The sequence below is a fragment of the Pygocentrus nattereri genome, chromosome 23 (genome assembly GCF_015220715.1).
Source record: "Pygocentrus nattereri isolate fPygNat1 chromosome 23, fPygNat1.pri, whole genome shotgun sequence".
Taxonomy (NCBI): Eukaryota; Metazoa; Chordata; class Actinopteri; order Characiformes; family Serrasalmidae; genus Pygocentrus; species Pygocentrus nattereri.
In genome coordinates this window covers 9329193-9457344 of record NC_051233.1, presented here as the reverse complement: position 1 = coordinate 9457344, position 128152 = coordinate 9329193, and the positions used below count along the sequence as shown (strand labels likewise).

General features: G+C 40.8%; 5 protein-coding genes across 11 annotated transcripts in view; all 5 read left to right on the top strand.

Moving 5' to 3' along the window:
* Window positions 1–1354: 1354 nt before the first annotated feature.
* sebox (SEBOX homeobox) lies at window positions 1355–5237 on the top strand. The gene is made up of 3 exons (XM_017702885.1): window positions 1355–1448; window positions 2181–2383; window positions 4415–5237. Exons 1-3 carry the CDS (start codon window positions 1355–1357, stop codon window positions 5075–5077), a joined length of 960 nt encoding a protein of 319 aa, XP_017558374.1. The 3' UTR covers window positions 5078–5237.
* A 6417-nt stretch (window positions 5238–11654) lies between these two features.
* Window positions 11655–41494, top strand: LOC108430460 (polymerase delta-interacting protein 2-like). 4 transcript variants are annotated; one of them, XM_017702962.2, is made up of 11 exons: window positions 11655–11853; window positions 15337–15418; window positions 17745–17842; window positions 19094–19193; window positions 20478–20553; window positions 20794–20901; window positions 21015–21151; window positions 22317–22343; window positions 22749–22874; window positions 24513–24592; window positions 35410–36667. In XM_017702962.2, the coding sequence occupies exons 1-11, from the start codon at window positions 11675–11677 to the stop codon at window positions 35504–35506; spliced, it is 1110 nt and encodes a 369-aa protein (XP_017558451.1). In that variant the 5' UTR covers window positions 11655–11674; the 3' UTR covers window positions 35507–36667. The 4 variants fall into 4 exon arrangements, with proteins under 4 accessions (XP_017558451.1, XP_017558449.1, XP_017558450.1 ...); XM_017702960.2 differs by lacking the exon at window positions 35410–36667 and adding an exon at window positions 28209–33215 and having other exon boundaries at window positions 15343–15418; XM_017702961.2 differs by lacking the exon at window positions 35410–36667 and adding an exon at window positions 38629–41494 and having other exon boundaries at window positions 11675–11853.
* A 2629-nt stretch (window positions 41495–44123) lies between these two features.
* LOC108430414 (leucine-rich repeat-containing protein 75A-like) lies at window positions 44124–78511 on the top strand. Of its 3 annotated transcripts, none has more exons than XM_037533202.1 (5): window positions 44124–44262; window positions 45685–45977; window positions 53892–54020; window positions 62009–62121; window positions 77668–78226. In XM_037533202.1, exons 2-5 carry the CDS (start codon window positions 45747–45749, stop codon window positions 78224–78226), a joined length of 1032 nt encoding a protein of 343 aa, XP_037389099.1. In that variant the 5' UTR covers window positions 44124–44262; window positions 45685–45746. The 3 variants fall into 3 exon arrangements, with proteins under 3 accessions (XP_037389099.1, XP_037389100.1, XP_017558373.1); XM_037533203.1 differs by lacking the exon at window positions 44124–44262 and adding an exon at window positions 44778–45152; XM_017702884.2 differs by lacking the exon at window positions 44124–44262 and having other exon boundaries at window positions 44780–45977; window positions 77668–78511.
* Window positions 78512–91648: 13137 nt separating this feature from the next.
* LOC108430459 (adapter molecule crk-like) lies at window positions 91649–109575 on the top strand. Its single transcript, XM_017702958.2, has 3 exons — window positions 91649–92582; window positions 101163–101725; window positions 103510–109575. The coding sequence occupies exons 1-3, from the start codon at window positions 92363–92365 to the stop codon at window positions 103642–103644; spliced, it is 918 nt and encodes a 305-aa protein (XP_017558447.1). The 5' UTR covers window positions 91649–92362; the 3' UTR covers window positions 103645–109575.
* Window positions 109576–115389: 5814 nt separating this feature from the next.
* ywhae2 (tyrosine 3-monooxygenase/tryptophan 5-monooxygenase activation protein, epsilon polypeptide 2) overlaps window positions 115390–128152 on the top strand; it is a 34630-nt gene continuing 21867 nt past the window's right edge. The window contains exon 1 of one of the 2 annotated variants that reach the window (XM_017702957.2): window positions 115390–115636. In XM_017702957.2, coding sequence (XP_017558446.1) covers window positions 115573–115636 — 64 coding nt within the window. In that variant the 5' untranslated portion in view covers window positions 115390–115572. The remainder of the gene's footprint in view (window positions 115637–128152) is intronic. The other variant, XM_017702956.2, reaches the window with a different exon arrangement.

Sequence of the window (128152 nt, the reverse complement as noted above, 5' to 3'; positions counted from 1 at the left end):
AAATAACGGACATTTCTTTATCAAAATCGAATTCGTTTTATCGTGATAATGACATAAATAACGAAATCTCGATAAAGCACCATTCGTTGTGTCCTGATAATGATATAAATAATTGGAAATCTCGAGACGAAAATAATTCGTTATTGCCGAAAATTAAAAACGGAATAAAAGTAAAACGCGAATTCGCGGCCATTTAGGGCTTCTGGACGGATCAAATGGTCGCACGTCAGTCCATCACCACGGATCCTACCCTACAGTTTCTGTATTTATGAGTTTGTTTGTTTGTTTGTTTATTTGTTTATTTGTTTGCGTTGATGTATCCTGCGGACTAAGTATGTAAGCGCGCTGACCCGGAGCTGCTCGGCCTCGCCGGACTGAACTGCCCGCCGCAGCGCGAAAAGCGGCAGTGATTTGCGTGAGAAAAGGCTCGTGCCCGTCAGACGCACCCGCGGGTTATTACCTCACCGCTGCCTTCCTGCTCCGAGCTCCCAGACGCGCTGGTGTTGGGGTGGCGGGGGGCTTCAAAGGCAAGACCCCACCAACCTGTGCCCGCGCGGGGGGGGGGGGGGGGGGTCATTTCCCACCTGTATCCCGGCAAACCCCGCCTCCTGCCCTGCGCCGCAAACAAAAAATAGATAAATACAAATAAATACAGAATCAACAAATAAATGAATAACACGAGAAAGTATAACAGAAAAAAACATTGATAAAACACTGATTCTTCAAAACGGAATTTCTGTGAAAATTCCCTTTTTTTACAGCTGTTTGTCTGAATTTGAGCACAATAATTTACAGTTTTAGTAAAGTTACATAAAAATGCATTTTATGAATTTAATGCTAGTCATTAGATTTTACATTTCGAGTTCATTGGACTTCTTATAGTAAAGCTATGGAGTAAAATGTGAAAAAAAGCAGAAATAAATTCACTTCATTAAAGATTTGTTGCATAATTTACAGAATATTGACAGATTTGAGCGGACAGTCAATTAAATCATTCGCTTTCTTCTTTGTTTCCATTTGTACTTTATCACTGATATGATGCGGTCAGTTTGCTGGACGTTCTAACTGCCCTTCTCTGTGGTTCACCTTCCTGCTAAACATCAGTAAACACGCCCGCTTCGTTGTGTGTGTTTGTGACTCTGCAGGACTGGCTGTGGGTCAGTGGACTGTGAGTGTGAACTCCTGCCAGTCCCCGCTCTACACACAATACGGGTGGGGAAAAAAGCTCACCCATCGCCCCCAGGGGCAGATAGCCCGACACCTCTGCGGGCGGGTGTGAAGGGTGGGGGTGGGGGTATAAAGCGGGTGGGTGCGGGACGTTGAGCTGCACTTGAGGAGAGTCCGAGTTGGAGGGATGGCTCTGTTTGTGGACCCGGGTTTTGATTTCGGACAGAGGAGCAGCGAGGATGGAGAAACGGAGCTGCTCCTCCACAGGAGCGACTTCACAGGTGAGCGGAGAGCAGAGCTGCTCCTCACACTGCACACCTCACTGCCTCACCTCACTGCCTCACCTCACTGCACACCTCACTGCACACCTCACTGCCTCACCTCACTGCCTCACCTCACTGCACACCTCACTGCACACCTCACTGCCTCACCTCACTGCACACCTCACTGCCTCACCTCACTGCCTCACCTCACTGCACTATTTTAAACCACTTCACTCGACTGAACTGGGTTTACACTGAAAGCTGAAAAAATCCACGGGTTCTGCAGTGAAGGCAGTGGAACCGCGAACACTCAGTGAAGGCAGTGGAACCGCGAACACGCAGAAGCTCCAGAGACGCGTCTTGATTTCAGTCGAGCTTCACTCGGTGTTCCATCTTTACTCTTTTACTGAACTCTAACTGTTCAAAAACGACAGCGCTAAATTCGATTTCTTTAATGTGTTCGAACGAAATCAAATGCGCAGTTTTCCCAGCCGAACTGTTTCTCTCTGAGGGCGAACCCGTAAGCGCGTATTATAACGAAAAACGGCTCTTTCAACGTTTTTTGTAAAATTTTCAGTTTCGTTTATTTCATTTTTTACAGTTCACGCAGCGCTTTGATGTAGGCGCGTCTGCGCGAGGAGAAAACACAGAACAATCACTGTTAAAATACAGGCATTATTATTTATTGGGCCTGACCTGACAAAACTGTGACCGTATCGCCTCTGTGTGTGTGTGTGTGTTGTGATGTAGACCCCGTGGCAGAGCGCGCTCTCTCCTCTCCTGAGACGGACAGGACTGCCCACCCGGAGGGTCAGCGCAAGAGGAAGAGGACCATCTTCAGCCGCGCGCAGCTGTCCGAACTGGAGCGCGCCTTCGTTCTGACCCCGTACCCGGACATCACGCTGCGCGAGCGCCTGGCTGCCCTCACCCTGCTGCCCGAGAGCAAGATCCAGGTAATTAAAATAAAATTATATTAAAACCCTATATATATATACGATAATGATAAATACATGATATAAATGTATCAACACAACTTTCGGCAATAATTGTGTTGATGTAATACAGTTTATTTACATGTACATTCTGTCCCTGTTTTAATAAAACAATAGATTTCAGACAATTAGGTAAACATATTAGACACATTATATGAAATATATGTAATATATTAAGGGCCATTAAATGGAAGTCATTCATTTTTCTGAGGACATTAGATGTGGAGAACCCACTTGGATCAGGATGAAATTGAAATCAACTGAAAATATTTGAAACATCATGAGCTTCCAAAAGGGAAGGAAACGGGACTCTCAGAAAACAAGGCGCTAAGCTGTCCCTGGGGCGGTCCCCCTCTTGTTACTGGGGTGGGACCCTCAAGCGTACATCTCAGTGCCTTTAGTCAGGAACATAATTGTACCATAATCCAGTGAAATTATATTTTCTAAGCTGTTTTGACTCCACGCCCCGTCTCGTCTCCAGGACTTTCATTTTATTGTTCCGTTTTAAAACATTTGGTTATGAAAAGGTACAAATAGAAACTTTTCACCTGGAAAAACGTATTTAAGGATCAGAGTGAGACCCTAAAACCACTGTTGTACCTTTGAGGGCACATTTACATTGTTTGGACCTTGATGGATGAAAAATTTACCTGCACAGAATCTCCATTTCTAACAGTGTAACAACCACCTGGAATAACTTGTAGACACCAAAACTGTCCTCACCAGATAAAAGAGCACTTAAAGCTTTCATCTCTGAGAGAGAGGAGAAAATCAAGCTGCTTCAGATCTGAAAACATGCACAGGTGTTTCTGTCCATCCTTCCACTGGGAGAGGACAACTCAGCACTATGGGTCTGAAAGGATGTGTAGCTGTAAAGACGCTCTGATTGAGAAAAGGAAGAAAAAGAAGCTCAGAACAGTGGACCGACCACCAAGTCTTCATTATTTGTCATTAGTTGTTTTCTTGAGATAACTTGATAACTTAATAATCTTAATTCAGTCACCAGACAATTAAGTCATGATTTCAAGATAACAGTCCAGAAAATGAAAACTGCCTCATGGCCTCTCTGGATGAACTCTGGGGTGGTCAGTCCACTGTTCTGAGCTCAGTTCCTCTCAGTAAGAGCTTCTTTACAGCAACACATTCTTGCAGACTCATAGGACTGAGTGGTCTTCTCCCAGTGGAAGGATGGACGGAAACAGCTGTGGATGTTTTCAGATCTGAAGCAGCTTGATTTTCTCATGGCCTCTCTGGACTTCTGTAGAGTTCAGTCCTCAACATCAGTGAATGTGTTTGGGATTCTTTGGATCACGAGAAGTGGGAAATGTAAAAACCAACTTCTAAGACTGAACTTTGCGGAAAAATATAAAAGACTGGAAGCTGTAAAAAAGCAAAGAGTGGGCACAATAAATACTGGGCTATTTGATATTATATTTGATTGTTGAGGCTTCTGTGCAGGTTTTTTTGATAACTATATGTTCTGTGCTTTTGTCCTGGTGCTGAAATATGAATACCTTTTACTTGCTGGCTGTTTTGACTGGAAAATGAAATAAGTGAAGACTTTTGGACGTTACTGTAATGTACTGTCAGTGAAGGGTTTTCTTTCCAGTTAGGGTGACTTACTACAGGTCTAGTCGCCCAATTACCAAGAAAATGATGTGTGATTATTGACAAACAGCCCTTAAAGGAACGGTTTACCAAAAATAAACACCTACCCACAAAATGTAGTTGCTCGGCCAAGACATGCTTGAAGTCTCAGGTCTACTTTTTTAGTTTGTACTGGGGCTCCAAGGCTAAAAAAGCAAACCTCAGATGTATATAGCCACCTAACAAGAACATGGACGCTTATGTCACCCAACCTCTTCCTATGATATTTGCCTCATAGCTTCAGTGCAAAACAAAAAACAGTAATGTGTCTTGGCTGATGGACAATAAGGGACAAGAGGAAAGCATTCAAAGCTGTGTGGCTAACTAGTCTTGGTTCTTTGGCAGGTGTGGTTTCAGAACAGACGTGCTCGCAGCATCAAAAGTGGCAGACTGACCAGACCTGTGAAGGGAAGCCCAGGCTCAGTGGTCAGTTCTAGCCCTAACCTGGTGGTCAGTTTCCCTCAGCCTGGACCTGCTGTTCCACCCTTGAGCAGGCCCGAAAGGTACCAGGCATCTAACAGGAGCAGCCAGCAGCCACAGCAGCAGAGGTCAAGACTGGACTGGGTCAAACAAGCCTTGGGCCCCTGGCCTCAGAATCTGCCTCATCCTACACCTCCCGCACCACCCATCTCTCCTGACCTCCCGGGGGCTCTGCCTTGGGGGACAGGACCTGTGAATCAGCCAGGAACCCTCTCCGTTTCTACCGGTCAGACCACAAGGCCTGCATGCCAGCAGCAGTGGAGTGAGTTTGGGCAGGTCAGCACTGGTACAACCCTGTCTGGTGGGCTTTCGGGGTATCTTGGAAAACCTCAGTGCAGTGTCAACCCAAGCAGGCATCAATGTGTGTCAGCTGAGCAGGCGATCACTTCTGGTCAAGGTTATTGGGAAGGAGCCATGCACAGACAGGGGCAGTGCACTCCTCTCATGCACTACCCCCAGACTTCCCTAGGAGACATCTCTGACCTCATATACAGCGCCGCCGTTGTCACCAACCTGGCTGATTTCTGACTAGCAGTGGAGGACCATCAAATTAACTGAAAAATGCTGGTCGACCTCTTTCTGCTTTCTGCCTGATCTCAACAAACACAAAAAAATGAATAGCTGCTTAGTAAGTCTTAATAATGAGAAAAAAAAGATTCCCATAATTATGACTTATAGTATCTTATAATTATGACATATCATCTGATAATTCTGATTTTCAAAACAGGATATTATCTCTTATACATGACAGTATTCTATGACTATGACTTACTATCTCATAAATATGACTTACTATATCATAAATATGACTTACTATCTCTAATTTATGACTTAGCAATCTATACTTATGACTTAGTATCTCATAATTATGAGGTAGCATTTCATAATTACGACTTTCAAAACAAGAAGATAATAACCTACAATAATGACTCTGTATCTCATGATTATGACTTGCTGTCTCATAATAATGAGATTTATCTCATAAATATGACTTCTTGTTTTATAATGATGAGATCTCATTGTATGGAGAGAGATTCTGATCATTTTGACTTAGCATCTCATATCTATCATATGTCATAATTATATCTTGCTATCACATAAGTACAACTATCACATAATTCACTTTTTATCTCATAATTATAACTTATTATGTCATTCCTATGACTTACAATTCCAGAATTATTACTTAGTATCTCAGAATTATGACTTAATATCTCATAAATATGACTTACACTGTCAGAAATAAGACCTACGTTGTCACAAATATGACTTACTATCTATTATTTATGACTTAGTATTCTATAAGTATTACCTAGTATCCATTAGATTTCACTTATTATGTCATATATATGGCTTACTATCCCTTATTTATGACTTAGTTTCTTATAATTATGGCTTAGAATCGTATAAAAATGAATCTTATGAAAATGAAGTCATAAATATGACTTACTTTGTCAAAAATATAACTTACTTTGTCATGAATGACTTTCTTATTTATAACTTTGTATTCTATAATTATGGCTTAGTATCTCATAAACATGACCATGTCAAATATGGCTTACAATGTCATAAATATGACTTACTATCTCTTAATTATGACTTAGTTTCCTATGATTATGACTTAGCATCGCATAATTAGGATTTACTTTTCCATAATTATGACTTCTTCCTGAATATGACCTAGCATCCTATAATAATAACTGATTTCTTAATTATAAGAAAATCTTTATTATGAGATAGTACGTTGTCAGATTATAAGATCATAGGTCATAGGTTTCTCACTATTATGAGATAGTAAGTTAGTAAGTATATGACAAACTAAGCCATTATGGGATACTAAGCCATAATTATTAGTTAATAAGCCATAGTTATGAGATAGTAAGTTATGGTATTATGAGATATTAAGGCAAATATATATATATAAATATAAATATAAAATATATAGATATAAAGCCTTTTCATTTTTTGTGGTTGTACCAGGCTTCCTTAGCTTTCTAATGTGTAGAAACTTGTTCACTCAGCTTGGTCACCTTCACTTGGTTTAAGTTTGAAGAAACTCTGGAAAAACACTGAGGTTGTGAAACAGTTATTGTACTATATTAGCTAGCGATCAGCTAGCATCCCTTGTTCTGGGCCTCATTTATAGACGCCTTCAAATACAAATGTAACAGAATGTGGATTCATTGTGAATTTTAAGGAAGTTTTTATTATGTACTTTCTATTTGTACAACTATTTCTGTTGATTCACTGATGTAAATAGCTTGGACATCACAGATTTGAATATAGCCAGTGCCCCTAGGCAGAGGTCTGTGTTAGTTTTTTGTCGCTCCAGTAGTATTAAATGTAAATTTTGGAGCTGAACCCACATCACCTGGAAGCATTTCAGGCAGTAATATCATTGAGAAGGCTTAGGAAGGATCTGCTCGGTTGGTTGTATATATAAGTTTCTCGTTCTGTTATCATGTTCATACAGACCCATTTCCAATGTGCTATAAACCTCTAGCTCATCTACTGTTAAACTGTGTATATAGCATCTTTGGTGCTTTGGATATGTGTGATTTAATATTTATGTCAAATGTGCTGTGGGAATTTCTATATTATTAAGCAATAAAAACTGGTTCATGCATCATTCCGTCTTAATAATTCCTGCACATTCCTTATTTTCTATTATTTTCTTTTTCTACTTCAACAGATAAATATCAAGGAGTGGTTCACTGAGAAAATCAATCTTATCAATCAAACAATCTTATCCTCAGCCCAGAGTAGCCGATCACCAAGACATATTTAGTGTCTAAACTTTTATTATTTAGTTTTGCACTGGAGCTATGAGCTAATGGAACAAGTAACGGAGGCCTATTTCGTCCTACTTTTTGGGCGACATAGACGTGTTTTAGGCTAGACTCATTGCTCCAGAGCAAAACTGCAGAAGAAACAAACAAACGTCAGACAACAAACATGCTTTGATGATCAGCTACATTTGAGGCATGAAGAAGACGTGATGTTTCACTGAAAAAGTTCTTTAATAGTATTTGCACACTGTGAGTTCACATGAAACTCCACATGAAAGTCGCATCACTCACTACAGATTTCCCAACTGCCTCTGAAAGCAACTGCGCTTTAGGAGTTTAATGAAATGAATCTCCATGGCTGAGCAGCTGCACACAAGCCTAAGATCATGCACAATGCCAAAGTGTAAAGTACACCACCACTGGACTATGAATTTGTAGAAATATGTTCTCTGAAGTGATGAATCAGACACTGTCTGGCATTTTGATGGATGAATCTGGGTTTGGCGGACACCAGGGAACACTACCTCTGAGTGCATAGTGCCAGCAGTAAAGTTTGGTAGAGGAGGGATAATGATCTGGGGCTGTTTTTCAGGATTTGGTATCAGCACCTTAGTTCTAGTGAAGGTTGTAGCGTTAACATTTTAGACAATCACAAGTTTCTCTGGATTGAAGAATCATGCTTCATTATCTGGCAGTCCAGGCCTTCTCATCTAACACCAGTGCCTGACCTCAGCCCCACTGAGCACCTCTAGGATGAATGGATGAATCGTCAACTGCGAGCCAAGCCTTTTTGTCCAGTATCGGTGCCTGACCTCAGTAATGCTCTTTTGACTGAATGGGCACAAATTCCCACACAAACACCCTTTAAAATCCGAAGAGTGGAGGCTGCGATAGCTGCAAAGGCGGGCCCAACTCTCCATTCAGGCTCATGGAAACTGGAGACAACAAAGAAAATGAAATATGGCCACAAATTACATCACTGGCTGTATCACAAACGTTGTGTTTGCCTTGAGTTTACCCTCTTTATTAAATGCCACTATTCAGACTACTTATTTTTGACTTTGCAGTACCTGTCAGCCCATCTCGGGATTCAGTGCTGTTTACATCCTTCTAAAAGCAAAAGTATTTGTCCCCAGTATCGTTGGTCTCAAACCACGATAACAGCCACGGGCAAAAATATTTTCCACCTTGAAAACGTAGTAAACAGATAAATTGCAAATACACAATAAGTAAACAAGGAGTAAGTGAAATATATGAAAAATAAATACATTTCTGAGCTGAAGTCATACCAGCTTACGGGCAGCTTAAATTGCATGTGGATTTGAGGATCTGGACAGTGTATTACAGTTGTGGTTATTATTACAAGAGGGAACATGACTACAGACCTCACAGTTCGCCGGACCTCCTGGACACTGATCTCCGCATATCATAATAATCTCCACGGCAAAGAATAATCTTCAAATAAAATAAAATAAAATCCCCGTAATCCGGGGTGTCAAATCTACAGTCTTATTCAGATATACTTTGTGTGAGTTGGACCACGCAAGCATGTGTGTGTGTGTGTGTGTGTGTGTGTGTGTTCCAGATGAAACTACATCCTTTAATCTTTGGGCAGATATTGAAGGGATATGTGCTTATTTAGTTACATGCAGAGCAGAACAATAATACTCACGGCCAGGTTGACCAGCACACGGTGTTAGCTGATATTGAGTGACCCCTCACAAATCCATCGTCTAGTTCATAATATTATTTATTTATTTATTTAGTTAGTTATTTATTTATTTATCCTCCTCAGACTACATTTAGGGCTCAGTGTGGATGCATTGTTTCATTTTTTTGTGTGTGTTTATTCACTTAACGTGCCATTTATTCAACCTTTCAGCCCTGAGAACCACATCTTAAGCTATTACTAACTAGTTACTAATTATTCTTTAATCACACTGAATACAGTCCAGTTTAAAGGGACCCTCTGTCCACATCTGCTGTAAACATGCCCGCTCTCCTCTTACAGTGGTGCTGCAATAGTCTCCAGAGTGAGATTTTCTGCTTTAAGCTTTAGCTACACTCCCTTCCGATGATGTATCTGGAAGGTGGGAAGAACTTTTGAAAAACTACATGCACTTTCAGGCAGATCTATGAGTGCGGACTGTTTGTAATCATTATTATTGTTTAGTTTCAGTGGCTGGCTAATGCAGAAGGGAACTAGACATCTAACATTTCTGCTACGAAGTGGAATATCATGTCTGTATTTATTAGCCTTTGCATTTCTTCATTGCTGCCAGGTGGGTTCCCAGCTGTTGTTTGACGTATTTGCTCAGTGCGTGCTGGGTATCGTAGTGATAGAACACTGATGGATAAAAAACGAAAAGACTACAAAATTGGAAATTTGTATGTAATCAATGAAGCTGTGAGATGAAATGATGTACAACAGAATACAGCATAACTCGATAAACAACATCACAAGTCGCTGCTGTCGGAACAAAACCTTTGTATCTCCACTCCTGCTGTTTTTCAGTTTTTGACTTAATTTGAGAATACCTGTTGTCCTATACGTTGTGTGTAAATTTCATGATGAAGGGACCAAGACAAATTACCCAAAATGACTAGGGAAAATGTCTGGTTCCATTGACTTCCATTAAAAGTAGACTAGATTTTTTCCTTCTCCTGTAAAGTTACCATTTTGGAGATACAAAGTTTTCTTCAGACAGCAAAATGCTAGTTTCAGATTCAGATTCCTTTATTGATCCCAGGGGGAAATTGCAGTTTTTTGTCCTTCGCCTCCTTGGCTGTCTTCAGTTCCCTCTGGAACTGTTTTGGGCCATTTTAAGTTATTGAAGTGTGTAATAAATGTTTGGACCTGTCTGCCCATTTTTAATTGAACCTATTCATTTTTATATTAATGAATAAAACAAAAAAGCAACTCAAGACAAACAGAAGGCCGACAAACAAGGACCCCCAAATGTTCTGAACATGAGCGAGTTTGGCTGAAGGGGTGAAAATGGAGCAGTTTCTGTTGAAAAAGTTTTGCCTTAACTAACTTCATCTTAGCAATGTGTTTTTTGGAAAAGATGGGGGCCGTTTAAAAACATAACTAAGCATTTTTAAATATTTTGTTTACAGTCGCCTGCCTCAGGACATCCCCTCACTAATACTGATAAGGGTTCTATTGACTTGGAGGAAATATAATAAAAAGAATAACAATAATAATAAACATCACATGCCGCTTTTGTTACAACTTTGAAGAATCTTTCATCCACTTATTATGGAAACACAGTAGTACTCATTCCCACGGATCCTGTATAAATAAAAATAATGTGTGGCCACGACTTTGTAAGGCATGGGAATGAGATGAAGTCATGGCCACGACTTACTAAAGCTTGGGAACGAGATCCTAATGCATGGCCACGACTAGTAAGCCATGATCTTGCTTCCACACCATACTAACCCATGGCCATGACTTAATTAACTCTTTCCCACGCCTTACTAAGTCGTAGCCAAGCATTATTTTTATTTATGTGACCTAACAGGACTCCTTATTCATAAGACTATTCTTTACTTTATTTATGTTACATCGACACTAGGTGGCAGTATAGACTACTAGCGCGCTTCTGAAGAAGAGAGTGGGGCCCTTTCGGGCTGATCTGAACTCAGGTTTCCACTTTCTTTCGCAGAACAAGAAGCGTTGATGTTCGCAGTACAAACTGCTCTCTGATCAGCGCGGTGCACCTGTGGTCCTCTAGTCATCTGCGGCCCCTTTAAGCTGATCTGGCGGCTTTAATAACGGCCGTGAGGTCTGATCCGAGATCAGTTTATTCGCTGCTCTTTCAGCGCTGGCGGCTTTAATAACGGCCGTGAGGTCTGATCCGGGATCAGTTTATCCGCGGCTCTTTCAGCGCTTGGCGGCTTAAATAACCGTAGTGAGGTCTGATCCGGGATCAGTTTATTCGCTGCTCTTTCAGCGCTTGGCGGCTTTAATAACGGCCGTGAGGTCTGATCCGGGATCAGTTTATCCGCGGCTCTTTCAGCGCTTGGCGGCTTTAATAACGGCCGTGAGGTCTGATCCGGGATCAGTTTATCCGCGGCTCTTTCAGCGCTTGGCGGCTTAAATAACCGTAGTGAGGTCTGATCCGGGATCAGTTTATCCGCGGCTCTTTCAGCGCTTGGCGGCTTTAATAACCTTAGTGAGGTCTGATCCGGGATCAGTTTATCCGCTGCTCTTTCAGCGCTTGGCGGCTTTAATAACCGTAGTGAGGTCTGATCCGGGATCAGCGCGCACCACCGCCAGGCCTCTTCGCCACGTGAACGCGCAGCCGTAACCGAACCGACCTAAACAAAGATGGCGGCCTGTGTTATACGCAGGGGGCTCCTGTCTGCTGTTAGCAAATATAATAAGAACCACACGCTGCGGGCGCTCAGTGTGGACCTGAACAGCAGACACGAAGTAAGCAGGCGCTGTTTGCAGTGCTCCTCGTGTGGTCTCCTGAATGTACAGCAGAAACGGTTCATGTCTTCACGGTAAGGAGCGACTCTCTTCTAGCTTGTCTGTGTCGCGCTAACACGGCTAAAGCTAACTGGCTATCCGGTCTGTAGTGGCCTGAGGCGCCGTTGATACACAGCGAATACTTTGTTGACACACGGAGCGTTGATTTCGCTCTATATCCGTCTAAAATGATCCTTTAGTTAGTCATACAGTGAGTTAAAGCCTTTAGCTGACAGGCTAACTGACTGCCGGCCAAGGCTCTCGCACGCCAGGCTGTTGTGTAACCGCTGAACTTGCGCAGCTCTCTGGATGCATCAGCCGCGCAAAGTCGGCTTCTCTCTCTCTGGACGCTTCCAGGCTTCTGCCATGCTGTTTGGCTGCACTCTCCTTCTGGTTTCCTTCACCAGAGACAGTTATTCTACATAGAACCACAAACACTCAAAGGAACCATTTCCATGCTTACATGGCTCTGTGCATGGTGAAATGGTTCTTCAGATTGACAGGGAACGTGTTGTATATGGTTCTGTATAGAACATTTTTGAAAATGGGTCTATATAGCACCAGGAAGGGTCCTGCTATAGTCATGCTGTGAAGCATGTAGCTTGTGTCGAACTACCATCTGCTATACAGAACCCTTTTCAAAGCCCTATCTAGACACACATATGGCACATTCTCCAACAATCTGCAGAACCATTACACCATGCAAAGAAGCGTTCAGTGTGGTCTGTATAGAACCACTGTCTTTACTGAACAGCCCTTGACCAACCGCCTTTTTGCTGCTATGTAGAACCTTGTTCAGAAAGGTTCTGAATAAAACGCTATAAACCAGAACGCATTCTCCATCTATAGGAGGAACCATTTCATCATGCGAAGGACCATTTAGGCAGGCACATGATTTTTTTGACTGCTCACAGTTCTATGTAGAACCATTGTCTTTACTAGACAACCCTTGAAGAACCACCTTGTTTAAGTGAGTGGCAACAGAAGGTCCTTTTTGGTGCTGTATGGAATCATTTTCGAAAAGGTTCCAGGCAGAACCATATACAGCTCATTCTCCATCAGTCTGAAGAGCCATTTCAATATGCAAAGAGCCAAGCATGAAGTAGATCTCTTGGTTATAAATAGAACCATTCTCTTTACTGAGGAACCATTGAAGAACCATGTTTTTAGAGATATAAAGTTTCTAAGCGTTCTTTGGCCTGATTGGTCTGTCTTGCACTGTTTTGAGTTCTTGTCTCACTTGTAATGTCTTTGCAGGACTGTGGAGAACCCACTTTTGTTCATCCACACTTTTTTAAATATAAAATAAACCAAGTTTGACCAAGTAAAGATGATATTGGGTCAGTAATGTGACGTCTTAATGTTTATAAAAGGTTTAAATGCATAAAAAGGTGCCATATAGCTGTAGTACCTCTCCCACATATCTACTCACTTAACTTTTCAAAAATATTTTTCTCTTACTGGAGGGTCAAAATATCATGTGGTGTGACCATCTAGCAATGACTGCTGTTTTGAAGACGTCTTTGAAATCACTCTAATTCTATTATTTTTTGTTGTTGTTGTCCTATTTGGCGTAATTTCCAAAGTGTTCTGTAGTCCTGGACAAAAAGTTCTCGCATGACAAAATTCGACCTAGAAGTAGTGGTATGGCACAAAAATCACATCACAATGCTTAAAGACATTTTTATGATACACAATATGATTCAAAACTACCATCACCACCTTATCAGGTACAGTGAGTTATATGCACTGTCCTATTAAACGTGACTCTTCATGAGTTATGAGTGCTTTTTAAATACCAGAAGTATTAACAAAATGCTTAGTCTATCACAAAAACAGATAAAGATTTGTTGTATTGCTCATCTCTAACTAGAAGGGGTAGTAATAAAGCATGAAAGTTCCAGTAGGAAATTCATGGCTATCAAAGGGAAAATTCATAGCATGAATTAACTTTAAACGTGCTAATTCAGGTTTCCCAAGACTAAAAATGTATTAATGTATAAAAAGTGGTTACTGTATATAAAAGTGAAACCTTTATGCCTTGAAACCTTAAAGGGCAATTTTACCCAATTAAAAATTCTCTAATATCAAGGTGGTAAAAGTTAAAACTGATTGCCATACAGGATCCTTTCAGGAGGCAGCTGGGTGCTCGTTGCAAAATATGTTGCATTTTCAGCGACTGGTATGGAACGGGACTCATTTATGCTGAAACAAATAGTAATGTTAGTTGTATAGGCGGTTTAATAAGTTCTGAAAGGAGTCTGGTGTTTCTATCTGGCATGGCGCTAATCGAAAGTGAACCCCCAGCACAACACACACGGTCTGTATGCAGCTTAGCCAGTATTACTGGTGAGAACAAATCACATTTGTTCATGTCTGGCTGGTAACTTGAATGTTTATATAACCAGACAGCAGCAAATCACTAAGATCAGGTTTTGTTTTGTCTGATGGGGATTTTATATGATTGTTAGAGAGGGTTTCTGTTCCACCGGAGGCTGGTAACGAACAGTAAAAGTATTTAAACTACCAAAATAATTTATTTATAGAGTCTATAATATACTCATCATGTACTGTCTTTAAGTGTGTGTACATGAGTAAGCCGTAGTATCCAGAACATGCTGGTATGAAGTCAAGATGTAGAGGTTTTAAATATTTTAAGACAAATAGTATAAGAGCATTTACTGCTTTTTCTTTATCTGCTTTGCTGCAGTTTAAATTTATTACACTTCTTTGCCTTAATACAATTAGTAAAAACAAAAAATCTGATCTTTGAAAGCAGCTTTTAAAAGATGTAGAATTTCTTCATGAGAAAAGAGCAGTAACCCTAAAGAAGTGGGAAGAGAAAACACAAGTCTAAAAGTCTAAACCCTCCTCCTTCACGTATTGCCCACAAGACTGTATTTAGGACAAAACATTGACAATATGGACACAACCAGCCTGACAGATGTTTGTAAAAATTCTTGGAAAATCATATTAGAATTTGATCGTCACGTGACAAATATGAATCCTTTGGATTAGGAGCTTAAACATCATAATAAATCATGATCAGAGTTCTTAGAAACCAAAACTGGGTCCTTTTTAAGCTCATAAGACATGATAACGGTAAATAACATGTCCGAAGATTAAACATATACTTATCCTTAATCTGCGGACATGTTTAATAAAAGGTATTGACTTAATGTTTGTCTTGTAAGAAACAAGTTCAGCATTTTGTTTATGTTGCCACTGAGATGTTATGGTTATGATTATGCTGACAGTTCAACGTGTTTTCTGATAATCCCTGGGTTTGCTTTGTTTTCATGTTGTCTTGTTGTCCTTGTGTTCTGTTTGTTCATTCGTTGTTTCTTCTGCATGTGTCTGTCCAATCGGCTGTGTGTGCATATTATTATTTTTATGTCTGCCTGTGTGTTTACCGCTCTTGTATATTAATTTATATGCTTGTCACTTGTTTTTTTTTTTTTTTTTTGCTCTCTATGTGGGTCTCGGTCTTTGTCCTGTGTGTGTCCTGTTTTGGTCAGTAACAGGCCAGAAGGAAAGGTGCTGGAGACGGTGGGAGTATTTGAAGCCCCTAAGCAACATGGCAAATATGAGACAGGACAGGTAAGGATTTACCAGTGTTGGGCAAGGCAAACTACTAGTTATCTCAGCCACATGAAGCCACCCTTCAGAGAAATGCAGCTAGCTACACTATTAGGTGCACAACAAAAGTAGCCACACTGAATGTTACTTCATATTTGATGTTGTCTCTGAGTCTAATTAATATTGTTCAGGGTCTCTTGTAATTACATTTTATATTCACATTCTAATGTGTTCCTTTTAAGGCCCTAATTAGTATTAATTTGTCGTAAGTTAGTAAAATTGCCTGAATAATTTGAGTACTTGAGTTTTCATGTATAATGTTGGTATTTGTCTGTTTAGTATTTTGTCTTTGCATCTTTTTTTTAAGCCATGAAATTTGTAGCCTAAATTAGAATACAGTTCATAAGCAAAGGCCTTTACACAGAACAACTACATGCCTCACACTGTCGCTGATTTCAGTTAATTTGGTACACTATTAATACTACATATGGTTTGTAACAAACGCACACAATTATGGTTAGTTATAAAACGGAAATATAATTGTTTTGAGAATAAATCTTCAGGGATTTGCTTGTAAATATCAACAAGTATTTGTAAAATGCCAGTAGGACCAGCATTATACATTTCAAATGACTTATTTGAAGGTACAGATAGGTGTTGTTTGACTAGTGTCTGTCTGTCTGTCTGTATCTATCTTTAGGTCTGTCCCAGTTATTGTAATTGTCTGAATGTAGGTCTTTGAGATGGTCATGTGGTTTTAAGCTGACTGCAAATCAAGCTGTTTCTGTTGTCGGTTGGGAGCAAGACAGTAAAAAATGCTAGAAAGTGGCATAGCTAATCAGATAGTTTGACAACTTGGCTTGTAATTTGATAGAATAAAAACAATTAAATTGTTAGTTGTAATTATTTATTTAGCAATTAATTGTCAGCTAAAATTCATGATTATGACAGGCCTACAATTGGTTTTAAATTACCTTTTGAAGTGGCATTAAAAAGTTTTGAAGTGCTTAATCTTTAATAAACATGCCTACTTACCATGCCTACTTCTGTCAAACTGATGAGACAGGGATGTAAAGCTGTACTACACAGTACAACATAACAAATGTTAGTTTTAGACCAGAATGCCCCTTGAAGCATCAACAAAATCTTAATATAATGTGGAAAGTACAATTCCAATGAAGTTGGGACGTTGTGTAAAACAAATAAAAACAGAATAGGATGACTTGCAAATCCTTTACAACCTATATGCAATTGAATACACTACAAAGACAAGATATTTAATGTTCAAACAGATAAACTTTATTGTTTTTTGCAAATATTCACTCATTTTGAATTTGATGCCTGCAATACATTCCAAAGAAGTTGGGACAGGGGCGTGTTTACCACTGTGTTACATCACCTTTCCTTTTAACAACACTCAATAAGCGTTTGGGAACTGAGGACACTAATTGTTGAAGCTTTGTAAGTGGAATTCTTTCCCATTCCTGCTTGATGTACAACTTCAGTTGCTCAACAGTCGTTTCTGGGTGTTGTTGATATATGGCTTTCGCTTTGCATGGCAGAGTTTTAACTTGTACTTGTAGATGGAGCGACGAACTGTGTTCACTGACAGTGGTTTTCTGAAGTGTTTCTGAGCCCATGTGGTAATATCCATTACAGAATGATGTCGGTTTTTAATGCAGTGCAGCCTGAGGGATCGAAGGTCACAGGTCAATGTTGGTTTTCTGCCTTGCCGCTTACTTGCAGAGATTTCTCCAGATTCTCTGTATCTTTAGATGATATTATGGACTGTAGATGATGAAATCCCTAAATTCCTTGCAATTGCATGTTGAGAAACGTTGTTCTTAAACTGTTGGACTATTTGCTCAGTTGTTCACAAAGTGGTGAACCTCGCCCCATCCGTGCTTGGGAACGACTGAGCATTTCAGGAATGCTCCCTTTATACCCAATCATGACACTCACCTGTTTCCAATTAACCTGATCACCTGTGGAACTTTCCCAATCTTTTGTTGCCCCTGTCCCAACTTCTTTGGAACGTGTTGCAGGCATCAAATTAAAAATTAGTGAATATTTGCAAAAAACAAAGTATATCCGTTTGAACATTAAATATCTTGTCTTTTGTAGTGTGTTCAATTGAATATAGGTTGAAAAGGATTTGCAAATCATCGTATTCTGTTTTTATTTATATCTTACACAACATCCCAACTTCATTGGCATTGGGGTTGTATGTTATTATAATTGTTAATCATGTGAAAACGAACTTTAAATTTTGTATGCAAGCATGTAAGGAGAGAGAGGCCTTTTCAGTACATGGTAAGATGACATAACTTGTATGCGTTTGTCAAAGTTGTTCCTGCATAGCGTGTTTGGCTACAGAGGCATTGTGCTGTTCCCCTGGCATGCCCGCCTCTACGACCGTGACGTCACTCCTCCAACAACCGACAGGTGAATGAGCATGTTCTGCATGTCTGTTCCCTATGAAGCATATCACTCAGTTTCTTGATTCATGCTATCTTTGTTCCAAAAGCTAAACATTCAAAATGTAAGTTTTTTTAAATTGTGTTAGTAGAGAACCAAGGCCTATTTGTGCTTTTGATAGTGGTACACATTTGGGTTTTGTACATTATTGAAGGGTTTTTTTCAGTGTAGGAAAGGTTCCATAGGGCCGGAAGGCTGTAGAAAGCCTGACCAACAACCCTATGTCATGGGACAGATTAATTGAGAGGCCATTGTGAGCTTGTTTCTGTTTCTGTCTTGGTTAAGTTCTGTAGCAACTGTCAATGGTAGGGACTCTGTGTTGTTCACTACTGGCGTGAATGTTCAACATTCACTAAGCTAAAGTCTTAATTATTTAGAATCACTTTCATGATCAGTCTTGGTTTAAGGACGAATATTGAAGTTTTTCAAATGTATATTGTCAATCACAGGTACTAGTCCAGTGATTTTTTTATATATATATATATATGCACTTTAGTATTATAAACTGTGTGTATCGAATCATTTGAAAGTGTCTCATTGCCAAAATACATATAAGAAATGACTATGTAGCAATGCTACATGTGATGTCTGATATCTTGAACAGTTTTTGAGTGTCCAATCTTGGTCCTGTACATCTACCATGTTGGAGTGAACACCTGCAACTAGTATTCTGACATTCTTAAAGGCTTTCCTCACATGGATCAAGTGTGCTAGTTTAAGGTTAGAAAAATCTAGGTGTGGTAGATCTCCAGGACCAGGATTTCGCACCCTAGACTAAAGCCTGATTAGCCTGGTTAAACCATGCTGTCCAAGCTGACATGGCTTAATTTTTTGAGGTTTGTGAAATCACTCCCGCAGACAGAGCTTCGTAACGTTTGGAAGCACTTTTTTCACTTATGACAGCATCACATGGTTTTAACAACAAAATCAACATGAGTCACCAAAGGGCTGCACTTTTGCAGAAAGTCATTCCTCATTTGAGACATTTTGTCAAAAACACACATGGTTTGATCTGTAAATTAGAGCCCTGATGTATACAGTACATTTTAGATTTTGACAATTTTCACACTGACATGGTCTTGGCATGTTAGTGCGTGTTGTGCTGGCGTGAGTGGTTCAGACACAGCAGTGTTCCTGCTATGTTTAAATGTTTGATTTATGCATTTTATTGTTCTACCCAGTCTGACAATTGTTTATCACTGTTATTCACTCTTACAGTAAGCCTGAGCCTCCAGGAGCACATGGGTCAAAGGAGGTGAAGGGCAAAACACATACATATTACCAAGTCCTCATCGACACCAGAGACTGCCCTCACATAGTGAGTACACACATGCATACACAGAATATACTGCACTAGTGTTAGATGTTGTCAGTGGGGAAAAATTGCTAACTTGGTTGGTTGGCTGTTATTTGTAGATTATTCAATGAAGCATTTTGATTATAGTGTTATTTTGTCTATATACACTTACCGGCCACTTTATTAGGTACAGGTTCAGTTGCTTAACACAAATAGCATACTAATAATAACACTAATAACATAATCAGCCAATCACATGGCCGCAACCTAATGCATTTGGGTATGTAAGGCAGTCAAGACAACTTGCTGAAGTGCAGACCGAGCATCAGAATGGGAAAGAAAGGGGATTTAAGTGACTTTGAACGTGGCGTGGTTGTTGGTGCCAGACAGGCTGGTCTGAGTATTTCAGAAACTGCTGATCTACTGGGATTTTCACACACAACCATCTCTAGGGTTTACAGAGAACAGTCCAAAAAAGAGGAAATATCCAGTGAGCGGAAGTTGTCTGGACGAAAACGCTTCGTTGATGTGAGAGGTCAGAGGATAATGGGCAGACTGATTTGAGATGATGGGCAACAGTAACTCAAATAACCAACCAGAATCTCTGAGGAACATTTCCAACACCTTGTTGAAAGTTTGCCACAAAGAATTAAATCAGTACTGAAGGCAAAAGGGGGTCCAACCTTTTACTAGTGTGTGTGTGTGTGTGTGTATGTGTGTGTGTGTGTGTGTGTGTGTGTGTGTGTGTGTGTGTGTGTGTGTGTGTATATGTATATATATATATATATATATATATATATATATATATATATATATATATATATATATATATATATATATATATATATATATATATATATATATATACATACATATAGAGAGAGAGAGAGAGAGAGAGAAAGAAAGAGTTGTACCCTAGCCTATGTAAATCAGCTCGGCTATGGTAATGTCCACTGGCAAAAAACTGAATGCTGGTGCTTTGCATCAGTGACACTTTAGGTCCTTGTGAATCACTTTGGATCCTTAGCTTACTTCATCTTTAAGCTTATCAGTTATCTCCAACTACACTGACTGTAATGCAGACTTGTTGAGTTATTCTAAAGCTATTGTAGTGTAATTAAAGTTTGTACCTGCTGGAAAATCCTGGGCATCTGTGGGTATAAGCTACATTAGCCCCATAACTCCGGTACAAAATTAAAGAAGCCAGCTTTGAACACCAAACATGTCTTGGCTGTGAAAAAAAAGTATACATTTGATTTTAAGTTTATTGCCACTCATTGAAATGTGCTCCTTTTCATTTGACAGTCTCAGAGATCACAGACAGAGGCTGTCACATTTCTGGCCAATCATGATGACAGCAGGGCCCTGTATGCCATTCCAGGTGAGCCCATGTGCACTTAACTTACTGTAATATTTCTTAGGACAGCATGTCAGTGTGTTTCTGCCAGAGTCTAATAAAGTAAAGGTTGTTCATTACTCATTGATAATGAGTAGCTTTTGGTGAAAACATGTATTGCTAATTGTATCTTAGCTGGACAGTGTGTAGTCATGTGTAACGTGTAGGAAGGAACTGTACCTTTTGAAACTTTGATTTCAGTGTTTTTCACCCTGTCTTTCTTAGGGCTAGATTACGTGAGTCATGAGGATATTTTGCCATATAATTCCACGGATCAGGTGCCCATTCAGCATGAGCTGTTTGAGAGATTCCTCATGTTTAACCCATCTAAAGGTATTCAAAATCTCTTATAAATTCCAGTCTCCTTAAGATTGTTTGAACCCAGCTCTTTGTCTCACATATGTTATCTAATAACCCTCTCTCTTTATGTGTGTGGCTCCTTCCAGTGCCCCCTTTTGTACCAAGAGATACATTGCGTGCATGGCAGGAGAAAAACCACCCATGGCTAGAGTTGTCTGATGTCCATCGTGAGACTACAGAGAATATTCGAGTGACTGTCATCCCTTTTTACATGGGCATGAGGGTAAGCCTGCAGTAGAGATGGGAGATGTATGTTATAACCTTCATTTACACAGGCAGTGATGTGGTGATATAGATATTTGTTCCTGCTAGATATGGAAGAATGGTGGAGCTGCTTTCGATACCAATAGATGCCCACAATCACAAAGACCAAACACTGTGTTCTTCACACATTGACCGCACAGACAGTGATGTACTGTGTAGGGACTGGCTTTAGAGACAGTCGATTTCTCTCCAGGGTTCTTATTTTTAGCAAGAATGCATCTGATTTGTGCCATCTGATGGGCCATCAGTGAAACTATGACAACCAGTGGTGCACTCGAGTTCAGTAATGGCCACAGGTGATGAGTGACCAGCAGTTGGAGTGACAAGATGTGAAAATTCGCTGTTGGTGTGAACACAGGGTAAAAGGAAATCCCAGTTTGAGCTTTAGCCTCACAAGTGATGAATGAATACTATTTTGCACAATGAAAATATTTTAGGTTTACTTTGCCACTCTGAACCTACAAAATGGGTTTACTTGAGCATCTTAAGTGCTTTTATTTGATCAGGAAATAAACAATTTCCAGAAAAATTACAATTGTTAATCATACATTGATAGAAATTTTTGGCCACACTGCCCACTATTGCCTGTATCAAATTGTTCCATGATTTGGATTTGACCCTAATGTGGAAACTATATATATATATATATATATATATATATATATATATATATATATATATATATATATATATATATATATATATATATATATATATATATATATATATATATATATATAAAAATAATGATATATATTATATATGCCGTCATACTTATGTAGAAACATCAGCAACCTTTTTCTACTCCTAAAAATGACCAACTCCTGACATTGCGATATAAAGAACTAGAGTGCACCGATTAACATTAACACAAGAAAATGGCAAACTATGACTTATCTTTATAAAATTAAGAAGAAATTGTCATTTATTGTGAATATACAGTATGTGGAGTACACAGGAATGAGATTAAGAAGTCTGGATTCACTTCAACACAAACAGCTTTCCCTCAAATCACACATTAAATAATTACGTTCTGCTACTATATATTATGTCTTTTTCATAAGGTCATGAGTTGAAAAATGACTGAAATGTCTAATTGTATCTTAATTTTTGAAATCCCACAGGAAGCACAGAATTCACATGTTTACTGGGTGAGTATAAAGCAGAAAAGCGAAAGCTAAGCTAAATCTGTACATTTAAAGATGAGGTCATCAATTTTCTTGTAGTATTTGGCACAATTCCCATCACATTCCAGTAGCAATCAATAAAATGTGGTCTTTCTGGCTGCCCCAGGCTCTGCAAACATGAAAAACAAATTAAGCATTCGGTTATTCTAGCACGTGTGTGTGTTTTGGGGCACGATTAAAGAGGGACGGTTGAAGAGGCTACATCTGTTTGGCTAAACAGTTAGCTTCAGCTAACGTCTGTGAAAATTGATGACCCCACCCTTAAATGGGAGCCCATACAGCACATTATGAAGCTTTACACAATCTATATATTAAGAATTCTTTTTCTTCCCAGCCTAATTTTTATGCATATGTGATTGTGTGCTTCAGTGGCGCTACTGCATCCGCTTGGAGAACATGGGGAACGAAGTGGTGCAGCTGAGAGAGAGACACTGGAGGATCTTCAGCCTGTCAGGAACATTGGAGACTGTCAGAGGCCGAGGGGTGGTGGGCAGGGTGAGTAACCTCTATGATGATTCTAATTTCTGCTAACACAAGTAAGACTTTTTTTTCTGGAAATATGTTGCTGTTAAGCTAATGGTCATGAAAATATGGAAAACTTTTGACCGTTCCAGAGTAAACATGGACATTTGAAGTTTGTAACAGACATTAACGTACATTTTACCTTGCAGTAGTTTTACAGTGACCTTTTCATTGAAGAGCTGCTGCTGTTTTCCAATCCTAGACAAATTTGAGAATTGTCTGGGCGTGGCGTAATATTCAAATAATTGTTAGCAATCCATAAATATTAGTTTGCCCACTTTTACAATAGTGGTAATGCAGCATAGAGCTGCTGTTGCTGTTTCAAAGACAGAAAGACATCCTATTGGTATCCAGTGGTGTATATAGAACTTCCAAAAGGCCTGGAGCAAAGTCCAGTTTCTAGTCCTAGATTTTGTGATTACATTTATTTAATTGAACTGTTCATGCAAATGATTGGCCACCTGGTGACATACCTACCAATGATTGCAAAATCCAGTATTTAGAAACTGAATCTGAAGTCCAGAGTTGAAGACCTCTGGCCTAGAGTGACCTTTTTCCCCACAAATTTGCTCCATCCATGATTGGTTCATTTCACTCCCAGTTCATCATTTTATTGATGCTAAATCTAACATTTATATGTCTAGCTCCTGAAGGCCTGACCATTAGGAGAGATTGCTTGGCTGTATCAATCTGGACACCACAGAGAATAAAATCCTGATTGGATCATTTTGTTTCCAAACAAAACGTAACAACAAAAATAAGAGTCTTGTTACAATGCTTGCAGAGTTCATGATGATTAAACTAAATATAAATTAAAAAGTACAGATGATCCTAGAAATCACTACACATTTCCTGAGGACCTAGTAAGGCCTTTTGGGTCTAACCACATGCTTAAGCTTTACTTGAGCTTTGTACTGACCACTTTGTACCCAGACACTCTGTTTTCTGACAAAATACATCTGTAATTTATTGGACATTGTAAAGTTAATCAGAGGGCACAGTTTGTACATGCGCATTGCCCACTAGAGCAAAATCAGTTTGATTGAAAAGAAATCACAAATTTTGATTTCTTGGTGCTTTAAAACAAAAAGATTTTTGACATATGAAATTAAACTAAGGCGAGAGAGCAAATTAATTAAGATTATTATATAGGATTAACAAGAACATTTGAGATTGGTCAGCATGCCTTAACCTTAAACTTCAGTGGTTCATTAACTCGCATATTTGCTTGGCGAAATGCAGTAGAGCTGCATGCAGTGGAATTAGTTTTGCTGTGTGAGTATTGTTCCTGTTACCTTTTACCCAGTAACTTTTTCCCTAGAGCACAAGCATGTAGAGCCCAGCTATGCTCTCTCAAAGCTATCTTCCTCTGGCAAGTTATCATAGAACACACGTGCAGAGAACTGTGCTCTCAGTGTGCCCCACCTTAAGAAATAAACGGTGTAATGTTAAAGCAAAAGCATTTAATGAGGGAATTTAAACATGCATTTGTTTCTCTAATACACTGAATTCTTATGGAAAGCTTTGAATTCAGATTGCACATACATTTTGTTTTCCTGCAAGTAATGTTAATAGGTCTAAGCCAAAAATTCCTCTCTGTGTGTTGAACAGGAGCCAGTTTTGTCCAAAGAGCAGCCAGCGTTCCAGTATAGCAGTCACGTATCCCTGCAGGCCCCCAGCGGACACATGTGGTGAGTGGCACATGCACACGTTCACTCATATGTGAGAGTTGATACCGGTGTCTCAGGTTGAACAAACACAGGCTGTAAAGAATGTGATACTACACTAAATAACTGTGCTTTTGGTACCATTTTCATTATTATTTTTGTCATTTATACAGTTGTTTGCAAAGTTTAAAAACCTCATGTTTTGTGGATTTTCCAAAGTTGAGGTTACGCTACAAGACTTTTACCTTTTTATTTTAGCCCTGATTCTCAGTCTGGCTAAGTGTGTGCTGGTTGGTACTAGTCTGCAGGTTTGGGTCAGTTGAAGTCGGTAGATGGGAGCATGATCTAGTTCTGTGTACTGGTCAGCAACTCTGTCTGAACAGATTCCTCCAGCAGCCAATGAAAACAAACTATAAAAGAAAAATACAGCAAGAAAAAAAAAACTGGTTGAAAAGACGTGTGTGTAGTGAAGCTTTAATGACTTGAGTTGAGGCTGGTACACAACAGAGTACATGTACATCTAAAACTCTGAAAACTGCACTACGCCACACTAATCACATCTTTGCGTCATTGACCCGTACTTAAATATCTTTACTTATTGCTTCTTTACTGTGTCAACAAAACCAGCAGCAGCAACTGTTTCACATTTGTTTATTTGCATCTCATAGTAATGATGGAGCGCATGTGTTCATGCAAGTTTGGTGAGTTCGGTTTGGTTCAGCAAGAACTTAAAAGTTGTGTAATCTTGGTGATTTTGGGATCACGCGTTTCATTCTGCAGAAACCAGTCGGATAGTGAGATACCCGGTCTTTTCATAATCCATTAGGAGGAGCCGTTTACTGTATCCAAGCCTTGTGTAAAGTTAAAACATCACCTAAACAAACTTAAATATGGCATTTTGCTGTAAATATTTGTGCACCCTTTCTATTGCTTTGCTCAGTTGAACATACAGGACAGAAAATTAAACACAAAATGAGCCGTAACTTTTGCAAAGACTGCATTTTGGTTTGGTTTATTTTTCCTTTTCCACTATGTTAAATTTAGCAAATGAACAGTAACTGTGCTTTAAAATGTGCAGAAATGTGTTCTCTGTAGAGGATGTGTTAACTTATTTTCACTCAATCAACAAAAACATGTCATTTGACCAGGAGCACCTAAACATTTGGATAATACTGTGTATGTGTTACTTCTCAAGTCTTGGGTCAGTCAAAGAAGGTTTAAAACTGTTGCACACAGTAGATGTGCGGCATGTCTCTTTGCTCATAAAAACTAACATTAGTAACCCTAGAATAAATACACATTAACATTAATGAATGAATAATCCAGTTGGGTGTATAGATCATTGTCAGAACAAAACCTCTGATCTCCTGAAGCTTAGCTTTACTGTTAAAAGGGGAAAAAATGACCACATTTTACATCATTTTGGCCCGTTTGTGTTGGTCTTTTTGTCATGAAATTATGGCAGTTTATTCAGCAGCTGGTATTTTTAAAATATGTGTAAATAGAGAACCATAAAAATGGACATGCAAGGTTTTCTTCAGACAGAGACAATATTGTTGGTTGTGACAGTATGGTGGTGATGACAGGCATAATATCCATCAAGAGCGTCATTTTTTGAGTGTATATCTTTCATTTGAGGTGACTGCATGCTGTTGTCTGTTGCTAAACTGGGTTGTCAACATGGTTTCCATGGCAAAGTCATGCATCTGACACTTAGGGATGCAGTAAAAATTAAGAAAACAATCACTGTACTCAGTTTATCATAGCCTTTTCTTAAAGTGGCACTGCTGGATTTGCTGGGGCATGTTCCAAATGTTGTGACACAAACTTTGTATTGTGAAAATATCTCAAGGTTTCTAGGTCAGGCATGTTCAGCTGGGGGCTTTCCTGGCCAGAGTGCTGCATTTACCCTCATATAGCGCTATGAATTCAGCTCTTGAAAGCCTTGCTAATTAGCTGATGAGCTGAATCAGGCATGTGCAATGAGGCACCATGCTGAAGTCTGCAGAGTTTTGGCAAGAATTTGAGTTTGACACGTGATCTTGGTGCGTCTGCATCTGAGTTACTTTTAATGATAAAAGGTGTTCAAAGCTTTCTTTGCTCTTTATGAAAGGTAAAGTGCAGATTTTCAATTGCCATTTTTTCCATGCTGAAAATGCCCCATCTGTTTTTATCAGTTAGTGACATTTGATATTTACATTTGAAAACTTTACTGCTGAGCTATTCAGTATTCTTGCTCTGGGTAGTGATGAGCTGGAATGCTAAAAGGATGTGGAGCATTCTATGGATTGGTTTCCCAGACAGGGATTGCAGTTAGTTCTGCACTGCATTTTTCTTTCAGTGGAGGATCACTATTCAGAGCAGTGTGTTAACAACTCTGTTTAGGTTCTTTGGCACTGAGTACTGACTTTAGCCAGAATATAATCCATCTGTCATTTTCACACGTGCAGAATATGTGAGCTAAGCAAAGGGCAGTTTTGTGCCTAGCTTTTGGATTCACTGAGCGGCTTACGGGTCACCACGCCATCCAGGAATTCTTTGTGCATTACGTAGTGTGCATCTCTATGTGTGTAGTATTCATGAGATTACTGCACATAATACATGGATGGGTTGGTGCATGTATCGTGTCAGGTGTGTAGATCTGTTGTCAGTAACTGTGTCTTTGTTGTGTACATGCAGCATTTGTAGTAGTATGTAATGGTTGGTAGGGGGCCTTTGTTGTTATACTGTGTGTGTTTTGGCAGTTTTAAATCTGATGTGTGTATTTTTGAATGAATACATTTCTGTATTTCTATATGGGGGGTGAGGTGGTTAATGACTGTGATTCCATATTACATTTCATTGTTCAAAAGTTTGGTACCACATGTTTTTTTATATATATAAAACAATCAGTTATATAATCAGTATATAATCAATATACAATCAGTTATTTATATATATATATATATATATATATCTCTGATTGTTCCCCAAATACATAATTAACACACAGTGTTATATAGAGTGTATATATGTGTGTGTGTATGTATGTATGTGTATATATATATGTGTGTGTGTGTGTGTGTGTGTGTGTGTGTGTGTATGTATGTGTGTGTATATATATATATATATATATATATATATATATATATATATATATATATATATATATATATATATATATATATATGTGTATATATATATATATATGAGAAATAAATATAAAAATAAGTGTATTCAATATATTTATATATTAAATATATTTATATATTAACTATATTTAATATTGTATTTTTATAATAATTATTAAGGTATCTGCCTAAAAATGTATCTCCATTTTTAAAATATGAGACATTCTGGATATTAATTTTATTAGAACTTCATTCTCATCATCTACTCTGTTCATCATGGCAGACACATCTCTTTTCGTGCAGCTTTGTAGGTATTATGTGAAACCTGTGAAGTTGCACAGGGCTAACCTATTACAACAGCAGTGTAAATATATCGTCAAGTTCTTTAATTTTATTATCAACATTGATTCCAAACTTTTTAACAGTGATTCTAAACTTTTGAACTATTGTGTGAATACCGGGGGGCTGGTGGGGGCCGGGACGCTTGGGTCTCTGACGGTGCGTCTCCTTGTGTCTCTGCCCCCATGCAGGGGCTCCTACAGGCTCGAGAGGCCCAACGGCACATTCTTCGACGTGCGCATCCCTCCGTTCTCTCTCGAGAGCAAGAAGGACGATACTCCCAACGGCTTCCTGCCCGGCCCCTTCACCTCACTGGCCTAAGAGCCCAGAGCCCAGAACCCCAGTCTGTCCCCTGCCATCCCCAGCCTTGCCCCAGCATGCATCTACTCTCAAGCTACCTCAGAGTCATTGATCTTTCTCACTTTTCCTGCAACTAAGTTCTAGGACTGCACAATATGGACAACAACCCAATCCTCGCGGCCCTTCAGACTGTTCAACATTTTTGCTCGTATTGTCTATGTTGGGCTCTGGAATAGAGCAAAAATGTGGAACCATTAGGTGGGCCCCAAGGACTGGGTCGAAACAATGCAAAAAAGCTTTTAGTGACTGGTTAGAGACTCATTTGCATTTAGCAAGGTTTGACATCATCAACATTGAGAGAGCTGATATGATGATAAAATATTGTGCAGCCCTATCAAATACTTTGTCACTGCTGTCCCAAAAACCCCACTTTCTCTACCATCACCTTTATCTTGCGCAGCACTTATTTTTCTCACTTTATCCTACATTTCATTCTGTTTGTCTTAACCTACAAGCCCTGAAGCAACCTTGAGGCACCACCCGGATCAGTTTTATTACTTTCTACCAGTCATGCAACAAAATTCTTGACGAAAATTGAAATTCGGGACTTACTTGGCTGAAAAAAAAAGAAAACTAAAAAAAATAATTATTTCATATATAATTGTTAAATATGAGATTTGTTTTTGATTTAAAATAATGCTTCAAATGCAAGAGTGGTGCTGTCGATAACGAGAACTGGAGAAATACAAGTAGTTACATTTTTAACAGCTAAGTAATATGAGATATTAAAAATTGTGAAATGGTGAATGTAATACTTGACTGTTTCCCAAAGGCGATACCAGAGCACTTCTGCTCTGATGACCAAAACACATCATTTTTAATATGTAAAGAGTTCCGGCCTGGCATTCTAAATTTTCTCAAGCAGGAGGCGCTATAAACACACACAATTCACATTTGTGTTTAGTAGTTCATAGAAGACACCGCCATAAATCTCAGCAGAATCTGACAAACGTACATGCTAACAGTAACTACTGTAAGAACAAGGTAGTAAGTAAATTACCAAAATTATAATTACATTTTTTCAAATTGGCTCATGCTAAAAAGCATGTAAGCTGAAGACATATATTTTAAATGTGTTAAGTATTTGATTTTGACACTTCATTGTAGACCTATTTAGTTTGTTTTTTCGTTCTTTTGGCAGAGAATCGTCAGTTGCCGAAATTTCGGTGCATCCCTAATTTCTACACCTTTCTTTCCTCCAAATCCAGGCAGCTAATACATTTCATTCTGAGCCCTCAATTCATATTATCCAAAGCAGACTAGCCGAGCAGTTACATGTCTTGTCATTCTCTCTGTTGTGTATAAATACCTTTCTGCCATGCTGACTCAACAAATAATGCTGTCTTTTATAACCCCCAACCTACCTCACTTGTCAAACCTTAAACTACCCACAAAGACCAGGGATTATAGACTTGGATGAAGTTTAGTTCATCATATATGAAGTGATATATTTTCAGTACAAAAGCTCCAATAGCTGCATAAGCTGTGTACATCAAACCCCTTCAAGCAAAGAGTGCTGCTCTGTGTCAGTTTTCTCTAATTTGTAATGTAATTATGTACAAAGATCTTATAGATCTTTAGATCTGCACCACTACTCACCATTACTGTGTGAACCCTTCTGTGTCCCATTACATGACAGAACTGAAAATTGTCTTTTTAGCTTATGTGGTCACAGGATTTCTCACAAAATCAAATGTTAACAGTAAACGTAGACAAGTTTACATTTACGGCATTTGGCTGACGCTCTTATCCAGAGCAACTTGCAATTTGATCATTTTACATAGGTAGGCCAAGGCGGTGTTAGGAGTCTTGCCCAAGGACTCTTATTGGTATAGTGTAGGGTGTTCGCCCAGGTGGGGATTGAACCCCAGTCTAGAGTGTAGAAGGCAGAGGTGTTAACCATTACACTACCCCAACCACGTACTGATATATCTCTAAGCGTTTGGTTTTTGGTTGGCTCTGTGGCTATTGCATTTGACCAGTCTATGGTTTGCACCATTACTTGCTCCACCTATACAGTCCTGCTCAGTACTTGGACACAATGCAGCTCACTTGGCATGATTAAGGATTTGTAACCGTGTGGTACCAAACTGCCTGGTGGTAAAATGTTATAAGAAATTATGTGATTGAAGTACATGGAGGTGCAACGCTCACTTATTGTTAACCATGTTATTGTCTTTGGGGTAATGGTGGTGTGTTGTTTTTTTTTTTTTTTTTGTTTTTTTTCCCTTCTTCTTCTTCTCCTCATTTCTAACAATGTCTGTCTGCTCTTACCTGTTCGTCACATACTCGGAGCACTTGTCCGCACTTTGAAACTAGATCAGGGCACCATAACCTGGACCGGTAGATCTACCACCTGCAGAGTTCAGCTCCAGTGATAATCTAACACACCTGATCAAACCTGGTATCGAAGGCCTTCAGAGACATCTGAGTATTAAAGACAGGCGTGCTGGACCTTAGCTCTTCACGGTGATATTTCTACACGATTAGGCACCCCTCTGCTAGATGACCTACCCCAGACTGACACAGTATAAATGAGCTCTTTAACTAGATCACACAAGGAATGTAGAACCAGGAACAGTTCTGATACATAAAACTCAAAGAACCTGGAAGAACCTATTTGGATTAAGAGCTTGAGTCCAGTTTCCGGTCCTGAGTTTTGTAATCACTAGTAGGTATGTCACTGGGTCACCAGTGGTTCATCAACAGTTCAGTTCATCCCTGTGGTTATATAATTCAGTGTCAAACTTGTGTTCCGGATCCAGAATTGTAGACTGCTCCGTCAAATGAAGGTTCTAGCACTTTCGGCTTGTGAGGTTTTTTTAATGAAACAGAAGCTGGAGAATTGTGGAATGCGGCATTGTGCTTCTCTGCAGTTTAGACTGGATGACCTGTTTAATGTGAGTTAATGTTTAATAAGCACTTGCCTTGCGGTCTCATACATTAATTGGGGGCAGTTTTTGACTGTAACCCCCTCCGTTTCATGGTATGAGAGAATACAAGTCCTTGTTGGCAAGAATATAGTGTGTTTGTATATATGCGTGGTTGGAAGTGCTAATTTAGAATTTACCTCCAAATATCGGTGTTTTAGTACATTACACCCTCAGAAGTTTATTAGGTTTCATGTGTAAATCTGTTAGAGCTTCTCTGTGAAAGTAAGAAGACTTGAGCACTAATTGCTTGCATGACTGAAGCCAAGATGGGCAAAATGTGTGTTACGATAGTTCAAGGCTTCAGAATCAGGTTCAAATCAGATTATATGTTCTGAACAGCATAACACTGAAACACCGTATGCAGACACAAACATTGCTGTGAGTAAATTTGTTGTGAACGTTGATTCTGGCTTGGAAGATGAAGTATTTTGCTCATCTGTTATTGTTCAGCAGGGCTGAGTAATACAGTCTTGGCACTGAACAGTTCTCAGGGCTCAGAATTTAACACGATGTTCTCAATACAAGGTAAAATAAATTATTTATTGTGGTAATAATTTCTGTACCACACTGTTGTGCTGATTCATCCAGCACTATGCATTTTTTTAATAAATCGCTGGGAATTTAAAAGCTTACAGAATGCTTACGATACAGAACTTGTGATAACTGACAGTTGTGGCTGATGTGACGTATTATTAGTGCATGCCAGTTACATTTGTTTAACTTGCGTTGGCGCCACCAGCGTGTCATGATGACAGGCCATTCTAATCTTGCTGTCCGCAGACTGTGTGAGCTTAGAGATGGATTGATGACGAAAGAACTTTGTCCTCATTGGACTAACATTTGCCTGCCAACAGCCATGACATTGTTCTTGTTCATTCTAGAACCTTCACCTCATAAACATGCTTAGCTTTTATTCCATATGTGATGATAATGTTATGTATCATAATGACACCATCTCTACTTATTTTTTTTTTACATGTTTATCAAAACGAAAATAGATGTGAAAAATGAAGAATTTGTTGGGAATGAATTCCTACTAAAGGAAAAATGTAGCATGTGCAAAAGCATATTTTATACATTTTATTCTTCCCTCTAATCTGGTAAACTCAGCAGATGTGTAGAAATTGAGAACATGCCATATTCTCTGTAGTTAACTTATCTGGGTTGCAACCTGTAAACCTGCCCAGATTGGCGGTCGGCTTTTCAGCTCCTCCCTGATATACGACTGGCTCCGTGCGCCATCCGTTGGAAAAGCCTGCTGTTGTATCTGCCAGGATGGGAAACTGAACCCTAGTGTTTCGTTCCTAGTGTATCCGCTATGCTGTTCATTCGTCTGACTAAAAAAGAAGGAAAATTCCCGCTGCTAGTGACCATACATGCGTCACTGTGTGTGAAAGTTTTTTAAAAATTAAGCAACAATTACAAGTGTAAGAAAGCAGATCTGGTTGTTTTCAGAGACATAAAGTCTTTGAGTTTGCAGGTTGATTAGTTGATGTTCTGGTATGTCATCAAATTGTGTAACTCAAGTACAGGTGCTATACATCACATTCTCCTGTATACCACAGTACTTATTCTAGAATCCACTGCATATATAGCCAGAAACTGTAGAGCTTCTGTTCTGTTCACTAATTCCATCTGAATTTCTTTGATGTATCCATTTGTCACGTCACCTTCAAGACAATCAAGATTGTTTTAATTAAATATATCAGCCCTTCTCTGGGTTTCTGTCTATAGATTTTGTAATTTATGCCTCTTGAGCTCACATTTCTGCTTGTTCTGTTGGTTTGTGGAACTTTAGAGCTGTCTAATGGTGTCGAAGGGCTGACTGTAACCGTGTGTGTAAGTTCAATTATCCGGCGGTTTTAAAATAATAAAATGGGATATTTTTTTTTTTAATTTTGAAAAGTCTGTTGTCTGTTGTATCAGTATACATTTCATTAATCACTCAGACACAAACCTATGCAGTTTTACAGATTTGCACAGTACAGTAAAAGTCAGAGGCCACTCATCATTTTTCAGTTCAATTCGAACCAGTAAAAGCAGCCATTAATTACAAATTATGATTACAAAATCTAGATTTTCAATGAGATATTTTTGAGAGATTAGATATAAAACAATCCACATACATAAGGTAAAAGGAAAGCAGGGGACAATGTAATAGTAGCTATTATAAAATTAAAGTTCATAATATCATTTTTCCAGTTAAGAAAAAAGCTTTACAGGAACATGCAGATTTGACATTTTATAAATGCCGTCCTAACTTCTGTTTTTAGTTTCTGTATCTGCACTTGGCATTTCTAATGATAAGGGAAGGTTAAGAAGTTCACTAGTATTAACTACATTTAAGCTGGTGGCAGCTCAAAGTGCTTTACAGAAAGGTGAGGAAGTTTAAGAGAAAATACAAGACATTATGAATACTAATTTAAAGTCATATAAGAAAATGTCACAGATCAAATTAAAAGAGAAATACTAAGAGACAGTTTGAATTAATGCGAAGTTTAAGAGAGATGTTTTTAAATGTTTCTTAAAAGTGAGCACAGAGCTTGACCGTCTGATAAAAGGTGGAATTCAGCAGTTCAGACACAAAACGACTGAGAGTCCACATTTTCTGTACTTTATGGAATGTATTTGCAGAAGGTCTGTGTCTGCGATCAGTACTGAGGTTACTAAACCTTGTAGTTCATCACACAGTTTTATTCTTTAAGCTACTATGTTCATATGTTAGTAGCTATAACTATAACTTCCATATTTGCTTACGTTACTTAACTGCTTGGTTTTAAATGCTCTTATTTCATAGCAAACCTAATTGATAATTGAACATATAATTCCTAAATTAAAATCTTGAATTTGTCTTAGGACTGAAGATTAAATATTTCTGTAATATAGCACCAGAATTATTTCTAAACATATGCTAAATATACAAACATGACTAGATTAATTATTTATACAGTAAAAACAATTAATTTCATTTTTGGGCCAAAAAATATACTTCTAAATTGTTACAACCTATTTTCCTTCATTGTATCAGTATATATTATTCCTAATATACACCTTACTATTTATTGTTTATTGTTACTTTTGGGAGTTAACTGGGACCTTGAGTACACCATTTCGTTCCACCCCATGTACCACATGTGATGCGAATGACAAAGCCTTATCTACACTTCTGATCAAAAATCATAAGACCAGTTTAAAAAAAATGGCAAGAATTTGCCATCATGATTGGGGGTGCTTTTTCCTTCAGTGGAACAATGGATCTTCAGGTTGTGCAGGGGCATCAAACAGCAGCTGGCTATGTGGAGATGTTGCAGCGGGCATCCCTCATGACTGAGGGCCCTCGTCTGTGTGGTAATGACTGGGTTTTTCAACACGACAATGCTGTAGTTCACAATGCCCACCTGACAAAGGACTTCTTCCAGGAGATTAACGTCACTCTTTTGGACTATCCTGCATGTTCCCCTGATCTAAATCCGATTGAGAACATTTGGGGATGGATAGCAAGGTAAGTTTACAAAAATGGACATCAGTTCCAGACAGTGGATGCCCTTCATGAAGCCATCTTCAACACTTGGAGCAACGTTCCTCCTAGCCTCCTGGAAACACTTGCATCAAGCATACCTAAATCATTGTTTGATGTGATCAACAAGAATGGTGGAGCTACTCATTACCGAGTCCTTTTTTTCTGTTTTGAGGGGGTTTTCAGGGTTTTTTTTTTTTTTTTTTTTTTTTTTTTTTTTTTTTTTGGTCTTAAATTTTTTTTTAGTTATGGTCTTAAATTTTGATCAGCTGATGAACAGCCTATTTCAGTTAAATTGTTGTTTTCAATAAATTGCCTACTCAAAATCTTTTGTCTCTTGCTCCCACTTCTTCTTTAAGCATTGTGAAGCTGTACTTGGAACCTTCTTAAGATCCAATAGTGCAAAATACAAATTCTTGCAATTTTTTAACTGGTCTTAAGATTTTGATCAGAAGTGTACACTCTTGACTGCCTTGTGACTGAGACAGGAGGCAGAGAAAGAGCTCTTGTGGCGGTGGTCTGCCTTTGTCCCATTTCCCACTGCCTTTGTGGCTGCTGATTGGTTGTTTCCGCCTTCCATAGGGGGACGCTTACCTGCCAGAGGGCCAATGGTGACATGTTCGATGTGGCTATCCCCTCCTTCTCCCTGGACAGCCACGGGCACAAGGATAGCCCCTAATCCTTCCTCTTCTAAAGCAGCCTAGACCACCTTACACCCTAATGCACACAGCTAAAGGCCATACTCCCTAACCTCAACCCCTACACCCTTCAGTTCTCCCCTGAACACCAAATCTTTTTCTCTTTTAAAGGAATACTCCAGCTTTTTTTGGTTGGAACTTTTAGTGGTAGAACTTTTCTGATTTAGAAGTCAACTGTTAGAACTTTTACTGGTAAAACTTTTCTATTTTAGACACCTACTAATGGAAGTTTTACTTGTTTTAGAAGTCTACTAGTGGAACGTATTTCTGGAAGATTGTGTCTAATTTTGAATTCTGCTAGTGGAACTTATTTATGGTAGAACTTCTCTATTTTTGAAGTCTACTAGTAGAACCTTCACTGGTAGAACCTTTACACTGCAGAAGTTTACTAGTGGAACTTTTGCTGCATGAGTATATATTCTAATATATTCTAGGTGTACTTGTAGAACTTTTACCGATAGAACTTTTATTGGTTGAGATCTAATATTTTAAGAGTATTGGTAGAACTTCTACACTGTAAAACTTTTACATTTTAGAAGTGTACCTGTAGAACCTTTCCTGTTAGAACTTGTACACATTAGTACACAATTTTTTTCATTGTGAAATTATTGGTCTTTGGAGTTACTTACCAGGACAATGCTGCATTTCTTATCATTATCTCCTGAATGAAGTTAACATTAACTACCTTCTCCTGAACTGACTTAACCGACACCCGCTTCTGACCCCTTTATGAAGTATAAATTTTAAATATATTTAGTCATTTTTGCTCTTTTGCTTCATTATAATGGTAGAAATGTGAGGTAGCATTTGGTACTAGCTGCTGATCACAAACTTGAAGCAGTATAAAAGCATAGTTTTCAGATTGTTTTAAGATTTTAGAGTTGTTTGGGTTTTTTTTCTGTGGTCTAGCGGTTCTTATTAAAAGCCACCTCTCTCCAGTATAGCTTTCATCTGCTTTTGGTAGACATCTAACTTTAGAGTCACATGTATTTTGTTCGCTGTTTGTTGATAAAAACTGTATATGTCGTGGGCTGGAGGTTAGGGAACCAGCCTTGTTGACCGTAAGGTCACCGGTTCGATCCCCAGAGCCGACAGCACATGACTGAGGTGCCCTTGAGCAACCCTAACCCCCAACTGCTCCCTGGACGCTGCGGATTGGGCTGCCCACCGTTCCGGGCAAGTGTGCTCACTGCCCCCTAGTGTGTATGTAGTGTTTCACTTCATGGATGGGTTAAATGCGGAGTTGAAATTTCCCTGTTGTGGGACTAATAAGGGTCACTTAATCTTAATCTATTAATCTTGATGAGAACATTGCATATACCTTGAGCAAGGGTTTTGTCTTGTTTATTTTTTTTATTTAATTAAAAAAAATTATTTCAGTGTCAGTGGCCAACCACATATTGCAATATTGTGATTTTGTAATGCAGTGTTGCATTGTTTACAATTTTGCATTTAAATTCACTGGCTATTTTTTTAGGAACACATTTCTAATACTGAGAATTCTTCATGGCATGGATTCAACAAGGAGCTAAAAACATTCCTTAGATATTCTGGTCTATTTTGACCTTATTGCATCAGGTAGTTGCTGCAGTTTTATCAGGTGTGCGTTTATGAATCTCCTGTTTCGTCACATTTCAGGGTGTTCCAAACGCGTCTAAAGATGCTGCCATTTAAGTTCATTGAAATCATTCCGTTTCATGGAACCAGTTTGAGTTGACATGAGTTGCATCATTGTGCCAGATGTGGACATTAGAAGAGGGGTCAGATGTGGCCATAAAAGGATACACGTAAATTCCTGTTCTTGGCTGACTGGAGTGGAACCGGATGTGATTTTATTTTGCTGCTGTAGCCCATCCATCTCAAGCTTCAACATTTTGTCTATGTGTGACCTCGCTCATCAGTAAGGTGTTTTTTGTGCCTAGAGAACTGTTGTTCACTAATTATTTTTGTTTTTTTTGCACCATTCTGTGTAAATTCTAGACACTATTGTGTGTGAAAATCCCAGGAGATCAGCAGTTTCTGGAAAAACTAGCACCACCAACCGTGCCATGCCATGGTCAAAGTTACTTAGATTGCTTTTTTCCCCATGTGATGTGAACATTAACTGAAGCTCTTGACCCAAATCTGTGTGATTTTATACGTTGCACTGCTGCCACATGACTGGCTGACTGGATACTTGCGTGACGGAGCAGGGGTGCAGGTGTACCGAATGAAGCAGCCATGTTATTGTATGTAGTAATGATATTTATGTATATATTCGTCACATAACCACGCTCATTAGGTTTGAATGGGGAGTTAGAAACTATCGTTCTTTTATGATCATAATATTTAGCACGTCCAGTCGGAAGTGTTGGCTGTTACATTGGTTTTTCTCTCATTGCACTGATTCCTTAAGTTGTGCAAGAATGACATGGATGGATATTTTTATATAAAAAATGGAAGACATACTAATGGCAGATTTATTTCTGAAACTAATAAACTTGGATGGTTTTAACTTTGCGTTTTATTTTTTGTTGTGAAACGTCATTTTAGTGCACGGTCAGCTCATTTTTATATTTCAACACAAGCAAAAACAATTTTTATAGAAATCTACTTCACTGGGAGAAATAGCAGTAGTATACCAAACATTAGCATTATGGATTTTGTCACAGCTATGTACGTGTATGTGTATAGATGGTTACTTGTTGTGTGTATGCAAGTCTGTTGGGTTCTTTATTAGTTTCAGTATTAGAGGCCACGAAATCCTTACACATTTTCAGTAACACTTTATTTGAAATATACCATTGATCAAATATACCATAAATACCTACTCCAACTAAAAACTCCAGCAGCACTGCTGTGTCTGATCCACTCTGTCCAGCGCTACACACACTAACACACCACCACCAGGTCAGTATCACTGCAGTGCTGAGAATGATTCACCACCCCAATAGTACCTGCTGTGTGAGATGTGTGATGTGGTCAAAAAGCGTCTCGCAAAATCTTACTAAAGGACTCTGACTGTTAAATTATTCGCTCCTGGCCATTTAAGGGTTTTATATGTACATGTGCTTGAGTGCATAAGTGAAAGTGGTGGATGTTTTTTTTACCTCTTTTTGCGCAGGGGGACGTTCCGGATCGAGAGGACGGATGGGTCACACTTTGACGTGCGCATCCCGCCCTTCTCTCTGGAGAGCAACAAAGATGACAAGTCTCCTCCTGCTGGATACAACTGGTAGTGCAGACCTCCTGAACAAACTCCTAACAGGTGGAAGTTGTCCTGCGCTGATAAGACAATCTTCCCCAGTTCAAATCCCATCCTGAACTGTTATGAAAGAAACACAAACCTGGTCTCAGGTCTTCAAGCAAGGGCTTCATCTTCCAGTAAGAAGCCCCACAAAGAGCCACATCTGACTGAATGCCTCGTAGGAACCTGTACTTCTCAAACTGCCCTTCTATACTGTATTAATCAGTCTAATATAGAGATTTTACTTTGAACACAACTGCATCAGTGTGTGGAGGGAAAATAATACATTTTTATTATTTAAACAGCTTTAGAGCAAAAGCAGCTCTAACCGTAGTAAATACAAGATAAATACTGATTCTAAGCGCTGGCTTTCATATCAACACATTTAAGGTACTTTTAAACTTGCATATATTTGGCTTGGGTCTATCACATGGCTGGCCATACGACTAGACTGTGTAATATGATGAAGCTGCCACTCTCATGTTGCCACAGAAGAGACATTTTTCCAGTTCGCAAACCATTGTCACTGTAATATTCATCATTTTTCCTGTATATTTCATGGTTGTTATAGAAAAGTGGTCTTTTCCAGCTCACTCTTTAAAGCAGTGCTCAGCAGCCTCTTCTAGCCGATCTACCATCCTGCAGACTTCAGTTTTTACCCAAACCCAGCATAGACACTAGAGGCCTGCACCAATAGGATCCACCAATATAGAATTTCAGACCTAATAACCTATAATTACACTGTGTTGCAGTTGATATTAATACCAATAATGAATGTTCAGTATAGATTTTACATTTTTAAACGATAAATGAAATGCGAGCGTGTAACGTAGGGTGAAATGCTTAACCTGGATTTTATTAATCAAGAAATATTTAATTGTTACCTAGCCAAATCATGCATGGGTTTTCAGTTAAGGGTCCAAATCATTAAAATCATTAAGGGTCCAATCATTTTTTTTGAAACCAAGGAGTTTAATATAATTTGTAAACAATGTCAAAGTTTCAAAACATATTATTCACTCCTTACATTTACATGTATGGCATTTGGCTGACGCTCTTATCCAGAGCGACTTAAAATTGGATCATTTTACACAGGGAGGGCAAGGCGGTGTTGGGAGTCTTGCCCAAGGACTCTTATTGGTATAGTGTAGGGTGTTTACCCAGGTGGGGATTGAACCCCAGTCTACAGTGTAGAAGCCTCCTCACTCCATACGACCCATATATAAAACCTAAACTGCAAAACTGGCCTGTTTTGAATTCATTGCTTCTGTGATGTTACAAAAACTCATTTACACAAATCGACCCTGCAGGGGTTTGCTCCGCTCGTTCCGTTCTGTTTTAACATTTTTAACATTTTCTATTGTAACATATTGCAAAGATAATCAGAATACACAGTATTACATGGTAACACTTAAACCATGTTACATAACACTGACATAGCAATACTATAAACATGTCATGGCAGATGTCATGTACCGTCATGGTACATTGTGTCCAGTAATATGCGTCATGTTATAATTACTGGCAATGTCACATGCTAGTTTTTGTTGTGTGCTGTAGTTAACAGTCGTGACATCACACATTTACTGGTGATAATCACTAGTAATGGTAGTATGACGCTGTTCTGTTACTGAATGACATCTTTTACTCCAACTCATGACCGTGCATGACGTCTGCCATGACATGTTCATGGTGTGGTCAGTGTGATGGAGCAAGGCTGAAAGTGAAGTGTTACTATAAAATGCGGTGTGCTCTGTTTACATTTTCAAATATTGCATCATGTTCAAATTTCAGACAAAAAAGTAGGTTTGTGTTCGTGTCTTTAATCTTATTGAGCCAAGATTGCTTTGATAAGTTGGCTCATGAGTTGCTACAAACTGTTTATCATATGGACAAGTTTGTACACCCCAGTCAAATTGTGTTTTTGTGTTTTTGTTGTTTTTCAGAGTGAAACATAAGTGAACACACCCTCTGTAGAGAACACACTCCTGCACATTTTAATGTACAATTAGCGTTTATTTGCTCAATGTAGCATATTATGGAATAATGTGTTATGGTACATTTTAAAGCAAAAAATCATATATATATGGTAACTTTACAGGAGAAGGAAAAACATACTTTATTTTTAATGAAGTGTCAATGGAAGCAGTCCATTCATCATGAAATTTACACACAATCTAAAGGGTAACATATTTTAAAAATGTAAAACTGATATATATGATATCACAAAATGATTTGGATACAAAAGTTTTAAAAAAAGGTCCTTTACATTTGCTACAATTTCAAACCTGTGGTGTGAGGCATGAGAACTGATCCTAGTTACCACACAGGAAATGTAGTGTAAGGTGTTCTTGATCTTTTTTTAAAGGTGGGTTAAATGTGACAAAAGCCAAATTGTTAACAGTGTCTGTCCCACATGTTAACTTACACATCAGGAACAGTGTCCAGCAGTTTATAAGTGCAAGAATCAGCTGTGTCTGCTGTATCTTCAGTGCACAGCCACTTACAGGAGATGCTTCCCTGTTAGTAAATGGAAAGAAACCCTGTTCTCAATGGTTCAAAACGCCATTGTGCAGATGCTAAAGCACCACTCCACTGACTTCTGCTGTAAGAGTCAATTGTTTTTTGTTCTTTTTCTAGGCAAAAGTATTGACTGTTGTAGCTGATTGTACATCAGAGATGAGTCAATGACGAGTAATTCAAAATGATCTTTTAAAACTCTTATTAAAAAGGATATGATGTACAGTTTTGTGTCTGCAAGAATCTTTTCAGTGTGTTTGTTTCTTATATTTTAAAATTTATAAATAATTCATAAATCAGTTTTACCCAGAAGATCAGATGGCATAACTACATTTTTAAAAATGTATATTTAAGAGTCGACTGCTGAAAATGTGTATAAACTATAAACCTAGTATAAACCTTATATACACATTTCAGATATACACATGTTCATGGTTTTCCTTGGGTTACATCACCTGACCTTCCTAATTATGACACCAAAATTATGATTTTTCTTTTTTTTTTTTAATCATTTATATTTGTGAAAAAGGCTGTCATTGACCCGGATGCCCCAAATGTAATGAATGATTAGGTTGAAAAATGCTGTAGTACGCTGTATTGCCAAAAGTATTCACTTGCCCTTCGAAATCATTGAATCCAGGTGTTCCAATCACTTCCCTGGCCACAGGTGTATAAACCCAAGCCCCTAGGCCTGCAGACTGCTTCTATAGACATTAGAGAAAGAATGAGTCGCTCTCAGGAGCTCAGTGAATTCCAGCGTGGTACCGTGATCGGACGCCACCTGTGCAACAAGTCCAGTTGTGAAATTTCCTCGCTACTAAATATTCCACAGTCAACTGTCAGTGGTATTATAACAAAGTGGAAGCAATTGGGAACGACAGCAACTCAGCTACAAAGTGGTAGACCACGTAAAATGACCAAGTGGGGTCAGAGGATGCTGAGATGCATAGTGCACAGAGGTTGCCAACTTTCTGCTGAGTCAATCACTACAGACCTCCAAACTTCATGTGGCCTTCAGATTAGCTCAAGAACAGCGTAGAGAGCTTCATGGAATGGGTTTCCATGGCCAAACAGCTGCATCCTAGCCTTACATCACCAAGTGTAGTGTAGTAGTGTAAAGTGCCACCACTGGACAGTGGAAGTGTGTTCTCTGGAGTGACCAATCACGCTTCTCCAATCCGATGGAGGAGTCTGGGTTTGGCGGTTGCCAGGAGAACGGTACTTGTCTGACTGTATTGGGCCAAGTGTAAAGTTTGGTGGAGGGGGGATTATGGTGTGGGGTTGTTTCTCAGGAATTGGGCTCAACATGACTGCGGACCAGTGCACAAAGCAAGGTCCATAAAGACATGGATGAAGGAATATGGTGTAGAAGAAGTTGACTGGCCTCCACGGAGTCCTAATCTCAACCTGATAGAACACCTTTGGGATGAATTAGAGTGGAGACTGTGAGCCAGGCCTTCTCGTCCAACATCAGTGTCTGACCTCACAAATATGCTTTTGGAAGAATGGTCAAAAATTCCCATAACACACTCTTAAACCTTGTGGAAAGTCTTCCCAGAGAACTTGAAGCTGTTACAGCTGCAAAGTGTGGGCAGACATCATATTAAACCCTATGGATTAAGAGTGGGATGTCACTCAAGTTCATATGGGTGTGAAGGCAGACGAGCGAATACATCTGGCAATATAGTGTATTTCTTAAAGGGTAGTCACTACTCCATCACAGGAAAACAACAGTGAAGTTTTACTCTGTCTCTCTGTGAATATTTCATTTCAGTCCAAAAGAGTAGTAACATTTCTTTGCAAAGGCACAAATAAAGACCAGGTGAATTATAGTAATGAAGTTAATAAGGTTCAGTCATTTGCTTCATGCTTTCAGTGACTGTCTGACTTGATTGAGTCACTGACAATGTCTGACTTGACTGAATGACTATCTGACTGAATGACTGACTGAATGACTGACTAAATGACTGACTTGATTGTCTATTTGACTGAATGACTGTCTTGACTGACTATCTGACTGACTGAAAGAATGAATGACTGTCTTGACTATCTGACTAAATGACTGACTTGACCATCTGACTGAATGAATGACTGGCTTGATTGACCATCTGACTGAATAACTGACTGAATGACTGTCTTGACTGTCTGACTAAATGACTGACTTGACTGTCTATCTGACTGAATGACTGTCTTTAGTGATTGACTGAGTTATGCTGCGTTCACATGTTTGCGGCAGATGGATGATGGCAAACTGGATTATTCGTTGTTTTCAATATACGTCACTGCACCAAAAAATAATAATCTGGGTGGACTGAGGTTGGATCAGCAGCACACATGTAAGGTCACCTCATGTCTGACGCCAAAAGTTGGCCAAAGAGGTATAAAGCCCCCAGCGCTGGGCTGTGGACCAGTGAAACCGAGTTCTCTGGAGTGATGGAGCTCTATCAAATAACTTTAATATCATTTGGAGTGATCCTGAACTGATCCTCCATCATCACCTGACCTCACTAATGCTATTGTGGTTGAAAGCAACCAAATCCTCACAGCGATGTTCCAACATCTAGTGTAAAGCCTTCACAGAAGAGCAGGGACTGCAGCAAAGTGTGCTGGAGTACAGAGCCAAACAGATACTGGTCAGCTGCTATTGAACTGTACTCCTATATGCAAACCATGTATTATATATTCTGAAGATTTCAGAGATTATATAATGTTCAACCACCAGGTGTCACTGAAGATCTTTTGGATAAAGAAATCTAAGTCGGTCAACAGGTGGCGACAAATTAAAAATTAATGAATAAATAAATGAATAAATAAAACTCTCGCAAGCAAGTTGAAGTAACAGACGCCATCTGAGCGTTTTTGCCATTGTAAAATCTCCACTGGACAAAACAGGACAGGGATTATATTACTCGACATAGACTTTGCCATTTACGGCGCTGCAGAACGAGTTCGAGTCTCCCTCCATAAGAGCGTCTGTGAAGCTGCTCCCAGGTCAGTTTAAAATCCCCCCAGCGGGATTACTGCTCTGATTGCATGTTTAACCCAGGCAGATGATCACTGGATGTTCCTGTGTGGTTTTCTTAGTAATTGAAGTTTAATACGGTGTATTTATGACATGTTTTTACCCTTCGATACAGCATAAAAGTTTATAGTATAATCGCATCATAAACCTTGAGGGCGGAGGTCAAGATTTACCTGAAGAGAGAATTACTGATGTTTGACTCGTGAACGATTCGTTCTGGTGAACCGACGCACAAGTCTAAAGGAATCGGACTTTTTAAAATAATACTAACGTAGGCTAAAATATAATACAATCCCACTGGCATTCGCTACAAGTCGTCCTTATAAAAAAGAATAAAATAACACATTGTCATGCGTTATCAGTTCACACTGGTTGGGCGTTCATGTTCGAAAGAATCGATTCGATTACATGAATCAAACGAGTGAATAGACACAGTTTACAGTTGGCAAGCTGAGTCAATGTTGTGCCGCGCTATCGCCACCCCTCTCTCTCTCTCTCTCTCTCTCTCTCTCTGTCTCCCTCTCTTTTCCCTCTCTCTTTCTCTCCGCTCCTTTCTCTTTCTCCTTCAGCCGGTTAATGACTTTTCCTGTCGTTTCCAGCGTCCGCGGGGGGGAAACGAGCTGATTTCTCACGCTGACAGGGCGACGGTTACTAAGAAATCTAGACGGATAAAGACCACCATCGCCAACTCGCTCGTTCGCAAGATTTGATTGGCTGATCCAGTGTAAACACGGCCGCTGATTGGTCCAGAGTTTAGCGCCTAACGGCCAGGCAGCGGCTTCCTCACTTTCTCCTGGCTGCAGGCGCTCGAGGAGACGCGGGCAGAAGCGAGGAGAGAGTCGACCTTCTGTCAAGGGAGGTAAACAGATACTCGCTTTTTCTTTCGAACTGGCTCGTAAAAGTTATTCTACCTCCGCCTGGCTTCGTTTTTTACCTCGTAGTTCGGTTTAAGGCTCTCATCGAGTGAAAGCCAGGGTCTCTCCTCAGCCCCCACTTCATGACTGGATTCTGTAACCTAGCGTGTGTTGACTAGCTTGCTGACCATGAAGTGACGTTTTCATGGACCACTTTTGGATCAGATTCATGAGCTGGCTTCTCCAGAAAGGGTCTCATTTTCCACATACAGCTACAAACAATGCAGTGCTGCCCCGAGAGAAGCTTGCTTTGAGCAAGAGACCCGGCTATGTGCTTTTACTAGAGCATCCTGGGCTGAAACATCTCCTATGAATACTGCATGAGCTTGTATGTGGTGAGGGCTTTTCTTGGGAAGCTCTCACAAAAATGGCTCTCACAAACCTTTTCGCGCCGTAGTGTTATGAACTTAACTCTTGAGGTCAGGAAGTAAAGGGCGTCTATCTGTCCGACACATGCTCAAATGAACCTTCTCCTAGTGCCACTACTGCCAACCCCTGTCCTACAAGCTGTGGATGCCTGAGTGGCCAGTGTGGCAAGCATGGGGACCAGGCAGTCCAAGGACTCAGAGACAGGCTCCAGTCCGCTGCAAGGGGTGTGGAAACGGGCTCAGGGCTCCCTTCTGCTCCGCTCATCCTCTGTTGACCGTACTGAAAGCTCCGGGGTGCCGCCACCCTACAAGCGCCGTGTTAGCATGATACAGGACATGTTGCTGATGGCGAAGGAGGGCAGGCAGGAAGAGGCCACGGAGCTGCTGAGACACCTGAGACAGGTGAGTCACTTTGGCGCAGACAAGAAGCAGAAATACAAAGTGATGGTGCACTCTTTCCTAGAACAAGGGAGAAAAGAAAGTGCCTAAACACTCACTGGCCAGTTTATTGGAAACTGGGGTGTAGTGGTGTACAGAGCCATCTTCTAAACCCAGGAGTGCCCAATCCTGGGCCTGGAGGTCTACCACCCTGCGGCTTTTCACTTGTTCTGAAGGGCTTTAGGGGCATCTCAATGTTAAGGCCAAGTGTGTTGGATTGGAAATCTCTAGTGTGGTAGATCTCTCAGACAAGCATTGGGCACCACAGCTCCTCCTCAGTTTTTCGACCCCTAATGAAGGGAGTTCTTGGCCAGTTTTCATTTGTTACTCCAAGGCCTGAAACACATGCAAGGGACGCCAATTCAGACGCTTCAAGCTACGCAGATGGTAGTTGCGTTTAACAATGTGACATGACACAGTGCAAGTACAAGCTGCATTCTGAGCAGGGGGCGCTCTAACGACAGCCAAGCTTGACCAAGTGTCTTGTACTGCCAAATGGTCTTGTACCTCTTGTACCACTTACTCTCCTGTACTTGGCCACATTCACTGTTAGAACGACAGTATATCCCTCTGTGATTCGTCCTCTGTCGCCCCCTTCAGTGCACAGTGTGCTTTAACCGGCACAGTAACTTAAGAACGCACATAAAGATTAAGATTAAGAGACCCTTATTAGTCCCACAACGGGGAAATTTCACCTCTGCATTTAACCCATCTGTGAAGTGAAACACCACATACACACTAGTGAGCACACACACACTAGGGGGCAGTGAGCACACTTGCCCGGAGCGGTGGGCAGCCCTATCCGCAGCGTCCGGGGAGCAGTTGGGGGTTAGGTGTCTTGCTCAAGGACACCTCAGTCATGTGCTGTTGGCTCTGGGGATCAAACCGGCAACCTTCCGGTCACAGGGCCGGTTCCCTAACCTCCAGCCCACGACTGCCCCAATGCCCCATTAAAGGCCTCAGCAGACAACGTTCGCCTAGCTCCAGCGAAGAGTCTGACATAATTGTGGAGAAAACGAATAACTGCAGACGCCGCACAGAGGCTTTGTTTGCCATGTTGTGCACTGGTAGCTGAGCGAACTCCATAGACAAAGCCTGTGATTTGTCAGTAAAAAAGAGGCATGCCATGAAACAAAGATGGAGAGCTTCAGCTCTCAAGAGCTGTGCTAAGCACATTGGCAGACACACCAGTGTTTCACCATAAAGCACACGTTTGTGAAATAAACAACGAACACCTCCTAAATAGAAGATGTTAAGTCTAATGTTCTGTAGTGCCAACTTGTGAGCACCAAAACATGTAGGTTATCTTATATTTAGGTTCACAGGCTTAAGTTGGCTTTGTGTTTGCCGGCTTCTTGTGCAATTTTTCCCATTCCGCCTTAAATGGACTTGCACATCACCACAGTTAGAACTGTAATAGAATCGTTTTCTATTAGTCGTGGAACTTATCATATAATGTCAGGACCAAGTGTTTGCATTGAGTATGTTTCTGAACTAAGAGGCTGGCTGTTTCTTCCTTTTACCGCTGTAATGTTCGCTCATTCAATAAAAACCTGGACTAACATTAACTCAGACTGTACCTGACTAGCAGGAGACGAGTAATTACTGAAAGAACTCTATTCTCAGCCACTCTGGTAAAGGGCTGCTAGCACTAGTAGTGTTATCTGCATTTATTTGTGGCATATCAATGAAACTAATACCTTATTCCAGCTGGTATAACACACACTACTTCAGCCTCCCCTCGAAATACTGTCATTACAGGTTTTATTACTACCGTTTGTCAGTCAGCACCGCTAGTATGTTGCTTGCTTTGGTTAAGTTCTGTCTACTGGTGCGCACTCAATAGCACATCAGGAAATGCTTCAAGGTACCGTTAATTAATTGGCCAAAATCCGTGCACCCAGTATCTGTACCAGTGTAACCCTAGCAGTAACTGAGTTTTTACCACTATAAGCCTGTACATAACATTAGAATAACATATATAAACTTACATGCAGTTTAACCAAAGTTTTTGTTTGTAAATAGGTTATTAATATGTTGCTGAGAGGAATACAATATTGCTAAATTACCTTCAGGATCAATAAAGTATCTATCTATCTACCTACCTACCTACCCACCTACCTACCTACCTGCCCACCTACCCACCTACCTACCTACCTACCTAGCCATCCATCTACATTTAGAAGAACTTCGCTCTGTTCATTGCATGGATTTGCTTTCTTTCTTGAGGAGAGCTTTGGACACGGTCAAGCGAACTAATTGATAGTAGTAGTAGTTTATTTTTTTCACAATTTAAAATATACACAAATATACAATCATAACATAAGATGCAGTACAGGGAGAGGCAAAAAACCTAATAGGCTTATATAAAACCTCCACCTAAGTTATATTAAAATTTCACAATATTATGGAAATTACAGAATAAGGTACGAAACAATAATGACATAAATGTGAAATAACTTAAATATCGGCATAACGCATGAAACAAAAACATGCAAATGCACAAGCATATCGCTGTTGTTGGAAGAAAACCTTGTCTCCAAAATTTACAGGTGAAGGAAAAAATGCACTCTACTTTTAATGTAAGTCAATGGAACCAGACTTTTTGTCCAAGTAATTTTGGGGCACTTTTTTGGTCCATTGTAAGTCGCTCTGGATAAGAGCGTCTGTTAAATGCTAAATGTAATTTACATGCAGTGTAAAGGGCAACAGGTACTTTCAAAACCTGAAAAATTAAAAAAAAGGAGATGTGTGTTGTGTATGTGCACAAGGGCGTCCATAAATATATAAATGACATTAATAGATACATACGTGTGTGAAATGATGCAGATTTATACACCCATATTGACTCCTGAGTAATTGTAAGAATAGACATCTCAATGTGATGTCTATGAAAAGTGAAAAGAAATAAAACATAGATGTAAACAACAGTACATATGGGGGAAAACAGCTATAGTACAGATATTAAATGATCTTTTAAACACAGTTTGTAATATTTGAAAGAAGAATATTTTTTTTGCCAAATGGGAAAACCTGTTCCATATTTTAGTGCCTCTAGATCGTATTGCCAGTTGAACTCTACAAGTGAGAAATTCAGGAATAGTAAGATCTAAAGGTTGACGAGTTTAATACGGACATCAGTTCACAATATTGTTTTTGTTTATAGGTCTGTTTGTAATTTTTTTAATTGTTGGTTTATTGTAACTGCCTACTGCCTCGACAAATGACTTTACAAATCATTTGCTCGTATTTTCTCGGATGCCTTTAGACCAGATGTGTCAGGCTCCAGTCCCCACGGGCCAAAACACTGCAGACTTTAGCACACTGCCTCATTCAGCACACCTGATTCAACTCCTTACCTAATTAGCAGGGCCATCATGAGCTGAATTCAGAGCTATAGATGAGGGTAAACGCTGATCTCCGCAGCACTTAGGCCCCAGAAGATCCCCGATTTGACATGCCGGCCTTAGACCTAGTGTATGTCCATGCTTATAGAGATGGGCGATATGGAATAAATATATCATCACAATCAGAGTTTTTACGATACACTGTATGCTGTGATATTTCGTTTTCTGAGGTTTGACAAGTTGGAGCCAGATTTAAACAATACTCTTAAAGTCTATGAGTACAGACTAGTGTTAGTCAGTGTTTTATCCACTGCGCTGCACTAAATCCAGTTAAGCAGGACTAAATATGCTCTTTTTTTGGTCAGTGTACGCAAAGTACTGCTGGCATCCATGATATGCTCTTAAAGTCTTATTGTGACATAATTCATCACAGTAAGTATCATCGTATTGCCCACCCTTACATGTCCATAACATTTATAGTCTGTTTAAAAGGCTGATTATGACGTTTTGTGCATCGATGCCGAATCTTCTATGAGAGACCGGAGGGAAATGCTGATAAAGGCATGCAGCCATGCAGAATGTCAATGAAGCCTTTTAAACTAACTAACTCCCCTCACACACATGAAACACGTACACGCTCACACTTTCATCCGTCTACCCCGCCTCTCCTCGCCCGCCGTTTCTGTGTGTGTGTGTGTGTGTGTGTGTGTGTGTGTGTGTGCGTGTGCGTGTGCGCGCCTCGGTGGTGTTTAGAGCGAATAGTAAATCAGGCTCGATCGCTCGAATCACTCAGCCAGCATCACACACTCAATCACTCACTCACAATGAACTCTCTCTCACTTCCCCTCCCCCCTTTTCCCCCAGAGAGAGAGGGAGAGAGAGAGAGAAAGAGAGAGAGTTTTTTCCAACTTTTTCTTTCTCTCATCATCTCTCTGTCGCTTCTATACCTTTTTGTCTCCTGTCTGTTTTTCTTGGACCATTCTCTGTCTATCTGCCCTCTCTCTCTGTCTCGCTCTCTCTCTCTCTCTCTCTCTTTCTCTCTCTCTCTCTCTCTCTCTCTCTCTCCTCTCTCTCTCCCTCACTTGCTCTCTCTCTCTCTCTCTCCTCTCTCTCTCTCTCCCTCTCTCTCTCTCTCTCTCTCTCTCTCTCTCTCTCTCTCTCTCTCTCCTTGTCTCTCTCTTTGTCTCTCTTCTCTCTCTCTCTCTCCCTCGCTCGCTCTCTCTCCTCTCTCTCTCCCTCGCTTGCTCTCTCTCTCTCTCACCTTGTCTCTCTCTCTCTTTCTCTCTCTCCCTCGCTTGCTCTCTCTCTCTCTCTCCTTGTCTCTCTCTCTCTTTGTCTCTCTTCTCTCTCTCTCTCTCTCTCTCTCCCTCGCTCGCTCTCTCTATCTCTCTCTCTCTCTCTCTCTCTCTCTCTCTCTCTCTCTCTGGCTGGTTAATGCAAGTGCTTTGGCATCATGTAAAGTATGGATTTAAAAGGAAGTGAAGGGGGTCCATGGCTTTCTTTGCTCTTGACCCCCCCCCCCCCACCCTCTCTCTCTCTCTCTCTCTCTCTCTCTCTCACTGCCCCCCTTTCACCACACACACACTCACTCACATAAAGCTCTGCTGTATATCAGAAACTGATCGCCCGAGAGGACGGAGCGATGCATGAATATTTCATAAGCTCATACATTCATTAGTGTGTGTGGAGTAATGCAGACGAGCCTCCTCTATATGCATAATTGTCCTCATTCTTATAAGATTCTGCTTTTCACTTTCAGTTTTTCAGCAGCAAAGCCAATCTCCAAATATCCATCAGCAAATATCCATCACTGCCACAGAATAGACTCGGAACAGAAAACCGGGCATGACCGATTCAGCTTTGGTCTCTGCTGATGCCAGTACCTGACCGATAAAGAGTACTGATCTGATTCCAGGGCTGTGATGATACACGTATTTTCAGGTTTTATATACTTTTTCGGTTCTAGGGTAAACATTAAAATACATTAAATTACATTAAATTTGATTTCACTGACCTCTAATTACATACTACACAGACTGGTTTGGCCATTTCACTCTCTAAAACACTAGAAATCAGAATAAGAGCTCTGTCATTTCATGGGTGTGTCCATCGGTTAAGCCTTATGCCTCTCATTCCCAACATACTTCACTCGGGATGCACCAGATACCAGTTGTGATGGTTTCCACCAAATTCTCTCTATTATAATTGTTACCCTCTTAAATGCCAGTGCTGTTTTTCTTCTGTGGTATAGCTTGGGATCACTCTGCTGTAAGGCAACATGAGCCTATAACTCGGCAACACAATTCAACTGTAAAAGATAAAACTAATAAATTCAACCAGAAACAAATGACCATGGCTCGCACATGATTCCTCTGAAGCTGGGATTACGCTACACGACTTTTACCCCGATTTTAGCGCAGATTCTCCGTCTGGCCAAGCCTGTGCTGGTTGGCTCTTGTCTGCAGATTTTTGGGTCAGTCAGGGTCAACAAAAACTATAATTTAAGTCCTCTGTAGAGATCATGTTCGCTTTTTATTTTATTAAGAAAACGGTCAAATCATAATTTGATCAAGGGTGTTCAAATTTGCAAACATCTGTCTTTTTTTTTTTGCACCTATTAGGTGGTGAATCATGAAGTAGTAGGTCTAAGGATGTGACTAAAGCCTATCTGATGTGTCTGTTTGAGTCAAATTCAATGCGAACGCTGCTTGTAAAGACTGGCTAAAGCAGCGGTGTCCAGTCTCATCCACAGAGGGCCGGTGTGCCTGCAGGTCTTCATTCCAACAAAAAAGTAGGACCTGACCTGATTCTGCTTATTAATCAGCTGGTCTTGGTCTTCAAACAGTTGATCAGGTTAATTATTGAATGTCAATCAAAACTGAGACCAACTGATTAAATGAGGAATAATCTGTGCTCCGGCTTGTCGGGAATGATAACCTGCTGCTACTCCAGTCCTCTGCGGATAAGACTGGACCCCTATAGATTACACAGGGGCCATGGAATAGAAATCAAGATGCAGAAAATTGGTTAATAACTGAAATTGATTCAGGTCGTGTGATGTCTAAAGAGACCCATTCCGGTGTGAGTATATCAGATCAGTGCGTCGCTAAAACACTGAATGGAGAATTATAACAGATGGGCCTTTAATTGGATCACACGCAGGTAGAGGAGTGATTATTATGTATTTGGGTCTTTGTGAGCGCCCACTTCATTCACATGCAGTGCTCCCTCCCTGACCCTCACTTCCCTTCTTCCCTGGAGCGCACACACACACACACACACACACACACACACACACACACACACACACACAGCGGTTCAGGCGCTCCTCTCGTTTCTCTGATATGCCTTCCTTCGGCTTTGATTGGTGGAAGTGTGTTTCATGTTTTTCTTTGGGCTGCGTGTTTTTCCGGCCTGACTTCCATTTTAATGCTAATACTGATGCTAATGCTCTCTCTTTCAGTCTTTCTCTTCACATATATATTTATATATATAAAACCCCTCTCTTTTTCATCTTGCTCGTTCCCTCTTTTCTCTCTCTCTCTCTCTCTCTCTCTCTCTCTCTCTCTCTCTCTCTCTTTCTCTCTCTCTCTTTCTCTCCCCCTCTCTCTTTCTTCTCTGTCACTCTCTCTCTTTCTCTCCCTCTCTCTCTTTCTTCTCTGTCACTCTCTGTCTCTCTCTCACTCTCTCACTCTCTCACTCTCTCTCTCTCACTCTCTCTCACTCTCTCTCTCTCCCTCTCTCTCTCTCTGTCTCTCTCTCTCTCTCCCTCTCTGTCTCTCTCTCTCTGTCTCTCTCTCTCTCTCCCTCTCTGTCTCTCTCTCTCTCTCTGTCTCTCTCTCTCTCTCTCTCTCTGTCTCTCTCTCTCTGTCTCTCTCTCTCTGTCCCTCTCTGTCTCTCTCTCTCTCTCTGTCTCTCTCTCTCTCTCTCTCTCTCTCTCTCTCTCTCTCTCTCTCTCTCTCTGTCTCTCTCTCTCTCTCAAACACAAACACAATCAAGTAAAAGAGGAGCGCTGTGACCCAGTCCACATTGCAAATTGCTGCCATACAGGCTCTTGCATTTCCACAGTGCACATCAGCGCAGAACCCAACCACACTACTGACCAGTCCTGACCATTTCAGATAGTTGCGAATGTGAAGGTAATTCACATGTAAAGCAGAATGTAGGAGACGGTATCTTCTAGTAGACAAACAGGGTAGTATTGCTGTTTGCATGTACGAAGCGGCATCAGTGAACATAGCTGTACATCGCCGTACGTATCACTAAGACACATACAGATTGACTTCGATTGACTCCAGCAAGTTAAAGGGAACATCATCCAAGTCTCTGTATAGATCAGTGGCGAGATTAAATAGGGTTAATGAAACTCACCAACTGTACGTTTCATTACAAAGAGGGTACAATTAGGCCTGTTTAACTTGATTTAGTGCCACACAGTATCTAGAACGTCGAATAAAAAACAATGTACTGATAGTTTTGGTTTCTTCATATATTATGATTCCAAAGCTAATCCTTATGTGTGTGTTTGTAGGATTTAGGAATGGAGTCGACGTCTCTCGACGATGTGCTGTACCGATATGCCAGCTTCCGTAACATGGTGGACCCCATCACTCATGACCTCATCATCAGCCTCGCTCGCTACGTGCACTGCCCCAAAACAGTGAGAACACACTCACACACACACACACACTCATGCTCTGACTGTTTGGCTACCTGTCTAGCCGTGATCCAAGCCCGCTGCATTCTGTTTGTTGCTGTTTCATTTCTTCATGGAAATGGAGAAGATGCTCTTATCTCACTATATATGTCTAGTTCGTCTATCTCACGATCAACTAGATATATACAATACGATATGTGTACGAAAGCTTTAATTAATCAACGACTTTACAGTTTATAAGGTAACGAAGATGAATTCGAGGATGTGAACAACTTACATTTTAAATTAAACTTTGCTCCAAGAGCTTTGATTTCAGCCATTTCCCTGATGCTGTTTATTTTTTTCCTCTGTGATGTTCATGCGCAGAGAACTGTGGGTACCTGAAAAAAGGCCTGGAAGGAAACATCTGACGTGTGCTTGAACTCACTCCGAACATAGCGTGCAGTTCTAGGCTGTATATGAAGGATCTTCACTTTGAAACAGCCTGCTATGACGTAGCAGCCTAGGCTTTGGAACGCAGCTTGTCTGTCTTTCTGCTAGCTGACTGTCTTTTTTCCATTTCTCCCTTTTTTCTTTTTCTTCTTCTCTTTGAAACACATACATATGACGGGGTTTTAGGGCCTTTTAAAAAAAGAAATAATAATAACAACAGACTTTGAGAATTAAGTCGTATTTTCTAGAATAAAATTGTAATATTTTGAGAAAAAAGTTGTAATATTTTCGGAATAAAGTCACAGAATTACAACATTAAAGTGGGATATTACCAGGAAAACTAGCAATGTTGTGGTTAAAGGGTTTGCAAAAAGAAATGAGCAACTTGTGTTAAAATGAGGGTCGTTGAGGAGTTGCTAAAAGGACACTATCGTATCTGTTTTACCAGTAAAGGAATACGAATATGAATAAGAAACTGCGTTTATTTAAAAAAAAGAATCAGACGGACTTGGAGGAAACTCTCTACGCGGCCACCGGTGGTGCCATCTCTGTGCCATACGAAGAGGGTATGTAGTTTCACAGGAAATAATGAGATCTGTGAAATAATGATCGATCCTGAGCCGAGGCCCCAGTGCATTGTGGCAGCCCACCTACAATTTACAATTTATTATCAAAATAGTACGACTTTATTCTCAAAATATGATTTTATTCTAGAAAATACAACTTTATACTCAAAATATTAAGGCCTTTTATGTGAAATGTTAAAATTTTATTAGACATAATACAACTTTATTATCGAACTTTATTATTTGAACAGGGTAAAAGGGGGCTAACAAGGAATCAGAGAAACAGATGGACTACAGTCTGTAACTGTAGAACTACAGAGTACACTCCTATATGGTCAGTGGGGCTGATAAAATGCACAATGAGCGTAGAAATGTAGAAGTATAAGTGTTAGGGGGCGGGGCTAAAATGCTGTAGGCTAAATAGGCTGATAGGTGTAAATGCACAGATGTTTTCATGATACCCCAAAACGAATGAAATCAAAACAGGCTAATTTCAGCAGGTTTTCAACTACATCAAGCTCTGTATGTTAAACAAAGTGAGGACACTTCAGTTTCCCATGATATGGGCCCTTTAACAGAAACCTCTTATGTACACTCTTAAAAAAGATGGTATTTCAACGGTTCTTTAGTAAAGAAAATGGTTTTACATAGAACCATGAACACTCAAAGAACTCACTGGGTGATTAAAGAGTTCTTTGCATGATGAAAGGGTTCCTCAGATTGAAAGTGTGCATGAATGTGCTAAAGATGGTTCTATATAGAATCCAAAACGGTTCCTTTGTTGTTACAGGCTTGACATCGTGACAATAGAAGAACCCTTTTGGGTGCTATACAGAACCCTTTTCAGAGAGGTTCTATATAGAAGTATCTACAGCACATCCTCCATCAATCACGATGCAGAGAACTTTAATCCCTTTAATCGTGAAAGGCAGCCAGCCTTTCTGTTTCCACACACTCTGATTTGCACTATAGGTTCCTCATCATTCCTCCACACTCTGTTAATTGTGAAGAGCATCAAGTCCACAGCCTCAGTGGCAACAGACATGCAGTGATATAAAGCAGCAATCATAACCAGCCGTGCAGACATAAGCTGAGTCTCTCACTGAACTATATATAGATCTTCAGCATCAGCCTCAGGATCATACACACACACACACACACACACACACACAGGCCAGGCAGAATTACAAAAATAAAAAGTGTAGGGTCAGTCAAAGGAACAGCAAGCAAATCCATAAGCACTCATGGTTTTAATGTGTGCTCCTCCCTTCAGGCACATACGCACATATACACATACACAAAAGATCCTTTGTGCTGCGTGGGGTCTGAAGTTAATAAGCAAGCTGCAAGTAATGAAGTCGCTGCATATTTATATTCTCTCTATGAGCATTATTCATTATTTGCATGTGTGGGCGTGCATTTATGTGTATGTGTTTATATGTGTGTGTGTGTGTGTGTGTGTGTGTGTGTGCACATTCTTAATCAGTGTTTTTTGATGTGGCACAGTGCCCTCTTCTGCAAGCTCTGTTGTGCCCCATCACTGTGTTTGGCCGCAGCGCTGGCAGAGCTTTCAGTGGCTCATTGATTCTTAGAACAGAGCCCTTCATGAATGGAAATGCAGGAAGGGAAGAGAGGATGAAAGAGAGAGAGAGAGAGAGAGACACTCTGGTGAGGCATTAGTAGAAAACAGCCAGCTGAGCTGCAGTACATGACTGACAAATGCTTTGAACATTTATACACATAAAGTCTTAATGTTTTTTAATGAAAACAAAAACAAAAAAAAAACTAATTGCAGAGATTGTGTTTCAGTAATGATAATTCTTAATGCACCACACCGATTTTCAGCCTTTTGAACACGTTTACTTCAAAACAGTGGGATCTAACTGCTCACCATATGGCCGTGAGGGGCACGGATGCAGTCTGAAATGCAGGGGTGTGTCTAATATAAGTCTCTGCCCATAGACTAAACCCCCCGAGTCTTGGTAATATTGTTTGAATAACGTGCTTTTATTTAAAAATGATACAGTTTATTTTATTTATTTTTAGCTTATTACCATCTCAATTAATGCATTGGGTTTAAATACATAACATAACATAATCCTTGTACATATCTAGAATTAGAATACTTGTTTTTTAAATTAAGTAAATATACACACCGATCAGGCATAACATTAGGACCACCTCCTTGGTTCTACAGTCATTGTCCATTTAATCAGCACCACTTTAAGATTAAGAGACCCATATTAGTCCCACAATGGGGAAATGTCACCTCTGCATTTAACCCATCTGTGCAGTGAAACACTACATACACACTATTGAGTGCACACACTTGGGGGCAGTGAGCACACTTGCCCGGAGCCCTATCCGCAGTGCCCAGGGAGCAGTTGGGGGTTAGGTGCCTTGCTCAAGGGTACCTCAGTCATGTGCTGTCAGCTCAGGGGATCAAACCGGTGACCTTCCAGTCACAGGGCCGGTTCCCGAACCTCCACCCTGTGACCTATATAGGTGCACTTTGTAGTTCTACAGTTACAGACTGTAGTCCATCTGTTTCTCTGCACACTTTCTTAGCCACCTTTTACCCTGTTCTTCAGTGGTCAGGACCCCCATGGACCCTCACAGAGCAGGTACTATTTGAGTAGTGGATCATTCTCAGCACGGAAGTAACACTGACGTGGTGGTGGTGTGTTAGTGTGTGTTGCGCTGGTCTTAAGTTTTAAACAAATGAAACATGGAGTTTTTCTCTGGTTTTCCTACGAACTCGAGACTTTTTGTTCTGAAGATGTCTGAAAACACGCACACACACACACACACACACACACACAAAGTGTAAAAGACCCCCATATATGCACAGTAAGCCACTTTTTCTAGTTTTACTTGGCTAGACCACGACTGTTTTTGTTGGAGTTAATGAACCAGACACACCAACACACAGACACACACACACACACACACACACACACACACACACACACACACACACACACACATATGCAGGGGGAAACATTTCAGAAGAGCAGACGGAGTGATTGGAGAGACGAGCAGGTTATTTGTGCCTGATAATTTGTCACATTGTGTGGGTGTGTGTTTGAGTGTGTGATTGTGTGTATATGCCCACGTATAGTGAGTGTGTTTATGTGTGTGCGAGGGCGCATTCTCCACAGGAAGGGAAAACAGAACGAATAATAGACAGAAAGAGAGAGACGTGGTGAAGAAAAAACGAAAGCAGATTAATGTGAAGAGAGAATCCCACAAAGCCATAATCCAGAAAACACTCATGCGGAGCAACAAGACTCATACAGTGTCTCTGTTTAGCATGGGCTTTAACCTCCTCTGTGCTAATGAACTCATTTACACAGAGAGGAAAAAGCTGATCATACATAAGGAGGCACATCTGAAGCTCTAAATGACATGTAATACCTACAGTATTAACTTCGTATAGATCTGCCAGAAGTGATGAAAATCCTGCCGTAATCCATACATGTACACATCAACTGAACTGCATTCTGTAATTATGGAACAAGATATGCTCCCCGGACAGAAAAACGAGTCACCTTGCATGTTTAAGTTGGTAGTAACTTCAGGCTCCTGTGGATAGGGTTGCACAAGGATGAGCTATAAGTACCTGCAGGGTGTGCGACAGGATTCATAGATTGAGAAGAGGTGGTACAATGCAGTGAATGTCTTGTTCAATGCATGGAAAATAGAGGAAATTCTCATAGAATTGTGGACGAAAGACGAAACTGACGGACAGGGACCGCTGGCTTGTTTCATGGCTTGTGAATAAAAAATCACTTCGCTTCCAGGCAAGAATTGCTTCTAGAAGTCAACACAACCAATTTCGAAAGAACACTCCGCAGGGAGCTGCACACCATGAACATATGGAGTGGCGTGGCACGCAAGACGCCTTTGCTCAATTCAGCTCACAAAGTTGCAAAGTGGGCAAAGAGACACAAAAATTGGACTCTTCATGACTGGAAATGTGTTATCTGGTCAGATGAATCTTGTTTCTGCCTGTGTGTGAGTCATACTGGGCATCATGTTCATCATAGACCTCAGGAAGCCTTTAATGAGGACTGCGTGCAAGGTGTGGTTTAAGCTGGAGGAGTTCTGTGATGTTCTGGTTGTTCTGATTACAGTGAAATGGGTCCTTTGGTTGGTCCTTTGCTTGAAATGGGTCCTTTGGTTTGTCATGTCATCAAGGAACATAACTTTCCTATCCCTGTATTCCAAGATGACAATTCTCACCTTCACAGGGCTGCAAATGTGAATGATTGGCATGATGAGCATTCAGGAGCATTCACGCATCTGGACTAGACTGCAAAATCCCCAGATTTAAATCCTCTTGAAACTGTGGGACTACCTGGAACAATGAGTAAGAAGCCAGGAAAGGCATCTACAAAATCTGACTGCACTTGCAATTCTTTCATGCAAGAGTGGGTAGACGTCACCTTCATCCAGAAACATGTCCAGAAACGTGTCCAGTCCATGCCAAATCGAATCACTCATTTAATCATGGAGGCATTACATGCAAATAGGTGCGTTTCAGTCACAGGTGACTCATTTTTTGTCAGGTGAGTGTATTTTGCAGTCTTGGAATAATCTTTGACAAATATCATCTTTACATACACTACAGAATATAGTACTGATATATAAGTGGGAACAGGCGTCTTAATGTGTATAAAATAAAATGCCTGAAACCGCACTAAAACTAAGGACTCTGTTTTGTTTAACACCAGAGTTAGTGCTTCCACACACTGTTCAGATGCTGTAGCTCCATTTGAGCTGCCTTTGGTGTTTAAAAAGCTCCAGTTGCTTGGACACATCATCCCAATTGTTGCTATTGGGGCAGTCATGGGGTGGAGGTTAGGGAACTGGCCCTATAACCGGAAGGTCAGCAGTTCCATCCCCAGAGCCGACAGTCCATGACTGAGGTGTCCTTGAGCAAGGCACCTAACCCCCGACTGCTCCCTGGGTGCTGCAGATAGGGCTGCCCACCGCTCTAGGTAAATGTGCTCACTGCCCCCTAGGGTATGTGTTTCATTTCACGGATGGGTTAAATGCGGAGGTGACATTTCTCCGTTGTGGGACAAATAAGAGTCTCTCTTAATATTCCAACGCCATAGACACCAGTGGTTGGTCGAGTGAGTTAATGTGGCCTGTAAAAGTTCGCAAAAATCCATTTAAATCAAATAATGTTGTATTTTTGTTTATGCAAGATATCAGTTACATCTGTGAATTCAGTTACGGACATCTGAATAAATCGTTTGAGTAAATCAGAGTGAAAAGGCCTTTAGGCTATATTTAAAGTTTACTAACATTTACATATATTTATGTTTATTGAAGGATTAACTGTAATATATTTCACTGTTTAACTGCCACTGTAATCTTAGTTTTAAAATCAGTATGGAAAGGAAAGGAAAGGAAATGTACACCACTGTTAGCTTAACTCAGGCATAACACTACAAAATAGACACTAATGGAAATTAGCATTGCAAAGGCTAGGTTAGCTTTCTTGTGGTGAGTTTCTCCAACAGAGAGAAGGAAGCCCAGGATTAGGACTGCCCACTTTACACCGAAAGAGGAGAATGGACATTGGAAAGTTTTTAACAAGACGTGCTTTTTACATGTACTGTGTACTCTTGTGCCTACAAGAGCGAGACTACCTGACTTAGACTGAAAACATGCATTTCGGGTCCCTGAGGTGCTAAGAATGCTGAGAATCTGTTAAAGTTTAAGAAAGTTGACAATCATATTTTACACCAGACAACTATACAAGCCAGTAAAGCATTGCTGATCTAAACCTGTTGTAATCTGTTTGATCTTTGGCCATATTAAAATTGCATTGGCCGCTAATTCAGAATATTTCGCTCCTCAAAATCAGTCTGGTTAACCGTTACAAAAGCATACCAACCATATGGGTTGAGCCCTGCTCTGAAAGCATGGGTGCAGTTAGACTCTATTCGTTTCAGGTTCCCTACAGTGAGAGACAGGTGAGGCAATTGGTAATCAATAAACCTCCTGATCAGCAGACAGACACCCCATGGCTCCTTGGACCTAGAGAGCTCATGCAGGGAGGCTTTGTGTGTGTGTGTGTGGGGGGGGGGGGGGGGGGGGGGGTTATTACATGAGGGAGGCCAGGGTGACAGCAGAAGAACCAGAGCTAAAGTGATTAGAGTCTCCTTGGATGAGCTTATGTTCAGAGAGAGAGTGACTGCAGGCTGGCTAAGGAGGCTCAGGTTGAATTAATCAATATTTGACCACAAACAGACTGCACAGGGTGAAGCAGTGGATAAATCTTCACGGATTACTTTTAGCCCACTGCACTAGTGATACACCGAAATTACAATTCCTTGCTGTAATCAAAACTGAAATTCTAAACAAAACTGAGCTGACAATGAATAAAAACAGTTTACGCTTGATAGACTTACTGCAGTTCTTGCAGCAGGGCATGATGTGCCACGTCCTCAACAACAGAGGTCAGTTGGTCACCCAAGACAGTGAATTTCACTGTTTTTTAGTTGTACTTTGCAGTTTTGCTCTCTTCTGTGTAAATTGTCAAACCTTTAACATAGAAGTCCTTGAGTGTCGTTCACTCTTCTGATTATTGGGATGAACAGAGTTTGTAAATCACCTGTCTTATATCTCTTGTAGAAACTGTGACATGGCTCCACATGGCTTACATTTTTCCCACTGTTGTTCTGCTGCTGCTCAAACTATTTGAACACATATATGCTGACCAGTGCAGAAGAGTGAAGGAAACTAAAACTGTTTCTCTTTTTTGTTGTCATTAAAATGATTTCAATATAAGATTGCAACACATAATTGAAGTCCTATGTAATCTTTTGGATTTTTTTTGCTTATTACTTGTGGCCTTCTTTCCTCTCTTGGAAAGAAACCAAAAGCACCACTTTTGACCCTTTTCAGCCAAATGTTTCGGTGACCAAAATGTCGGTGCATCCCTGCTTTGCTACCTGTCTTCTCTTTTTCCTGTAGGAGGGCGATTCTTTGAGTGCCATGGAGAAGGTATGTCGTCAGCTGACCTACCATTTGAGCCCTCACCCACGCTGGAGGAGGCAGGGGCTTCTGAAGGGCAAACCCCAGGCCAGGTGAGTCCTGTCAGGTTCTGAGGAGCATTAGCAGTGCTGAAGACTTCGTCAAGCCTCTTCTTTTTTCTAAACGTTTTTGTCCCAGCCCTGGTCCTTGAGTACCCCTGCCCCGGTCAGTCTGTTTTCCCTGCTCTTACACACTCACTTTAATCAGAGACCAGGTTTGAGGAACAAATGAGGAAAAAAAAAAGTGATCGACAAAATCATTTTTATTCCAGTAATAGAAAGGTCAAAAAGTGTTAGGACACTTGATTTTAAGCACTGATAATCTTTAAAGTTCTTACGGTTACTTCATAAAGTGTTAAACTGATGGTCAACTATCATTTTTTTCACCATTCATTATAAGGCAGGAGTCTTTTAGCTTTATGTAAAGTATATATCTGTATCAAGTGTAAATTATTAGCCTATCTTTTCTCAGCTAATTAACAAAAGTATATTACATAGGTAGTAATAATGATTTTATTATCGGGGTAGATTTATTGTATGATTTCTATATTCTGGGTCCCATACAAAGTACCAAACTGAGAAGAATTCAGATCGTATATTGGTGGTTTTGCAAAACATGTCTTATCATCATACAATGTGATAAAATGTTCAAATAGCCTAAAATTAATATTTGCCAACAGAAACACATTTAACAGCATTTATTGTCTCTGTGTCATTATGGCTGTTGCTGATTTAGGCTGAAGTGGCACAAATCAGATTTTTTTGCCCTAATGCGACTCAGATCTGACGCCTTCGTGGCTGTGTGGACACACAAATCTGATCTTTTCAAATCTGACCTGAGTCACTTTCATATGTGGTCCTAGATTGAGTACGTCTCTGATTTGTGGCTATGCGACTTTAATGTGACGCTGAGATGGGAATTCATCCGTTTTTGTTCCACTGCGCATGCGCCAACATTCATCATTACCATGGCTAAGTTAAAGCATTTAAGCAGAGAGGCTTGTAATGTGAACATAGCTTTAGATTTACAGTTAGTTTATAAATTCAAGCTGATCAAGTTTACAGTTTATCCAGGGGAGGGATCTAATACTCAATATGACGGAAACTTAGAAAAGAAGACGGTCACCTCTTGAGAAGGCCTTCATTTGGTCAGAAAATCTCTGCCTCTGTGTGAACCGACTTTTCTGTCAGGACTTTGTTTTGACTCTGTGGCTTTTGTACTTTGCCAGTGAATAAGACCAGGTGTTCTATAGCCAGGCAGGCATTATAATATGCGGTATGGGGACTTATGTACCTTTATCTTATCTGCAGTGCAGGAATGCCGTTCCTGCATATGGCTCAAGCTGAACTGGCAGCCCGCACTCAATGAAAAACAAGTCATCTTGGAGCAACTTTGCTTGCTATTTAATTACCTTGGCAACTCGAGAGATTATAATGTATGTTCACAGCAGGCTCACTGAAAGTGCATCAACAACTCAGCAACCACAAGAGTCAACCTGGCAGCAACAGGCAGAGTTGCTAGCCTTAGTTCTTCAGTAATTACCCACAAACTTGTATTGCTTTTAATGAGAAGCGCTTGTTGTATTGACAACAGAGAAAGTTTTTCAAAGTTCTCATGTTTACACGTTTTGTGAATCACTCTGGATTGAAGTGTCCTCTAAAAGAATACATGTAATACAGGTTTGCACGGGTTCTTGGCAGTAGTAGACAGTAACTAAGTAAATTAATTTGTTACTGTACTTAAGTACTTTTTTCATGTATCTGTACTGAAGTTTCTCCATTCTGGCCGACTTTTTACTTTCACTCCACTACATTTCAAAGTCAAATATCTGACTTTTTACTCCACTACATTAAGTGAAATCTGTCGTTCCTTTTGGTTTCTGTGTGTATAAAAACGTAACATGTCAAAACGAAAGAAGCGCAAAGCCAGAGCACCAATCAGGGCCCAGCGGTCACTTTGTTTAGAGCTGGTTTTGACCTGTTGGTCATACCGACCCAGTACAGCACACGGTTCACCGTCAGCGCAGCAGCGTAAAACTTTGGCAGAGTCTGTTCAACATAAATGATGAACTAACCTAACTTTGTGTAAATAGAGCACAATATAGAAATATGTCCACATATGCAGTCGTGACTGACGCGGCTTTTTACTGAATTTATACAAACACCGTTTCATTTTATAGTAAATTAGTTTGGGCTGGTTTATGTTTATGAACAGACGCCTACAGATCAACATAGTAAAGGAGCTCATTTGTGATCCTGAGTTTAAAGCAGGTTTTTTTTTTACTTGTAAATAAGTTGCATTAAGTTAATTACTCTTTCAGTACTTTTACTTTTGATACTTAAGTCCATTTGAAGGCAAATACTTTTGTACTTTTACTCAAGTGGAGGTCTAAAGGGAGGAACTTCTACTTTTACTGGAGTAATTTTTTTTATTAGGTATCTACTTTAACTGTAAATGATTAGTGTACTTCCTCCACCGCTGGTTCTTGGTTAACCCCTTTAGGCTGCTGCTATCTGAAGCTGCTGGCTTCTCAAACTGTTGTTGCATTTATATGATTTGTAAGTAATGAGATCAAAGCAAAGCCAAAATGCATGGATTTTTAATCAGTTTGGGTCACAAATTGCCACTTTGACCAAGAAATGCATGAATAGGGAAACATTCAGTCTCGTGTTATTGTTACTTTGATGAAACAAAACAATAATGAGCACCTACCACTCCAAACTGCACCGTGAATGAGTTTGCACACTCCTTCGGAAAAATCACAGTGCATTAAGTAGTAAAGGAAAACTTTTTGCATCTTTTACACAGTGATAGAAAACACAGCAGCACACAGAAAGATCTGATTCTGTATGTTAAACATTCAACTGTGGCCATCTTGAACATGCATGCAGCTCAACTGTTCAAGCAACAGATATTAAGTTAAAGTTAAAGTGGACAGACAAAGACAAAGTCTCAGAATGAGTTCATTCATGGGCGAGTTTCGGTTTGATAAGGTTGACAGTTCAGGACTGCATATTTGATCTGACAAGTACGGGGAAGCTATAGCCCACATATGACAATTCAAATATTATACTAAATAAACAAAAATGCATCTGCAGTTAGTCATATATTAATATCTAATGCTAAATAGTATGTAAATATTAAAAGACAAAAACAAAAGAAGTCATTAGCAGGACTAGTAATGGTATTCATATTCAGTATAGAGATTACATTTTATTGTATATTATAATAGCATTTTTTCTTTCCATTGTGTCACAATTGTTAATCAGGTTTGCATAAATATTTTAGCAAAATACTTCAATAATGATGAATGTGATGACAAGCATAAATAAAAAGGACTGGTAATAATATGTTGCATAGGTCAGCAAATAATCATAGAACAGTGAAGAAAACGCTCCATTTGTAACAGATTGGCAGGGCAGTGCTTGTCATAACTGACTATAATGAAAAAAAAACAACAATTTAAAATCTAATTTGAGTTTGAAAATGCATGGGAATAAATAACAGCTGTATAATAATTGATATGTGACAGCTTTTTTTTATGCAACTCAGCTATATACTTTCCTGACAACCATCTTACATCTCCCAAAATTAGGGCATTATCTCAAACGGTGGATGTCCTTGTCTGTCCTCCCCTGAATTACATTAGTGTAACTGTTCTAGGTGACAGCTTTTGAATACGAACCCCTTGAATGGCCAGGACCCACAGACAGGCCCAAAGATTTATTACATACTTCTATATCCTAAGAATATCTCAGCCAGTGTGCATTGAAGCCCCTGTAGTTACCAAATAATAGTACATAATCATCCTGGGATTTTAAGGGTTTAATGTACTGGTATTTGTTACGTCGCGGACAGTCAGGGAGGAAATTTACTGGCCTACAATTCATTGAAAAGTTTTAACAGGGATGTGACGTGTGATAGTTTTGCTCATATATGTGAATAATTATAAGGGCATTATATTATAGCTACTTTGCTGTTATGAAACGTGAGTGAGCTGAACATGTACATGAACGTGCTACCAAGGACATGATTGAGATGGCCTAGATAGCCTGGCTGTTAATAGGGTGATTGGTCTAGCTGGCATTACCAAAAACAGTGAAGAGATGCTTCTCTTGACAAACCTTTATATCGGCACCCCCTGAGGAGAAAAACTCTAAGTAGAAGCCCATGAGTCGCTGTCTACTGCTGAACCGGTTAGCTCTGGTGTTAGCTTAACTGCATTAGTTCATCCAAAAAAGCAACCTCTGTTGCTCAAGCTCTAATGGTTTCAGAATGGTTTTCCCTTGGCTGCGTTTAAATAATAAACCGTGTTTTTCACATGTACACCTTTGCTTACTGTTGTATTTTCCTTCATGCGACGGATGTTTTAGCTTGCTAGCACCAGTACACAGTGTACATGTGCATTTTGATTGCAAGCTACTAAATATTATCCATCCATCCATCCATTTTCTAAGCCGCTTCTCCCTCAGGGTCGCGGGGGGGTGCTGGAGCCTTTCCCAGCAGTCATCGGGCGGAAGGCAGGATACACCCTGGACAGGTCGCCAGTTCTTACAGATAACCAAATATCAAAATTAGACAGAATGAATGTCACTAAAATGTAAATATTTTCCTAAAAGCTCTTGGATTCAGGTTTCACTAAGCTGGGTCCTTCACATATTGCATTAGTGAGTAAGCAGAGAGCCTTCCTTTTAGAATCTGAGAAGTGGCAACACTAGCAATTACAGAGAAATGCAAGAGCCATCATAAACAACATTAAACCCAAGTCACATGCACAGCAGCCTCATAAGACTGCTTTGGTTGTTTATGCCTTCAGTTGGCTTCTGTCCTTGAAGAAGGTTTTTAATGTAATTACGCTTGAAGCTTTTTTCCCCCTGCGCTAACGTATTCATCCATCATTCTTCTGCTTCTTCTCACTAAATAAAAATCCGCTTTTACTCTTGTTGATTTAGCTGATCTATATTTGGTGGCTGTGTGTGTCTGTGGGAAACTGCAGTCTTTTTATAGCCGTCAGCAACTGAAAGAGTTTTATCAGTTGGACTCTTCTGTGTTTGCGTGTGTCTGTGTATGTCCCCTAAGCTCCACTGGAGCCATGGGATCAGGAACTGTCCAGTTTGGAAAATTCTTCCCATTCTCAACCCCCCCTCTGTTACGCTTACCAGAACACATCGGCATCAACATGACTTAAAAGGGAGCACATTTAGACAACAAACCAATTCAGTTTCCTTTTTGCTTTACTTCTTCAAGCTTTCAGCTTGTGCCAGTTCAGTGGAATTGGCTTAATTGATTTATAACTGCATTTACATCCCCGTCATTATTAACAGAACATCTAGAACAGAACTGTTCTAACCACAACATAAGAGTCGTAAGTAGGAGTAGACAGATATGAACATTTGCGCCAGCCACTTGGGCCACCTAGTCGCTGAATCTTGTGACCAATATTAAGACTAAAGTGATACTGATATTTACAGTATATAATAAAGCTATGAAGCATCATTTCCATGTAATGGAACAGATAAGTCAGAGGCCTAGTAAGGAACAACATTGATCAGTTCTTTGGGAGATTTTGATGATGCCGTCAGGGTATCAATATATACACACCGATCAAGCGTAACATTATGATCACCTCCTTGTTTCTACGCTCATTGTCCATTTTATCAGCTCTACTTACTATATAGGTGCACTTGTATCATTCTCTGCACTGCAGTAACACTGATGTGGTGGTGGTGTGTCAGTGTGTGTTGCACTGGTACGAGTGGATCAGACACAGCAGAGCTGCTGAATTTTATAAACACCTCAGTGTCACTGCTGGACTGACAATAGTCAACCAAATCAACCAAAAATATCCAGCCAACAGTGTCTTGTGGGCAGCGTCCTGTGACCACTGATGAAGGACTAGAGGATGACCAACACAAACTGTGCAGCAGCAGATGAGCTGTCGTCTCTGACTTTACATCTACAAGGTGCACTGACAAGGTAGGAGTGTCTAATAGAGTGGAGAGTGAGTGGACACTTCGTTTAAAAACTCCAACAGCACTGCTGTGTCTGATCCACTCACACCAGCACAACACGCACTAACACACCACCACCACATGTTTAACATACAGAATCAGATCTTTCTGTGTGCTGCTGTGTTTTCTATCACTGTGTAAAAGATGCAAAAAGTTTTCCTTTACTACTTAATGCACTGATTTTTCCGAAGGAGTGTGCAAACTCATTCACAGTGCAGTTTGGAGCGGTAGGTGCTCATTATTGTTTTGTTTCATCAAAGTAACAATAACACGAGACTGAATGTTTCCCTATTCATGCATTTCTTGGTCAAAGTGGCAATTTGTGACCCAAACTGATTAAAAATCCATGCATTTTGGCTTTGCTTTGATCTCATTACTTACAAATCATATAAATGCAACAACAGTTTGAGAAGCCAACAGCTTCAGATAGCAGCAGCCTAAAGGGGTTAACCAAGAACCAGCGGTGGAGGAAGTACACTAATCATTTACAGTTAAAGTAGATACCTAATAAAAAATATTACTCCAGTAAAAGTAGAAGTTCCTCCCTTTAGACCTCCACTTGAGTAAAAGTACAAAAGTATTTGCCTTCAAATGTACTTAAGTATCAAAAGTAAAAGTACTGAAAGAGTAATTAACTTAATGCAACTTAGTTACAAGTAAAAAAAAAACCTGCTTTAAACTCAGGATCACAAATGAGCTCCTTTACTATGTTGATCTGTAGGCGTCTGTTCATAAATATAAACCAGCCCAAACTAATTTACTATAAAATGAAACGGTGTTTGTATAAATTCAGAAAAAAGCTGCGTCAGTCTCGACTGCATATGTGGACATATTTCTATATTGTGCTCTATTTACACAAAGTTAGGTTAGTTCATCATTTATGTTGAACAGACTGTCCCAAACCTTTATGCTGCTGCGCTGACGTTGAACCGTGTGCTGCACTGGGTCAGTATGACCAACAGGTCAAAACCAGCTCTAAACAAAGTGACCGCTGGGCCCTGATTGGTGCTCTGGCTTCATGCTTTTTTCGTTTTGACATGTTACGTTTTTCACTCACACCAGCACAACAAACGTTAACACACCACCACCACGTCAGTGTTACTGCAGTGCTGAGAATGATCCACCACCCAAATAGTACCTGCTCTGTGAGGGTCCATGGGGGTCCTGACCACTGAAGAACAGGGTGAAAGGGGGCTAACGAAGTACCAGAGAAACAGTTGGACTGCAGTCTGTAACTGTAGAACTACAAAGTGCAGCTATACAGTAAGTGGAGCTGATAAAATGGACAGTGAGTGTAGAAACAAGGAGGTGGTCATAATGTTATACCTGATTGGTGTATGTGTGTGTGTATATATATATATATATATATATATATATATATATATATATATATATATATATATATATATCATATATATGATATGATACTATATATCACATACTTCAGTAAAGTAAGAAAGGTAAATTAGAAATACCCTTGGTAAAGTATTACTTGACTAAAAGTCCTTGAAAGTGAAACGTATTTCTACTGTGGTACTTTATCTCAAGTATAAATACACAGAATTGATGAATGGTGTTCTTAACTAGGCCTCTGCCTTATAAGTTCCACTGGGAATGATGTTTTATAACAGTGTTATGAATGATATAAAGACATAGTTTAAAGGCTCCTGTGTTAATACAGCATAATTTACTTCACACGTAATGTGAATGTAATGTGAATTCAAAATGTTTTATTCAATGCATAGATATATTACAAAGTCCTTATGTAGGTACTCTTCAAATAAAGTATTACCAACAGTTGCTTAACATTACACTATGTAAGAGCTGGAGATTTGGAGACCTAACGATTGTAAGGAACGTGTGGAAGAACATTTTGTAACATGGGTTGTGCTTCATAAATCTGATGATTGTGAGTGATTTGAAAGAGCATTCAAAGAGAGCTCAGTCAAAACTCGGTTAAGCACGTCTCCCAAGTATATGAGTGAATTATCTACTGGTGTCATCGTATCTTCATATATTCAGTCTAATGCTGGTTTTGCATTTGAGACCTAAACATCAACTTCTTTTTTAGGCCTGAGCAGGTGGCATTTATACATACAGATGCATGATGTGGTCCCAACAACTTCTAAATTATTATTTCAGGCTTTACAGGGCGACTCGAAGCAGCACACACACACACACACACACACACACACACACACATACTAAATCAGTAATGCTATGTCTTTCAATTTTAACAAAAGCTCTTACATAGTGCAGCTTTAAAATGCACAACAGTTTGGATTGAAGTGCTTTTATAACCACAATGCATGACACCGAACCAGCATTTGGGATATGAGGATGGAGTCTACAATCCAATAGATATCGATCTGTGATATGACATATGCCATGGGTCTGTGTGGTGCAGTGGACAAAAGAGAGGTCACTATTCTACATGATCTAAAACGCCATTCCTCTTTGATCTCATATTTCTGTTGATGTTCAGCCTCTGTTGTTAACCATGTGTTACCAGGAAAGATTGGAAGTGATCTAAGCTAATGTGGTTAAAGACAGCATGTGTATATGTGTGTGTGTGTGTGGGGGTGGAAAATGAGTATGTGCGCGGGTGCAGTGCTCAAATGATGATGACCTGTACATCGAGGATCATGATGATGAGGTTATGTGAGATCTCATATGTCTGCAAATGAAACGTGACCTTCTGTTATTTTGCCTCATTTTCATAATTTTTCATCTTTAATTCAAAAGTGGTGGAATATGCAGAAAATTTGCCTTCTTAGTGTATTTGGAGGCCACGGGGTGTCAGGTTCGACAGAATTCAGACACTCGCGGACCAAACTGAACTAAAATAGGCTCATTAGCAAAAGGAGAATCCAAAATCACAGTCATCCAATCCAAAGTCAGAAGCCAAAATAAGAAAACAACCTTGAGTCCAGAATCCAAAAAAAAAGGTCACACCAGAAATGCCAACAGTACTAAGCAGGCCAGGCTAAAGACGTACACAGAAAAGTAAAGTAACAAACAGGAAGGCTCAGGAAGGCTTGGGAAGGTTCGGGAAGGTTCAGGAAGGCAATACTTTGCAAAGTGCAGACAAACTGAGGGAGTTTATGTAGTGTGCTGGACAGGTGAGCTGGACCAATAATCAGGTGAAGCGGTATGGTAGAGAGTCACATGATAGAGATCTGGGGTCAGGTGATCAGGTGGGGTGCTCTGGGAAATGGAGTCCGGAGGCTGGGAAGTAGTAACAGCAGGACCAGAGGGAGGCGTGACACAGGGCAAGTACCAGAGTGTTCAGCCCCACTCAATAAAGGCCACTGGGGATGCATCGATACCAATGCTGGTATTGGGTATCGGCCTGAAACCTTGCTCATTTACTCGGACCCGTACAAATTTACTGACAGCACAAAGAATGATGAATATATCCCAGCAAGATATTGAAATGGCGAGATGGTAAAACAGCACCCCAATGGCAGCTGTACGTCCTGTTAGGTTGAATCTGCCATGCTGCCTCAGAATGGCACATTGGACTGTGTGACACTGAACCTCCCTGAACCCAAACCGAATGCTTCTGAAAAGCAGTGAGCTCTTGGTCAGGAAGTGGTGGTGTCAAGAGCCAAGCAGTGAAAAACTAATTAGGGTGAGCACCAGTAACAATTAAAGGAGCATAATCCCATTTCCTGTGAGAAAGTGGTCCATTTCATTCAGAGCCAGTTTCCTTCTTCCTGCCTGTCACATGAAGGCTGTTCTCCTAGAGTGCATCTGTTAGAGGGAAGCCCTGTTAGTGCCATGAACCTGCTCATTAGAGAGCAGAGAGAGCGAGAGAGGGAAGGGAAATAGAGAAAATGCACAAGAAATGCACAGGTTTATTTTTATTCAGCGCCTGGACATGGGGTCATAGAAAGGTCCCATATGTATTAGTGTCACGATTGGCCCCTCCCAGTCCTGTCCATGTGTTCGTGTTGTGTTTTAGTTTGGCCCACCTGTTTTCTTTGTTTTGGTTTTTTAGTCCAGCCCCCTTGTTTTGGGACTCCACCCCTGATTGTCTTCGGGTTGTCTCGGGTTGTTTGGTTCTTGTTTATCATGTCTACCTATCGATCAATCCGTGTTGGCTCAATGACCCTGGACTGTTTGGACTACGACCCTGGATTTGCCCTGAATAAATCTTGCACGTGCGTCCGCCTTATCGCTCACGAACATAACAATTAGATATTTAGATGTATCCATTTGCAATGAGAATATGTCATGTACTGTGCAGAAATCAGAGACTGCCCCTTCATTTATTTCATTTACAATCAAAAATCTTTTTTTGGTAGATATTCCTGAGAAGATGTGAAAACATAATCCACATGCATAAGGAAGGGAAAGTCAAAGGTAAATGTATGGGAAAAACAGCGTTTCCAAAACTGGACAAAAAATGATTAAAGGCTACATAGAAAATGGGGCTCCTAACAACCATGCAGGACCTGGTAGACACCAAAACATTCGCCAGCAGAAAAATAGCACTTAGCTTGCCTCTTTGACAGAGAGGAGAAAATCAAGCTGCTTCAGATCTGAAAACATTCACAGGTGTTTCTGTCCATCCTTCCACTGTGAGAAGACCACTCAGTCCTGTGGGTCTGAAAGGATGTGTAACTCTCAAGAAGCTTCACTGAGAAAAGGAAATAAAAAAGAAAAATTGCAGATCAAACAAAAAAGCTTCAAAACAATGGACTGACCACCCCAGAGTCCAGACCTCAACACTGAATGCAAACAGCTTCTAAGACTGAACTTTGGAGGTGTGAAGAAACATCCCTGCAGATTCCTTTTCTAAACTGAAAGCGAGCCTCATGACCATAATAGAAGCTGTAATAAAGGCAAAAGCTGGACACAGTAAATGCTGAAAAAATGATCTTTACTTGTTGGGGCTTCTGTGTAATTTCCTGCTAAATATTATTCTTCTGACCCTGAAAAATGAATAACTTGAAGTTATTAGTGCTTAATTTAACATTAATATTAGAACTCCATTTTGACTGGAAATAAAAAAAAATGAAGTGGTCTCTGACTTACGCACAGTATTGTATAAACACCTAAGCAAATAAATTGAAGTGAGTAAATACTGTAATAATTGAAATACATAGAAAAGTAGTTGATATTTTTAACTAGTTAAAGGAATATGGGTTTGGATCCAGAGTATTCCTTGAAACTCCCAGGAATACTGGGAAAAGTCTCCGTTTCTTCTTCAGCAAATGAAGTGTTTTGGCCCAGCCCAAACAACTTCCTTACTGTGTGATTCACTTTTCATGTGCCATCATCTCTCTCTCTCTCTCCCTCTCTCTCTCTTTCTCTGTAAGTCATTGTGTTAGTGATTGTCTCCCACAGCATACTGATAGCTTCCAGTCACTAATGGCTGAGACCACAAAGCCCATAGATTTGACCTGTGCTGGTCAAAGCTGCCCTGCATTGGGAAAGCCTTCCTAATTGTGTTAGTATTGACCAGCAGGCTGACAACTTGCCCTTTCCACAGCGGGTTTTCAATACTTTCAATTTTGGAACTGTGTGCACCTCTGTGTCTGTGTGTGTTTCTCACTGTGTGTGTGTGTGTGTGTGCAAGAAAAGAGTTCTTGCTTCTTTCTAAGCTAATAAAGTCAGGCTGCAATTATGGTGTGGCTTTTGAGCTGAAAGTGGAGTCTAACCTCAGACTTCAAAGATTAACTCAGTCTCCCTTGAATGTTTCTTCTATCTTAAATGCACTGAAAATTAGGGTTAGGACATATGCCAGTATACACAGCCAATACTTAAGTGATGTTGTCATGTGATACTTAGCATGGATACCTTGATAAGCCTAAAAACAGTCAACCACAAACAGACCCACCCACAAGACAAATTAACATAAACTTGAATTGTATAAACCATGTTTTTGTTTATGCACCAACAAGCCAAAACATTATGACTATTATGCCATCAAAACAGCTCCAACCCACCAAAGCATGGACTGTAGAAGACCTCTAAAGGTACCCTGTGATATCTGGTGCCAAGATGTTTGCTGAAGATCCTTCAATCCTGTAAAGTTGTGATTTGGAGCCACTGCAGATCAGCATTGTTGCAGCACATCCAGATGCTGGATAATTTTGAGATCTGTGGCCAGTTGCACCAGCTGTGCGTAAGTTCAAACGTAGGCTAGTTGTAATGTAAATGTTTAGTTCAGGTTTATGCATTACTAAATCAGAACAGGTTGCACCACACAAACCTATTTTTATTACAGTGAGATTAGTGTGAAATATTTATGCGTCCTCCTGAGCAGGTTTAGGTTTAGGGGAAAGCATCAAAAATCACATAGAAAGCACAAAAAAAGACCAAATCATGACTTTTCTGGTTAACTAAGCTAAAAATTGTAAACGTGATATGCTGAGATTTTACTGGTGGCTCTAATCATCACTCTAATCATGAAGCTAAACACCCACAGCTCTCACTCAGTGAGATTTGAGAGCTGCCCAAACTGCTAAACTGAGGCGGCTGTTGTGTTGGTTATCCAGAAACATTGTTTTAAAAGCTGCATATTTGGTTGTCTAAGGGAAATAATGCCGCTTCCATGCTGCTGATGAGTGGTCATAATGTTTTGGTTCATCGTGTATACAGTACTGTAATATATACAGCTCACTGCCAAAGTTAGAGACCACCCTTCATTTAAATACCAGTCGATTTGGCCCGTAAGGTATTTAGTTTTAGGTTTTTAGTGTTATTCCTTTTTCGCACACAACAAAAGGAGAAATGAAAACCTTTAACTCAGAAAAAACACATTTAATATAAACAAACTGCCAAGTTACTTAAGCAAGTCTTGAACAACTGTTTCTTTGAGGTTTCAAAAAGATACGCTTAAATGACGAGTCAAACTACATGCTACATCTACACAAAAAGGTGGAACACACACACACACACACACACACACACATATATATATTCAGCAAGCCCTTTTTGGACTAGCCCACCACACTAGTGGTCCCAGGTAAGAGTTCAAAGTATGAGACCCCTGCACTAAACCATATATTTGAGTTCATCTATCTAGCAGTAAAACACAACTTATTACTTTGAACAAGGTACTTCATTCAAATGTGTGCATAGGTTTCAAATGTAGGTTCAGCCAACACCCAGAGTCAGATTTGGTACTGGGAGAGAAAAAGTTGCATCAGTGCATCCCAACTATTATCTCTCTATCTCTCCATTCATCCCTACATCCTTCTATCCTTATCTACCCTTACCCTTGCCTGGTCTCATCCATATATACAAGAGTCTAGCTTAGAATTTAGCAGTAGAACTTGGCAAAATGTAATATTATGATCCTTTAGGACGTTTTTCACGACTGACGATGGGCCACGATATTTCTTTTTTCTGACATCTTATAAGTTATAACAGTGAAAATAGTGTCACATTTTAAAGGTACTACCAAATCTATGAAACCAGTTACTTGTGTTCAACATTTCACACACTGTGCTGCACTAAATCCAGTTTAACATCACTAATTATGCTCTTTTTAACCAAACACTCAACTGGGAAGTGTTTTTAAGTACTGATGATATTTGATTATGGGTACTGATGACAGTCTTTAACGTTATTGTGATAAATTACATTACAGTGTGTCACAATATGCTTTTCATGTAATTTATCATGATAACGATAAATAATTCCATGTTGCCCAGCTCTGAGGACCAATTTTATTCTACCCCTTGTTTTCGAGTGTCACCTTGCCCCTTGCAACTGAGTTAGAAGGAGTGGTGGTTGAAATCTTCCCCTACAAATTGGAGCAACCCTCAAATAAAAAGAGCACTACTTAATTAACAGGCTACTAGCGCTGCTCTGTAGGCGAACCTGCCTGTCTTCCGTGATAGCAGAGTGGGGTAAAGTCCAACAACCTCACTGCTGGGCTTTAGTTACACTTAGAGAATCCTACGCTTGAAAGGGGGGACGTGACAATTATTCATTAACACCCACCCCTGATTCTTCAGTGATGTGAAGCTGAAGTCAGATATTCGCCAGCGTCTTGTTCAGATTTTTCTGTTCCACCTTCATTTTCCAGTTCTGACACCTTAGACACCAGAATGTGCAAAACTGCTGCACCATTTAAGGTGGAAGACAAATAAAACAGAACAGTGCTTCCTGTTAATGACTCATTCTTATGATGTTGGGATGGAAGCACACAGTTTGTTGTTTACACTGAACCGAGTGGACTGTGCGTGTGTGTGTGTGTTTCCCTCAGGGGGTGACCTGTGTGTGTGTGTGGGCGCCTACTCTTTTGTGTAGATCTGCATGTGTGTTTATGTGACAGTTCTATTATCTGTATGGGAAGCTCTTTTAAGGCAACACCTATCATTTCAAATTGGGCTTTGTAAGTGCCGAGAGCTCTGGCTGCTTCTCTGTCTCTCTCTCAGACTCTGAAGCGCTTTAACTTCTGGGCTTATACATCTTACTGTGACACCGTCTCTGTACGAGTATGCAAACTGTCTCTCCTCTGCACCAATTAGCACCTGATGTATGTGCTCTTCTGTCTTCTGTCATTTTTCTCTACTCTTTCTCGCTCACAGCTTTTAATGTTCTTGTTTTTCTTCCTCTACCTCAGTGGACTGCAAGTTCATGCATGTGGGCATTGTGGTGCCCGCAACATATTGGGGGCCACATACACACTACTGAATAGACACACACATTTGGGGGCAGTCGTGGGCTGGAGGTTAGGGATCTGGCCCTGTGACCGGAAGCTTGCCGGTTCGATCCCCAGGGCCAACAGTCCATGACTGAGGTGTCCTTGAGCAAGACACCTAACCCCCAACTGCTCCCCGGGCGCCGTGGATAGGGCTGCCCACCAGAGGAGAAAATGAAGTGGACATTTAGGAAAGACACGGAGGGAATGTGGATTATGATTGGCCATGACACAATGACGAATTAGTACTTTTAATTAATTTTTTTTATTATATTTATATTATAATTGTTTGCAGGAGTCCACTGGTGGTTCGTGCCCCGGGAATAAGACCTGTAAAACCCATTAGATGATCTGGGCCTGACCCAAAGCATAATAGACCCACCTCTGTGCTTAACAATTGGCAAGGTGTTCTTTTTCATCAAATGCTGCTCCTTACTTTGTCTAAACATACCGTTGGTGATTTCACAAGGCCTCCGATTTAGAGATCACAGTTAAGGTTAACTTCTGATGAGCCACATAAATTATGTTTGTTCAACAACTCTGCATCACAATTTCAGTGTGAGGTACATCTTGCTGCTGGTTTTTGGCAGTGCTGTGGGAGTTTTGCATACCTGACCAGTCTGCATGCAGTATTTTCAGAGGTTTTCCTTTGTCTTTCAGATCTTGTCTTGACTTCAGCAGTTCTTCTTGAAAGGTCAAACAGGGACAATAATAAGCAGGCAGTTTTTAGATATCTTCTTGCTTTGGTAAACTCTATTATCTGTAGTTTCAGATCCTCACTCAGCCGCTTCCAGTTGTTGGAAACATGTGGGTTGATAATGAATTGTTACATATTTTCTGAAAGAAAACTACAAATTATGTTTTAGAAACATAAACTGAATAAAAATGAATTCATTTTTGGCTTTTTTCTCTCTCTCTTTCAGTCTGAAGGTAGTTCTCTCCACCCCTCCTGCTGGCGGCATGCTGGACCTGTCCGGCATCCCCCTCTCATGGCGAGACACAGAGCGCCTGGTCATTCATCTGAGGCGCCACTCCTCCCGTGTGCGAAGCCTGGAGCTGGGCTTTACCGAGCTAACAGACAATGCACTGCTGCTTCTGCTGCCCACGCTGGCTGCCCTGCCCGCACTGGAGAGCCTGGCGCTCAACGGCAACCGGCTGACCCGTGGCATCCTGCGCCAGCTCACTGACACCCTGAAGGACCCAGGCAGCTTTCCAGCACTAGCCTGGGTGGACCTGGGCAACAATGTGGACATCTTCTCCCTTCCTCAACCTTTCTTGCTGGGCCTGCGCAAGCGCTGCCCCAAGCAGGGCAATCTGCCCACCATCCAAGAGCAGGGAGAGGCACAGCCAGGCGAGGCTGAGGAGAGGGGGTTTGGGATGGCGGGCTGGGCCGGGTGCGGGGCATGTGGAAGCACAAGTCTGGAGGAGGTTGGAGAGGAGGAGACATCCACGTGGACTTCAGGGTCAGCAGATGAGACATGATGACGATGTCGCTGGTATGAGGAGAATTTCCAAGTGTCTCTAATAGTTAGATAAGTAACAGCCTTCAGGTGGACGTGGAAGAAGGGTCGGGGTGTAACGAGACTCATTTTCAGAATGAATCCAGAATACATTTTCAATTCTGAGGTGGTGAAGTTTGGACCTGATTTTTGATATTTTGCAGATTAAAAATGTCTTGATTTTACAGAGCTGTAATTATACACTACATGTATAGGTTTGGTTCAGATAAACATTTCAAAATGTGAAAAATAAAGATCTTATCAGTTAGTTATCAGAGCTGTTAGTCTCATGGGGTAATAGATGATCTCATAACGGGAATCACTGGGTACAGCTATGAGAAATTTTGGGTTAAATGTAGGTGGGAGCGTAGACTTATCAGGGTGGGAATAAACTGAATGAATATTTCAAACCCTGTTCAAAGACTTATGAAGACGGTAAATGTCAACATTGTCAGACATAATGTAAGTTAACATGGCAGAAAAGCCGCCCTAGGATACACCATAGTGGCTGTACTCTTGTTTGCAGTGGACTCAGCAAGTTGTCCCCAGATTCTCATGACGGGACTGTCTGGCCCTGCAAGATTACTAAATCCAAAAAACTGAACAGCCACATATAAAAACTTATACTGTATCTCCATTTTCAACCCCTCAAACTGAATCGATACACAATTTACACCGAGTCTGACAGCGTTGTGTTGCTTTTTCCAGTGATTTCTTGTTTTACAGTCTCCATAAAAGAGAAACGAAACATAAATGAAGAGACAATACAGCCTATACAGTGTTCAAAACTGTATAGAAATTCTTTAAAACAGTGTTGGATAGAGGAATTCCTGCTGTTGTGAAGACACACAGTGTGCCGATGTGTACGATGACTGCAGCCATGAACCTCCAAAGTAAAAAGACCACAGAAGTAAGAATCAGAAAGGTACAAACCATTCTGGACAGAAACCTCTCCAGCTTTAAGTAGCCTCCCAGTTTTAACTCGAGATGTCCCAGTCTGTCCGGAAAGATCAGTGTTAAGTCAATAAAATAAAACGTTTTAATGGATCTGTATCTGCTGTATTAAGCCTGATTAAATTCCGGCCCCATGTTAAGGCTGTCTCACTCCATCATGCTGTACTTGCACTAATGTCAAGGTGATGTAAACAGACATTAACCACAACTTCTGGCAGCTTTCAGAAGTTGACAAGCCGTTTAAATGTCTGCAGTGTGGAGAAAAATGAAAGCAGACCAGCAATGCTGGTGTTTCAACTGCGGTTAAGCCGGCAAACTTTCATAGAAACATGCTTAAACTAGCCACAGGTAAAATGTGAATGCGCAGCTGATGCACGTTTAGTGGTAAGAGTAAAGCTGAAAAAAATACTAAAATACTATAACAAACACTGTAATATACTTTACTGACGTATTTTAAATTGTAAGCCTCACTGTTGAACCGAAACTTTCTACGTTTTTGTTTTTTATTTTACTGAATTTAAAAACTCCAGCTGTTTTATGCATTGTGTGAAGATTTCATAATGAATGGAGCAATGAAACTGCTCCAAAATGACTTGGAAAAAGGTTTCCTCCCCCTGTGAAGTTACCACTTTAAAGATTTTTTTTTGTCGCAACAGCAATGATATATTTTCTAAACTGAGCCAATTTTACTAACTGCCTATGAAAATACATACAGTTTGGTATGTGACATTGGCTCAGTTCGGTATTAAAGGAATTGGGTCACACCATCCCTAGTTTTTATCACTGTTTACAGCCCTACTCAGAGTATCAGTCATACCAGCAACAGAGAGCTCAGAAGACTCATACTCCAGTGGTTTCTTAGGTGTGGTCTTCTCTTGCGTTACTGCCTGAAGGCCTATGTTGCCTGGTATCAACAGCTGACCACTTGCTAAGCTCCGCCCCCTTTGTTACTGTTTGATGAGCTTTCAAGCCCACAATGTTCAGAATAGATTTTTTGATTGGAGGAGCAGATTTACTCTGATAATTTATATTTTATCATTTGTAGAGCAACCGATCTAAAACTTTAGATAAAAGTAGAGTAAAAGTTTGCCAGCTTTTGCCTTTGTATGCAACACTGTGAACTCCTGGCACCCTAAAGGCCTCGGTATTGTGATTTTTTTTCAAACAAGCACTTCGCTGCTACCTCGTATCTCCAAAATGGTAACAGTACATGTAAGTCAATGGAACCAGACGTTTTTCAAAGTCATTTGGTCATTTCTTTTAGTCCATTCATCATGACATTCGCATACAATGTAAAGGCGTTTTCAAATGATGTCAAAAACTGAAACACGTCAAAAATGGAGATACAAGGTTTTCTTCCGACAACAGCGACTTGTACGACTGATGACATGTTGCACATCAAATGTGATTCATCAGCAACTGTTTTATTCACCGCTGTTCGATTTTTGATGGCATTAACTGCGCGACATTGCCATGACAACCAGGATCAGCTGTATCCCAGTAACTTGAACGTTAAAAGTTTGCCCTCTGCTTTGTCACAGATGGGGTTAGCAACTCTAACAGTGCTAACGGTAGAAGCTACCGTCAAAAAATGAGAAGCTTCAACAAACTGAGTTCCTGTACTGCCGTGTGGATATAATCATGCAGAATTACAAGCATTTCTCTTTTTTTAGGCTCACGTTACAGGTTTAAACCTGTGGCCACATATTAAATTAATTTGATTATTTACTTGATAAAATACTGAATCTAACGGACTGACTAACAATGAAGACTTTGTTAGCTTTAGCAGATTTTGCAGTATAGTACAGAGAGATGACAGGCCTATTTCTTCTATGTAATATAGACCATACACCCCTCTTCTGTCTTTAAGTTAAAGAAATAGATAAAATTACACCTCACGCTCCAAGCTACTGGTACAAAGCACGTTACTGCTGTGGCATTTTGTAGTTTGTCTGAGGTCCTAGTCACAGTTGCTAAGCTACAACGACAATCTGTATATTGGGAGGGGGCTAGCTAAGGGTCATTTTCATTTTCTGTGTTTTTTTTTGCCTTATAGTCCCACGAGGGATGTTGCCACCATTATGTGGTATGAAGCGATTGTAATTTATGCATTCATGAATTATTCATTCGTTTATGCAACGGCTCAGGATTGGATCGTTAATTCTAGTGAAGCGTACACAAAAAAGGCACCGTTATTTTCTGGCTCGGATCCTTAAAGAAGTGCACTGAAGAATAACTGCGGTGACCAGGAGCGGTTGACCTATTTCAGTGCCACAAGTCAGCACTTTGAGACTCGGTGCAGCCAATCAAGTACTGAGGATTTTCTCTTTAATAGATTATTCCCTGCCTTCTTATTAGGATGTTTTCATTCTATACACCTCTGTTCAAATGTTTGCATTCACTGTTCATAAGACTGGAATCACTGTTTTCATTAATATATAACTAATTTTGTTGCAGAGGCATGTGGAAAGTGACTCTGATATGATGCTAAGATTTTATAGGATTCAAATGATTTGTAGGACACTGTAAATATGAGGAAATTTGAAGTTCCAAAATAAATGAAAAAAGCCTTATATTGGTAATGCCAGCTATTTAGTACAGATTACCTGGTAAAATGTGCTACTTTTTGCCCTTTCATTTCTTCTCATTGTTCCTGAAATACTTTAAATGGTGTATTTTGGTATCTAGTTGATGGCATTTCAATCCACACTGTATAAGGCATCAATTATTATTACATGACAAGTGGTTCCCAACTTTTGAACAGTAGTGTACATACAGTAATATCAGTGCTCTCTATACGCTACCATTGAAAAATATCATAAGGTTGCAACGCTGTTGAATGTTTATGATGCTTGTTCTTTACAGTGTACTTACAATACAGTACTGTGCAAAAGTCAGAGACCACCCTTCATTTATTTCCAGTCAAAAACGGCTATTAATTATAATGCGTTCATTTTCCAGCAGCAGGGAAAAGGCAGAAAGCATATATTTAACAGAAAATCGCACTGAAGCATCAGCAGCTAAAAACATATCAACTATTTCAGTATTTAATGTGTCCACATGTCACCTTTATTACAGCTTCCATTCTTTTCAGGAGACTTGCTTTCAGTTTTTCAAAGAAATCTGCAGGAATATTTTTTCCCCACACCTTTAAAGTTCGGTCTTAGAAGTTGGTTTCATTTTCTGCTTCTCATGATCCAAATAATACCATCACTTCCAGTGATGTTGAGGTCTGGACGGTCTGTTCTGAGAGCACCAGCGGCTTCTCTGGCCTTTCAGACTCATAGCGTCTTCTCACAGTGGAAGGATGGACAGAAACATCTTTGGATTTTTTCAGATCTGAAGCAAGAGTGGAGCTTGATTTTGTCTTTTTTCTCAAAGACAAGAGTTCTGTTTATGTGATGGGGGGGCAGTTTTGGAGGTTTGCCAGGTCTTGGAGGTGGTTGTCAGGAGTCCCCTTTTTCTGATTTTTTTCCAGAAAAATTGGGATGCTGTGCAAAATGTAGATAAAAACAAAATGCGATGATGTGCAAATCATTTATTTAATTGAAAATACTACAAAGACAACATATGTTGAAACTGAAAGATTTTGTTTTTTCAAAAATGTATGGTCATTTTGAATTTGATGCCAACATCACATTCCAAAAAAGTTGGGACAGAGGCATGTTTACCACTGTGTTTCATCACCTCTTCTTTTAACAACACTCTGTAAGTGTTTGGGAACTGAGGAGACACTGCTGTAGTTTTGAAAGTGAAATGTTTTCCTGTGCTTGTTTGATCTAGGATTTCAGCTGCTCGTCAGTTCGGGGTCTCCTTTGTCGTGTTTTTCATTTTATAATGTGGCAAATGTTTTCAGTGGTGACAGGTCTGGACTACTGGCAGGCCAGTTTAGCACCCGGAGTCTTAATACAGAGCAATGCTGATGTAATACAGAATGTTTTACATTGTCTTGCTGAAATAATCAAGCCCTTCCCTGAAAAAGACGTCATCTGGATGGCAGCATACGTTGTCAAAGCATGTATATATCGTTCAGCATTAATGGTGCCTTCACAGATGTGCATGTTACCCATGCCATGTGCACTAATGCACTTTTACACCATTGTGAATACTGGCTTTTAAACTGTGCATTGATGACAAAATGAGTGGTCTTTAGCCCAGAGGACACAGCGTCCATGATTTCCAAAAAGAATTTCAATTATTAATTGTCGGACTACAGGACACTTTCCTATCCCTCTCGGTCCATTTTAAATGAGCTCAGGCCCAGAGAAGGTGACAGCATTTCTGGATCCTGTTTATATTTGGTTTCTTCTTTGCATCTTAAAGTTTTAACTTGCATTTGTGGATGCAGTGATGAAGTTTTCACAGACAGATTCTAATTTTCCTCTACAGAATCATGTCTATTTTTAATGCAGTGCCGTCTGAGGACCCAAAGATCACAGTCAGTAAATACGCATTTTTGGCCTTGTCCTTTGCATACAAAGATTTCTCCAGATTCTCTGAATCTTTTAATGATATTATGTAGATGACGAAAAGTAAAAGTTCTTTGCTATTTTATGATGAGAAACATTCTTGAATAGTTGCACTATTTCATTGTGCAGTCTTTCACAGAGTGTTGAACCCCTCATCTTTACTTCTGAAAGCCTCTCTCTGGGATGCTGTTATACCCAGTCATGTTACTGACCTGTTGTCAATCAACCGCTAGGTGTTTTTTTTTTTTTTTTACCATTACACAACTTTACCAGTCTTTTGTTGTCCCTGTCCCAACTTTTTTGGAATGTGTTGTTGGCAGAAAATTCAAAATAGGCATACAATTAAAAAAAAAACAATCAAATTTCAGTTTCAACATCTGATATGATGTCTTACTATCTTCAATTAAATATAGGATTTAACGATTGGGACATTGTTGGATTTTGTTTTCATTTACATTTTGCACAGCGTCCCAACTTTTTTGGGAGTGGGGTTGTACACGTGCATTGTGTCACAAACGTCTCCTGAAATATGAATAGCTTGTACATTTTGATTGGAAATGAAAAAGGTCGTCTCTGACTTTTGCACATTACTGTCTATATTGATAAAGAACTCACTCTTTGGTATTAAAATGAATTAAGCATTTAAAAATGTGAACCGAGTCATTTTTCACAAAAGAATCTGCACTCAAGAGTCTTTTTGTGGGAATGCGCAGTCACATTTGGATTATTCTGGATGTGTCCAGTTCTTCCACACCCAACCCCCCACCTCTTTTTCTCACACTCGTCTCTTTTTCTCTTCTCTCCCAAATCTGCCTTTGAGTGTATATCAGAGAACATGCAGCATGTGCGGAGAGGATTTGGCAAATCTCACAGACTTTTAAGTTTTTAGAAAAGCCGAAAGCTGGTGTCTTTACTGCTGAGACTTTAATGCTGAGCTGTTGGGTGAAACTGCACACGTTCCTGATATGTAGAGCATTCATTTCTATTAACTGCTGGGTGAACAAAGCATAAGGCTAAAAAATGGCCTTTTGAAGTAGCAATCAGGACTTGGATGGTGTATCACCTCAGTTTAGTCTGTTACACTCTGCAGGGGTAAAGTAAGCTGCAACTGCGTCGTCTACTTAAAGCAGTCTGTCCAGTTTCTTGCAATCATAAATTCACACAAATTAAAACAACCCTTGCACTGTTGGCAAGGGCTTGTAATGTTCTTGTATACACAGTTTTCCCCTTCAGCCAGGATATATTTGGTATCTAAAGTTTGCTTCAGTGTTTTTGCAGAGCAGGGATCGGCAACAAGCAGCTCTTTTACTGCCCTGTTGTGGATTTTTAGGGGAAAATAAAAGAATCCTCCTATGCAGTAAAATAAAGCTCTGCTGATCGTTGTAATACAGTTTTAACAATAAACGCTGGAGTTAAGGTTTATAACACTGAAGGTTGGCGCGCAGACTGCTGCTCACCATAGCAACACAGATAAGTCTTGCCTAGCTAGTAGCCAATTGAATTGAATTAACAACCGTTTGTCACCGTGTTTGCACACTGTGAAATTAGACCTCCACAGACCGCATTTAACCCATCCGTGCAGTGAAACTCCCACATACATGCACACTAGTGAACACACACACACACAAGGGGGCAGTGAGCACACTAGCCCGGAGCAGTGGGCAGCCCTATCGACGGCACCCAGGGAGCAATTGGGGGTTAGGTGCCTTGCTCAAGGGCACTTCAGTCAGGGACTGTCAGCCAATGGGATTGAACCGGCAACCTTCCGGTCACAGGACTGGTTCCCTAACCTCCAGCCCACGACTGCCCCAATGAAATGGCACAGAGAAACGTTTAAGATGAATATTGATCATTTGGAGCCGAATAGACTTATTCGCGTTTATAAGCACTCCAGCTGGTTTCCTGATACGTTTAATCTGCAACGAGAAACTGTTAAACACTTAAAGGTCATGAAGCTGAAGTCAGCTTTTCATGCGCCAGCTTCTTGTCTGAATTTTCCCGTTCCACACTAGATGGTGCAACAGTTACAATCCTCAGGCACCATTTAAGGTGCAATGGAAAAATCTGAACAAGAAGCTGGTGAATGAGAAGCTGAGGAGCCTTGTAAAAAGCTGAAAGATGAACGACTAACGTGTGGGAGTGATGATAAAGCGGACGCATATGTGTAGAGAAGCGAGATTTATTGGGGGCAAATCCATTTTCAGGGTCAAGACAGTCCATGGTCAGAGAGACAACATGGATGAATAGGGAACAGACATACAAAAGAAACACAGGATAAACAAACAACGGACGTCGGAAGAAACAAATAACAAATATAGACCAAACAGCAGGATCATACAATACAGAATCGAACAATTCAAACAATACAAAGACCAGCAAACTCACAGGGGAAAACACAGGGTTTAAATGCAGGGAAACAGCGAGGGTTAACAATACACAGGTGGACAACACGGGTGAGAACAATCAAGGGCGGAGTCAAGAAACAAGGGGGCAGGACTGGGAAGAACTCAATGAAAACAAAAGCACATGGACAGGACTGGATGGTAAACAAAAGCACATGAACAGGACGGGGAGGGACCAATCATGACAAAGACGTTTTATAAGAAACTATTCTACTTCTACAAAAACGTTTCCTGCCAGAGATGTGAGAAAAGCAGCTATAGCTGAGCTAAAGTGTAGCTTTACAGAGCTTTACACTTAAAAAAAATGAGTCTTTTTAGCCTGTACTAGCACATCAGCATATACTGATACCTTAAATACCTTAAATTCCTTTGAAATAAGCTTCAGTAACACAGGCCACACCACCATGTCTGTCGGCATAGTTTGAAGTAGAGGTCTGCATTCTGCAGGACCCACCACAGTATATTACATATCAGGGTTCATTTGTGTTACGCACAGTGCAGGCAGTTAACCAGCACAGTGTTGGTGGGAGCAGTACACCACATGTAGAGAAATCTGCAAATTAATGAATAGCCTAAATGAAATGATAACTCTCATTTAATAATTAGCATATATAAATAATCTAATAATCTAACAGCAAAAGTTCTAAAACTTGTTCTAAATAGAAGCAACCAGTCATGTAAATCATGTACATTTCATTCTTGTAGGTTACAGAAACAATGGATCTTTTAGACAGTCAGACGGCCACAGCTGTGGAAAGTGCTTTTAATAAAGACGAATACACAAACAATAAAGCTGACTAAAGTCCACCTACGTCAGTCAATTTCAGTCGTGACTAACGCAGATAGAAATCAGATAAACAGGACTGCGGGTGGGAGTGGGACAAAATGATTAGGGAACAGGACAAATGGCAAACGGTGCGGCTTTTCTTTGGGAGCGGGATGAAATATTCCACAAAATATCTGACCCATGTAGACCTTTATTGCATATCTAGTGTCACAATAACTTTCTCAAGGCACAGTCACTCTTAACCTCTTAATCTCCAGGGTTTATTTTGGTTTGTCCATCTGAATTTACATGCCCAAATATTAAGGCAAATTATTCAGTAACTGCATGAAATAAATGTAAATTTTTTATTTTATTTGGTTATTTATTTATTTACTTTTTTGTAAAAGCCCCTCAGATGACCAGAACATGTGTTTTATGATCTACACACATCACTCACAATTTACTGCTGAAAGCCAAAAATCTGCGACGCTCTTTGTGTCTTTGTGACGCTCTACATCACCGTCTATTAGACTGAAGAGAAGAGCTACAGCCTCATACGACGCCCAGCTTCTGAATGGAGCTTTTGGAATATGAACGTTATGAAGAACATGACGGAGCGTGGTTTGGACCCAACGGTGGTCCCGAGGAGCTGAAGAGGTTAATGCGTCATGATGTCCATAAAAAGAAAAACAAAAGATATTTTTACCAAACAAAAAAGGGAAAAAAGTATGTATGTTAAAAAAATAATCACTTAAGCTTTACATGCTATAAAAATAAAAATGTTCTTGTGCAAATTGCACCTGGCAGCATTATAAAAGATGTTGCCATTGCTTGGGATGATTTCATGTGACAGGCAGCAATCATGATAAAAGTGAAGAAGCTTCCTAAAGTACTTGAAGACAACATAACATCAACAACACTTGAATGAAAAAAGCTAAAGAGCCCTGGCAAGCCTCCCTGTCAGTGTAACTGATTCAATAATACGCCAGTGGAAAGTTCATGGAACCACACCAAATCGCCTCCAGACAGATGCACCAGGCAAGAAAAGAAAAAGAGTTTCAGGACAACCGGAGCAACAGTTACGCAGAGAACAATAAGCTACAAGCTGCACTGCAGTCATCTTTGTTCCTACACTGCAAGCAAAACTCTGTTGCTGAAAATGAAACATAGAAATTAGTGTTTAAAATTTGCTCACAAGCATTCAGACCAATCAGAACCCATTCGAAACATTGTTCTCCATCAGATGCAACTAAAATAGAACTCCTTGGCAAGAGCTGTTCTGCGTGCCATGTTTGAAGAAAGAAGAGTTGTGATATGATCCCCAGAAAACCAGACCCACAATGGAGTATGAAGGTGGGAGCAACACGATATGGGCCGACTCTATGAAAACAGTACTGGGGCACTGCAGGTCATTGAAGGAAATGTGAATGGAGCAATGTACCATGACATATTAGATGAGGATATAATCTCATCAGTCAAGAAACAGGAGAAGATGTACATGTCAACAAGACAATGACCCCAAACATACAGCCAAAGTAACTCAACTGGTTTCTAAAAAAGGCTGAGGTGTTTGCATGAGCCTTCTGACTTGAATCTCACCGAAAATTTAAGGAGGATTTAGTCATTTCAAGTCCATCAGAGAGACCTTAGTAACATTGGGGAACTGAGGACTGTTTGCCAAGTGGAACGGACCACAGTTAAACCACAAAGCTGCAAAAAGTTAACGTAAACTTTTTGAAGATTTGTTTCCGAAAGGTTTGTTTTGTTAAGCATCATTCATGCTCGGTAATATATATGTCATGTTTATAAGTAGACAAGACGTGCAAATTGGAAGTGCACTGGAAATATATTAAATAACAAGAACCAAAAGCATCTGAAACTTGATTCCCCTCGCTGTATATCCTGTTTTAAAGGATACAGTTTTCAATACTGGAGATTATCTCCAACCCTTCAACCCTTCAACTGTAATATACATTGAGGAAACAGTAATCGGTCTAGAATGAAGGATAACAGTGGCAAGTCTCTGGGGAAGAAGTCGCCTGTCTGCCACCACAGGAGTGACTGTGTTCATGTATGAGTGTTGGAGTACATGCAGAAGCCTCCGCTCCATCATCCGTGCATCCATGCTAAGCTTCAGTGACAGACAGTGAAGAAGGCGCAGAGGGAGCGGGCCCGCCGACTGTTAGGCATGCATGACAGAAAATCCGTGCGGTTAGTGATGAGCGTCTGAAGCGGCGAGGCTCTCCCCATCAATCTCTAAATCCCCGGCCAGACTCACTAATGAGCCACTGAGCCACTGCTTGCAGGGAAAGGGAAAAAATTGCTTCTCTGTTCAACTTAATCAACCCTCACAAGTTCCATAACAAGATGCCATTCTTTTCTCTGACTTTCATCTCCCTCACTTCTGACAACAGGTGACATTTCATGATCTACAGTGTCTGAAAACTGTTTCACACCCAAATAAAGCACATATCCCTTTATAAAACACCTGCACTATGGCCAGAAGTATGTGGATCCCTGACACCTATATGAGCATCACATCCCAAAAGCATGGGCATTGATATGGAGTCGCCTCCCTCTTTGTGGCTATGACACCCTCCACTCTTCTGGGATGGCTTTCCTCAAGATTGTGGTCTGGCTCACAATCAACGTTCCAGTTCATCCCAAAGATTTTTAAGAGGGTTGAGGTCAGGGCTCTTTTGAGGGCAGATACCATACCAAACTCATCAAACCATGTCTTTATGGACCCTTGCACAGGGGCACACTCATGCTGGAATATGGGCCCCAAATTGTTTCCACAAACTTGGAAGCATATAATTGTCCAAAATGTCTGTAGCATTAACATTACCCTTCACTGGGACTAATGGGCTCATTATCCCTCCTCCACCAAACCTCACTTTTTGGCACTATGCATTCTGGTAGGTAGGATTCTAATGGAGTCCACAAAACCCACATTTGTCCAAAGACAGTGCCAGATAGTGAAGTGTGATTCATCACGCCAGAGAACACATTTCCACTACTCCAGATTCCATTGGCAGCTTGCTTTACACCACTTCAGCCGATGCTCGGCATGCACATAGTAATCTTAGCCTTGTGTGCAGCTGCTTGGCCATGGAGACCCACTTTATGAAGCTCCTGATACACAGTTCTTATACTGATGTTGCTTCCAGAAGCAGTTTGGAACTCTGTAGTGAGTGATGCAGCAGAGAACAGATTTTGTGCTACACTCTTGAGTACTCAGTTTACTTCAGTACTAAGATCATGCTTCTAGAAAAGCCTGTATGTTTCCTATAATAATATCTACAATACTTGTGTAGTTTCCTGCAATAAGGAAGACCACAAGACCGGGCTAACTCCACAAGACCGGGCTAACTCCACAAGACTGGACTCATTCCACAGGACTGGGCGTACACCACAAAACTGGCCTAACTCCACAAGACTGGGCTAACTCCATAAGACTGGGCTTAGTCCACATCCCAGAAATCAGCCATAGGGATACAAAAGGAATACAAAATTGTGAATTCAATCAAACAATTGAGGCTGGAGGATGAGCTCCTTCATTACAGAATACCACCTAACATAAATAAAATATGAAATGCTAGTTTCTTTTTATTCAAATGCCCCTTTGAGCTTAAACCTAAACTAAATGGGATTTCCAATTGTTATTTTCACTGGCACTGCAGTTTAGGCCAAGACTATGCATAACCAGATCTCTAATATGTATCTATGAATGTAACCCTTTCTTAATAAAAAGGCATAATTCTATGGAAATTTCTAACATGTTCCTCTTCTAGTAAATTCAAGCAATTACAATGCTATTTTTTTATTACTACAGCATAACTATAGAACTACACTACAGTACAGCAGACTATACTAAACTATGAAAGATGTGTGGAACTATTTATATATGTACTTATATGTTATATACTATGTGGAACTACGTATACTGAGATGAAAAAATTATAGATCATTACAGAAATATGATGCAGCACTACAGAAATCATATTGTTTCTAGCAGTATATCTATAGCTGTGTTTTTGGAGGGCATGTAAATAGCACAAGTGTTATTTGTTTTCTCCTTTGAAGAGGGAAGCACACATGATTGTAAAATACCTCAAATAAAGACGTACATACATGCATAAAACTGATGTAAATAAACTGGGCAGCTGAAGTATTACACCCAGCACTCAACCATTCATGGGTAATAATACAGTATACGTTTATTGTGCGATGCTGCCCCCTATGGGCCTGATCCAAGAACTGCAATCATTCTACTTTCTACACTGGGGAGCCCAATCGTGGTCCTGGAGATCCACCACCTTAGAGAGTTCAGATCCAGCACAATCAAGAGCACAAGGGTGCAAACAGCTCTGCAGTTTAAGGGCACGACATGAATCTAATGTAGACTTTTTCTTAGGACCTTCCTGAATAACAAATTTAGGACAGAATGGAAGATTTTGCGGAATGGGGTCAATTGTTCCCAGAGCTTTTATGTCTCTTTTTAAACGCGGCTCTAGTAGTGCAGCGTTTCTCTGTCAAAACATCAAGATTCGCATTGCATACTATAAAAATATCTTTAAAGGGGAATTCCACCTACTGTTCAACATTTCAGAACAATTCAATCCTTGAGATATATACAGTCCCTCAGAGTGGTTTGATGTGAAACAGTTCATTTCTAGACAAACTTACAGAATCTGATTTCTTTACAATGGTGGTGATGGGAACCAGGGGTCACCATGTCTGCAACACAAATACAGCCCATTTATTTACTACCCAAAACCACCGGTGAACCTCTGTGCGTCTTCTAAATGTTCATATGTGATGTTGATGACGGTGAAATAGCGGTAAAGTTTTTTTTAGGGACTATTTTGCCTTACAACAGCCTTCATGTATCCTTCCACCATGAATCGTCTAACAGAATAGACTTCTTATCAGCCCAAAACTTTCACATCACATAGCTACCACGAAAATGTCCCAGACATCAGTTAATTTGCCGTGCGATTTGGTCACGTGAATTCAGGTGGACAAACCAAAATACACCGTGGAGAGTAAGAGGTTAAGTATCGCGATGCGATATTCCAGCCGAATCGCCCACCCCTGCGTGAGCTCCGTGTGGTCGGGTGTGTCCCACCGCGTTAATTTTCAAACCCAAGTCTCCACCTCACATCCGGCCGATGAAGTCAATCATTCTCTCAACGTCCGCCATTTCAGTTTTTTGGAGTTAACAGTTGGATGTTCGGCGAAAGAGGCTGGATTTTAAACTAAGGAAGGCGGCTGTGTGGAGGAACCGTAAGTTTTGCTGACTTAGTGCCGCTTTCGGGGCGCCGTTTTCCGCGGAGTTTGGGCCGGCTGGGTCGAAGCTAACGCTAGCGGTCCGAGGCGGCTCCGCTGCTGCTGGGCTGTTCCTCGGAGCGTGCTGCGCTGCTGGGAGCCGAAGTTTTTTGCATGAGTTGAAGTGAGGCACACGGACTGACTGGGAGAGGCAGAGGCAGGCCTGAGGAAGAGCCCCGGTGTGGAAGAAGAGAGTCATGGCTGGCAATTTTGACGCCGAGGACCGCGGGAGCTGGTACTGGGGAAATATGAGCAGAAAGGACGCCGTTGCTCTGCTGCAGGGCCAGAGACACGGAGTGTTTTTGGTCAGAGACTCGACCACCATCAAAGGAGACTATGTGCTCTCCGTGTCTGAAAACTCTAAAGTCTCTCATTATATCATCAACAGCATTAGCAACAACCGGCAGTCTGGATCAGGTACACATGACTTTTCATTTCCACTGTGCTCGCTGCAGCTTAAACAACGCTGTCGGCTCATTTTGAACAAGGTTTCTTTCCACCAAGTTAGTTAACTTATTCATTCATATGAGTCGCTGGTGGCTGTTGGTTTAGCACAGCGCGATTTCTGTAGAAGAAGGTGAAGTTAGCGCCTTAATTCGCCAGCTTCGTGTCCGAATTTAGCCATTCCACCTTAAATAGTGCCGCATTTACATTCTGGTGCCTCAGACTCTAGAGGGTAACCGCTGCCCATTTAAGGTGGAACGGAAAAATCCGAACAAGAAGCTGTCGAATAGGAAGCCAACTTCAGCCTCGAAGTTAACTTAACTGTTCGTTAACCTAGCTCGCTGGCTAGCGAGCATAGCCTTCTTTCTGCCTTCGGGAGTCGGGCTTTCACTCTTAGTGGAATAAAACATTATATGCTTGTCTGTTAAACCTTACACCAAATGCACCGTTTTCTCTCTCTAGCCACCTGTCTGAACTACTTAAACGTTACGGGACTAGTTTAGCTGGCGTTAGCTAAGTTAGCTAGCCTAGCACGTTAGGTCAGCATTCGAAAGTTAGTGAGCTAACGTTAGCTAGCGTTAGCCAAGTTAGCCAGCTAGGTCAACTAACGCTGCTCTGAAACAATTCGTACAAAAGACCTTCAGATATCCTCTTGTACATAGATAAATAGCCTCTGAGAAAGTCTTATGAATTAGAATTGTTATATTGCCAACTAAACGTCTAAGCACGAAGCTGAAGTTGGTTTTCTCGATTTTCTCGCTCCACCTTAAATACTGTAGAAGTTGCATTCTGGCGCCCGAGGCTCTAGAATGTAACTGCTGCAGCATTTAAGGCGGAACGGCAAATTCGAATAACAGAAGGCAGTTTATGCCTCGTCGTATAAAGTACATAATTTGCCACATTACTTAGCAGTTTTGCTGTCATAACTCCACCTCGCTGGGGTCTCGAACCTGCTGGCTGGCCTGTGGTCTGTGTTCATGCGTTTGTATTTAAACTCGACAGCATAGCCCCTCTAACGTTACATGTTCTTTTGTGTATAACTGGTGAATAAAATCTAAGCTTTTAAAGCCCGGTTAGATATCGCGTCCACTCCCCTTCGACCCGACGTGGCTGCTTGAAGGGGTGTGGACAGCTTGTATTAGCCATTTTAATAGCACTCTCCTGTCCTGTCTCCAACTTTGCAGACCGAAGGCCTTTAAAACAGTCCCGCCTTTCTGATGAATGCTGTCTAAAGCAGCTAGAACTAGTTCTCAGGTTTGTTTTAACAATGTTTTACCATTATAAAGATAAATAGTTCGCTCTGATTCCATGTTGGGATCAGACGTGAAAGCTTTTCCTTAGTTCTGTCTCAAGCCCTGTTTGAGCTGGATTAGTTTCTCCTAGGCCAGTGCTGTAGTTTTGAGTGATTACTGAGCAGATCTGTGATTTTAAACCAACAAATCTGCCGTATGTGTAGGTTTTACAACGTCTGCTTTGCAGTAATGTGGAGGGAATTACCTTCTATAAGTTACTGAACTAGGAGCTGGCACAACAGTAGCGGTCCTGTTTGAATCGACATCTTGGTAATGCCCTAACGAAACTGGGTAATAGAAAATGGCAACTCCAGTTTTTCTTTTTGCGCAACCTGAAGACAAGGCTATCCGTTAAACTGGAGCCTGATTTGACCCCGTTCCTTAATCCTCAAGTTCATGATGAGACTCAACACTGTAGGTGGTGGCTGAATTACAAGGATGAGGAGAATGAACTTGAATGCAGCTCTCGCAAGGCATTGCGCTTTCTGTCTTGTCGGGCAGCATTTTCTAAATTGAACAAACCCATCTTACTTGCCAGTTTAGCCCCACAGTGTGGTATTATTTTTCAGAAATGTGGTGCTTGTTGCATAATGTTGACGTAAACATCTACGCAATTTGGGGACAATGCACGGATTCTTTATCCTGTATGAATTAGCCAGTCAATTCACACATTACATTAGCTGACCTCCTCTGTTAAACCTAAACCAGATCAAATAGGGCTTTGTGCAGTGATATAAGATTTGTATTGGCAGAAATCTGACAAAAGCATGCATTGGCATCGGACTGATTCTTACGTTTGACTGATAAAGATGGCATGATTCTGTTTTTTTCTTTTCCGATACTGTTATCAAAACCTTTCCTATTGGCTGATGGATGTTATTTTCTTTAAAAGCTACTAAGCTTTAAAACTAGCCGTTTTTAAGAAATAAACAGCTAAGAACACAATTTCACAGTGTGAGTGTGTTGTAGGCTTGAAATGTTACAGGATTGGATCAGATTCATAGTTTTTCCGTTTGGTATCTGATCCAGCATTTTCAGCTGATGTCACCCTGAAATGCTGCCTCCAATTGAGGCTGATACTCGACTAATGCATTGTATTTTGGAAAAGCAGAATGAGTAGGTGATGGAGGTCTACTGGGCTAAAATGTCTTATTCATTTTACTGCATTGGTAACACTCTACATGCAAGGGGTCCCCTAAACAGATGCCATTTTAGCATCGGTTTGCTTTCACCAAGCCTGTGCTGTGTGGCACGTTTGGCTTGGTAACTGAGCTCTTATTAGCTTAGTCAAAACGCTGCAGTCACAAACTCCACAGCACATTTGGAGATCTGTCACTCCAACACCAGTCACTCAACTTCTACACACTCAAACGGAGTATTAAACAGTATAGCATGAGTGAAAATTTAACTGTGGATTTTAAAACGTGTCATTTTGCAAAAATAGCAAGGTGGGATGTGTCGGTCGCTGCACTTGAGTACAGAGGCTGCCCCTTCAGATGAGCTAATTAGCTAATACTAGAGCTAACTGGCGCAGCCTGTCTGCAAGACAGTCCTTCCTTCTCAGTGCTTGATATGCTGCAGTGTTAATTTGTTGAGGTAACACTGACAGACAAATGTCTGAGTTTGCCTACATGCGCTTAATAATCCAATAACTAGAGAAAATCAGATTTTATCAATAATACAATCAGCGTGCTTGTGTGCACTTGAGTAATCAGATAAGGGAGTCAGATGGGGAAACTCCGGGTCTACATGTGTTAGGAAGTAATCGGATTTCTGCTTTGCAACCGGCCAATAAACTCTCAATAAAAGGCGTGATGTAAATGTAATGTAAAATTCAAACTTCATGGCACAGCACCACTTGAAAAATGAACATATATCTTCTAGAAGATGAAGAATATCCTTCATTGTGTCAAGCATGTCGTTGGTTTCAGTGTCACTCCAAAAGTGCTTTGCTGCCGTTTCGGGGCGATGCTGCTCACTTATTTCCAGTACAGCAGTCCGTTTTCATACATGCACAGACTGAGAAATCTGAAAGAAATCAGAGTAAGAGTTCACATGCACTCTGATTACTGAGCTGAAATCTAGCTCTCTTGATCAGAGTTCTAGATCTGAGTATGTTGTTTACATGACTGTTTGAATAATGGGATAACTGCAGAAGTCTGATTATGATTTATTATTGAGTGCATGTAAACATTATTATTATTATTATTATTATTATTATTATTAGTCCTAGCTAAGGCAGCGAGAGTATTTAGCTTTGTTGCTGCTGCTCTGCTATCAGTACTTTCTTAGTCAAGTCCTGAATATGTGCTCTTTGGCAACATGCAGATGTTAAAATACTTGCATTTAGTTATAAAAGTATAACGTATCATACTTACTGATTTTGTGTGTCACAGCCTCGTTAAAACAACAGCATTTTACAGAATTGTTGGCCTGTGTATTTTTTCCCTGGGTTTCCTTGTTAAGTCCAAAAATTGTGCTTTCAGTATTGAAATACTGGCATAAGCAACCTTTAACAGAGTACTTCAGTACCTGTGCACATTCCCAAATCCACATTGGCGAATCTCTAAGTATAGAATGAGGAATGATTGTCGGCTGTGGGGTGGAGGAGTGGAATTTCCCGGCGGAACTGCAAGGTGGTTGACACTCAGAGACTCATGCTAGAAATGAATGGGTTGGGTGACACACAGTCAGGATGACTGTTCTGTATGGTGTTCGTGGAATGCGTGTGATCTTGTGCCTCGTCCGCTGTTCGCTCTCTGCCTCTCTCTGCCTCTCTCGCACAGCTGGACCGTACAGGATGAATGAAATAGAAGGGCAGGGTTCTTATGTTTGCAAGTGGTCACAAGCTGCTGTCACATTTTCCTTTATTTCTGATTCACCTCCGTTACTTTTCAGTGTCGGTGGTGATTTGTTCCCTTAGAAATAATCTGCTATGTTAAACCCGCGTATATAGGTCAGTTAGGGCTGGGCAATATGACGATAGTTATCTTTATCGTGATAAAAAAGCATAGTGATGTCATTTTTTTGCATACTGTGGCTCTATTATTACAAAAAGAGCATCATTAATCCTTTTTTTATTGGAATTAGTGCAAAACAGGATATTGATTACTGATTCACGGTTTTTTGTAGTGGTTTTAAAATGGCACTACTTGATCTTTTCTCTTGTTTGTTATTGGATGTCAAAAAATACACCGTTTCATTTCACGTATAGTAAAAGGTTCTTGAAGTATTGTGAGACTGCTTTTGCCATATCGCCCACATTTAAGGTCAGTTGGCTTACCTGGATTGTAAAGTTTCGGTTTTTTCCCCAGGTTCAGGTTTGGTGATTTGCTGATTCAAGGTTCAGGAATGCAGGGATGTTTGTTATTTAATGCACTATTCATGATGTATCATGATGGGGCATGTTGTAGACAGAATAGCCCCCCCCCACCCCAATAGGCTTTTTTTCAGCTGAGGCCTTTTCCTGGTTTCTGCTCAAAGATGCTTTTAAACAGGCCTTAAAACATTTCAGTGTCCGTTCAGACCAGTGGTTTCCAACTCTGGTGTAGCCTATATCCCTACTTCAGTTCAGGAAGAGTTTCCTAATTAGCTGATTAGTTGGATCAGTTGCAAAATGTACGGGGAACCACTGGTTTAGAGGCTTCTCACTTTTGTGACGGCCCTGTGGGTGAAATGTGACTTTTGAAATATGTCTTTTGATTGGATTAGTAAGCCATGAATGGTTTTATTTTCACTGTTGATCAAGTAAAAACGTTAGATAAACGTGTGTAGCCTTTCAAGGACTAAAAAAGGTTCATTAGAAAAAGATAAACTAGAAGCTCAGAGCAAGACTGAAGACGGAACGTGGCCAAAAAGGCATTTAAATGGGTGTGTCTCTGTGAAGCTGCAGTCACACATTTGCAGTTTCCGCTGCCTTGCGAAATGGGTGTGGTCAGCAATGGACCACAAGATTGGTGATGGAAAAAAATATGGTGCAGGTACAAAGCGGGCTAATCCGCTAAACATAAAATGTAAAACTCAAACGGGAGCGCAATTAAAGCAGGTAATAACCTGCATGCAAGAACATAGTGCTGCACACGGAGCTGTAGGTACGTGGCTGGACTGGTTCGCATCTGTATTTAGCCAAGGAGCTTAACCTAGCAGTCACCAAGCTGGATAACTTGCCTGTCACAAACAGCAGAATAAAAGAAATCTAATACTTTCTACAAACGGACTGTGTATCAGGCTATTTCTATTATGTTTATTTAAAGCCACTTAGGAAAGCAACAAGCCTAGACAAGCCTAGTTTTGCTGGACTGCCAGGCTGCACACTGTCTCTGCTGCAGCTTTTTGTACATAGTGCCAGGGGTGTAGCAGCCGTTTTAAAAGTAAGGGGGCCTTAGTTGTCAGTACATAACTCCCCTGAAACCCCACACCCCACACTTCTAGGTTTAGTGTTACTGGTATAAAATAGTACATGCGCTTTTTACAGTCAAGCCAATATGAGGGTTTCAGGCAGTAATACATAAACACACCCCACAGGGAAGTTAACAAGCTCAGAAATATAAAGTCCAGAATTAGCCTTTCAAAGTTTTTAGCTAGACAGATCTTCAATAGATCGGCTTCAAGAATAAAAAACTATGGTTGTGCACCAATATAAAAAGCTGACCCATCACTGACCAGTGGTGGGGTAGTTATTCAAAGAAATAATCCACTCCCACTTTTTTTTCCCCCTGAAAATAATAAATAAAGTTATCACAATTTATTACTTTACATCTGCATTACTTCCTAAATTTAGTTGTCTACTATTGCCAACTATTTTGGTAATCGATTAATTGGTTTGAGTGATTGAGGGGATCCTTACTCCTCGTTGACACCAAACTGAATATCTTTGAGGACATACACTCACCAGCCACTTAGGTACACCTTGCTCGTAAAAGGTTGGAGCCCCTTTTGCCTTCAGAACTGCCTTAATTCTTCATGGCATACTTTCAACAAGGTGTTGGAAACATTCCTCAGAGCATTTATCTATATATCTATGATGCGAATCTCCCGTTCCACCACATCCCAAAGGTGCTCTGTCTGGTGACTGTGGAGGCCACTGGAATACAGTGAACTCATTGTCATGTTCAAGAAACCAGTTTGAGATGATATGAGCTTTGTGACATGGTGCATTATCCTGCTGGAAGTAGCCATCAGAAGATGGGTACACTGTGGTCATAAAGGGATGTACATGGTCAGCAACAATACTCAGGTAGGCTGCGGCATTTAAACGATGCTCAATTGGTACCAAGGGGCCCAAAGTGTGCCAAGAAAATATCCCCCATACCATCACAACACCAGCCTGAACCGTTGATACAACGCAGGATGGATCCATGCTTTCATGTTGTTTACACCAAATTCTGACTCTACCATCTGAATGTCGCAGCTGAAATCAAGACTTGTCAGACCAGGCAACATTTTTCCAGTCTTCTGTTGTCCAATTTCAGTGAGCCCGTGCGAATTGTAGTCTCAGTTTCCTGTTCATAGCTGTCAGGATTGACACCTGGTGTGGTCTTCTGCTGCTGCAGCCCATCTTCTTCAAGGTTCAACGTGTTGTGCATTCAGAGATGGTGTTCTGCATTCCTTGGTTGTAACAAGTGGTTATTTGACTTACTGTTGCCTTTCTATCATCTCGAACCAGTCTGCCCATTCTCCTCTGACCTCTGGCATTTTCGTCCACTCACTGGATATTTCCTCTTTTTCGGACCGTTCTCTGTAAACCCTAGAGATGGCTGTGTGTGAAAATCCCAGTAGATCAGCAGTTTCTGAAATACTCAGACCAGCCCGTCTGGCACCGACAAGCACGCCACGTTCAAAGTCCCTTAAATCACATTTCTTCCCCGTTCTGATGCTCGGTCTGCACTTCAGCAAGTTGTCTTGACCACCTCTACATGCCTAAATGCACTGAGTTGCCGCCATGTGATTGGCTAATTAGCTATTTGTGTTAACAAGCAGTTGAACAGGTGTACCGTTCAATAAAGTGGCCGGTGAGTATATATGAAGACATCATCTTGGGATCTGGAAAACACATTGACATTTTTCACCATTTTTTGACATTTTATAGACCAAACTAATCAGTTAATCGAGAAAATAATCCACGGATTAACCGATAATTAAAATGATCGTCAGTTGCTGCCCTATTTCAAAGGCATCTCTCACTCTCATAAGATAAATCCAGTGCAAGAAGGTGAAAGTAAAGCACAGTTAGCTGGCTGATGGTCAGGGGGGGAAAAGGCTACTTTAGTGACCGTTTAAACAGGGAATGCAGCACTAACTGTCATTGTCAAACAGCACTAACTGTCATTGATATTAAATATTCTAATGTTTACATATTTTAATATTAGAATAACAAATGGCTATCCGCAGTGATGAAACTCGCGTTTCTCTGCACAATGCACGGTTCTTTTATTTTTCATTCGTTTCCTGGATCTCTGTCTCAGCTAATGCTGGTTTAATACACTAAATCAGCTCAGAGCTGACAAGGAGACACTACAGCTTACTTAGCTCACACTAAACTTTCTGAAGACTCCTGCTAACCCACAGCATAATCTTTTTAAGCAAGGACCTGCAAGCACATGAAACACAACAGCCTCAACCTTAGCTTACCTAACGCTATTTAGCACGAGAAGACTGGGCCTGAGCCCTGAGCTTGGGTGCCGGCTCAGTTTCTTGCTGCTGTTCAGCGTGGAGAGGGTTGGGCTTCAGCCTCTAGGGGCTGGGGCGCTAGATTCTCATGCCACACAGCATTAGGTAAGCTAAAGCTGAGGTGTTTTAGCTTGACTAATGCTGACTCTCCTCTCTGGCTGCCCTGCTACACTGCTTGCAAGTAAACACTAGCTACATTATTTATTTTTTCCTTTTTTCTTTTGTTTTCTTTTCTTTCGTTGGACGAATGACGGTTAGCAGGCCAGCTGAGGGCTAGCTACGCTCCTCATTCATGAATATTTCAACAAAGTGAATCAGTGAGGGGGAAAATGCCTCTTCTAGGGGTCCTGCTTTTCCTTTTTGTTTTGGATCTTCGGCGCTGCTATACAAAGTCCCACCTCACAACAGCACTTGTTATTCTGGGATGCAAATTTACATTTCAGAGTTGAGCTTAATGCAAAGTTTGGCACACAGTTTATTAGCCCCAGATTTGCTGCTGAAACACTTGTGTGACTAAGTCTTCGAAGTTTTAAGAGTTTAAAATATGCGTCGTCATGCAAATTTCCGACTAATCACTGCTGACTCTGTCCAGGTTTGATGTCACCGCGCTTTCGTATTGGGGACCAGGAGTTTGACACTCTTCCAGGCCTGCTGGAGTTTTACAAGATCCACTACCTGGATACCACCACACTTATCGAGCCCATCAACAAGCATGCCAGCTTCATCAGCGTGGCGCCCGCTGGCACTCCCCAGAGGCAGGAAGAGGCAGAGTATGTGCGTGCTCTCTTCGACTTCCCCGGCAACGATGAGGAGGACCTGCCGTTCCGCAGGGGTGACGTGCTGCGGGTTCTAGAGAAGCCTGAGGAGCAGTGGTGGAACGCCCAGAACAGCGAGGGGCGTGCTGGATTGATCCCTGTACCCTATGTGGAGAGATACCGGCCTGCTTCCCCCACCTCCATTGGGAGCGCTCCTGTGGGACAGGCAGGCCAGGGGACCCCTGCGGATGGTATTGGAGCTCCAGTCCCCACAAAGCTGGACTATGCCCAGCCTGTGGTCAACACTCCTCTGCCCAACCTGCAGAATGGGCCAGTGTATGCCAGAGCCATCCAGAAGAGAGTGCCTAATGCCTATGATAAGACTGCCCTCGCCTTAGAGGTATGGATGGGTTGTCTTCTTAGCAGCATATGTCTGTAGTACAGCAGGGACTATACAGGTCCAAGGTTTGATGTATCTATGCTCCAGATATAAGCATAAGGAAGGAAGTTTTTAAGGCTGATATGGTTTAGTTTTTCTTAAAACAAAAAGATTGAAGTGAGTTGGTCAAACTTTATGTTCATTGTGTGAAATTTTAGAGGTATAATTCATAGTACAAGGAATAAATCTCTCATAACAATGTCATGTAAGAATATATAGCATATAAATCTTTAAAAATCGCAGTAGAATTATATCCTGGTCCAGGTTTTGTGAGAACACAGTATTGTAAACCTCTAGTTTTCCACCCCTAGTTTAGCAAGTAACCAAGCTGAAGAAATGTCCAGTCCAGAGACCAGATTCTGTTTAATTGCTTAGATACGTTTTTCTCTGTGTTCCAGACATGCACTGTGTGAGGACTGCCGACTTTGTTCTGCAGACTTAAAGATTAATTAAGATTAAATGACCCTTATTAGTCCCACAACGGGGAAATTTCACCTCCGCATTTAACGGATTTAACCCATCCGTGAAGTGAAACGGCACACACACACTTAAGGGGCAGTGAGCACACTTGCCCGGAGTGTTGGGCAGCCCACTCCACAGCGCCTGGGGAGCAGTTGGGGGTTAGGTGTCTTGCTCAAGGACACCTCAGTCATGTGCTGTCGGCTCTGGGAATCGAACCAGCGACCTTCCGGTCACGAGGCTGGTTCCCTAACCTCCAGCCCACGACTGCCCCGAGCTATTCAAAAAGATATGGTGGCTTCACCTGTCTTAGTGAAACCATGTGCTAATCATGAATATGACTACAAGTGGACAGTAAAGTAAATAAAATAAATGAACAATTATTGATGCACTGAAATGAAAATCCTTGGCCAAAACCTAAATTCAGGGCACACTCAACTGAAAGCCAAAGCTGACAATAAATTAAACTAGTTTAGACTAAATAAACTTCCTACAGTTACACAAAACCTTGCATCCTCAACAACAGGACTGTTGGTCATCCAAGGCATTTTAGCTTTACTTTGCACTTTGGCATTGCTGTTTATGATGTTTTTTTTAAGCATATTGAGCAGGACGTCTTGTTTTCAATGTGTGTCCAACCTGTGATGGAGAGGTTCCTGGTGTTGTATCATCTCTTGATATGAACAGAGATTGCTGCCTCATAGAAACTGGGAAATGACTCCATTCAGCCATCATCTTCACTGTTGATCTGCTATTGCTCAAACTGTTTGAATTTGCTGATGGGTGCAGGAGAGCGATAAAGAACAAACTGTGTTTTTAATCACAATTTCTCATTTTCATTAGCACATTTTTGTTAAGTTTAAGATTTTGAGACATTGGCTTGTTTCTTATTTGGTTAAAATGTTCAGATGTTTTTCTCTTTTAGCCAGAAGCTCATTTTTTTTGACTGTTCCTGGCTAAAAATATTTCGGTGGCTAAAATTTCATTGCCTTGCCATAAATAATGCAAGCCAGTCTTTACGTTGTTGCTTTTTTTTTTTTTTTTTTTTAATTTAAAATACAGCACAAGATGTATCCTTATCACAGTAGGAATCATGATCATAATAGTAGTTATTTTGCAGCTGTAATCCATATGTGCTGCTGTGTACTTCCATATTCTTCCATGAATATGTATATATTCATGCAAAGTGTATTTGACCATGCCTAATGCATATGGTCTCCATTAAGCAGCAACACCCCAAAGGATGGATGAACTTGCGCTTTCCTAACCAAGGTTTGTGTGTGCAGGTGGGCGACATGGTGACGGTGACGAAAATCAACGTGAACGGCCAGTGGGAGGGAGAGTGCAAGGGCAAGAAAGGCCATTTCCCCTTCACACACGTCCGCCTGCTTGACCAGCAGCAGCCTGAGGACGAAAGCTGAGGCACACGTGTACACACACAAACACACTGCAGTTTTTCACACTCTGTCATGATCGATCCAATCATTACATCCGTACAAAATTGCTGAAGGTAAAATTGATCTAACCTGGGTGTTTGACCACATCAGTATTCAGCTACCCTGACATCTTCCTTATGCAAACACAGATATAAGCATACAGTTTTCCCCACTTATGCACATTTTCATGTAACAATAGAGTTAACACACATCTGCCCTACATAGACAAGGACCCCATTGCTTCAATAGAGTCACTTGCCTAAAAACTAGCCACTAACGGCTTTCCCACTTTCGTAAGACTGCTGTCTGAAAACCAGAGCGGTAGGAACTCTTGAAGCTAAAGTGCAGGCAATACCCTCTGACTGCTGACGGAAAGACAAAAAGAAGAGACAGCACAACCTGGACGGTCTCTTGTCCCATAGACTGCGGCTAGGCTTGCACTGCCCTCCTCTGGACGTCTACAGCACCCTTACTTGGGTCCAGCCAACACTACCAGTCAAGCTCTGGTCCTCTTTTTGTACTGAAATGGAAAATATTATGATGGAAAAAAAAGACATATATTATGTACCATTACATGCGACATACCATGCCAGTTACTTATTTTAATATTTGATTTGTATTTTACCCTGTGCATCATTCCTGATGACCATACTGGTGACTAAATGCATTTCCAGACTATGTGTTCTGGAATAATTTTTGCAAATAGGAACTCCTATTGAAGCACAAGGAAAAAAGTCCTGAGTCAGTCTGCATTCCCAGATTTGATATGTTCTTTTTCCAGGAAAAATGTACGATGGACGACATTAGATGCTGACTAAAAGACAGGGAAAAACATCCACTTTCCTTTCTCTCGTCTTCCTTGTCATTTCCTGTCCCCTTCCCAAGTCCCCATCTTCAAACATGGTTGAGGTTTTTGTTCAATCTCTAAATCCAGAGATCCTCCACTGCGCTGATGCTTCCAAACATGCGGTTCTCACGTTCTCTCCACCATTTGTTCAGTTTCTCTCACCAGCATTATTGTATCGTACCCTAAAGAACAGTGTAATTTATTCTTCCTTATTCGTGTTCCTGTCTGTGGGATCAGGCGGTTCTGTGGCCTTAGAGGGAGGCAGGACGGACAGATACAGACAAGTGGGTCCTGCAGGGTGTCGCCAGGGTCCCATCTCTTGTCGTTGTCTCTCGGCTGCGGTCGAGGCCTCAGCGACAGCTGTGCTTGGCAGGTGAGCTTGCGTAATGCTTGTTGAAGGTGATCTGGAGCCACGTTGTCTCTCACAACATTCCAAACCCTCAGGCAATCAATCATGAGCTTCATCAGCTGAGCCAGTCAGGATTTTAGGAAGGCCAAGGCAACCTGCAGAATGCTCTCGAAATCCCATTCAACTGTGTGCTACTTGATCCGGTTTAAATTGCTGTGCTACCAGTCTTGACTGTGTTACAGCTAAATTCCCAAAATTGAAATTTTGAATTTAAACCCAAATTGAATATTTATTCTTTCTTGGTTTTCCTTTCTACGTGTAGTATTCAGAATCCTCGTCTATAAATTCTATCCTAAAATATTTAGCTTTTGTTCTCACATGAAAAAGTTTAAACATAAATAAATTATGGATAGTTAAGCTCACGTGTCTCAAACCAGCCAAAACGCCTGATTCAGTTCATCAGCTAATTAGCAAGACCTTCATGAACTGAATTCAGAGTGTTAGATGATGGTGAACACTAATCTCTGCAGCACTTTGGCCTGAAAGCTCCCAAGCTTGGCATGCCTGGCTTAGTTGAATTTATGCCGAATTGTTGCTTTTAAGAATGGTTTTGAAAAGTTGGTTATTTGTTCGGAAATGTTCACAGACAACTATAGAAACTGGGACAATTGGAAACGAAAACGCAATACGTTTAATTTGAAAGTAATAAAGCACTGTAAGTATAGGTGTTTACCCAAAACTGAGTGTGCTACAGCTCACAAAGCTGAATGGATGTTTTGCGTGCATTACATAAGGCTAAGAAGGACCGCATTTGTTTTGCATGGAACAGTCCGGCTTTGAGTTGGCACAGAGTAGTGAAACTTGGTAGGGAAATCCAAGAGCTGTGTGGCCTTAGTTACACATTCTGTTAGTTTAGTATGTTTAGAAGAAGCAGCGTCCACTGAACTTTGATCCTAATGTGACTCAGATCTGATGTTTTCAGGGCTGTGTGGACACGCAAATATGATCTTTTCAAATCCGGCCTGAGCCACTTCCATATGTGGTCTTAGTTTGGATATGTATCCAGTTTGAGGACATACAACCTTAATGTGACGCTCAGATTGGAAATGCCTTTTTCCCCACTGCGCGTGTGCCATCATTCAGCGTTACCATGGCAGCAGCACTAAACGGAAGTTAAAGCCTGTAAACGGTGGAAAAGCAACACCTCATCTTTTACACCTTTGTCTTGCTCTAATGAACAGCTGAGAGCTGATCAGAGTTAATTATTCACAGCAAAGCTCATCCTGACTAAGTTTGTGCTGATGATGCAAGTGATTCGTTCATGTTACGTTACTGAGTAGGATGTGCACACGCGGGTCATCTCAGGATGTCGTTCACATCAATGACGGATTTGAATCACTTGCCTAAACGAGTGTGAACCATCGTGTCGGAGAGATCGGATTTGAGCAGTGAGGCTTGTAATGTGAACGTAGCCTGAGATGTTTTTACAACTTTCTTGAAGTTCACTACATTTCTGATGTGATATCATGGGTAAACCCAGACGCAGCTGAGATTTTACGGTAGTCCTGTAACAATGACGTTTTAGCTGCCATCGAAATAATTGCAGTTAACATTGTGTCTTTTTTTCCTTCAGTGTATGCAACTATTAAAGTACAAGCCTAAAGTGACCCAACTGACCTATTTCGCTGTCTTGCTTCCCAGCTGTTAGAGGCTGCCAAATGATGACAAATGTCAAATAAACAAGCGTTACTCATTATTCACTGCTGCCCTCTAAAGGTGTTAAGAGAAGCTTTTTTTTTCTTTTCTTTTTTTAAATGATGTGCATCAATAAATGTGTTTTTTCTGCTTTTGCTTTTATACGTTTGCCTCAACCCAACAGATGATTCACAGTGTTCGTCGTGACATGAACATACAATTGTGAAAGCTCTGAAATCTGGAAAATGATTTCAGTCAGCTCGAATAATTGCGACCAGGCGAGTGTGTAATAATTGTGACAGGCCTGTTTTAAAGGTTGAATACAGACTAATTGGTTGTTGTCAAAGGTCAGAAAGATCAAAGATGGAAAAATTTGAACGGTCCCAAAGAGCTGACGTTCAGAGCTTAAAAGAAGCTATAGAAACTACATTTAATGGCACAAGTTCTCTACTAGCAGAATTGTAGTTATTTTATGAAATGAGCCAAATAATGCTTCCAATTATTCCTTCACTTCAATGGACTTGGTTATTCTTGTTATTTGCCACTTCTGGACCACCCATATGATTGTGTGTATTTTATTATTTCTGTATTGTGTGCTGTTGTATTTTCCAACACTACAGAGGAGTTCTCATGGCGCTTCATGTGTCAAAAGATGCGTGTTTTAAGGCAGGGGTGTAACTGTTTGAAAGAATGAAATGTATGTCATGAAATCGTATTGTAAAGCTACTGGATCAACTCCCTTAGACCTTTTTACCAAGATTTATATTCATGTTTTTATGTCACCTCCTAATGTGGGACCATAATGTTTCCATAGATATATTTTTCTTCCTTTTGATTTTGATACATTGGCACTGTAAGTATAGGTTAAGTATATGGTTTGAAAAAAAAAAGATAAATCCAGACAAAATTAATAATACTGATATGGTCATTATTTAAAATAATGGCTATATTACAGTTATGTATTCAGGACAGTTTCCAATTATGCTAGGAGAGAAAAAGCCTTAACACAGTCAGTTTTACAGGCATAAAAACAAACACAAAAGGAAAACGTTCCAGTTTATTAAATAAAACACTGTAAATTTTATAAATATTGATAATCTAGGTTATGTCTATGGTCCTAGTCATGTCACAGTGCACATTAGGATTACGCAACAGTTTCCATTACTCTTCGAATTGCCTGTTCTCGTACGTGTCTTGGTGTGAAAACCACTGTTTGTAATCCAAGCTGCTGTCATCCTTTTCTTTTTCCAGCCTTATCTCATTTGGCTCTGCTCAGTGCAATGAAAAAAGGGCAAAAACTGTACAAAGGAATGAATGACTTGTATTGGAGACCAGTGGAGAGAAAAGGCGAGAGATACATTTATCCCTCAGACAGAAACTGTATTCACTGACTGACTCGACCACTCTGTTAACGTCGTAGAAAAAGAGACTGACCAAGAGGCTTTGGCAAGCTTGTACGCAAGCTTTTGTTTGTTTAAGTGCTTGTGTTGCACAGGAATGAGTCTATGTGCTTCCAGCAGGTCTATGACTTACTTTGTCACTCATGATGTATTTATATGTGTCTCTGAATTGTATATTGATGCACATAATGCTCTCTTTGGGTTTATTAGATACATGAGATTGTTTCTTCACAACTCTGCATTCAAAATAGAGCTGTCACTATCGATTATATTTTTTTTATTATTATTAAGCTAAATGGGAACAACAAACAATAATGCACTATGCAGTGGCTTTCAGTGATTCCAAAATAGACAAAAATGAAGCCTTGAAAATACTTCAAACGAAAAAAATATGGGGAAAAATGTAAAGAAAGGTGTCCGTCCATTAGTCCGTCAGACTAGCAGAAGAATTTAAGTGTTTCTAGGGTATCTGCAGGCATTAGCAAATTCGATTTAATGCCAAATGTCAATTTAAGGCCAAAATCTAAGACTTGGAGAAATCATGAATGCTGCTTTTGGCCAATTATTTTTATAAACTTGTCAAAGTAAAGATTTCTGCACAAATCTTCACTTTGTATGTAACATCAATACTACCCTATGATGATGCTCAATTTACTAGGCCTAGTGTCTGGCTAGCGGTGGTGTACATTCTCTTCCCACATGGGGTTTAATGCTATTTAAGCCAACTCATGTCTTGAAAGACATTTAACGCATATGAAATAAACTTGTAACAGACATTTTAAAGTGTTTTTATTTTATCTGATTATTATTGGAGTAGCCTGTTAGTGTGTTTGTTTTTATTAGCACAGTTTGCACACAACTCCCAAAATATGTGCATTCGTGAGATCCTGCTTGTGTGGGTTTCCTCCCTTTTGGTGAAGCACGCAAAAGCAACTTGAGTGCTAATGGCTCCCCCTTGTGGAGAATGTTTAGACAGCTGTACACAGCTTTACAGTGACCTGCAGATACCCTGTTCATCATTCAAACTTTTAAACTAATCCTTAATCTGAGTAATTTAGATAATCAACGTAAAATTTAATCAGGTAATCGTGACCGTCTTACTTCAAATGCAGAGATGTTGAAGTGTCTGTGGTTGACTCCTCTTCGGTTTCTAAATATTTTTGTTTACACACCTGATCACACCCAAGCCACTACTTTGCCTTTACAGAACTGATAAGTAGGTGGTTTTGTTTCATTATGATCAAGGAGCTTTTGTCAGGAGGTCTGTTGTTCATTACTGAGGTTAATTGTGCCGATCTCTAAATTTTGCTCTCCATACTGAATCATGACATTTTATGCACCTTACCTCCTGATTGCCTCCTTTTTTCTGACTTACATGACTGACTGAGAATCCTCCTTTTTTTTTTTCTTTTTTTTTTTTTGTTTGTTTTATACCCCGAATATTATTCTCTTCCATTTTCCTCGTGTTGAAGGAACACTGAGGAAAGGGCAAAGCAAAGAGAAATCCTTTCTGAAATTCTGAAATGTGCCATTGTATTATAACTATATTATTTGAAGTTCAGATTTACATTTTGAGGCATGTAATGTGTTAATATACTTAGTAAATAAAAACCTATTAGTGAAAACTGAGTTCTTGGCGTTTTGTTTGTTGGGTCAGACTGCCTGTGTATGAGGACTAACATGGTCATTCAAATGTGCTTTTTTTTTTTTTTTTTTTCTTTTCTTTTCTATGAAGGTTTTCTTTCATGTATATCATTTGAATGATCTTGTAGTAAGGCAGACTGACTGTCCTAATATAGAAAAAGTTTATTTAACAAAACCTGTATTTTACAGACCTGTTTCTTTATTGAATTCAGACTGGAAGGTACTCGCTAGGGTGCTTTTGTCCTGCTTAGAAAACCTTTTCTCATATATAATTAAAAGGGAACAGACTGGTTTCACAAAAGGTCATAATTCATGTTTATTTATTTTTAGGATCCCCATTACCTGCTGTAGGATAGATTAAAAACAAAGAAACAGAGAAAATGAAAAATGGAAAATAACAGTAGAAAAACTGTTAAACGCAAAAAAATCACACAAAGAAATGGTCATTTGGTAGATCTCACAAAGACCTCAGCTGACCGTTCTGGCAAGTGTCCTTATCCCTGCCCAACATGAATCTCCACCATAGTGTTGTTCCAACTGTCAAGGACCTATTTATTTATATGAGTTTTAAATTTGTTAAATAATACCTTTTTTTTCTCATCAGTTTATTTTACCCTCAGTTTACAGTGAGACCAGTAAGGAATTCCACTCCTTTACAGCTCTATGAATTACTGCTTGACACATGTAGCCTTAGGTCATTTGAAATTTCATAATGTTAGATGTCTTCTCAACGCAAATCAGGTTTTCAGTGTGGAATTAAAGGCCTTGTGCTTACTGTAGATGCAGGGAAAGCATTTGACCGTGTAGAATGGTCACTTTTTTTTCTTGTTTTGGAAACATGTAACCTTGGTGCCGATTTTATTAAGTAGGTGAAAGTGTTATATGAAGATCCCAAAGTAGCAGTCCTTACAAATGGCATTAGGTCAGCGTCTTTCTTTATTATAAACAGATGCCCTTACTTTTCTCCTTGGTCACTGGACCATTAGCTGAGGCGATCAGAGAAATCTGTTGAAGGACTGTGTTCTGGTGCTAAATATCATGAAATAACCTTTTACACAGATGTTTTAATATTTATTTTAAACCTGGAGACCTCAATACCAACCTTTCCTTCTCAAGCTATAAAATTCATATTATGACGTGGGTAGTTATGCCTGTAAGCCGATTTAAGACCAATACCCACCATTACTCCCACATTTATTAGAAGTGGTCTCCAGGAGGATTTCTCTATTTCCCATGAAAGCTAAAGAACGCTGCACTGACCTCTGATTTCTGCCAGAGTGTGTCTGTTTGGACACTTCTAACTAGACACCGCCGGTCACAATCATTAAGCACCCATGGGCTTAACGCTGTGCTGTCCACTGTTGGTAGTAATGACTTCTATGATGAATTCCTGATACACACGTGACACTGTGGATTGAGGACTGTTCAATGCCTGCATAACTATTGGAAATGGATCGTCCCATCCGTCTGGCACATCACCATCTCATCTGACCTCTGATAAGTCCTGTCACTTTGCCATAAGCACGCCGGCCAGTGTTCAACCTTCCTCACAAGATAACACCTCACAACTTACACAGGTTTGGACGTTCTCAAGCCATCCCCTGAGGAAACACCACTTCATCATCAATTTACAAACTGCTGTCCCATGATTTTTGGCACTTCAGTGTATACAGCCAATCCCCCCCGCCTCCCATAGCTGGAAAGGCTGAGGCAAGACCTGGACCAAACGAACGCAACAAAACATTTTTTTTTTTTAGAACAAATTTGGAGTTACATTATCAAGAATGCTTCGTTGACCAATAGTTTTGATAAATCCCCTCTGGAAACATTAAAGTGAGCCTTTTTGTTGAAAGTTAAGACAACTGTGTATACATATGAGCTTGAGAACTTACAGGAGAACTAAGTGTAGCTATAAGTGATGATGACTGGGAGAATATCTGGAAATATGCCATATCTATATGTAACCGTACAAGCGATTCCGTTCCAAATCATACATCGGATTCATATCTACCCCAGCTTTTAACAGCTCAGCCTCACCACTTTGTCTTAAGTGTTCAAGTCAGGTTCTCTTACCCATTGTTTTTGGTCATGTTATAAGGTACAGGAATATTGGGCTAAGAAAGCGCAAGAAATCAGGAGTATCTTTAACACTGAAGCTGATTTATATCAGTTATTTCTGATTCTGGGTTTTCCCAGCAGGAACGTAACTTCACCGAATGAAAGAAGGTTGTACGACAACAACCTTTGCAGCAAGGAAGAACATTTTACTACAGTGGATTACTAAGAAGATTCAAACTGTGCGTGCGTGGCATAAGATTAGCGGAATAAGCCATGAGAGACCGTGGGTTACTGAAATTTTATCATAGGGGAGGGTGTTCTTTGGCATGACGTGAAGAATTTAAATATTCCTGCACCCCAATATCGCTAAAAATGGTCATTTGGGATTCATCCACACTCATACTTGATAGGCAGTGCACTATCTGACAGCAGAAGTTCTAAACTTAATGTTACACAGCACACTAGCTAGGGAGTTCGGAGCTGTTTTGGACTCTGGGTTTGATGCTACTTCTGACAGAAACACAGGCATTTAAAGCGTGTAAAACATTCAGGTGACATTATTTAGACCTTTATATACAACATTTAGTTCTGGCCACACAAGCTGATTGGTTGAGAAACATTCTAATTGTGCTGTAATTTCACCATGAAATCAGTTTTTCACAAACACTATCACTCCGCTAAGACGCCGTTGCTTTGACAGCTGTAGGAGACGCAAAAGCCATTTGAGCGTTTCTTTATAGCGCACTTAACTGACCACTGAGTTCATTGTAATGTATTGAATTGTATTGCTCCGTGTTTAAGTGATACTTTTTTAATCCCACGTCCGCATTTAACCCATCCGTGAAGTGAAACACCACATACACACTAGTGAATACACACACACTAGGGGGCGGCGAGCAGCCCTATCCACGGCGCCCGGGGAGCAATTGGGGGTTAGGTGTCTTGCTCAAGGACACCTCAGTCATGGACTGTCGGTGCTGGGGTTCAAACCGGCAACCTTCCGGTCACAGGCCAATTCCCTAACCTCCAGCCCACGACTGCCCCCTGTTCCTTTTCTCTCGGTATCTACAGTGACTGTTTCTAGCAGTGTCTGAGCTCAGGACTGTCTTTTTCTCTAACCTACTGGTAACTAGCAAAGATACTTTCTCTAGATAGACAAAGCACTTCTTGTAAGTCGCTGTGGATAAGAGCGTCTGCTAAATGCTGTAAATGTTTTTACATCTCACTTTGCTCACACACAGAAAACGGATACTTTTAAGATCACATCTGACAGACAGCTGATTTGGTCAGACTCTGAAGATGAGACTACACTAAATTTCCAAACTGTCTTCACCATTGAGCAGCTTTTCAGTTGGTAGCTGTGACAGAAGAATACCTAAACAACCTGGAATTAGCCGTAAATGAACCCAATACCATCAGCACACTCAGTGCTCCGTGAATTTTACAACGGTTTCAACGCAGCTCAGCCAATCAGATTTCAGGAAATACCCGTTTTCAAATAAAATGCTTAATTCCACTGGAGTATTTAACATGTGCACTCCATTCTAATACAGACCACTTCTACAAGGTTTGGGAGCCTTATATTAACTCTATTGGGCCTAATTTAGCCTCTATTTTAAATAGTGAGGTTTCAGTGATCATTAGCATCGGTAACAAGACCCTTTTGTTTGTTTAACCTAATCTTGGACTAAATTGCAGTGCTGATGGGGACTTACCATTGGATGTCCTTTGGGCTTAATCTGGGTCTGGGAAGCTGCCCTTTAATGTCCAAAAGCACCCAGACACACCTTTTTGGTGAATGCCTTCACTTTAAAGTGTTAAAGGTGCCAATTGCTGACATAGGTGTTCAATTGCACTCACACAACTTGTATCTCCATAGAAAAGCATTGTCAGTACAATGGGAGGAGTTCACTGTGCCCAGTACCAAGCATCAGCTGGCGCAAGGATGGTCCTTCAAGGGTTCTTTAGTACAGGGAATTGTTCTATTTAGAATCATTTTATGCTTAAATGGTTCTTTGCATGGTGAAATGGTTCTTCAAACTCATGGAGAATGTGTTGTGTATGGTTATATATAAAACCATTTCCAAAAAGGTTCTACATAGAACCATATACAACACATTGTCCATCAATCTGAAAAACTATTTAAGCATAGAACTGCTCTATATAGAGCTCTTGGTTCTACACAGACCCGTTGCCTTGAAGAACCATCTTTTTAGCCTAGTCATGGACTAAATTGCAGCCAGCCCCTTAATGCCCAAAAGTCTTTCCTGGACTTCTTTCTTGGTAAACTTCATTACTTTAAAGTGTTAAAGGTGCCCATTGGGACATAGGGGTTATACTGCACTCACACAACTTATATCTCCATAGAAAAGCATTGCCAAGTATCAGCTAACACAAATATGGTTCTTCAAGGGTTCTTTAGTACAGGTGATGGTTCTATTTAGAATCATCATCATCATCGTTGACCGCTAGTCCAGATAGGGTCGTGGTAGCAGTTGGGAGAGCAGAGAATCCCAGATGACCCTGTCCCCCGCAACTTATTCCAGCTCATACCCGGGACCCCAAGCCGCTCCCAGGCCAACTTTGAGATATAATCCCTCCAGCGGATCCTAGGATGACGCCCACCGGGAGGCGTCCAGGGGGCATCCGGATCAGATGCCCGAACCACCTCAGTTGGCTCCTCTCAATGCGGAGGAGTAGCGGCTCTAGCTCCTCCCGGATGACTGAGCTCCTCACTCTATCACATAGTGTGTAGCCCGCCACCCTGTGAAGAAAGCTCATTTCCGCTGCTTGTATTCATGATCTCGTTCTTTCGGGCATTACCCACAGCTCATGACCATAGGTGAGGGTTGGGATGTAGATCAACCGGTAAACAGAGAACTTTGCCTTTTGGCTCAAATCCCTCTCCACCACTACAGTCCGGTACAGTGACTGCATTACTGCTGCCACCTGTCCCAGCCTGCGGCCGATCTCACGATCCCTCTTCCCGTCACTCGTGAACAAGACCCCAAGATACTTAAACTCCTCCACCTGGGGCAGGTCCTTTCCCCTTACCTGGAGTGGGCATGCCATCCTTTTCCTTTTCCAGTGCCGTATTGGCAGTGGGAGATTGCGGGGAGGCCCTTGATGGCCTAGGCCCCTGCAGCAGAAACTATTTAGAATCATTTCATGCATAAATGCTTCTTTGCACAGTAAAATGGTCCTTCAGATTGATGGAGGGTGTGTTGTATATGGTTCTATATAGAACCATATACAAAACCAGCCTGAAGAACCATTTAGGCATGAAATTGCTGTATATACAAGTCATGGGATTAGACAGATCCATTCCCTTGAAGAAACATAGTTTTTTAAGAGTGCAGAGGGCTAGGCCTCAAAAGTTCTCTGGCTGTGGGTTGTGAAGCAGTGGAAACGGGTTCTCTGGAGTGACGGAGCTCCATCCTGCACCTTTGGAATGAGCCGGAGTGATCCACAGCTAATCCTCCAACATCAGTACCTGACCTCACTAATGCTCTTATGGCTGAACGCAGTCAAATCTTCGCAGCAATGTTCCAACACACAGTATAAAGCCTTCCCAGAAGAATTACTGCAGCAAAGGGCGGGTGACATTAGGTTAAGGTCATAAGGTTACGCCTATTAATAACCTTGAGTAGATGTCTTAAATTTTGGACACTGAAATGTACAACTAGTGGTGAACCTCAGGTACTGACCAGTCCGTGGGAGTGTGTGCGCTTCTCTAAGCCTGGGTGCTGGTGTGTATGTGTGTAAGCCTTCCCGGATAGAGTTAAGTCGCCATCTTTAGACCAGACCTACCGGTAGAGTGAGAGCTCCAAGCCGCCGCCGCTGCTCCACAAACCGCCGCCAGAGCCTCACACACCCGCCCAGCCTCGCTCCAGTACCGCCTGTCCCCAACGCCCAGCGCCATGGCAGACCGAGAGCACTTTGTATATCAGGCGAAGCTCGCCGAGCAAGCGGAGAGATACGACGGTAAGAAGTTTGTTTTCTTTCTCTGCTGCTCGGTGAACATTGCGGCATCTGCTCCACACGCTCGCCAGCTAACCTAGCCAGCTAGCTGCCTCAGCCCCAGGCCTGTCCCCTTCTCTCCTTTCGGACACTGGGTTTTGATTCAGTAAGCAGCTTGTGTGGATGATGTTCCGCCTTCCTTAAATCGGCGCTGCTGTTTTTCTCATGTTCTCGCTCTGTTCGCGGTCGTGCTGGACGGAATGGGAGGGTGAGCAACGTTACCGTTGCTGGACAGGCCCCACGATGAGCTACGGAGTTAGCGTCTTAGTCGAATTTCCCGTTCCACCTTAAATGTTGCGGCAGTTACCGTAACGCTCTGCCCTTTGTGCGGGCGCCAGAACGGAACCGCTGCTCCATTTTAAGGTGGAACGGAACATTTCGAATTGTGAGCTGAAACTCTGCTAGTACTATGGAATTAACAGCTAGCATCGCAGAGCTGACACACAGACGGCAGTATCGTCCGTTTAAACCGCAACGCCCTCCCGGTGTGAGGTCGCAGTCGCGTTGTAAGAATAAAATGGGCCGTTTCGGACGGCCGTGGCGAGCGGTTGAGGTTAGATTAGCGTTAGCTTCCAGGCGATAGCAGCCCAGACGTGTCTGAGTCACGTTATTAGCCAGGAGCTAGTTTAGCTAAGTGTCCGGCTTTGTCGTCTGCTAGAAACTTGGAGAAACAACCTAAGCTGAAGTTAGTTGGTGTTACCAACAGGCAGCAGCGCCGTGAAATAAAAGAAGTCTGTGATTTTTTTTTTTTTTTTTTAAACCTTAAGATTTGCAGCAGCTGCGTAGCGCCTGTGGATTGGGTTTCAGGTGGGATCCAGTAACACATGTTAGAGAGGTAGCTTAGCCTGCCAGGCAGAATGATGCTGCCTGCATAGCAAGTAGAGCTGGACGATGTGGCTCTAATATCACGATACTTCAGGGGGTATTTTGATGCACGATGTGTCACGATGTTTAAGTTGCAGCAGACAAAGTGGTGCCACATTTTAAAAATAGTATAAAAAAACAAATCTATTCACCTGAATTCAGCATTTCATGCACTAAATCTAACATTGCAAGATACTGTGATGACAAATTACGTGATAAGGTCAGATTGTCCAGCTATAGTAGCCAGCTGGACTGATTAAACATCAGTGTTTGAGTCGTGTTGTATCTTTAATGGTAATGTTTAGTGTAAACAGTCATTATCATGCACTTTATCTCATTTTTTTGTGATCAGAATGGTGAGATCAAGTTGTCCAGTTGTCTGTAATGTGTGTTAGGTGCACTGCAGTGTTGTTACATGTACATGAATTTTATTTATTTTGTTTACCCTGTCCTTCATGACCAACCGAGCAAGCTGGCCAGCCAGCTTCTAGTAGACTAGTTGGAAAGCTGGCTTGTCCTAAGCTAGATAAATAAACAAGCAAGATTAGCCAGCTGTCCTACAGAACCACCAGTGAACCTACACTTGCAATGTTGGTGGTAAAAATAGTTTCCTTTGGGGACTGTTCTGCCGTACAACGCCTGCATGTACTCCTCTACCATGAATGGATTGAAATAACTGGATTAAAGCCAAAACTTCACCATGAAACAAAGTGTCAGACATCTGGCAGCACATATCTGAGCATGTCATGTCGTAATTTTCTCTGAGGGAGCTTTGAGGTGGACGTCTGGTTCCTGTTACCACCACTGTGAACAGTTCTTACTCGGCAAGTTTCTCTAGAACAGAGCATTTCACGCCAGACCGCTCTGAATGGCCTTGTTTACATGTCAGTGATGTAATCATGCAGACGTTTTGAAACATTGGTGGAATTTAAAGTTGAGTTGAAACGGTTTGCGTGGTGAATTCTCCTGGGACTTGTATAGATGCTTCTTTAGTGCAGTGATTTCCTTAGTAGCCACTGTTGGAACAGAAGCCACACCCTCAAGTGACATGTATTCATTTATGCTTTAGCACTGACACAGCAGTTCTGTGCGACTGTAGAGAGGAACCTTCAGCCTTTTGAGCTGAGCAGAGCAGAGAAGCCCACACACTAGAGATGACATTAAACCACTGAGTCTTGAGTTTTAGCAAATGCCTGTTTTTCTTTGAAAACCGTGAAGCTTTAAAATGAGCATGTCATTAAAGATGAGCATCTAAAAGTGGGCCATCATGCTCAAAATACTCACAACACTCTGCTGGCCCACAAGAGTACGTGCTGCCTTCAGGTTCAGCCAGTGCGCCTGAACCGCCTCAGTGTCGTAATTGCTAGTAAGAAACTTGGATTTTCAAGTTGGTGGAGTGTTATTAAAATCTTGGTGGCTGCTGATGTTTATTTTGTAGACTGGTTGTTATTCGGTTATTCAGCAGCCACACATGAACAGACGTTCATCTCATTGTTGCATCTTCACAATGGAAATGTTTATTAATACAAATTTTTAATTTTGGCCCGTTTCCATTAGTCCATTTATCCTGAGATTCTGACATGTTGTGAAGAGCAGCTGTTATCTTGTAATACATTTTTTAACAAAAAAGAAAAAAAAAGGGGAGAAACAGATATAAGGTCTATATTTTGGTCAGACGCTGACTATATGCAATGCGATTAAATGCTTCTGCCTGGATAAAACCCAGATTACGCATCCTGCGCTCTTAATTTTTTCAGAGTAACACAAAATAACTCGCTCTGTTTGATGAGAGGAAAGCAAAGGAAAGCAGCGCATCATGTCATACCTGCGTCTTTTGAACTCTCAGGTAGGAGCCTCCGAGGAGCTTTTGAAAGCAGCTATGCCATGGCTTAACTAAGTATTAAGTAAAATGTAGAAAGTGGGACCACCTGGAATGAGAAACATGTACCCCACCATCACTTAAACATTCTGCTTTTTATGAGTACAATAAGTACATCATCAAATATTGATTTAAAATATCAGCCAATCAGATATGATACAGAAAAGATACAATCCCGATATCATCGCGCATCCTTAAAGCTCGCCTGCAGACGCTGTCGGTGCTATTTCAGAGCAGATTTGTTACAGAATTAGATAAGATTTGTGCCCCCCCCCCTTTGGATTCTGATCCAGCATTTTTCTGCTGATAACGGTGCAATATTCATACCTGGTATCGGATCAGTGTCATCAGAGATGCAGAAATAGAGTGACTGTCTCTGAAGTGCTCAGCAATAAAGCAGTCAGTTGCCATAGTGATAAGGCTGTCATCACTGTCTAAATCACTGTGTATGCTGTGTTAAGAGGAGGGGCTGGATTCTCTCCGTTTTCTGCTCTAAATTACTAGCAGACACAGAGGGTGCTGTGCAGGCTTTAACATGTTGGTACAGGTTCGGTCACTTTCTGAAAACTAGGCCGTGGAAGAGAAAGTGCCATGGCTGGAGAGACCATTATGGAGATGCTGAGGGTCATTCGTGGAGCACGTTATGTCGAATCTGAAGAAATTACAGCAACTGCAGGATATAAATCATAATGTTTCATTCTTCGTTTGTTGCTGTGTGGGTGTTCGTGACATGCCCATCACTTTGGTTTGTTAAAATGACTGCAGGTTTATTTTTCCAATGTGTCTCATGTAATCAAAGCTCAAACTAGGGCTGGTCGACCGAGAGACTGCATTACATTTTTCAACTATATTTATAGGGAAATATTTGATTAGGTAATAAGCATTATATCAACCTTAATGCCTGTTAAATACATGGTCCTGTAGCATATTTAAATTGTACTTCAGGACTTTCCAGTGAACCACAGTGTATATCGTTTACTGGGTGCTCCACATTGTTTTCAAAGTAGTAGGGATGGTCTGATATGGAAACCGTGGACACACAAAAATATCCCATGCTTTTCATGTACGTGTTCACTAATTCCAGTGCGGAAGCATTTCTAAAATGTAGGAATAAGGACTGTCACAGAGAAATGTAGCATTAATTTCTGTAAAATTAAGATACACTTTTAAATCCCACCAACAGGGAAATTTCACCTCCGCATTTAACCCATCCGTGAAGTGAAACCCCACATACCCACACTAGTGAGCGCACACACACACTAGGGGACAGTGAGCACACTTGCCCGGAGCGATGAGCAGCCCTATCCACAGTGCCTGGGAGGGGGTTAGGTGTCTTGTTCAAGGACAGTCACGGACTGTTGGTGCTGGGGATTGAACCGGCAACCATCCGGTCACAGGGCCCGTTCCCTAACCTCCAGCCCACGACTGCCCCCCCCCCCCCCCCCCCCAAATGTTTTAGTACCCAGTAACCCAGCGCTGCCTAAACATTCTGCTCTTCTGAAGTACAATAAATATGCCAAATCTCAAATCAGAAATGCTAAATTTAAACAACTCTCCAGTGCCAGTCATTTTTAAGAGCAGTTATTTATAATTGCCAATATAATTCCACAGTTTGGTATTTAATCAGGTATCATCTGATACTGTGATACCAATAAATATGGAAAGTATCACGCAGTTGTAGCTTGAGCCAAGAATGATTACAAGATATGCCTCTGTGAACAATCCATGCAACATTTTTCTAGTTCCTTTGCACTTAAGCAAACCGTTTGAGCCTTAAGGGTTCTTGGGGGTCCTTGCCTAGTCTGGAATGTCCTGTTTAGGAATTAACCAGTCATTTTTTTTTCTTTTTTAAAAGAGCCTCCACGTTCTTCTGTGAAGCAAGACACACCCTTTGCTGTAATGGGTGTGTTTCGTTTCAGTAAAGATTCTCTCTCAGCCAGAAGCTGTCCTTTTTCTCCTGACCTGCTCCAGTACCCTTTAAATCCTGCCCCCTTTTATTTAAAAAATTGGCCAACATAAATCTTACACCTTTTCAAAGGCAACTTGTTGGTTAGGGCCTGTATTCAGACTTCTTGTTGTCAGCTGAGTTCTAAAATTTTCTTCCCACATTTTTGTCATCATTGGAGCTGGAAGCACCAGCCTGAACCCCTGGCCCACTGGAAAGGACAGAATACCATGTTGTCATTTCAGCATATCGTGATATGTAGTAATGTGTTAATGCATTGCCAAATTAATAGGACATAGTTTAAAAATTGACATCTGAGATCAGTACATGCTGATCAAAAGATTTCAAAAGCTCACTTGCATATATTTGCAGAGGCCTTATTTGCAGCGGCCAATATTATGATAAAAGATGAACAAGCAGGATGTTGTCCAGCCCTAGTAAGGACATGCCCAGGTACCCGAGTACAGTTAACTGATCCAGTATTTTGAATCCTTGGATCTATATTCAAGTATTTGTTAATGCCATTCAGTGATTGAGTCGATCCAGATCGGTTAAAACTTAAAAGCAACTTAATGTTAAGATCATCTTAATGGGTAGAGAGATTGTGTTCGAACGAAGCAAAACGAGCAAGCTCATGTTTGTAAAACATTGGTTTAGCTTAGAGTAGCAGCGCTCAGGAAGCACTGGCTCATTCATTGTAACTTTATCATCGCTAGTTTTTGATACTCACTCTACCATTTAAGAATCGTTTTTGTTTAAGGTGCTTTTGGGAGACCCAGGCCTGTAAAAGAGCGAGCGTTTTGTTAAGAGCTTGCAATGATGTAAGTATGCAGTGTCAAACTTTGTGCTTTGAAACATAAGCACCTTAACAGGTTACCAAGGAGGTGTAACTAAACATGTAAGTAGACAGAGGTAGTGCGGCTGTAAGTAGACTAAAGCCTCGTTTGGAAGCCGGAGTCGTTACCATGTACTACTGCGTTGGTCAGCTCATCTGAAGGTGCAGCCTCTATTTCTAAAGCTAACACAAAAACCTATTGGCTTACTTTGAAGTGACCAAAGGATTTCCTGTGGCTACTTTTAAATAGCGAAATGCGTTTTCAAGTGTACAGCTCTGTCTGCTGCTATGTTTTCTATTTATTTTGGTCACTGATCTACTGATCTTTTGTAGCAGGATAGCAGTAGTTCAGCCTAGTTTGTGTTTTATGAGTAAGAGCTCTGAAATTTTAAATGGGACCCTTTGGCCAAAATGAAAAATGGAACAGTCACTATTTCTGGCGGAAACATGCCCACTCACTCTCTAAAGCAGAGTTCACTGACAGGTGGACTGTGGTCCGAGTCTGGACCCAGACCCTGTCCTATGCTGACCTGGACCTGTAACTGATAAACTATGAGAATTATTTATTTTCGGTGGTCCTGTTTTAATCGCATAGTTTTTCTGGTCATTACAGTTCCGCTTTAGTGGCCCAGGAGACTCTCAGACCAATCGTATGCATTGTAAATATCACGTGACGCTACTCAGCCAATCAGATCTGTGCATTACGATGAGCACTGAGACTCGAGTGAGTGATGCACACAGGAGAGGGAAGAGGTGAGACAGCAGTGGGAGAAGAAAGTGAGCCAGGTTATTTCACATGCTGTGCTCCCAAAAGAGAAAACTGACAAATAGTGTTAAATGACTGCATTGTACTTTATATGATTTAATTGTTGTCTGTATAGGATGTTGACATAACTGCTAGGCTACTTCAGTTTACAGTATAATGCACTGAATCATGATGTACGTTAGAGATTATATTCCGGTTTTCTCAAACTGGACCTTTAATTAAATATCCTTGCCCCAAAGTGAGACCTCCTGGTTTAAAGACTAGATAAACCCACTTATGGTGCATTTTGATGGTGCTTTGAGTTGGATACCTGGATACCTGGGCGCAAGTGGTACTTATTTATTTAGCTGGCTAGCTTGCTGAATTATTTTCTACCAAAGAAAAAGAAATGACAGCATGTGAGCTACCATCATCAGTCTTTATATCAGTGACTCGCATTCAGGATTTGTTGGGACTCTCAATGATTGCATAGTATGTCTGTGCAATGCACACTGGGTATTGTAGTGAGCAGAGGTGGGGTGGTAACTAGGTACACTTAAGTACATGTGCAGAATATTACATAATATGGCAACCTGTTAAATGCTTTTCCAGGTCGGAATTCACCTTTAACATCAGCCGAAGCCCTCACCCCCCCTCAAATAATCTGTTCAATTACTCGGATACTTACGGAAGTCACCTAGAAGGCACAGTCCATGTCTTGAAGCGGAAAGCATCTTACTTAATGTTCCTGTGCCCCACCTCTAGAGTGCAGATGAAGGTTTTTGGTGAGCTTTCCCTCCAGAGCTCGTCTCTACTCAAGCCCTGCTCAGCCGGCTGGAGCCCAAGAGGCAGAGAGTGCAGCTGGGGTCGGGCCAGGCAAGCGCAAAGGGGGAGGAATGCAGCCCGTGTGTGTGTGTGTGTGTGAGAGAGAGAGAGAGAGAGAGAGAGAGAGAGAGAGAGAGAGAGAGAGAGAGACACAGACAGAGGGAGAGACAGAGGGAGAATGGGGGGCAGGGGGTTGATTCTCTTCTCTTACATAAGCTGTGAAAAGAACAGAACAGGCTAGTCCAGTCCGGTCCCCCTCTGTGCATATGGAGCGCTAGTCCAGCCTCCTTGGAGGAGAAAGTCCTGCTAGAACAGTCTCTTGTCTTTCTGCCTGTCTTCGTTTTGGCTGCCTCTTAGTGTCTCCTTTTAATTGCTCTTCATTTTACTTATTCATATAGCGCCTTTTACAATAGGTGCAAGCCCCAAATGAGCAAGCCAAGACGACAGTGGCAAGGAAAATGTTTAGTGATAACTGGGCCTAGTGGTAGCAGTATAATGCTATTATAGAGGTCCTAAAACAGAGCCTTATGGCACACCCTACTCTTGCTTCATTTGTGCTGATTACTTGTCATTTACATTTATAAGCTGATAGCAATCGGTGAAGTAATATCTGATTTCCGACTGTTAGTAATTGAGTCTACTGGCTATTTTAATGAGTTATCAGAATTTTCGAAGTAAGGCCCAAACAAATATTGACTTAAATGCACAATAACAAAGGCTACAGAGCCTGATATGGACACTGTAGACACATGAAAATATCCAGTATTTTTCATGTATGTGTTCACTCATTCCAGTACGGAAGCATTTCTACAATGTAGGAATTAGGAAAAATAAAAGGCAAATATTTTAGTACCCCGTAACCCAGCGCTGCCTAAACATTCTGCCCCTCTGAATTATAATAAATACACCAAATATCAGCTTATCTGAAATGTCTTTCTAGTTAATGTTTCCAATGCGATTTAGTGTAATTTTAAGAGCAGAACACGGAGACAGTGCCAAGGAAAATGATTACTGATTACTGGGCCTAGTGGTAGCATATATAATACCAATAATAGAGGTCCTAAAACGGAGCCTTGTGGGACACCTACTTTAGTTTTATTACTAAATTAAGTTTTATTACTTTTTACTTGCCATTTACATTTATAAGCTATTAGCAATCAGTGAAGTAAGATGTGATTTCCGATTGTTAGTAATTGAGTCTACTGGCTGTTTTAATGAGTAATCAATTTTCAAAATAAGGCCAAACAAATATTCACTTAAGTGCTCAATAACAAACATTTAACAAATGGTACAGAGCCTTTTATGCAACAATATCATAATAATAATAATAATAATATTAATAATAAAGAATATAATTAAAAAGGAGGCCTTTTCCCAGGCGCAAAATTAGCTGTTTATTATTCTAAGGTATTGTTTTGGCCAAAAATAACATGTAGGTGGTTTGTTGTGGGTTATTGCGTTTGGGTTTTATCTCTGTATCTGGTGTAGTGAAACACGCATCGTTGGACAGTGCCAAATAGGCCAGTCACTTTAATAGCAGTACCTCTACTGTCTATACCATAGCCGTCTCCTTTGTTCTCTCCCTGTTTGGCTATGAGGAATCGAAGTAAAGTGAAGTGCAGTGCAGCTCTAAGCGCAGTGGGAGGGCCCCGTCTCTGGCCACCCAGCCGACCTGCAGGAATTCCAGCGCAGTGGCGTAATGGTGATTGCCACCCCAACCCCCCCCCCCTTTCCCTGCCCTGCCATTCACTTCTGCACCGTGCAATCTACAACAAGGACCGAGTCATATCAGCCTCGCCTCTCACACTACCTCTCTCGCACTTTCAGCAGAAAGCTACGCCCTGCGAGACGCTGAGTAATTACATATCAATCTAATGGCTTTTTCATATTTCTCAGCGGAGTCACTCCCTCGAAGAAACAGAAGTACATTTAACTTTTTTTTTTTTATGATTAATGCCATAGAAAAAGCAGTTCCCTAACAAGCCTTTAAAAGAAAGAACTTTTGAAATTTTGTTGCTGTTGAACAGAACCTCATATCTCCAAACCTGATAGGAGAAGGAAAGAAGTGGTAATAACTTTCAATGGGAACATTTCCATTGGTTATTCCATTGGCTGTAGTAGTTTTCAGATTATGCAAAAAAAAAGTTTTTTTTGTTTCTTTTCTAGTGATGCACCAAAGTAATATCCTTGCTCCAATAGCAAAATTGAAGTAAAAAACAAGCTGGTGATAAATGAGTGATTTTTACATGAAGTGGTCTTATCAGATTTATTTCAGTATGGCAGGTTATAGTATGTGCCACATAGTAGGTCTCGTTCCTGTTGGGCTTTGCCCGTTGGCTCTTTTTCATTGTTTGAAACGTCTGTGGCTACAGTTGCTGTTTGCTGGCCCACAGTGACTTTTTAAATGGTCTCAAACCTGTATTGGAGAGGTTCTTAAAGTTTTTGATACTTGGCATGAGCAATCATTTATGAATTGCTCAACTAGTGTCCCATGTGACAGTTGGACCTGGTGACGTTTTCGCTGCTGCTCAGGCTGTTTGAACAGTTCTGCACTGCCTGGCTCTGGAGTGGCAGAAATAAATGCTGCGTTTAGTCACTACTTCTCATTTTGCGTTGATATTCAGTGATAACTTCATTGTAGGCTTATATGATCTTTGTCTCGACCCTCTTTCTCTTTCTTCTGTGGCAGAAATCACCTAGAACTTTCCCAAGCCCTGAACCATTTAGAACCTTTGAACCTAGAAGTGCGTCAGTTTTAACCTCGGATTTTCCCTTTTTCTTTGTTGAGGCTCACAGAAGGCTTTGGTTTTCAGCAGCGTATGCGGAGGCGGTCTTGTTATTAGTCGAGCCATGCTGACTCCTGTTTCTCCAGAGGTTCCATATCTATGTTTGGAACGCCGTATATCACTCCAGAACGTTGTTCGCCAGCACATGAGCACAGATGGGCTTCGGCCAACTACAGAACACTGTACCGCTTTTCCATTCCAATGACATCATTTCTCCTGCTTATCTTCATGGAGCTCTCATTCTCTGGTGTCTGACAGAGGCTGGCCAGGCCCTGCTCCTGTCTGACTGAGTTATGAATGGACTCCTCCCTGCATGCCTGGGCTTGACTCACAAATGCCTGCCCCACTAGAAATGGCTGGCGGCCACATCCGCATGCGCCAAGAGCAGAACCCTGTCCGTGATACTGCAGCACTTCACGGTGTTGGAATATAATGCGTTTGGTTTTTGCCCTAGTCTGAGATCAGTTCCGTCTTTGGCCTTCTTGTTGACTTAGCTTGGGGAAAGCAGGTCCTAGATCAGCATAAATGGCAAGGCTCCACTCAGCACAACCAGTAATATATGGTCTTTCCTGCGCTCTGCTGTGCTAAGGGTGCTGGCAACCCCCCAGCCTCTCCATTAGAGAGGAAGCAAGCGGGGTGGAAATGATGCTTTTAAAGGGTGCCTCCTCCTAATCTCTTTAAAGATCTAAAAATGGATGAAGAACAGAGCAAGGAAATGCTGCTTCATGCGCTTCATGGCTGCCCTGGAAAGAATCGCTTTTGCTAACACTAATTAGCCTGGATCATCTTCCACCACGTTTTCCAGGCACTAGCTGCAGGTTGGACGTATTTGTAGTGATCCCGGGTTGGTGGACGTTTTTCTGGTCCCACCTTAAACGATGCAGCAGTTATTTCTTAATGCGTGAGGTTCCAGCGTGTAACTGCTGCAGCATTTAAAGTGGAACGGGAAAACTTGAACAAGAAGGTGGCGAGTAGGAAGCCAACTTCAGCCTCATTGTTCTCTGTGACTAAAGTCAATCTGATTTGTAACTTTACTGTTCACGTGTGTCACGTTTACAGCTCGGAACATGGAAAATTGACAGAGGAAAAACCTTGGATTTTGCGGTGAAGTTGACCGTTATGCATTCACAAGCTAATGGCGATGCTAGTGATGTACTGCATTCACTTAAGACTAAGTGGTAAATGGTTAGGTGAAAGAAATGAGAGCTAAATGAAATGTTTTAAGAGCTTTTCCACTCTTTTGTGGAAATCTGGTGTCATTTAGATTGAGATTTCTTATCATTCATAAACAGACATTGAGGTAAATTGACATTACCCCACCTCCCCATAGCGAACCAATCCGGTCATCCTCTACAGGGAACAAACGTAAATCTGGCATTTTTCTACAAATTTTAGGGCACAATTTCTGTATTTTTTTTCCTTGTATGTTTAATTCAGCAAATAAGCCGTAATTGTGCAGCAACATTTGAAGAAGTGTGTTCTGAAGATGATGTGTAACTTATTTTCACTTAGAAAATCAGAACGTTGTTTAGATGGGCTGTCAAACTTATGACTGTATTGGATTTAATTTAATTTCTTTTCACTTCATTTGAAAATGCACCCTGTTCAATTTGTTTGCGATGTACACACGGGTTATTGTATTCAGATTAGAGGTGGGCACCTTTGATGGTATATTAGCCTTAATGTATTATGTAGCCTCACAATATGCTTTTCTGATTGTATGGAGGATGTTGTTACTGGCTGGCTGTGACGGTGATTTAGGGCCACTGTTAATAAAAATAAAAATGGTAGACTTTGAGAAAAAGTCTGAATATTTCGAGGATGAAGTCGTAGATCTGGCCACGGGTAGCTGTGTAGTCGATCGTTGCCTGCGATTCTGCTTCCTTCCTTGTTTGCTGACAGCTGTTCGTTTACTATAACAGGCTGGTGCTGATGTGCCAGGAGAGACGGGGAGACTTGAGTGTTTCTTTATGGGTGAAATCGATATGAAAGTATAACTACACCAACTCCTCAATGTTCCTCATTTCAACATGAGGAGGTGCTGCCTTCCCTTTGCAAAGCCTTTGGCCACAATAATGTGACTTTTCCTGGTATTACTGCCACTTTAATATCGTAATTGTATTCCAATTACAATCTTTTACAGTCTACAATTTTAATTTTTATTAAGTGGCCCTAAAACGCCGTCGTAGGCTTTCCGACTGCATGTTTCATTACAAACAGGGTGTAATATGTTTTTAGTGTAAGTAAAGTCTGTGTACTTACCTTTTCTATTGTCAGTTTTTCAGATACGGCAGTACTGCTGCTTGTTTGTCTGTCCCAACTCGTCAAACCTCATATAATCATATCTTGTGAAAATACCTAACCATCATATTGTTGTTTTTGTCATATAATCCCCTCCTAATTCAGACTGATGTCCAACCTCTAACCATGTCTGCTGCTTACTGCATTAACAAGTCTGCAGTCAACTAGAGTAGCTGATAGTATCACCCCAGATGGAAAACATTATGCAATAACTGGAGTTTGCTATATCTGTCCTGCATCAGAAATAACAGTAGAGGAGAACAGAGAATCAAATGACTCCTTTACTAGAACCTCGTCAAC

What these genes read in the sequence shown, in the direction of transcription:
- sebox (XM_017702885.1), top strand. Translation starts at nt 1,355, where the DNA reads ATGGCTCTGTTTGTGGACCCGGGTTTTGATTTCGGACAGAGGAGCAGC. An exon ending in CCACAGGAGCGACTTCACAG is followed by an intron (nt 1,449 to 2,180) that starts GTGAGCGGAGAG and finishes GTTGTGATGTAG; the next exon opens with ACCCCGTGGCAGAGCGCGCT. An exon ending in TGCCCGAGAGCAAGATCCAG is followed by an intron (nt 2,384 to 4,414) that starts GTAATTAAAATA and finishes GTTCTTTGGCAG; the next exon opens with GTGTGGTTTCAGAACAGACG.
- LOC108430460 (XM_017702959.2), top strand. Translation starts at nt 11,675, where the DNA reads ATGGCGGCCTGTGTTATACGCAGGGGGCTCCTGTCTGCTGTTAGCAAA. An exon ending in GGCCCTGTATGCCATTCCAG is followed by an intron (nt 20,554 to 20,793) that starts GTGAGCCCATGT and finishes TGTCTTTCTTAG; the next exon opens with GGCTAGATTACGTGAGTCAT. An exon ending in GCCCCCAGCGGACACATGTG is followed by an intron (nt 24,593 to 28,208) that starts GTGAGTGGCACA and finishes GCCCCCATGCAG; the next exon opens with GGGCTCCTACAGGCTCGAGA.
- LOC108430414 (XM_017702884.2), top strand. Translation starts at nt 45,747, where the DNA reads ATGGGGACCAGGCAGTCCAAGGACTCAGAGACAGGCTCCAGTCCGCTG. An exon ending in TGCTGAGACACCTGAGACAG is followed by an intron (nt 45,978 to 53,891) that starts GTGAGTCACTTT and finishes GTGTGTTTGTAG; the next exon opens with GATTTAGGAATGGAGTCGAC. An exon ending in ACGTGCACTGCCCCAAAACA is followed by an intron (nt 54,021 to 62,008) that starts GTGAGAACACAC and finishes TTTTTCCTGTAG; the next exon opens with GAGGGCGATTCTTTGAGTGC.
- LOC108430459 (XM_017702958.2), top strand. Translation starts at nt 92,363, where the DNA reads ATGGCTGGCAATTTTGACGCCGAGGACCGCGGGAGCTGGTACTGGGGA. An exon ending in CAACCGGCAGTCTGGATCAG is followed by an intron (nt 92,583 to 101,162) that starts GTACACATGACT and finishes GACTCTGTCCAG; the next exon opens with GTTTGATGTCACCGCGCTTT. An exon ending in AGACTGCCCTCGCCTTAGAG is followed by an intron (nt 101,726 to 103,509) that starts GTATGGATGGGT and finishes TTGTGTGTGCAG; the next exon opens with GTGGGCGACATGGTGACGGT.